The 144,179-nt window shown below is 35.6% G+C and overlaps 8 protein-coding genes and 2 long non-coding RNA genes across 20 annotated transcripts; 5 read left to right on the top strand and 5 right to left on the bottom strand.

Moving 5' to 3' along the window:
- Positions 1-802: 802 nt before the first annotated feature.
- LOC123866211 lies at positions 803-10,567 on the top strand. Of its 2 annotated transcripts, none has more exons than XM_045907631.1 (4): positions 803-3,959; positions 4,041-4,102; positions 4,273-5,243; positions 10,445-10,567. In XM_045907631.1, exons 1-3 carry the CDS (start codon positions 938-940, stop codon positions 4,300-4,302), a joined length of 3,114 nt encoding a protein of 1,037 aa, XP_045763587.1. In that variant the 5' UTR covers positions 803-937; the 3' UTR covers positions 4,303-5,243; positions 10,445-10,567. The 2 variants fall into 2 exon arrangements, with proteins under 2 accessions (XP_045763587.1, XP_045763588.1); XM_045907632.1 differs by having other exon boundaries at positions 4,273-5,247; positions 10,445-10,492.
- An 8-nt stretch (positions 10,568-10,575) lies between these two features.
- LOC123866216 (monocarboxylate transporter 9-like) lies at positions 10,576-17,917 on the bottom strand. Its single transcript, XM_045907643.1, has 6 exons — positions 17,378-17,917; positions 16,133-16,403; positions 15,570-15,908; positions 14,821-15,417; positions 13,488-13,679; positions 10,576-11,250 (listed from the first exon to the last, which is right to left on the bottom strand). Exons 1-6 carry the CDS (start codon positions 17,453-17,455, stop codon positions 11,108-11,110), a joined length of 1,620 nt encoding a protein of 539 aa, XP_045763599.1. The 5' UTR covers positions 17,456-17,917; the 3' UTR covers positions 10,576-11,107.
- A 5,226-nt stretch (positions 17,918-23,143) lies between these two features.
- LOC123866212 lies at positions 23,144-37,239 on the bottom strand. 7 transcript variants are annotated; one of them, XM_045907636.1, is made up of 7 exons: positions 37,153-37,239; positions 28,934-29,044; positions 27,011-27,137; positions 25,975-26,118; positions 24,360-25,886; positions 24,078-24,269; positions 23,144-23,727 (listed from the first exon to the last, which is right to left on the bottom strand). In XM_045907636.1, exons 2-7 carry the CDS (start codon positions 29,039-29,041, stop codon positions 23,579-23,581), a joined length of 2,247 nt encoding a protein of 748 aa, XP_045763592.1. In that variant the 5' UTR covers positions 29,042-29,044; positions 37,153-37,239; the 3' UTR covers positions 23,144-23,578. The 7 variants fall into 7 exon arrangements, with proteins under 7 accessions (XP_045763592.1, XP_045763591.1, XP_045763590.1 ...); XM_045907635.1 differs by having other exon boundaries at positions 28,934-29,046; positions 37,124-37,234; XM_045907634.1 differs by having other exon boundaries at positions 37,119-37,234.
- LOC123866220 lies at positions 26,462-38,369 on the top strand. The gene is made up of 3 exons (XR_006796158.1): positions 26,462-26,536; positions 32,729-32,731; positions 38,359-38,369. It is a non-coding gene; the product is annotated as an uncharacterized LOC123866220 (long non-coding RNA).
- Positions 38,370-39,347: 978 nt separating this feature from the next.
- On the top strand, positions 39,348-63,180 carry LOC123866214. The gene is made up of 8 exons (XM_045907641.1): positions 39,348-39,599; positions 51,495-51,631; positions 55,422-55,692; positions 60,094-60,377; positions 60,735-61,094; positions 61,443-61,815; positions 62,243-62,434; positions 62,777-63,180. The coding sequence occupies exons 2-8, from the start codon at positions 51,518-51,520 to the stop codon at positions 62,911-62,913; spliced, it is 1,731 nt and encodes a 576-aa protein (XP_045763597.1). The 5' UTR covers positions 39,348-39,599; positions 51,495-51,517; the 3' UTR covers positions 62,914-63,180.
- A 2,163-nt stretch (positions 63,181-65,343) lies between these two features.
- LOC123866219 lies at positions 65,344-65,955 on the bottom strand. Its single transcript, XR_006796157.1, has 2 exons — positions 65,916-65,955; positions 65,344-65,690 (listed from the first exon to the last, which is right to left on the bottom strand). It is a non-coding gene; the product is annotated as an uncharacterized LOC123866219 (long non-coding RNA).
- Positions 65,956-73,210: 7,255 nt separating this feature from the next.
- LOC123866218 (monocarboxylate transporter 13-like) lies at positions 73,211-88,919 on the top strand. Of its 2 annotated transcripts, none has more exons than XM_045907649.1 (9): positions 73,211-73,587; positions 82,044-82,167; positions 84,629-84,772; positions 85,180-85,452; positions 85,946-86,012; positions 86,400-86,547; positions 87,044-87,188; positions 87,775-87,963; positions 88,270-88,919. In XM_045907649.1, the coding sequence occupies exons 1-9, from the start codon at positions 73,471-73,473 to the stop codon at positions 88,386-88,388; spliced, it is 1,326 nt and encodes a 441-aa protein (XP_045763605.1). In that variant the 5' UTR covers positions 73,211-73,470; the 3' UTR covers positions 88,389-88,919. The 2 variants fall into 2 exon arrangements, with proteins under 2 accessions (XP_045763605.1, XP_045763604.1); XM_045907648.1 differs by having other exon boundaries at positions 73,213-73,587; positions 85,856-86,012.
- Positions 88,920-92,866: 3,947 nt separating this feature from the next.
- On the bottom strand, positions 92,867-101,004 carry LOC123866215 (cytochrome P450 4g15-like). The gene is made up of 12 exons (XM_045907642.1): positions 100,868-101,004; positions 99,801-100,012; positions 98,127-98,324; positions 97,484-97,666; positions 97,075-97,144; positions 96,695-96,821; positions 96,032-96,212; positions 95,545-95,657; positions 94,975-95,043; positions 94,464-94,632; positions 93,844-94,029; positions 92,867-93,111 (listed from the first exon to the last, which is right to left on the bottom strand). Exons 2-12 carry the CDS (start codon positions 100,006-100,008, stop codon positions 92,933-92,935), a joined length of 1,683 nt encoding a protein of 560 aa, XP_045763598.1. The 5' UTR covers positions 100,009-100,012; positions 100,868-101,004; the 3' UTR covers positions 92,867-92,932.
- A 1,089-nt stretch (positions 101,005-102,093) lies between these two features.
- Positions 102,094-117,347, top strand: LOC123866217 (facilitated trehalose transporter Tret1-like). Of its 3 annotated transcripts, XM_045907645.1 has the most exons (4): positions 110,059-110,502; positions 110,685-111,002; positions 114,522-114,657; positions 115,049-117,347. In XM_045907645.1, exons 2-4 carry the CDS (start codon positions 110,871-110,873, stop codon positions 116,293-116,295), a joined length of 1,515 nt encoding a protein of 504 aa, XP_045763601.1. In that variant the 5' UTR covers positions 110,059-110,502; positions 110,685-110,870; the 3' UTR covers positions 116,296-117,347. The 3 variants fall into 3 exon arrangements, with proteins under 3 accessions (XP_045763603.1, XP_045763601.1, XP_045763602.1); XM_045907647.1 differs by lacking the exons at positions 110,059-110,502; positions 110,685-111,002 and adding an exon at positions 102,094-102,175; XM_045907646.1 differs by lacking the exon at positions 110,059-110,502 and having other exon boundaries at positions 110,859-111,016.
- A 15,422-nt stretch (positions 117,348-132,769) lies between these two features.
- LOC123865943 (achaete-scute complex protein T4-like) lies at positions 132,770-134,231 on the bottom strand. The gene has a single exon (XM_045907165.1). The coding sequence runs from the start codon at positions 134,097-134,099 to the stop codon at positions 132,891-132,893; it is 1,209 nt and encodes a 402-aa protein (XP_045763121.1). The 5' UTR covers positions 134,100-134,231; the 3' UTR covers positions 132,770-132,890.
- Positions 134,232-144,179: the final 9,948 nt, after the last annotated feature.

Genomic DNA, 144,179 nt, shown 5'->3' on the forward strand with positions numbered 1-144,179 from the left:
AAGCTATATCTTACGAACCGTAATAGGTACAGACTACAGAGTTAAGATTTTCACAGAGTGTGTATTTTATTACCGATTTAGCAACAAATAATAAAAATTACAAAATGGCCGCTATGTAAATTAAAAAGAAACAACAAAAAGTGGATAATCTTGTACGATGGTATGGAACCCTTCGAGTGCGAGTCCGACTCACACTTAACCGGTCTTTTAGTTTCATCATCATGATCGGTGTTAGTTTTATCATCATGACCAGTGTTAATTAAACACTCCGAATAAAAGCTAATAGGATGATTTCGGTGGCTCCTGTTAACTTCACTTACAACTTCGTAACTTTATCAACACTTATTATAAAGTGAGAGAAGTTAGCACTTAGCAGGAACTGACGAGGTCACTGGTAGGTAGCATCAGTAGGCATTAAGTATGTAAGAAATTTTATATAGAAATAAACTAGGTATATCAACATCGTACGTATTTCCGGATATGGTTAACTTGATTAAATCCCTTTGACCTGACCAGGCGTACTAAAAAATAAATAATTAACTGTTAACTTTAAATATCGCTTAGGAGTTAATAATTATCTATGTAGTTAGAAAATGAAGAGAAACAAAGCACATCCATGCTATTGTATCTGCTTCTCACGGGCCAGTATTCTTTAGACTTTTCTCTTTAGACTTTTCACATACACGGCGCCTATTGGAAAGATTAGTACAATTTGTAGGAAATTTTATAGAATTTGTAATTTATACTTCTTATACAAAATATATATTTGTCTTAGAAGATGGAAAATTAAAGGCAACAAGTACGTACTATCTTAAAATTATGTAATAAAATCTCTTATAACAATTTGACAGTTGAGTTAATCCATAGATAAGCAAAGAGTAAGAAATCCATTTATCTTACAGATAACATTTTAATCGGTATTTTTTTGTTGCAGGTAATGCCCGTTCTACTGCTAGCACTAATTGCGAAATGTAGATGTGAAGCAACAAATGGATATAATAGCTATAACACCAATGATGCTTCCCATTTTGGACAGCTATTAAAACCACCGCCGCCACCTCCACTGCCAATATTGCCTGTGCCATTTAACGCCGGACTAGGAAAACTGCAGAATCAGAACGACTTCGGATATCAATACCAATCTCCCCCGCCATTACCTTCCACAACCCCTCCAGTACTACCTCTTAAAGATTTTAAATTCCCTGCTCCATTTTATAGGCAGTATAGTTTCAATTTCGTTCCACCGCCCCAACCATTTACAACCACGCCATCGCCATCAATGTTCCAGAAAATCTCTGGATGGCTCTTTCCATCACAACAAATATCATCTGACCTACAATCACAAGTGAATAACAACCACAACACTGCACCGCTGAAGGGCAACTGTAATCCTTGCAATTTAGTACCGTGGATACCTGTGATTCGATATGATTTAGCGCCTAATAATGGACGTCAGAATGCTCAGCCTACCTATGGTCCACCGAGTCCGACGACTACTACTAATTTTAACTCTGTTCAAAATTTACCGCAACCCTTTGCCCCGTCACAAAATAATAATTACAATCCTCCAATTAAACTTTCGACGGGAATACCTCATGCTAGTTACGGCCCTCCATCTGCCTCTCAGAGTAGTAGTAGTTCTTTTAATCCTCCGAGTTCAACTTATGGGCCGCCAAGTCCCACACATGTTGTAAGCACATCCAATCAGGCACCTCTGAATTCCCCATACTCTATAAGTAGCAGCTCTTTTTATGACATACCTAACACATCTTTAGGACCGTCTTCATCTTACGGATTACCGAGCTCACCATACAGAGTACCTGATTCAACATATAAATCACCGTTATCTTCTTATGGCACTCCATCTATAGCATATGAAAATCATTTTTCATCAACCACACATTCCCCAATTTCCACAGGTTATAAGCCTGAATTACTGAATCACTATTTACCTACTCAGAATGATGTTGAACTATTAAGTGAATTAGAACCATCTTCTGAATTACAATTACCGAGAGTAACGCATCCTACTGGTTTTAGAAATTCCTATGGAGAACCAATTCTTAATACGTATGCTTTAGATATTCCATTTTCTGTATCAGCAGCTGGTGCAGCTTCATCTAAAATTAAGACTGAGATATTACCAGAAAACCGAGTTAAGCCACATGGTCCTAATATGACGATAGAGTTAGCAAATCCAGCTCCATTTAGTTTAAATAGAGGTAGAAATATTCATACATTACAACCAGTTGCATTACCTAATCTAAGTGTTTCACCACTACCTCCAATATTTAATGCTCGACCTTTTCGTGTTATAACATCAACATATCCTTTTAATAACGCACCCAACAATTTTAACATAGCAAAAAGCGTCCCAGTTGCAGAATATACACAGTCTGTAGAGTATCCTGCTACCATAATTCAGTCTCCTGTTATTGACATAGATGAGTTGAAAACATTTAATCATACGAAGGGTTACAGAAACATACAAAACAGTTTTGTGATAGATGGAATTCGGGATATATCGCCTCAAGCTTCGGAAGATCATATTTCAGCAGCTAAATCTAACCAAGATGTTAGTTTTGAAAGCATCGGAAATGATTTTACAAATGATTTATATGACGGCAATATCCCAATGGATTTAAAGCAACCTTCTAATGTGCCATTTAACCATAAAGTAAGTTTTGCCGATTTACGAGGCGTTAAGGATGAAGATGTTGATAAATATCGCACTGAAAGTAATTTGCAGCATATTGATTCGCCTCTTCTTTACCTTAAGCCGAGCGCACCACACAAAAACTATAATAATTTCTTTTTTATGGTAACCACACCAGGCAAACAACAAGAATATGAAATTTATGATGATATTCCAACAACAACAGAATCCACCCAAGCCACTTTAACGAGTGGTTGGGATGAGAGTAGAAATTATTTTACAGAACATTCATCTTCTCCAATAGAAGAAGAAAAGGACACTAACCGGCCAAAAATTGTTCAAATTATTGTTCCTTATACAACAGCACAAAGAAGTGATCGCAACAGAGACAATTTTAATGCTCATCAGGAAGATTCAATTTCTAGCGCTGAACAGAAATATCAAGCGCGTAAAATTCAATCTAATACTGAAAACATTTTTGTTACTATTGCAACTGAAGGATATAGTACTTTGAAAACAACAACTGAAGAACCTTTGCCAGCAAATACGGAAAACTACGATTTAGACCGGCAAAAATCGCCTATGGATTTTTATGATGTAAAGGAACCGCCATTTGACATAGTGAAACTACAGCACACTATAGATGATTGGACAGAACAAGAGTATTCAAAAGATTACAGTACACCACAGAGAACTCGTTCTAGTGGGAAATATGCAAAACAAATTCCTGATGAGTTTTTAACAACCATCAGTCCATTTACGCATAATTATCCTACAGATATGAACTATTATAATTTTGATTTATATGACCACGAAGGGGCTAGCAGTATGCATCATATAGTGACTGACAATAAGACAGACTTTAATTCCATAAAAAGAAAAGAATATAATACCATTGAAAGATTGAAAAGTAACTACAATAGTGGCAAGAATGAAGAAGCAGAGGATATAAAAAAGTTACACATTTATACAGCAGCATCAACATTTAGAAGCACCACAACCACAACTCCTGCTCCTTGGGGCCAAATACAAACGTCAATATCACCTCTAACTAATGAAAAAATATATGTCGTCACTTCAAAGCCATGGCGAGAAAAAAATGCGAGTAGAGAATATGATTATGAAATAAATCAATTAGAGTCTAATGATACTAGTTCAGACAACGATGATTCCGAATTTGATAACTTACCATTTAAATCACCACGATTTACCAACAGACCTTCATATGGGTTTACAGCTGATGCATTAGAGTCCATAAAACTCGATTCCCCTTATGGCTTTTCAAGAGGATGGCATCGACGAAGTAAGTAAAAAGTAACTAGGTATACTTCTTTTTCTATTTACATTTGACTAAAATATTTCATGTTTTTTTTTTCATTTTCAGTAAACAACCTGGAGTATCCAACATCAGCTGACAATGAATCGTTGGAAGAGGATTTTGAAAAGGTATTGCTATAGCAAAACTATTGAGGTCAAAACTATATTATTTGGATTAATAATTATGGAATAATAATAATTATTATTGTGATTACTTGTGTTAGAAAAAGTATTCTCTTGGTTTTCTGTACGTGGAGGACGTGGTGAATTTTATATTTTAACAACTTTTTTTTTTCTAGGACTCAAAATCTCAAAGAAGACGAAAATAATTGAGAAAAACTATTAGAACTTTTTAATAGGAAAATATCTGCGCAGTAGACAATTTTTGGAACCCTGCGCGAAGGCTTGCTTAAAAAAGTCGATAGTCGAGTTTTGGTGGATGTGCTCAGTACAATTTTTGCTAATGGGACATTTGATTCTTCTATAGGATTTGAAGACGTTATTTATTGATAGAGTATCAGTAGATAAATGTTGTCTTTCAAGATTGTTTTGTCAGTGCAACATACCTATTAGCGCTAACAAGGTGAATTCGTCGCTTCTCAAACTGTGCTTAAGAGATATAGGATTTTGATCTTTCTGCTAGTTGGAAAACTAAAGTTCAGTGTGTGTCAGTGAAGTTGAGTGTCATCAAAACAACAAAAAAACATTTAACAGACTGAAACAAAATAGTGTTAAGCCTTATTAGCTAGTGCAATTAAGTAATATAAGACATGAGCAAATTATGAATAATACAAAAATGTGTTCTTCTGAATTTGATCAAATTATTAAGTATTATAAGGTGTAAAAAGTTCTTGACATACATTGAAAGCTTATAATCTATTATTTCATCGTCTTTACGATTAACCATAATACGTACTTAAAATATTTCTAGCTTATTGTGTTCCTTATCAAACACCTGTGTAAGTATATAATATATTGTATTCTTATTTCTTACTCAGTTAAAAGTCAATTATCATTTACCTGCAAGCATAATACATTATACTTACCTAATTAGGTTATGAAACCTAAGATTTATTCTATAATACCTATTCATGCAATACCATGTTGTCTTAGGTATAGCAATGAGGGTAGCTCAATTTTAGGTGGAGTAAACTTCGATGAACGATGTGTCCTTTTGGCGACTCTGCGCCAATATGGTATTGACTCTGGAGTGGCTTGTTCATACAGTAACTGATTCTGTTTATTTTCTTATGAATATGTATTAGAATAGGTATGTGGCGACCGACCACTGTAGGTTGGTTAGACCGCGTTTTGGTCGTCGCGCAACTGTTTGTTGTGTGACGACGGTAAATCGCGGCGGGCAAATTCCAAGAATGCCACCTGCATATTGCAGCTGCGAGCGCACCTGCTAAACACACCTGCGCGCAGCCGGTAAGAACCGGTATTTACTGGCTTTTGCGTAAACAAGTACGGTGGACGGGGAAAGACTATAAAAAGGCTTTCCCCAGATTCCCAGTGTTCAGTGCGTTTCATCAGTCTACGTTGACACTCGTTGCGTCCCCTTCGTGGACGACTCGCGATAATGAATAGAACGCATTCTGTTCCATGTAAATAATTAGTTAACATTGTAAATACCACTTTAGTGTAAATTTTCTTATTGTGTATTATATAATGTGGGTAACAATAAACCAGTGTACATAACTTTGGGTGTATCATTTAACACCAGCGGAGTCATATATATATACCCCACATATTGGTGACTTCCGACGTGATTAGTCACCACATATTGGTGACTTTCCGACAATTTCAAATTAACATTTTTAATATTTGTGTTTAAATAATTACGTAAATTATTTTTAATTTTTATTATTTTTACGTAAAATTTTAAATAATGCCGGACACACAGTGCGCGGGTGAAAATGCGACTGACTCTAAACTTTTCCGGATCGGTGTTAAAACTCCACCGTTTTGGCCTGAGAAACCAAAACTTTGGTTCGCGCAGCTTGAAGGACAATTTTCTTTAGCTAACATCACCGCGGACAATACCAAGTTTTATCACGTGATCTCAGTGCTCGAACACAAATACGCGGCCGAGGTTGAGGATGTTATTGTGAGCCCTCCCTCGGAAAATAAATACGAAGTTTTAAAAACTCAGCTCATCGAACGATTATCCGCGTCGCGCGGTGAACGGCTCAAACAGCTGTTAATGAGTGAGGAGCTGGGTGACCGCAAACCTAGTCAGTTTTTGCGGCACATACGGAGTTTGGTGGGCGCCGGATATCCCGACGAATTCCTACGCACCTTGTGGTCGAGCCGGTTGCCTAACCTGCTGCAAAGTATCATTGCAATGCAGGAAAGCTTACCGTTAGACCAGGTGGCCCTCTTGGCCGACAAGGTCCATGAGGCTTCGCCCGCGCATAATACGCAGGTCGCCGCCGCGTCTTCTTCTTTCGCGTTAACCCAAGTGAATAGGAAATTAGATGATTTAGCGGCGAGATTCGAAGCTCTGGAGGCGGTGAGTGGTCACCGCACCACCGGGCGGCACCCTTCGAGACCGCGCGGACGCGGCCGCGGCGCACACAAGTCGCGCAGCCGCTCCCGCGCCGACGGCCAGGTTCTGTGTTGGTATCACGAGAAGTTCGGCGCAAAGGCAGCTAAGTGCAAATCACCGTGCCATTTTTTAAAGTAGCGCGGCCGTCTACGTCGGCCGCGATCCCCTACCACGAGTCTGATTCTCCCCCGTACCAAGAGTGTAATTTTGTCCCCTACTACGAGTGTAAGGATGACCCCTACTACAAGTGTAATGTTGTCCCCTACCAAGAGTGTAATGTTGTCCCCTACCAAGAGTGTAATTCGGTCCCCTACCATAAGTGTGATTCGGTGTGCGGTCGATTGTTCGTAACCGACGCAAAGACTAAAGTGCAGTTTTTAGTTGATACGGGATCGGACTTATGCGTTTTCCCGATTAGTTATTTAGGTAAACGGCAACGTCCAAAGACGAACTTTGAACTCTTTGCTGCCAATAACACCGTCATAGCTACTTATGGTTGGCTAAGCATTACCTTAGATTTAGGTCTGCGCCGCTCTTTTAACTGGCGTTTTATAATTGCCGATGTCAGCAAACCTATTATTGGCGTTGACTTTTTATGTTTTTATAATTTACTTGTTGATGTTCGAGGCGCTCGTTTAGTTGATAAGACTACGTCGCTTACATCAGCTGCCCTGGTTGCATCCGCGTGCGCTTACCCTAAGGTCAAAGTCGCGGTTACTGGTGATTCTAAATACCACCAATTGCTGATGGAGTTCCCTGACATTGTGAGGCCGACTGGATCTCCTCTAGAGCGGGAATGTAAACATCAAACGCAACATTTTATAAAAACTACATCTGGCCCGCCTGCCTGCTCTCGGCCGAGGCGGTTGGCGCCTGATCGGTTAAAAATAGCGAAGCAGGAGTTTGAAGATATGGTTCGCACGGGTGTCGCGCGCCGATCTGAGAGTCCTTGGTCATCGCCTTTACATTTGGTGCCTAAAAAGGACACGGGTTGGAGACCTTGCGGTGACTACCGGGCGCTTAACGCTCGTACCGTACCGGATAGATACCCGGTACGGCATATCGCCGATTTCTCTCATAATCTTCACGGTTGTAAAATTTTTAGTAAACTAGACCTAGTGCGTGCTTATAATCAGATTCCTGTAGCGCCTGATGATGTACAAAAAACGGCAATCACGACACCTTTCGGACTTTTCGAATTTCCATACATGAGCTTCGGTTTGCGCAACGCGGCCCAAACGTTTCAGAGTTTTATGGACGAAGTCCTAAGGGATCTTGATTTCTGTTTTCCATTTATCGACGACGTGCTCATCGCTTCGGTCGATGAGGCACAGCATGTCGAGCACCTACGCATAATCTTTCAGCGTTTCAACGAACATGGAATTTTGCTTAATGCTAGCAAATGCGTGTTCGGTGTTCAGGAAATAGAGTTCCTAGGCTACCTGGTTTCTCCTGACGGAACTAAACCTATCGGAGATAGAGTCCAGGCCATACGAAATTTTTCGCGGCCAAAGACTATTCGGGACCTTAGGCGTTTCCTAGGTGCGTTAAATTTTTATAGACGTTTTATTACTGGTGCTGCTAAGTTACAGGTTCCTCTTCACGGTCTGCTTAGTGGTCCAGCAGTTAAAAGTAGTACCGAAATTAACTGGACTCCCGCCTTAGAAGAAGCTTTTAACAAGTGCAAAGAGAGTATTGCTGATGCTGCCCTTCTGGCTCATCCAGATTCATCTGCCCCTCTTGCTATCGTTACGGATGCGTCTGATTCCGCTATCGGGTCGGTTCTCCAGCAACAAGTTCAAGGGCATTGGCAGCCGCTCGGTTTTTTCTCGCGGAAGTTAACGCCAGCTCAGAGTAAGTACAGCGCGTACGATCGTGAGCTGTTGGCGATTTACGAGTCGGTTAAATACTTTCGTTATATGGTCGAATCAAAACCTTTTTACATACTTACCGATCATAAACCGATAGTCTCTGCATTTAAAAAACCCTTGGATTCGTGTTCTCCGCGGCAATTTCGATATCTTGATTTCATATCGCAGTTTTCTACGGATGTTCGGTATATCGCCGGAGAAGACAACGTAGTCGCGGACGCGCTATCAAGGACGGAGGCTATTGCACCGGTAGATGAACTATTAAACGCGTTAGCTAATTCACAAGCTACAGATTCCGAATTAAGGGAATTATTACGAAACGGTTCGTCTCTTAAATTAGAAAAAGTACATTACGGATCTGTAAAATTATTTTGTGACGTTTCTGGTACTAAGCAACGCCCTTATATAACACCAGAGTTTAGAAAGATAGTTTTTGATAACCTTCATAGGTTAAGCCACCCTAGCGCCAGGACCACTATTAAATTGGTGACTGAGCGATACGTGTGGCCAGGTATTAGGAAAGATTGCCGCAACTGGGCAAGCTCCTGTATCGCCTGTCAAAAATCTAAAGTTTCGCGTCACGTACATGCCCCAGTTAGCGATTTCAAACTTCCGTCTAGCCGTTTTTCTCACGTCCACATAGACTTAGTAGGTCCTCTCCCTGTTTCTGACGGGTACAGGTACTGTTTCACCGCGGTCGATAGATTCACGCGATGGCCTGAAGCAGTACCACTTCATGATATAACAGCGGAGAGTGTTGCTAAAGCTTTTATTTCCTCATGGATATCCCGTTACGGTTGTCCACTAAAGGTGACAACGGATAGGGGAAAGCAGTTTGAGTCGCACCTCTTCAGCAAATTGTCAGCAATGATCGGTTCTCAACATCTTAAAACGACTGCGTACCATCCGGCTGCCAATGGTCTTGTGGAACGTTTCCATCGACAATTTAAAGCAGCATTAATGTGTCACGCGAATGATAGTTGGACCGAACAACTTCCACTCGTTCTATTAGGAATTCGCAGTGCATGGAAGGACGATCTTTCAGCGTCCAGTGCCGAGCTTGTTTATGGAGAGCCACTCAGGCTACCCGGCGATCTATTCGAGCCATCTGCTGACAAACAGACTGACTACACCGATTTTCTTGACAGGTTCCGTCTTCATATGAAGAAGTTACAACCTACTCCCATTGCTCGCCATGGTTCGAGCAAAGTATTCGTTTTTAAAGACTTGTCAACGGTTTCGCATGTCTTTTTACGACAGGATTTTGTCAGAAGATCGTTGCAACCTCCATACGCCGGCCCATTTAGGGTGGTGGAACGGAATGATAAGTTTTTTAAGATCGACGTAGCAGGCAAAATAGTTACCGTTTCGATAGACAGGTTGAAGCCAGCCTATATCCTAACGGATAAACCAGGTAGCGTTACTCCAACAGCTGCTGTTCTACCTGCGAGGGATTCTATCGCGGTCCCTCCTTCAGAGCGACCACCTGCAGGTCAAACTACCTCTCGCTCTGGTCGCCGAGTTAGGTTTCCGGATTTTTATCGACCCTAAAGGTCTCCGGGGGGGCTGATGTGGCGACCGACCACTGTAGGTTGGTTAGACCGCGTTTTGGTCGTCGCGCAACTGTTTGTTGTGTGACGACGGTAAATCGCGGCGGGCAAATTCCAAGAATGCCACCTGCATATTGCAGCTGCGAGCGCACCTGCTAAACACACCTGCGCGCAGCCGGTAAGAACCGGTATTTACTGGCTTTTGCGTAAACAAGTACGGTGGACGGGGAAAGACTATAAAAAGGCTTTCCCCAGATTCCCAGTGTTCAGTGCGTTTCATCAGTCTACGTTGACACTCGTTGCGTCCCCTTCGTGGACGACTCGCGATAATGAATAGAACGCATTCTGTTCCATGTAAATAATTAGTTAACATTGTAAATACCACTTTAGTGTAAATTTTCTTATTGTGTATTATATAATGTGGGTAACAATAAACCAGTGTACATAACTTTGGGTGTATCATTTAACACCAGCGGAGTCATATATATATACCCCACAGGTATATCCAATATTATGCGTACCAAAGTTGTAATTTCTGTTCTATTTCGCCAAACTGGATCTTTAGTATTTAATTTTAAATAGGGTTATTGCTATTTGGTATCCAAAATGTGATTTAACCAACAAACAATTATTTGTTATTTACATTTATTACAATTACATATTACTAACTCAATGTAAATATAAAACTATTGTAAATATTAATTATTAATTAATATTAGGTTATTAATTAGTATTAGTTAAAATTAGAGTTGTATACTACGTATTTACAGTATGAACACATTTGTATATACATATAAGTTTACTAGAATATAATTATTGTGATGAATAATTAATTTGTACTGGTAGCTAGATGAATGCAACATTTTATCTATCTATCACATGACCACGTAGTATTATAATTACTTATTCTAAACTCGTTAATTATAATTATTCTATGACTATGACTCTGTTTATAATTTAATTTGTGCAAAAATTAGAAACCTATTGCCATATTATTATTTTGATTGTATCTTAATTTTCATAAAGAAAGGAAAAAAAGATTATTTTTAAGAATAACACTATCAGTTTTTATTTCCTCTATCTTTCTGAATGTAAGTTCCAGTAATATACTAAAACCCTGTACATATAGAAGCTCAGTTATACCTACACAATAATAAATCGTTTATTCCGATATCTGTTTCTTATTTTTATTCTTTATTTTAAAGTACAGGAACTCCGCACTCCAGAAAATAACAGTTAGCATTGTGACAACGTTGAGAACTGTTATAGGAATTCTGTAGGACCCAGAATAGTCTCGTATTCGACCTGAAAAGTAAAAAAAAAAAACTTATTTCAACTATCCTCATATACCTACACTATATTATCTTCTACATTGCAGGGAGAGGAACACTAGACAAATAAATCACACGCCAAATCATTAGGTAGGTACATTAATTAATCTATTTATCTGTTTGCTATTAACTATTATCAGTTATTTCGCTCTACTATAAAGATTAATTAAATAATTTAAATGCATAATATGTTTCATATTTTGATAAAGGACGATGCAGTTCAGATGGAAGCCAGTTAGCTGGGAAGCGGGTGGAAAACTTCTTCCAAAAGTACAATCCAATAAAGACCCTATTGGATTGTACTTTTGGAGAAAACCATATTAATTGTTAAGCCTTCAGGTCGAAATACATAACAGTTCGTTCTGTATCATGAATATAATCCTGTAATTATTTTTATTTGCCTCTTAAAATAATCCAGAATCAATTTTCGTACTGGCCCATTTTTTGTGCTAAAAATTAGCCTGTCTGCAAATCAACGCAGGAATTCTCCCAGTATTATACCACAAGGGCATAGATTAAGCTAGCCCGTGAAATTTGGGAATTCATAATTTCTAAATTGTCTCTGGTCTGGTCTGAGAGACTACGGCCGTCGCTAGTTACCACTACTACCGCTACCATCTTAGACTGCATGCATCACTTACCACCAGGTGAAATCGCAGTTAAGGGCTACTTGTAATGGAATAAAAAGTAGATTTTAGTTCAAAAATTCTTTTAGATTCTAGATTTTACATTAAAAATCCGTCTAATTTATTCCAAAGGAAAGTTAGGAAAATGATTACGGTACTATGCAGTGTTGGTATTATGAATTTCAACCAAGTAGATATTTATAATATAGAGTATAATATGCTGACAATCGAAAATGAATAAAATGATAAACTCTAATGACTACAAAAGATTATTATTAGACTGATCGCGATGATTAAATTGATAGCGATGATAAAATTTATGGTGAAGTTAAAATATGGTAGGAACTCATGAAAACCGAGACCTAATAATGATTCTGAGAAAACAGATAAAATTAAATTACATACCTAAATATGAGAAAAAATTAAAAATCCTAGGTACTAACTTAGTTAAAATTGTAGCTGCAACTGTTATGAGTTATGACACATTTTTTTTTCTTTTTTTAAAGAATAGTAGCCAGGCTAATCATGGCTAATAATCCCATTTCCCCTCCAATTAAGCGTAAAGCTTGTGCCAAGAGTGGGTACGATAATAGTGCAACGGGTGGGGTTGAACCGCCAACCTTTTGGAATTCAGTCCACTCCCCAACCGTTGAGCTATCGAGGCTTATTATTATTATTTATTAAGTAGTTGTATACTGATATGATCAGAGGCAGCGAAAAATACATACAGGGATAGAAAAAATCTAAGTTAGAACATTATCAAATACATAATATACGAAATGATAGAGTATTAATTGTTATCTTAAACTTGTTAATTTGAAGCTTTTTTGAAGGTCATCGAATCGATCTACTTAATAAATTAAAAATTAATCTGTCGAATGAAAATACGTATTGAAAAAAATTAGCTAACAGGCCTCTATCAGATAACAAAATTAACAGCAGTGAAATTGTATACCTACTAATAATAATAATCATTTTTGTTGCTGAAAATGTTACAATAAAACTTATGACTAATGCTTACCTAAACAGCATGATGATTATGACAAAATAATATTTCACTGTGGTTAATTGCACGTTGGATCTTTTTTCTAGACCAAGAATTGACCTGGCTAATTAAGAGGGCTCTCTCCGTCACTCGTTTCATACAATCGTAGTTCCAATTTCATTTGAATATTAAGCAACCAAAGTCCATGAAATTTTGCAGACATATTTTAGAAACTAATATCTGTGTCTGTGGTTTTTAGATTTTTCTAAAAATATGTATGATTGTATGAAACGAGTGATGGAGAGAGCCTTCTTAAGCAACCACAGTCCATGAAATTTTGCAGACATATTCTAGAAACTAATATCTATGTCTGTGGTTTTCCAGATTTCTGTTAAAATATTCGGTTTCAATGTTACGCGGTATTAAATATTTTCATACAAATCTTTGAGCCCCTGTAATTTAGCCCTGTTAATGCAGTCAATAATATTGGCAGCATGCCACCCGGTGGATTTTAAGGTAATTAGTTAAGATAAGCTATAATAAAGTCGTGAACACAGATAAAGGACGATACTAATTACTAATACTAATGTATTAATTTACCTAAAAGAGATCCAATAGTGATGATTATGATTCCATTGAAGAACATCTGGATACCAGAGGCGAAGGGCAACCGTTCCAAAGGCACGTAACTAGGAATAATGATATTCATGTACACCGTCCTCACGCCTTTAGTAATGCCTATAGCCAGTGCCACAAACAGCATACCAGTGAATGTGGTTGTAAACAGCATCACTGAAAACCAAGGAAGAACAGATTTAAGACGTAAGTACATTGAAAGTTGATGAAAGGAGATTTTACCTTATGTTGTACACACGGAGTATTAAGTTTTCATGTTGATTCATCCTAACATCCTAATCCTAATCCTAATAATAATATAAATGTGAAAGTGTGGATGTTTGGATGTTTGTGACTCAATCACGCAAAAACTACTCGACGGATTTGGCCGAAATTTGAAATGAAGATAGATTATACCCTGTACATAGACTACTTTTTATCCCGGAAAATTAAATAGTTCCCGCGGGATTTTGATAAACGTGAATCCACGCGGATGTCACGTCGCGGGCATCAGCTAGTAAGTTCATGAAATTGACAGAAATACAACTTTGCAAAATTACGAACGCAGCAGTATGAAAGTAACATAAGTTTTTGATTTTGAACTTTGCGAGAGTTTATAAGAAGGGAAGTTTCCAGCTGATTGTGTGGGCAAATAGTTTGCGCCACTTTTATCTGAGAAATAGCGCTATTCGTAAAGTGGTCCACAGTTGAATAAATACAAAGGTTACCACACCCGAATGTAATTAGCCTCAAACAGACCTCAAACTATTTGAAATAGTGTAAATAGGTTGTTCAAATAGCATTTGATACGTACATTGTTGTATCTATATTCTATATCTTTTGTTTTTATTTTAAAGAAATTTAGAATTTTCTAAAATTATTAGGTGCTAATTGTAGGTACAAAAGTAGTGCATTGGGTGAGCTTCGATTTGAACCTAATTAAGTCCGAATGGTACGTACGTTCATTCGGATTTAGACTCCTAACGTCCGCTCTTTAGCTAAGTAAGACGTAAGAAAGACGTTTTTAGAAATTACGTTTGCCATGCATATTCAATGTATATATAATGAAGGTCTTGTTGTTAAATCTTATCAGTTTTAGGTAAGAAAGTAAAATCCTAAAGGAATCTTTCACAATATATTGGTGTGGTTATAGCTGAAGTTAAAGTCTGGCATTCTATGAGATAGACCGGGATAAACTTATGTATTCCACAGAATGCACGTTGTGTGCAGAATAATGAATGCACGAGGTCAGTTTAAGCCACGTCCAAAGTTTTTATAAGCAATAAATTCATTAATCACAACTGAAAAAAAAACTTACTCGTTCTGGTAAAGATGATGATGATCAAACTGACCAGGTACATGACTCGAGGTGGTTTTTGAAACCATTCCCCAATGAACGGCGATAAAAATCTAAAAAGAGTATCAGAAAATCCAATCACAGCCATGATCTTCGCAATATCTGAAGTCTCGAATTGTAACATGTCCTTCAGTATGATTGGCAGTAAAAGAGAGAAGTTTATCTCAACACAGGATGCCATTGATAATCCGAACAAAATATTTACAAATATTGGGTCGCTCAGCAACGTTAGATCAAAAAAATCAACAAATCTTTCGAATATACTTTTCGATTTGCTTTCTGAATCAAGTTTATCTTCGTCCGTCTCTTTTCTAATAGTTAGCTCTTTCTCGTGAAATATGTTGATGGAACTACCCAAATTTATTTCTTGAGATTCCCACCACTTGTATTTAGATTCAGCCAGAGGAGGTTCAGGTGTGTTCTTTCGAATATCAGGATGCGATATCGCATTTCTGGTCTGAAGTCCGTTTGCGATTATAAGAGATCGCATGGAAACACTTTTTGGTGCTGATAGTCCATTTTCTGTCAATTCTTCTAGTTTTGGATGCGACTGAACATCTAATATTTAAAAATAATTTTTATTAAGTACCTCAACAGCAAAATTATTCATAAAAAAATTATCATGCACTCTCTTTTCTCTGTACTAAATTTTCTCTAGCAAAAGATAGAGCAAAACAATTACAAAAGTAACCAAACATTTAAACTCTTACCCGTATGCTTCGAAGATGTTGTAACACTACCATTTACGAGTTCGATACCAGGTTCTTTTAATGGAACTTCTTCATCAGTCTCTACTGGATCTTTTAAGTACCATTTAGCCGGTCTAAGTAAACAAGCTGCCAAGAGGGAATGAAGGCAGATACCAGCCAATATTAAGACGGCGTATCTCCAACCGAATGCATAAATAAGTGCACTCATTAATAGAGGTGTGTAAATGGCTCCTAGACCAGTGAGTGACATACCAATACCTATCGCTCGTCCTCTTTTCTGTCTAAAGAATGAATTTATTGCTAAAGAAAATGCTGCCATAACTGCTGCTACTCCCATTGCTGAAAAAAGGATTTGGAAACATGATTTTTTTCTTTAGGTGAAAACAATACAAGACGTGCTTAATCATACTGAACGCAAAATATTGTAACTAACAATTTTTTTATCTTTATATTTATTGATCGAGTATATTATTTTTATCAGTGTAATATCAGACTCCTCATGATATCAGATTTAAATAAAGTTAAGCTATATACTAAGTAAAGTTTGACATATGAGTACTTACAATTAATAATACTGTAGGAAATTATAAATAACCAGAACGTAGATGAGAAGGCTGTTAAAATGAGGCCGGATGTGATTAATAAAGCGCCGGCAACTGCCACTTTTCGGTAGCTATACCGGCGTAGCACAGGACCGCCGAAGAGCGATAGAAGCATACCGAGCCCATGGTTCAAAATAATTACTAGAGTCCCCTGCGTTGCGGTAAGGCCTGTTTCGTCAAAGGCTTCTTGGAAAACCAATCCAAAACCAGCAATAAGAGGAAGTACTACGACCTAAAATCAAACATTTCATCAATATTAATAACTCACTGAATACTTATTATGGAAATTGTTTTAATGATAAGTATAAAGAAAACAAGAAAACCAAGTCTTAATTTAATCGATCAGATTGCGGATATCCGCAACTCTATTTGATTTATATAAATCAAATAGAGTTTTCAAATAATATATTTAAAACTAGCTGTTGCTCGCAACTTCGTCCGCGTAGATTTAGAATTTTCAAAAATCCCGTGGGAACTCTCAGTTTGTGGGATAAGAGTATCATCTCCAGGATGCAAACAGATAGAGCTACTTTTCAATTTACAATAGGTACTAAATATAATTTAGGATTGCTTCTGAAAATTTCTTGTAAATATTACAAAACATTGTGTGTCTGAGTTTGCTATCAATTACTCAGACTTTTTATTATTATAAATGCGAAAGTGTTAGTCCGTCTATATATTATTACCCTTTTACGGCCCTTCCACGTAACCGATTTTGATATAGCTTGCATCCCGGAGATGGCTACTTTTATCTTTGAAAATCATATAGTTCCCACGGGATTCTTAATAACCTAAATTTACGCAGCCGGTTCACGGGTATCATCTACTCAACCCTCAATAATTTTATCATTACGTTCCTAATTTATTTTAGTAGGTACATAGTGTATGGTATTTATATTTGTTTAACTATAGTAACTAACTTATACTCTACTAGCTGATACCCGCGACTTCGTTCGCGTGGATGTAGGTTTTTTAAAATTCCCGTGGGAACTCTTTGATTTTCCGGAATAAAAAGTAGCCTATGTGCTAATCCAGGGTATAATCTATTGCCATTCTAAATTTCAGCCCAATCCGTCCAGTAGTTTTTGCGTGAGGGAGTAGGTAACAAACATACACACACACACACACACACACATACACACACACATACAAACTTTCTCCTTTATAATATTAGTGTGATAGTTGTATATCTACTACTCTACTTACATTATTCAAAGCATAGGCGAAAGTGATGACCCATCCATACCCTCCATCAGGTGGCACTTTATTCATTGCACCAGACATCCTAGTAATAGCAAATGTATCCGGATGTGAAACTGTCGCATGTCTTGTAAAGCACTAAATGTCCAGGACTTATTCACTTTCATTAATTCATTCAGCTTAAAATACAGTTTCTTTATTATCACTTGTTTCTATACCTGTTCACATTAAGTTCGTAGATACTTATTGGGTTATTGACATAGAAAGGAGCTTCAACATTTAATAATGGTATTCCAACATACATCCAGCCCGCATGTTAGTGATATTAGCTAACGAATGGCACAAAAGCATGCAGTGATACTTCTTATCGTAATACATTAATGTCGGTTTTATCAAATGTACCTAACTAGTTGGCCCAAAGATATTTATTTAGTGTCTAACTATCTAATAATAATACGGTAGTCTTCAATGACAATTACTTATAAGCAATCAGGCATCATTTCTTACATAATGTTATATTTTGATTATTTGGATATCCGATCAAATGTGGATGTCGACTGTCGATATTACCTACTTGGTCTTTATCATAACTCCTATGACCTTTTGAACTTATTATCTATTTAATACCTACTATATTCTTCACTTGTTTAGAATCTGGACTTATCTATTTAGACCTATTAATGTACCTACTATTACAGGGTGTTATTAGAACGCTAGCGAAAACTTTGCTCTTTTTAACTCCCGACCCAAAAAGAGGGGTGTTATAAATTTGACGTGTGTATCTGTGTATCTGTCTGTGGCATCGTAGCTCCTAAACTAATGAACTGATTTTAATTTAGTTTTTTTTTTGTTTGAAAAGTGGCTTGATCGAGAGTGTTCTTAGCTATAATTCAAGAAAATCGGTTTAGCCGATTGAAAGTTATCAGCTCTTTTCTTGCCACTGCGTTGGTGCGTCCCCCGACCCTGGGACCCAGCGGGCGACATCCGCAGACCGACCCGATCCCGCGCACGTCGCCCGTGTCCCGTCCTACGCTTCGTCCACTGTGCCCTCTGCTAGTTAGAGGGACACGCGGAGAAACCTCCCTCCTGCCAGGTCATTAGCCATAGCCAACAATATCTCCGAAGAGAAATTATTAGCCATGTTACCGGGGCGCACCGGCCCAAACACTGCTCTTCTCCTCGGACGCATCCAAAAGGGACCAGCAGCATCCAGGCACACTGGTGGGTTACCTGGCTGGCGCCCCAATAACCATATGCCTTACTACTTAGGTAGGTACTTGCAGTTTTAGTGATTTAATACTGCACTTCTCTGTAAAATGCTTTCTTAGAAAGACACTTTAAACTTGCAAGTCAAGAATCCAATACTAATAATAAATAACTAATTTGTCTTATCAAAATAGATACCTAATAAGTGATACTAAGATATAATATTGGTCACGTAACGTAATGAATAATAAAAATAACTAAAAATAAAATAATCTTATAAAAATTGATGTAGTTTTTAAATTTTTCGGTACAGAAACAAATAAGAACATTAAAAGGTTTATTTTTAGGGTTCCGTACCTCAAAAGGAATAACGGAACCCTCATAGGATCGCTTTGTTGTCTGTCTGTCGGTCTGTCTGTCTATCCGTCTGTCGTGTCTGTCAAGAAAACCTATAGGTTACTTCCCGTTGACCTAAAATCATGAAATATGGCAGGTAGGTAGGTACAAGTAAACGAAAAAATCCGAAAACCGTGAGTTTGTGATTACATCACAAAAAAAATGTGTTCCAATTTTCAAAGTAAAATAACTATACCAAGAGGGGTACCTATCACACGAAAGGCTTTTACTTGTACATTTTAAAACAGATCTTTATTTATTTTTATGCATAATAGGTTTTAATTTATCGTGCAAAATGTCGAAAAAAATACCCGAGAACGGAACCCTCGGTGCGCGAGTCTGACTCGCACTTGGCCGATTTTTCACTAAAATTTCACAGTGGAAATAATAACTGACCTACCTACAGTAATTTTTCTGTGAATTGCCTGTTATGATAATAATATTATATTATAATGTATAATATTCCGTATTATTTTATCTATACAATCTCTCTATTGATATAAATTAATATTGTTAGGATGCGGTTTCGACGACAATGTTAGTTCATTCTGAATGTTGCCGTAATTTTGCTGTTGCTTGTATTATAGGTATTAGGCATAATATATTAAGTTGGCCATAAGCACCAAAGTGTACATCACTGACTATTGTACGATCGCAATTATTGTTTATATACTATGTAGTTAATGTAGAAATGCTTAACTATGATATAAACTAAACCAGAACGAAAATCTGAACATCCCGGATTTGAAACAGCCTTGTCTGTCGGTACTAGATGGTACTAGGCCTCGAGTGTTTTTGTAAAGCGCTAAGACATGAGCTCGCGATGGAGGTCCTGAATGAAGATTTTTCAAACTTATTTTAATTAGGTATTATTCAGACTTTTACGCGTTTCTGAGGTAAAATCTGAGATTCACAGAGTAAATGCGGGTTAGTGTCCGAAATAAAATATTATATTCCCAGATTAGTTCGAACTTTAACCTTTAAGTAAATAGGTACTTAGTTTGTACTTTTACACTATCATCTACATATTTTGTACTTGAACACGACGCCAAATTTTCATGATAGGTACCTTTTTTTTTTTGTTGACGCTGGGGAATACATTTACGCATCCCCCCCCGGAAGCTAGCCAGCCAGCCGTGAGGCAGCCAGCCAGCTGAGGGAGGGTATGTGGGACTCGCCGGCCGAGAGGCGACCGGAATCGGGAATACCCACTAAACCCCAGCGGCGCTACTGCGCGTCGCCTGGCGTACCTATGACTTTTGAATACCTATCGATACCTAGGTATGAATATACATACCTACACCTACCTACATTACAGCAAACATACTTTTACGATAATAATGCCAACTAAATAAAGTAAATGAACACATAGAATTAGTATAAAATTTTATCAAAGATACCTAACCTACCTAACAATCACGCAGCCGTTTCATTTATCATCAAAATTGATAACACAAATACCTACTTACACCTTCACACGATCACCTCATGTAATTTTAAAGATACTAAAATATAATTGAAAATTCACAATTGATTGGAATTTGGTCACTTTATTTATGTTAGATAGTAACTTAAAAGGTTAGTATAATTGAGTATACCTAAGTCTTTAGGTATCATATTATTATTTATTCGCATTGAGATGTGATTTTATATTATATTATATTATGTAGTGTAGTGAGTAATACCTAAACGATGCATTTCGAGTTTCGAGTAGCCAAAAGGAGAAAAAGAAATTTAAAGAACTCCATCGTAGTGTCTTTAACTTAAATTTTTCCGAAATCGTAATAGCTAGGTACCTACTAGGTATTCATCTGCAGCTAAAGACAATATATTAGTACGTCTATACTATAGATATATTGTGACATTAAGCCGTTTTTTACATAAAACATTATTCATACTATGCTTCTTAATTAAAAATCTAGTAGGTATGTAGTTTTTAACCTCCAGACATTACCAGCACGTTATCTGATAGTGATTTCAAAGTGTGCTATTAATTTCAATTATACATATACTATATTATACTCGTTATATATCTATCGTCTATGTTATACTTGTACCTTCATAGATAACAGATAAAGGTCTAATAAGTCTAGCTTGCTATTACCTAGTTTATATTCCAGTGACTAGTTTAGCCTTCAATTTCCTTTAACATAATTATTATGATTATGAGTATGGGTGCAAACCGTGCAAACAGTTTTTAAGCCCCGACCCAAAAAGAGGTGTGTTATAAGTTTCACGCGTGTATCTGTGTATCTGTCAGTGGCATCGTAGCTCCTAAACTAATGGACCGATTTTAATTTTGTTTTTTTTTTGTTTAGAAGGTGGCTTGATAAAGAGTGTTCTTAGCTATAATCCAAGAAAATCGGTTCAGCCGTTTGAAAGTTATCAGCTCTTTTCTAGTTACTGTAAGCTTCACTTGTCCAGGGTGTTATAAATTTTTAATTTACACTTGTATCTACTCTGTCTATGTAGTATAGAAGAAGCAGGCGTTAATTTGCGGAAGTCTATGACATACAAGGAACCAAAAGCTTAATTTGCTTATAATCCGCCAAACCAATGAAATCTGTGTGGTGCAACATGCAGCATGCGACATGCACCGCCCGCCTTCCCACTGACTGTAAGGTCTACTCCTGAGGATGCTCCGGTGTCGGGGCGAAACGTGCGTCGAGTGGTTTTGGGATATGTGTGGTGCATATGGCTTGCTTGGTGGCTGGTTTTTCCTGCATGTTTATCAGTGGGAGGGCGGGCGGTGCATGTCGCATGGTGCATGTTGCATCATACAGATTTCTTTGGTTTGGCGGATTATAGAAAATTAAGCTTTTGGTTCTTTGTACTCTGTCTATTAAGTACAATCATACAAGCTCTAGCGTATAATCTATCTACTGTTTACTTCATCAGAGTGAACATTTATCAAAATAGTAAAGAACGTTTTCGTGTAGGTATCTATCTACATCATCATCATAATCATCATCAGCCTGTGGACGTCCACTGTTGGACATAGGCTTTCCCTAAAGTGCGCCACCACACCCGGTTCTAAGCCTTCCTCATCCAGCCACTTCCCGCCAGCCGCTTTATATCGTCGGTCCATCGTGCTGGAGGGCGATCTCCACTCAAGGACTTTCCGGCTCCAACGGCCATCACCTCTACGACAGGCATGGCCTGCCCACTGCCACTTCAGCTTGCTAATAGATTGGGCTATGTCAGTGACCTTGGTTCTCCTGCGGATCTCCTCATTTCGGATCTTATACCTCAGGGAAACTCGGAACATAGCCCTCTCCATAGCTCGCTGAGTAACTTTGAATTTGTGGACAAGGCCATTTGTCAGTGTCGACGTCTCAGCACCATAGGTGAGGACGGGAAGGACACACTGGTTGAAGACTTTTGTTTCTATAATCTACCTTATAAGTACCTATTTAATATTTCTACTCGTCACATCCGAGGGTTTCTGGAAGGTAGTATCTACCTTATTTCTTCTTTATTAGATAAACCAGTTCCTGTGCACTGTGCACGTCCTTTCCATGTTAGTACTAAAGTAAACAGGCCTCATCTACTTTACTCGCTTTCTCAGTCCCTTTGTCACATTCAGCATCAATAAGATGATTTGTGACATTTCCTTATTATGTTCGTCCGTTACAATGAACAAGTACTTAATGGTCGAATGTTAAAAGCTCGTTAACATTTGTGACAAAATTCCATATTGGTTTCAACTTTTCGAGTTGATGCAAATACGCATAGCTTCGTTTTTGCATGATTCATTAGACCAATATGAGTTTCGCAGAATGCTTGACTACTTGAGCTTAGCCAAAGTAAACACAGGGTCTCATGATTTTACTTGACCTGAATCAAGAAAGAGAAAATAATATTTCATTAGGTTTAATAGTTTTGTAGTCATAATATTTCGAATTACCGATCAACCGCAAAGAACTATAGTTTCATACGCCTTTTTGTAAAACAACAACATTCCTTATCTTCAACATGCTCTTAAAAATTTTAGGTGTTTAATGGGTTATCACATTTATATGTACCTACTTACTTTTATTAAAATTATAATGAAACAAAATAGTATTCTTTTAAGACTTGCCTACGTTATCACTGTCTTTAATTCGGTCACTTGAAACTTGGCCTCAGATGATATCTGAAGGATTTGCTATAATAAAACTGTATCACACAACCACTTAAACAATTTATTAATCATTTATATAACATTATTTACATACTTAGAGATAAGTTAATACAGTAAAATTTACATTATGCTACCACGACACGACAAACGCATGGCCGCTACTGACTGTATTGACCTCAGTAACTCGGTTGACTTCTGATGCCACCTAATTGATTAATAGGGTCCGTTTATTCGGGTATTATCCATTTAAAACTTCGAAAGTGAATATTTAGCTGCGAGGAATATTTAAAAGTCAATATATTTTCCACTTGACGACGACAAATTAGAATAATGGAAATCTGGATCTAATATTGAGTTTGTTAAGTTTTCAAAATAAATAGCCATCAAGCAGCCACCTGATTAAAGTTTTCCAAACTTCATTCTTCTTTTTTCTTCTCATTCAATACTTTAGGCCGGATGATTAAGTAAGTATACAATATTTTTCACGCTTTGATGGGGTCATTTTCAATTTTGTCTTTCTGTCTTCTTGAGGTGAAGTATTTTTCGAGACCCCACGATATCGCTGTAAGCCACGTGAAGATGTTTAGACAGTGCAACGTTACTGCGGTTGATGCATTATCTTTGATCCAGCCTTAAATACAAAAAAAGTCTTTAATAAAAAAAAAAATAATCGATACACTTTATAAAAAAGGTAAAATCATTGAGCGAACACTTTAATTTTTAGGTAGATTTACTTGTAAGATTTAAAAGGAAAACGTGGATGTACAAAATCTTTTACGTTATCTTGGTACTGTATCCTGGAGACGAATATAGGGTAGGTACTTACTTAATTTAACGCGGAAACTCAGAGTTCCCATGGGATAATTTTTTTACAACTAAATCCACGCAGACAAAGTCGCGGGCATCAGTAAGATTGGTAATAAAAATAGACTTTATCTTGAAAATGGATTTTAAGGCTAGTTACATTAGAATATTTCTTACCTACTACAGGCCCTAAGGCCAAGTAAGCAATTCCAGCAGTTAATAACTGCATACCAGACGCTCCCGGTAGTTTATGTAGAGGCACGTGTGTGGGTATTACAAGTGCCATGAACACGGTTCGTAGACCTTTTCCAAATCCTATAATTACTGCAACTACGAGAACTACACTATAATCTTGCCAGTGGGCTAAAACTGAAAAAAATAACAAAACATGTTGTGATCAAAATGTCGGAGTAACTCGAGATTTTAAAATGCTTCGTAGGCAATGCAAATTTTATTTACCAACTCTTCCTGTAGCCATAGATAAGACACCAAATAGAAAGAAGGAATTATTATCCCACCCAATCTTGCCAGCGACGAATGGTATGCAAAATCTAACGCAAATATCTACTCCAGCTAAGAGGGACATAAAAAATGCTACTTGTGGCTTCGTCAATCCATAATCACCAAGGATAAAAGGCGTCAAGATTGAAAAATTTAATTCATTAAAATTTGCTAAAGTGATACCCAACATTAGGTTTATAAATGTAAAATCTTTTAAAAGATCTAAATCGAAAAACATAGCAACTTTTTCACAGAAAGTTAATTCTTTCTCTTGGTCTTCTTCTTCCTCACATTTTTCTTCCTTAGCATCTTCAAATACATTATCATCTAATGGACCATTTACTATTAGTTTAAATTTGTCAGCTTTATCTTCACTCTCTTTTAAATATTCTTCTAATTTTAAGGAAGCTTGCTTAAGAACTTCACTTTCATAGTTAAAATTATTGGATTTTCGCCTTTGCCTTGTTGTTCGGTATGACTGATTACTTTGATTATCTTTTAGGTATTTTCGTTCTTCTATGTCATCTTTGAACGAAATATTGCTATGATTATCTCTATTGTATTTTTCAGTATATTGCCCATCCATTTTAAAAGATTTAATACTTTTTGTGCCGGCTAAATGTTTTTCAGCTCTATCTGCAATATATTTAGCCTTTTGAGGGTCAATGGTTTCTACAGCAGCTTTTTCATCAGCTTTTAAATCTTGAGGAGCTTTTAGCGTTGGGCAATCTTCTATTTCAGATTCAGGGATCTGAGCATTGACTGTTACTGATGTTTTACGTTTTGGTTTATTTACTGGTTTTAAATCACGTTCTTGATTAAGAGCACCTAAGTTAGCTGAGGAGTTTTTTTTGGATTCATTAAGGTATAAAGTTGAAGATTTTCGTGATCGATTTTCTAATAAATTTGACATTGAAGGCTTTTTGGAATTAAGACGAGAAGTTTTTGCTGAACCATCTCTGGAAGATAATCGACTTCTCGATTGTCTGGATTGACTAAAGTAGCCATCATTGGCTCTAACCATCATAGGTATTCCCGGGTCTGTTATTTCGTAGCCTGGAGTTATTAAATCATCTTCGTTATATAGATATTGGCTTGAAAATACACTAAGATTCTTGAATTTCGATACTTGACTAAAGTAACCACTGTCTTCGTTCTTCTTATCATTTACCGGACTAGATGCTGTATTGTCTCGTGTTAACAATTTCTCTTCATCTTGTGGTTTTGAGCCTGAGGGCTTTGAATGCCATTCCACAGGTTGTAACAAAAGCGCACACGCAATTGCATGTATCGCAAAACCACTTATAATGAGACAAGTTCCTGTTTCACCGAAAGCAGCAAAAAGTGCAGTTATTATTTGCGGCCATATAATAGGTCCAAGACCCGTTGTTGTCCATGATAGGCCTGTTGCTAGTCTTCTCCTATTTTTCCAATAAGTATTTAGTGCTAGAGCATTTGCTGAACTACTTATACCAAATCCAGCACCTGAAAGTTTTGAAAAGTATTGAAATAAGTTTATTAAAATGCTAGTTTATATCACAACTTTTATTCTTACAATGCTGAACAGACTAACCGTATAAAATCGAGAAGGATATCAGGTATGTCGAAAAGTTATTGGAAAACGTTGTACATAACAAAGCAACAAATACAACTATTGCTCCTGTGAGTGAAACTTGACGATAGCTGAATGTCTTGAATACTGGTCCATTCGCCAAACCTGAAAAAGAATAAGGAAACACTAGCAGGCTTAAAATGTATTGAAACAAAATATGATCAATCGGGGACGATAAAGTACATCTTATGTAACAATAATAAATACTCCTATAGTTTAGAATTAATAATAAAATCATCAAGGGTTAATATTACCTAGACCTAGGTATCACTGTAGATATAAATTTACGTCATGTTCGATACAAAAAAAAGTGACTAATGCATCGTAAAAAGTTCCCGATTCTCGATAAGTTTTAATGCCAAAATAAAAGGCTTGGGGGAAACAGTTTATGATCAAATTATTTGAATGATGATAATATTTTCTACGAATTAGGTACTATTCATATTATAAATGCGAATGTTTGTTGGTTTATTCTTCAATCAGGCCGCAATACAGCAACGGATTGGCGTGAGTTTTTGCATGGGTTAAGACCTGGAGAGTACATAGGCTACTTTAATCCTTTAGTGTCTTATACGCTAACTTCATCATAACGCTATCAGAAAATTTAGGTCTGCTATAAGGCCTGGTATATAAGGCGTGGTATAACCATAAACGTCATCAAAATCCTAATATCCTCTCTCGTCTGGCTTTACAAAGATTAGCCAATGTCAAGTTTGTAGTTATTTGTAACAAGTTATTTAAACTATACAAGTATGGACCCCGTCTGTGCCGGCGCTCGTCGATATACGCACGGCACCCCCTTAGAGCGCTTTCCAGTCAGTTTTAACAAAAAAATCACTCCAAAAAGGCAGAGCACGCCCGCCAGCTAACACTAACACAAACGAAGTCCTCTAATTAATATCCTGCTAGTTGCTAAGTAGTTTTGGATTGTCAAAAGAAATAAAATAGATTGGCCGGTATGGTATCAAAGAGTTACCATGCGAGGCGCGTCACGCACCGACGCAAGAGGTCAGAGCGGAGTTCATGTTGATGATGGTCGTGGTCTCCGAGCTGCTGATGCCGAGCCTTGAGAACTTGTCCCGGAACAGCAAGCCGAACTGTTGCAGCATCGGGAGCATTGATAACTGGAAAGGATAAAGGTTTGATGTGATTATTAAACCTGCAGGAGATAATTCTGAAATTACTGTACGTAATAGATAAGTAGGTAGGTAGCATTGATTTTGAAAGGCGCCATGCTTTGGTGTTCTGTGGTAGGTAGGTAACTAAACATCAGTTATTACAAAAATAAGGTGTAATAGAAAAAAAGAAAAGGGTGAATAAATTTGGATTTTCAGTAAAATATAAACAACTAGAACATCGTCCGCGTGGATTTAGGCTTTTTAAAAATCTCGTGGGAACTCTTTGATTTTCAGGAAAATTTCCCTATGTAAATTTCCGGGATGCAAGCTACCTGTGTACTAATTTTCATATAAATCGGTTTAACGGATGTGCCTTTAGGAATCCCGTGGGAACTCTTTGATGTCCCAGGATAAAAGCCTATGCCCTTCCCCGGGATGCCAGCTAACTCTGTACCTTTCATTAAAATCGGTTCAACTGTTGGGCCATAAAAAGCTAGCAGACAGACAGACACACTTTCGCATTTTTTTTTAGATATTAGTATGGACTTGGAATGGATTAGGTATGTAACCACAACCCAGATGGAAAAGTAACAAAAACAAGTAAGGAGAGGTGAAGTAAGGAGGAGCAAGTATAAATGTAGGTCTATAATATTTTTCTAGAAATAGAAATGTTAAAGTGTAAAATTTACAACTAACACGAATTTTTTTTTCCCATAGAAAATGTATGGCGAATATTGAATGTCTCATTCTCCTAGAAAGAGACGGAAAACGATACATTGATGTATGGAAGATATGTTCGGATTAACACGATTTTGGTTTAATTTGGTTGGTTGGTTTTTAAAGTTGATTTCATAGGTAGGTACATTTTAAGTACTGATAAAACAAAACCAAAGATTAAGTATAATAAAATTAATTATTTTCGAGACTGTTTTCAGCCATGTTTCAGCCTTGATCTCTCTAATCGCTTATCGGCATTACTCATTAGGCACAATGACAAAAACAATGTCTGGAATATTTTATTTATTACATATTTTTACGAAAAGTAATGAATGTTCATATTATTTGGTTGTTGTAAAAACCTTTTATGATTAATGAGAAAAAACGTGTAAGTGTAACCGTGAAATCATTAGAGGAAAATCTTGAACAGGAGAGATTACTCATATCTTCTCATTCGTCATCACTCATCAGTCAGTCATCATCCATCATTATTATATATTTATCTGTTTCAGATAGTTATATATGTATATGAACCTACAAGATATAAAAAGACTTGCTCTGACGGACAGACTGACTGACTGTCAGTCCGTCAAAGGTACAAAGGTGTTCATGAACAAAATAATGGTATTTTCAATTTTCAATGTAAGACAACTATGTCATGTGGCGGTATCATATGAAAGGGCTTTACTTAAACATTCTAAAACAGATTTTTAAATATTTTTATGCATAACAGTTTTTGATTTATTGTGCAAAATGTCGAATAAAATACCCGAGTACGGAACCCTCGGTGCGCGAGTCCGACTCGCACTTGGCCGGTTTTTTATTTCTTGTAACGATCGTATCACATTTTATGAATTAACTATGTGACCCAATTTAAGTGTGATAATAATACATAGATAAATAGGTACATTATACGTCTACAAGATTGCAATGAAGACTAATAATATCCAATGCAATAAAATTATTGGAATAAAAACAATTCGTGCAATTGGAATGAAATCAACGGCAGAACTATTTATTTATGTCATCCCATATAACAGTTGAGTGAGTATATGTAAGTAAATAGTTATTATTTAGAGGCTTACGTTAGAAAATCCAGCAGCAACGACTATCATCCAACCCCATCCTCCATCTGGGGGGATGAAATCTTCGTCTTTCTTCACCTTGGTCTTTACAGCTTTTGAATTTCCCATCGCCTGCAAGTTAAAATGAAAAAACCTTTAATAATATGTAAAGAATTTAAAAAAAATATCAAAAGAAAAATAAAACCGGGCGAACTTCACACTTGGATTTCTAGTTTATTTTATTATGCTCGCTCGACTTCATACATACATTACACGTGTAGAAACAAAAATTATTTTTTACTTTTTAGTGTTTGTGGTTTTTGAAGTCGCTTTTATTTATTTTTTGAAATTTTTTTACTTCACAATTTTTAGTGGCCCCTCTATAATATGCTATGCCCACTTAAAACCCTACTGACATATTATTACACTAATCGCGAGCAATTTACTCTTATCCATTGAGGAGTCCTGTTCTCCATCTCCGTAGAAATTCATTAAATCTTCACCAAATTCATATGGGACCACCTGCAAAGTATACGCTTTCAAATAAATAAAAAAATCCAAATCGGTCCAGGTGTCTTAGAGTAATCGGAGAACATACCTAAAAAAAAAGATTCCGACGAATTGAGAACCTCCACCTTTTTTCAAAGTCGGTTAAAAAACCGTCACTATATCTGGGTACAGCTCTCCTAGCGTAGTGACCAGTAAAACGCGGGAGTTCGGGTGGTTCGGGAGGAGTCAGAAAGCAAGGAAAAGACTAAATAAAAGAATCCTTAATGTTCTTTGATATGAAGTCGAGAGAACCCTTGGACACACTTATCACACTCACAGTCATTGATGTGGGAGGAATCTGTCCTCACTTGTAGATAATCACGCCAGGTAATCTAATTTAAAAGGAGAAAATGTGGTAGGACCACACTTTTTCACGACGGTTAAAAGGTATCACAATCAGGCAATGAAAAATTTAAACAGAATATTTTATACGTGTACGAAAATTATCACTAGTATTTTAATATTATTAACCCACTCAAAGTGAACAGCCTCGATGTACGTTACGATTTGTAATGATAAGTTCCTTCGGTGCACGCATATGATATATTAATAGGACAAATAATATTATTATGTTAGGTAAAACAATAATATTATATTCGGAGAATATCATATTATGTGGATCTTTAAGCTTAGCATTTATCTCTGTAAACTACTTATCTACCACACTTAATCTAATACGATATAAAACCAAAGACTACAGTGCATATACAGAAACCAGCGAATTTAAAATTTTTTAACTAAGTACTTATCTAGTAATGAGATAAGAGCACATTTATGGAGAAGCAATCTAGTGTTTCGCTGTGGAGCTAATTATTGTCGGCCGGATAAGGCCGCCAAATTGTACCTACCTACCTGCCTATATTTCGTTTTGCGATTGTATTTGTATTATTGTGTTTTTTAACCGACTTCCAAAAAAGGAGGAGGTTCTCAATTCGTCGGAATCTTTTTTTTTTTATGTATGTTTCCCTATTACTCAAAGACCCCTGAACCGATTTGGATTTTTTTTTGTTTGAAAGGGTATACTGTGCAGGTAGACCCGTATAAATTTGGTGAAGATCTGATAAATATCTTCGGAGATGGAGAACAGAACTCCTCAATGGATAAGAGCAAATTGCTCTCGATCAGTGTAATACCTTAGTAAACAATAGGGTTTTAACTGGGCATAGCATATTATAGTACAATGGGGCCACTAAAAATTGTGAAATAAAAAATTTTCAAAAGAAAAATAAAACCGACTTCAAAAACCACAAACACTAAAAAGTAAAAAATAACTTTTGTTTAACTACACGTGTAATGTGCCTAGGTATGAAGTCGGGCGAGCTTCACTCTTGGATTTCTAATTTTTTTGTTTTAATATGCTCGCTCGACTTCATATCTAGTTAATGTACACATGTAGCTAAACAAAAATTATTTTTTACTTTTTTGTGTTTGTGGTTTTTGAAGTCGGTTTTGTGTACTTATTAATTTTGTGTTGTAAAATAAAAGTATATTCATTCATTCATTCATTGTCAAAATTTGACAATAGATGCGTTTAATATAGGGTTTAAGAAAAAAATACGATAGTCGATATCCATTTCAGGTTAAGCTTTCTTCCATCTAGGAACTTGCCACAAGTCGAGATCGCACTTACGGGCTAAGTATAGAGCCACGAAATCTCGGATGGATAGGTATTCTAACTCCATTCATAAAAAGAAAGAAGATGAAAAGTGTTTTGTAAGGTAGCTATGGAAGAAATAATGTATCTACTAAGCACTTACGACTTTTATAGGAATATAAATAATTATATCTAGGTATGTTTCCAGAGTTATGGAAATTCACTGGTACTAGGTAAGTAATATGCAGGTTTCATACCATCAAGCATGTCCTAAATGCATGACTTGAAGCCTTAATAAAACTTGATCGTGGTAAACTCAAGGTGGTGTAGAATTTAGTGCCACGAATATTACCTAAGAACTTAATAATATTGAGATTAATTACTAACTACCACGAACTACTAAATGACAGTCGCATAGATCCAATCAACGAGTCTGCCCGCGAAATTTAAATTTTACTTGGTTTTTCGCAATTTGTAAACTAATACGACAAAGTTGGCTTATGGCATTCTAGTTGCGACAATGGCAGTATCATTTCCACGTGTTTATATAAAAATCTTTACTTCATAAGGTCCAGTTTAAGAAATTAGCTCTAGTATTGACTAATTTGTGAGTTACTGTCGATACTAGAGCTAATTTCTTAAACTGGACCCCTTCAAGTAAAGATTTTTATATAAATAGGTGGGGATGATACTGTTATTGTGGGAAATAGAATGCCATTTAAGCCTAGTTTGTCATATTAGTTTACAAATTGCGAAAAATCAAATTAAATTTGAATTTCGCAGGCAGACCCGTCGCATCCACCTTAATTAGAAAACATTCAAGAATCTTACAGATCAGTAGGTATACATTTCTATCATGTTGATCTCAGGATTGCGTCGCGGGTGGAAGTGCACCATGTAATTATTCGAATTAAAACACCCAATTACTTATGTATTTTATATAGGACAATTAGTATCTCATGTGTTACGTCTATGACTCTACCACCGCACCAATTCGGAATGAAAATTCTACTGAGAAGAGCCGGCAAGAAACTCACTAGTGCATCCTTTCATATTAATTATGCATGAACTGCTATGAATTCATTGATCAAGCCACGTAATTAGACGAACTGCCTATTGGGTTAAGTAAGCCTCAGCCCTCAAGCATAGATATATGATATAATCGTTTGCAGACGATACGATTGATGGTGTGTGGGGGACATAATAAATTGCATATTCAGAACAATACATAAGTACCTACGTACGTTATGATTGTAGCGCTATAAGAGTAGGTACCTATCTAATTTTATGCTAGTGCTGATTATGATTATCTATCTGGAGTTAAGTTGCCTTGACGTCTTAGGGCCGGCGCACATATGGTGAGCGCAGCGCAGAGCATTTTTCACAGTCAAAATATTATCGACATTGTCCTCATTGAAATAATATCTTAAATCAATTGTGCATCCGTGCGGATACTCGCGCATCCGCGCGCAGTCCCGCGCGTGCTCGCGCATTCTCTGGTAGAAATTCGCGCAATGTGTCACGCGTTAGGAAACTTCGCGGGCATGCTCTTCGCTGCGTTCCGCCATATTATGTGCGCCGGCCCTTATAAGTTATGTTTTATGACTCAGTAATTTCACAGAATTTTTATACGGCAGTTGAAAATATTTTTTTAAATATTAATTTATTAGAAGTTAGTTACACTTTGAAATTATAGGAAAACTGCTGTAAGCGTCTGTAATGTTTACAGCCTGAAAAACTAAGTACTAAAAGTTATCAAGTAGCTATCTACCTACCCTAGCTTTCAGGAAGATTGCAAAACTTCGTGGAAAACCTAAGTACCTATATCTACCTATCAGAATCACGTATACCTAGTACTTTTCTCTCACCTGGGTTTTACTGATAATAATTATTTTATGCTAACTCAACAGCGCACTCATTTTTCAATTCGTTAATTAACTAAACACTTTTTAAATAAAAGAGAGCATGATTTATGAACTATGTTTCATGGGAAACTCACAGCTAGGTATTAGATATTTAAGAATGCACAGAAAAATTAAAATTTAAACTGAATAAAGTTTTGTTTGCCACTAACACCGAATCAATATTGATAAAAAATTAAATAGGTGCCGTACTTATAGGTATTTTATCAGTCGGAGTTATTTATAAAGCTGACGTAGGCAAAAGAGGGCGTACAGTGCAATGGTCTGTCTACCTATCATTTTCAATGAGAAAACTGTTAATTGCATACAAAAGTGCTGGTACTTCTCAGCTTATCGTGTAGCCCAGTGCAGACAACCGATTCGTGTCTAAGACTCATTTCTATCCGTTAACGATTCCTCTGTCTACGGTTAACAGCCTGATATTTTTTTTTCTTATCTGTTAGGACTTACCTAGTTAACATTATGTTGTCTAATGTATTGTATATTAGTAGGTATGATATGTATAGGTAGATTCACATACTAGGAGTTATTCAGTACTTGGATCACGATCTGCTTGTATTTGTATTTTTAACCCCCGACCCAAAAAGAAGGGTGTTATAAGTTTGACGTGTGTAACTGTGTATCTGGCTGTGGCATCGTAGCTCCTAAACTAATTTAATTTAATAATTTTCACATAGCCGGGTGGGATATACCCAAGAGAGATGCGAATTCGAATTCGGCCAGTTTTATAATTCTTGTTATGTATTTAAAATTATTAAGAAATAAAATATTATTCTTAAAGCGGACAATAATAAACCCCGAGCATGATTTTGATCTAGCTCCTTAGAAGGGTAAAGGTAAGAAACGAAGGCCGATTTTCCGCCGACTATTGATACGCTGACCACGTATATAATTTGTATACGTACATGATGCACTGACGTCTGAACTTGTAGTGTATTTTCACTATTGTGAGTTCTATCTTCTCAGTCGGAAATCAGATCGAATCGGCGAGATTTAGCCATACTTTACAGTTAGTTCTACGTGGGAACGCTTTTTTGTAGGACGTCTGCGTAGTAAGACCGAAGACGAAGTGCTTGCTTCTATTTTTGCTGACGTTAATTAAACCACTCGGACCGATTATTTTATCGGGTGTCTACGGTATCCCTTAGAATGGCTAAATAATGAGCAAATCAGCTGTAGACGACGTGATATCTCAACTATCGTAGTAAGTACCTATTTGTTATACCTATTGTACCTACCTACTTAATAAGTAACTTCATTCATTTCATTTCATTTCAACTTCATATGAAAATTTGTGAATCAAAATGAGCTACATTGTCGCCACGTGCCATGATAATTTTATGGTGATCATAAATATCGTAAGTTAGTACCTACTTAACTACTATATTATGTAAAACTTAATGAAAGTAATTAATATAATAATTTACTATATCTCTTTAGATAAAAACCGGCCAAGTGCGAGTCAGACTCGCGCATCGAGGGTTCCATACTCGGGTATTTTTGCGACATTTTACACGATATATCAAGAACTATTACACATAAAAATATATAAAAATCTGTTTTAGAATGTACAGGTACAGCCCTTTCATACGATACCCCACTTGGTATAGTTATCTTACTTTGAAAAATTAAACACATTTTAATTTTTTTAAATGATGTAACCACAAATTCACGGTTTTCAGATTTATTCCTTTACTTATGCTATAATACCTACCTACCTGCCAAATTTCATGATTCTAGGTCAACGGTAAGTATCATATAGGTTTTCTTGACAGACACGACGGACGGACGGACGGACAGACAGACAACAAAGTGATCCTATAAGGGTTCTGTTTTTCCTTTTGCGGTACGGAACCCTAAAAACGCAGACAATACAATCGTCAATATAGTCGTGTCTAGCAATATATTGTAAGGCTGATTAGTGATTAGTAATTATTGTCGTAAGTAGGAATTTGTCATAGTTAGGTAGGTACCAAGGCAAAGAAAATAAACAGTCTTATTTTCTTTATCTATATCAAACGTTTGCGTATTTTATCAATATTTATCAAGGATTGTTATATCCTAGTATTTAAGAGGATTATGATATCTTAGTGGGTAAGACGTAATTCTGAGGTAGGGGGTTCGATCCCGGCTACACCTCTTAATTTTCTGAGTAATGTGTGTTACAAACAATTACATATTACTTGAGTGGTGAAGGAAAACATCACCGTAAGGAAACCTGCATGTCAGAGTTATCCATAATGTTCTCAAAGGTGTGTGAATGTCTAAACTCTAAACCCTTTTCATTCTGAGAGGAGACCCATGGGCTGGCGATGAGTTGATCATAATAATGATAATCAAACATGGGCTTATAAAGGTAAGTTTCATAAGCCCGCGACTTCGTCCGCGTGGATTTTGGTTTTTTAAAAATGCCGTGAGAACTCTTTGCTTTTCCACGAAAAAAAGTTAAAATAAAAAAATTTAAAACCTTTGTCAATTTACGGGATGCAAGCTACGTCTGTAGGTACCTTTCATACCTATCGGTTAATTAAACGGCTTTTAAGAATCCCGTGGGAACTCTTTGATTTTCCGGGATAAAAAGTAGCCTCTATCCGTCCCCGGAATGTAGGCTAACTCTGTACCAAATTTCATCAAAATCGGTTAAATTGTTGGGCTGTGAAAAGCTAGTAGACAGACAGGTAGACAGGCAGGCAGACAGACAGACTGACAGACCGGCACACTTTCGCATTTATAATATAAGTATGGATTAGATTTAATGCTACGACAATAATCATGATTAGTTTCTATAGAAACTAGAAACTTTAATTACATACCTACTTACCTACGTGTTTATATTTAATTTTTCTTACAGAGTTTTCCGCGTAATATACTTACTTACCAGTCCTACTATTATTACCTACTGGAAGCGTTTGAGTGGACTTTGTTTATTTGCACCGAGATGCAATTATTATTTGAAATGCAAATGTCAACTCATGTAAATAATACTCGTATTACCCTCTGTAAAATGAGACACAATGAAAATTTAGGATATAGTAAGTAGTTTTACAAGACAGTTTTTCCTAAAAGTGGTCCTTCTCTCAATTATGGCTGAAGTAATCTTGCTCAAAAAAGTACTGTTATCGTAAAAAATCGACTCGAAATGATTGGTAAACTAAACACATTTGAAAAATCTACCTATTTATTCCAGAACGCCAATCTATACTTAGTTTTAAACTTACGAGATACCTATAACTTTAATCTTTATCGGGGCAACAAAATCAAACTTAGATAAATATTTAGAAACCTAGATAAATATTTACTTTTAAGAGTTTAGACTTCCCTGGCTCCGCGCCGCGCCGTGGTGGTGATCGCTGTGGTCAATGGCCATAAATAAGTGGGAGGAGCTAGGTTCGATCCCAATAAGGGCAAGGGGAAATGAATGAAATTGTTAAATGCCACTTAAATCCTTCTCTCATTAGTGGTACGTACCTAACTAATTATCACACTAATATTATAAAGGCGAAAGTTTGTATGTGTGTGTGTGTGTGTGTATGTTTGTTACTCCTTCACGCAAAAACTACTGGACGGATTTGGCTGTTTAGAATGGAGATAGATTATACCCTGGATTAGCACATAGGCTACTTTTTATCCCGGAAAATCAAAGAGTTCCTACGGGATTTTAAAAAACCGAAATCCACGCGGGCGAAGCCGCGGGCATCTTCTAGTAGGTATTATATTGTAAAAAGTAGTAGATCCGTTACTTACATACCTCTACGTACCTATGCAAATTTTAAGGTGAATACTGAAGACTTAAAACTGGAACACCTGGGTTACATTTTTATAGCGCTATTTCTTCTACTCTCGTACGTTTTGAATCTTCTGTTTTACTCGTCATCGAGCACGAATTTTATATGCGTTCCTATTGGTATAATTAAACTGTCCGCATTCATCTAAGACTGCATCGTGACTTACCACCAGATGAGATCGCGGTCCAAGACTCATGAAATAAATAAAAAGCTGAAAGTTACAGGTAAACCTAGATACTCTAAAAAATAATTCGCAACCACCAGGTAAAATTATTTTTAGTCATAATAATTATAATCTTAGTTAATTTATTTAAGAATATATTTTTATAATTTTTAGTGATAATAATAGTACATACCTTAATAATTTATATGTGGCTGGTAATAATCAGCATAATACTTAAGCCGTTTTTAAGAAAACACGAAGTTTGCACGCTGCTAACGCGTGATCTCACACTCACTCACAGAAAACAAATAGGCGTTCATTGTAGTCATAAAGCGTATAACATGAGTATCGTCAATTGCTTTATAATTATTATGAATCATATAAAGTTTCTATAAGTACTAGCGGAAAACTCCAAGTTCGCTTGCATGAAAGACCACATCGAAATCAATAAGATTCCGAAACAAAGATCTTCTAGTTATCCTAGATCGGCTTGGACCGTGAATGAGCCTTAGAATTGGACAAAATCTTCACGCCTTCGGATAACTAAGAGATAACTTAACACAGAATATTTTTAATTGGCTAATCCGTGCCATCCAAAGTCCAAACCCACTGGTGTTACGCACCTTCTTCCTTTCTTCTCTCTGGGCTGGTTTCCGCACTTAAACGTTTCCGTCTGTTGTGCGTGCGTTGCCCCTCCCCGCCAAAGTCTTCATCAATCCATCCAAGCTCGCTCCAGAAGTCAAGTAGACCACCCAGGTTGCCGAGGGCTCCATGAAGTGCCCAAGCCAAGAGAAGTACCAAATTCCAGCACCCTAGGTCATCGCTTACTTCGCCTATATTACGTAGGTAAGCCGGCTAGTAGTTAGTAGAATAGATGAGTACCAATCGGACAGTAATTAATTATTATTAAACAGATAAATAATGCGGTGCCACGTTTTGTCTCTTATGCCGATTTAAATCATTGAATGACTCAATAAAAGTATCATAAAATTATATTTTTATTTTTATCTTTGTACTCGTTACTTATAAGCATGTGGTAAGTAGATAAGTACCTACTTTATATTGCTATATGATATCGCTTGCTCAGAGCGGGAGCTAGTGGTTAAAACCTCCACCTCTTATTAGGGAAATCGGGGGTACGATCTCGTTATGATAATGTGCTACCTAAAGAATTACTAAGTAAGATTTTGTCAATAGGTACTTACTTATACTTATTTACTAAAACGTAGGTAGTGGTTAGGTAGACATATTTGCTAATAGTTCTGAGTTCTGTGGCTCCTAAATCCTAACGGCCACGCTCCGCCTGTGCATTTTTTTGTTGTGACAATTATCAAAATAAGTACATATGTATTTGCTATGATTGTATGGTGCGGCGCTGACTCAAAGAGCACTCAAAAAGTAAAGGACGTTTTGTCTAAAAAGGATAAAAGAAGTAGTTAGGAACAATGGAAAGTTGAAGATTTTGCAACACGGTTGGAAAGTTCAAAAAAAGTTAGAACTTTAAAAGTTCTAGGGTTCTAGCTTTTTTGATGTAGCTATGCTCTATGGTTCTAGGCTAGAACCTTAGAGCATAGATAATAGGTCGATGTCTATAATAAATGTATCAACGTATCAATGAACATTTTTTTTTCTTTTCTCTCGTCTGGCTTTACATAGATTAGCCAATGTCAAGTTTGTAGTTATTTACAAGTTAGGGAAACTATATTATAAGTATGGACTTCGTCTGTGCCGGCGCTCGCCGGTGCAGACGAAGTCGCCCGCGGTGCCCCTTTAGAGCACTTTCCAGTCAGCTCCACCACCAAAAAACACCAGTAAAACGCAAAAACCGGCACCTTTTAACAAAAAAAAAAAACGCTCCAAAAAGGCACGCCAGTAAACGCCAACACAGACGAAGTCCCAGTCAGGTCCCAGTCCACATTATATTGTACAGATCATAAATCATTGTTACCAACACAACGTGAACACAACAACTGTCAAACACTGAAATAGTGACGTAATGTCTTTTATCTCATATAGGTATATCGATTTTCAAAACTAAATTTCATGAAAATAAAACAAGAGAAGAATGTCTTGAAAATAGTTAGGCATAGAATGAAATTCTTCAATTCGTACATATTGCTTGTACCTACTTGTAATAGCTGGGTCACCTTTCAGCTTTCACGATACTCTGCAGGTCGGTCTGCGGTGTTATTTTTAGATGCGTTTGGTAAACGGTAAAAAAAAGCATGTGTTATGATGAAAATAAAACCTTAGACAAAAATGACCTTTATTACAAAATATTTCAATCAAAACATCGATGTATCGTTTTCAACCTTACAATTCGTTTTGTTTTGGTCATGGGTAATCGTGGGTCATCAACACCATAAAATGTCTATGATCACCACAGAGTACTTTTTACTTATACGGGTATCACTGTCTCATCCGTCATCCGTCATCAATCGTCACGTAAAAAATTCAGTGCTATTTCTTTTGTTGTTTGAGTGAACGTTGTTCTAAATAAACTTTTTTAAATTGAAATCAATCAGCGTGCAAGTTTTAAACAGTATTATAAACTTTTAAATCATTATTGTTAAATGGCAATTTCGTATTCTATGTAATTTGATGGCTATGAAATCATAACAATCATAACATTTTATTTCTCAACAAAGCTTTTATGGGAATCATTCTTAAAGCGGTAAGTTTCATTTATTAATTTATTTTGTAGAAATATTGCAAACCAGATACATACACACACCAAGTTATTTGCCTTGGCATACATTTTATGCAGCATAAGACAAACACGTTGAGGATTTGCTATTAAAAGTTTTTACGATTGCCTATGTTTAAAATCATACTAGATAGTATAACTGGAATCAAGTTAAAAATCCAAAAGAACTGGATTCTTTTGGATTTCTAACTAGATCATACTGAACATGTTCTGAAAATGCGAAATTCAAAAGCGCTTTTATTAGTTAATCTATAATATTATTAAACTCAGGTACTTAATATCATAAAATATGTGAAAGTTTGCTGGCTTTTCACGGTCTATCCGTTCAACTGATTTTGACGAAATTTGGTAATTACAGAGATAGCTTGCATCCTAGGGAAGGAACTACTTTTTTCCCGAATAAGTGTCCCCACAAGATGTTTAAAAACCTAAATCTACACAGATAACAATGCGGGCATCATTTATTTAGTATAGAGAGTTTGTAGCCTGGAGTATTTTTTTTTTCAGGGAAAATTAAAGAAAGAATTTCCATGGGATTTGAAAAAAACCATAACTTAAGCTAACATAGTCGTAGGCATCATCTAGTAATTTATAATTGAAAGTAATTTGCTTTAGTTAATTTTTTTTTCTCTACGTGTTAAAAACTTCCTGCTTCCTTTGTTTGAGCTTTATCAATTTGACTGACTACCTAGATTTGATTTCCACATTCTAGAATTATAATGTAAACCTATTCTATAAAAACCGGTCAAGTACAAGTGGGACTCATACACAAAGGGTTCCATACCACCATACAAGACATACCTAACAATTTTATGCAGAACACTGCAAGTTAATGAAGGACTGTACTATCTATATGTGATAGTATATTCATTTTTTCATGAACACATTTTAATTTTTTTGTGATGTAACCACAAATTCACAGTTTTTGAATTTTTCCCTTTATCTGTGCTAAAAGATCGAACTACCTGCTAAATTTCATAATTCTAGGGAAGCTATAGGTTTTCTTTACACTTACGACAGACAGAAGGACAGATGGACAGACAGACAGACAGCCAACCAAGTGATCCTTTAAGGTTCCTTTTTCCTTTTGAGGTACAGAACCATAAAAATAGCTCACTACACTTGCATTGTGTTTATGATATTTTTCTTCTTTGTTGTAATATAAAAGAAAAGAAATTACACAAAATATACAAATACAGTGTGTCAGGACATGAACTAGCGATATTTTAAACACTTATATAACAGCTATTTTTAAGTACAAATGCACTCTAAACTTGGGCCCAATCCATTTCCTACCTGTGTGGCAGCTATTTTGGTATTTTTGTTGAAACATATATGAATAAAATCATATCTCTCAAAGTTTCAGTCTTACTGAGATAAAAATGGGCTTATTCAAAAAGCAACAATACTGTCCTATTGTCTACATTACAAAACAAAGTGTTCACATTTCCATAACTTTTGAAACAAAATAAGAAACTCGAAAAATATCGGAAAATTATGCAAATTCACAAATCATTGTAAATTACTGCAAAAACACTCCCAACAACCCTTTTACTTTTGAGAGATTTTGAGCTAAGCTACAATACAACATTTTATTTACAGCTGTATGTCTAATATTTTAAGAGCTATTGTTGTTTGAACATAGCGCATACGCAAGCAAAAAGGCAGTGAATGCCATATAAATGTTAACAAAGGCCTTTTTTTGCGTAAAGCACTCTGGAATTAGAAATTATATCTAATTCCAGAGTGCTTTTAGTAGTTGAGTAAGTATATATACTAGATATACTCCTTGAATATGCTGCCTTTAACATGGCCATTGGACCGTCCTTTAAACCAATTAAGTAAGTTGACTTTTAAATAAACAGTCCAAATATTTTGTATGCTAATGCTTCTATTCATATGCAACATTTGTGTCCATTTGTACAATTAGTGAAAAAGGAAATGTTTGTTAAGCCAATTTAAGCCTGTTGTGTGAATAAATTAATATTCACAGAACAGTTATAATAATTACTTAATATATACAGTAAGTATATACAGTAAATATATACATATAAAAAAACTTGTCCTGACTGAATGACTTACTGACTGACTAATCCATCAGCTCAAAGCTTAAACCACTGGGATTAGAAACTTGTTTTAATAGAAAGTTTCTTTTATGATGTAGGTACTCATTAAGACAGGATTTTTGGAAATTCCACCTTTAAGGGGTCAAATGAGGGGTGAAAGTTTCCATGAAAGTCTGTCAATTTTCAAATTATATTCTTGTATATGAGTTTGGGTTATCGGTTAAAAATAAAGAAATGTGTTTTGGGTTTTACGAAATTCAATCCCCTCACCAATTTGGAAAAAATCAACAGCTTATATAAACTAGGTAGGTAGTTAGTTCTTTATGAAAAAAAACTGTGCTAGATCCTTGATTAATTTTATTATTCTTTACTTATTAATTAACATTTAACACATTCTTTCCTCATGTAGTAGATACAATAATAGCAATCAATGTTCAATATACTTTAATTGTTGGAATCATTGACCCATGACTAACACGATAGTAACTCATACAAATGGACCTTACTGAGTAAGTAAAATAAGTTTTTGCAATCCAATGTATTTCTGCGAACCTCAGTGTGCTAGGAATAAATATGGACTTTGAACACACTGACATTAAATGTTGATTTAATAAAACACAAACTTTTATTTAAGGTAGGTAAGTAAGGTAGGTACCTAATATATTGCTTAGAATCTGAATTACTGATCTGGAAACCTAATTCGGAAACCGAACGTTTGCGGCCAAGCTTATAAGTAGAGAACATTTACTTGGTAGGTACTTAATATAGTTGTCAGTTGTTCTAAAAAACCAGTGGTATTTTTGATATTGATTGGATCGCGTTACTCCATCGACTTTCTATTGTCTTATGTTTTTAAACCAACTTACTATAAAATTATAGTAGGTACTTATTAAAGCTTCTATTTTTGCAATAAGTGAGTATCTAATCTACAGAGTTCGCAACTTACTCTTTCTCCTCTGATTTTAATCTGGTCAACCAACCGCCTATACCTATTTATATTCCATTTAAGGTCGAAACACCAAAGAAAAACACCTAAAAAAGTAGACAATAATAGCACATTTATATTAGTACCTATAGACTACAATATACATCCTCATTTGCCTATATGAACATAATATATAGCTAATGCAAACTATAAATAACACTCCGCGATTTCCATAATCGATTAACTTGTTTGATGGTTAAATATATTTTAGTGCCCTCATAAAAAGCGCCATTATTTGAGATTATTATTGTACTTATTTTTTACTACGATTGATGACGATAAATAGATACTACTAAATCTATATCTATACATATAATAAGATTGTAGAAAAGTGGTGTCTGTACAATGGAAATATATAAAAAAAGTAGCAGGGGTTGTTATTATATCGATGCCGAACCCGAAATTGTAATTAATTTTTTTTGTCTGTTTGTCTGTTTGACTGTTTGTCTGTTTGTCTGTGTGTTTGTGCACGCTAATATCAGAAACAGCTTATTCGATTTAGATACGGTTTTCACTAATATAGTAAGCTTCACTTAACATTTAGTGTTTATTTCATGTCAATCGGTTCATAAATAAAAAAGTTATGTCAATTTAAAGAATCACGCTGCCCGAAAAGTCACTATTCCACGCGAACGAAGTCGCGGGCACAGCTAGTATTTAAATATACCTATATAAGGAAAAGGTGACAGACTGATCTATCAACGCACAGCTCAAAACTTCTAGACGGATCGGGCTGAAAGGCATGCAGATAGCTATTATGACATAGACATCCGCTAAGAAAGGATTTTTGAAAATTCAATCCCTAAGGGGTTAAAATAGGGATTTGAAATTTTGTAGTCCACGTGGACAAAGTTGTCGTCGTGGACAAAGTTGTCGTCGGCAAGCTATAATAAATAAATCATAAAAATTATTGCCTTTAAGTTGATGATATTAATAAAAATAAATTGAAAAAGCATACAGAAATTTTAAAATAACGCCAATATAAAGCAGTTGGATAATTATTATTTTTATCTGGTGATAGTTTGTCGATTTCTATTCACATCATCTTGGTAACCGCTCGGTAACAAGATCTAATCTAACTGTAAGTAAATGTCAACACAAAGTGGGTTATAAAGCAAAAAAATCCATACGGACTACTAGCCCATGTGAGGAACGACGTGTTATTTTAATGGAGAAAGTTTTTCTAGAAACTAGGAGTCCTAGATTACCTGCGGATGCGTAGATAACTCGGTACAGTGAGTTCGTTTTAGGTTTTATAAAATATTATTTGTTCTAAAATCAGCTAGCAGAGATTGTGAGAAATGAAGTCGATTGACAATCTACCGTTTAATTATAATATAACTTGTGAGATTGTAATATCACGGCTTTGACAATATACTTGCGACATCTATAACAATAGGCGTCTTGACCAGAGGCGGCTCGTGAAAATTTTTCATGGGTGTTCACAAAAAAAAAATTGAAAATGTCTTACCTTCTAAATACTCACTTTGCTAGGTCACTTCTTTACTTTAATTGATTGATGCGCTAAAATAATAGTTTAAATACTAAATCAGTTGATGACTTAGAGTTCCTGTTTCAAGCGCCAGGGGTGGAAGATCCAAACACAAGTTACACAAGACACGGGGCACGGGAAACTAAATAATTTTACACACCACCATGGTGTATTAAATTTTAATTGTTCAGATTTAAAAACACGCGTGTAGCTCATAGTTGTCACGTTACATTTTTGTAGGCCGTGGTGGCCACCAGCTCATGTGCCTTTAGTTCGAAACGTCTCTCTAAAGTCTATTCACTTTTTTTCATAAAAAAAACACATAATATTGTTCCATTTTAACAATAAATAACTCAACAAATAACGCACATTTTTTTTAAATTATTAAATGCCTTAAATGCTACCTAATTATAATCCGCCTTCGCGCGCAAAGTGACTATGAGGTCAGAGGTGATACGACGCCGGCGATGATTCAGTTTCACGAATGTTTGTTTACATAAAGTCGGCAACGTCGCATTTTTGACCACTCTGCTTGACGTGATCCCTGAGGATTGTTTTTAATTTCTAAGCTACGAACTCTACGAGCTGGCAACGTAGCGCGGAGCGGCGCACCATATTTAGCTAATTTCTCATACAAAATCTTTTGTTTCACGCGTCGGAGCTTGCCGAGATTTCCCTTTCGCACTCCTTGAGTTCGGTACTGTTGGTTGTATGGAGATTTGTTTCATAGGAGCGATATTGCTAGCGCTCCTATTCAGCTGTAGTCAGTGCAAACACAAGTTTGCCTAGTTAAATGCGAACTAATTATTTATAGGTAGGACACGTGAAATAATGTGTCACGATAACCAACTAAGTACAAATTAATATTTGTATATTGATTAGAATATTGATAATAATATTGATTAAAAACACATTTTTCTATAACTTTTGTGGGGGTGCGCTGCACCAGCGCTCCTTAGGAGGAGCCGCCTGTGGTCTTGACCATAGTTACGAATTGGTTTTCTATTTAAGCAATCTATCACACACGTCTTTCTTAGTACTTCGATAGTCAAGCAAACTTCACGTGATATTATGCAAGATTATCAAGCTATTTTTTGATAAAAAGTTTTCTTATTTATTACTTACTCGACGACAATCGCCGGCCGAAATCTATTTGATTGCTAATAATTGTATTGTTGAGAGATTAGAGCTTCACAATGAAACAAATATTTTATACAGATATGACAAATATCTTTGTTTTACATATCGAATTTTATCAACATATGAAATTCGAGTAAGTAAAACAAAATACGTAGCACGTGTAAAATGGTGTGAATTAGACAATGAGCCGAGATAAAGCTAGAAAGAAGAAAAATAACGACTCTGCCTCTGTGACTACTGAATATTATGCACAGGTAACACAGGACGCAGAAGACGAATAAGAAATTGCTAAGAAGGTCATATTATATTCTAGATTTAGTCAAAACTTTACACTAGGACTATAGATAGCGTCTGCTAAGGTTTTTGCCTCAGATATATTTCTTCTGGTCGCGGCTTGACGTAACAAAATAAATATTATTCCATAAATGGCAAAAAATCTGAACTCTTGTTTGCTATGACACTCAATACGTAAGTCGTAACGCCCCAAGAGCACACTCGCCAAGTTGGCTTTGGTCGAACGAATCTTCAACGTGTGGAGATTTTCCAAAAAAAAAAAAACCTGCCGCAACTACTGGTGAAATTGAAGTGTACGAAATTGACTTGCACGGGTAGGTTAATGTATTCTTCATGTACCTACTACCTACCGCACTATGCATCTGTTCAAAGTTCTGACATCATCTCGGTCATTGCCCTGTTATGTTTTTTTACCACTGTAATTATTATATTTTGTATTGAAAAAAATACATGTTACAAGATGTCTGTTAAGCGGGTCGAATTCCAGTGATATTCCACTAGTGTTTTTTATTAACTATTTGAAGTGTCCGTAGCAACTGAATTTTAGAATGCATTGTGTAGGCCAAACAGAATGTAGAATATTACCACTTAAGTAGGTAGGTAGGAAGAAAGATCAGTGAGTATGAAGTTTGGATTATGGTGGAGTGAAGTTTGGATAACAGGTAATAAAGGTGTAAAAAAATCTTACGTCAAAGTATAAAGTCTTTTTTTATATTTTCTTCGGAATAGTATAAGACAATACGCAGAGAAACTATCAGCTTTTATGAAATAGGTTTAGTTCAAAAGTCAAACTTCATTCTTCTTAAAATCAATGCCATGTGGCTTGGTTCATTTTGGCATAACAATGGATCAATGCTGATTATGCTGCAGACAATTCCTTGTTTTCAGATATCAAAATAATAGAAATTAGCAGAGAGAGGAGAAAAAATTCGTACATGCTTGTTGTTCGAATCGTGTTTGCGACTACGAGCCGTTATATCACGTATTTACTGTCCGTCTTTGTTAGTGTGTAAAATGTAGGTGAAGGCAAGTTATCCTATTATGGTAATATCATGGTCTTTTCTCGTTGAAATGTTTCTTTTTAGGGTTCCGTACCTCAAAAGGAAAAACGGAACCCTTATAGGATCACTTTGTTGCCTGTCTGTATGTCTGTCTGTCCGTCCGTCGTGTCTGTCAAGAAACCTATAGGGTACTTCCCGTTGACCTAGAATCATGAAATTTGGCAAGTAGGTAGGTCTTTTAGTACAAATACAGGAATAAATCTGAAAAGCGCGAATTTGTGGTTACATGATGTAAAAAAAAAATTAAAATGTGTTTCAATTTTCAAAGATAACTATACCAAGTAGGGTATCATATGAAAGGACTTTACCTGTACATTCTAAAACTGATTTTTATTTATTTTTATGTATAATAGTTTTTGAGGTATCGTGCAAAACGTTGAAAAAATTACCTGAGTACGGAACCCTCAGTGCGCGAGTCTAACTCGCACTTGGCCGGTTTTTATTGCATAATGAGTAGGTACCTACACTACAGATAATATTACCGTGCCTACACCTACATGCTTTCTTTTCTAAGTTACATATAAATATTGAAATAATAGACTCCCTAACTGACAAAGTTCACATTGGGCTACATTCTAATCATAGATTTATTTATCAGTTGCCCAATAAAATAAGTATGTTCTTATTTATTTTATGAATTGCCTTCTGTTTAACAAATTGTCTTTGTCCAATTTATTCAATTTGTTAATATAGGTTTAAATTATTGTTGTCTAGATATTTGCAGAACTTAAAATACCACTTAGGTACTTTAAGTTCTGCAAAAAACCGTATCTGTTTCTGTACCTATTAGAGAACGTAGAACAACGAACAGACGAACAGTTGCTGTTTGCTGTTATAACGTGAATGCCTTTGTGTATTACCAAGTATTGCAACTGTACAAGTTTCGTTATACGTCCGGTAAAAATTTGTTTCGTTGCATACGTATTTTGCGTGGAAATATGTCGATCCCGAGAGCTATTATGCTTATTTATTATGATAATTTAAACGCTCGAATCTCTAAAAATAGTATAATTTTTAAGGATTCGTACCTAAAGGGTGCCAACGGGACCATATTACTAAGAATACGCTGTCCGTCTGTCCGTCCATCCGTCCATCTGTCTATCAGCGCGCTGTATCTTGTGAGAAGATAGTGCTGCAAAATTAAAAAAAAAAAACAGTGTTATTTCTTATAATGATGGTGTGGGGACCCTTCGAGTCCGGGTTAGCGCGCGGACTGTGCGGTTCGGAGCGTCCCCACCCCGATTGCCATCTCGACCTGTCGCGTATTATACTTATTACTAAAGGTGCCCACGCACTTGAACTGAACTGTAACTGAACTGCGTACCGCGTAGCGCGTCACTGCCGTGCGTCGCGGCTGGAGAGAATATTGTGCGGGGCGCTGCCGCGACGCGCAGTTCAGCTGCAGTTCAGTTCAAGTGCGTGGGCACCTTTATCAATGTTTTAGTTAGGGTTGGTCATATTCTGTAAATGAATTGAACAAGGATAATATAGAAGTACCTATTCTAAGAAGCATAATATTGTAAAGAACTTCATAAGTACTTTATTTATTTTATAAAAGGCACCTTTGATAATTTTTTTTGCGCGAAATAACGAAGTAGGTAGTTACTTATATTTAGAGGCATACAAAAGTAGGTTGATAGTGATACCTATTGTGTTACGCTAAATCTGCAAAAAACGCCTACTATTGTTGACTACGTATAGGAATGTGTTTTGTAAGCGGAGTTTTCCACATTTTATTTTGCACAGCAAAACAGCGTCGAGACGAAGGTACCTATATAAGGACGTAGATAGGTATTAGGTATTATGTAATATTATGTTCCTGCCTAGAGCCTAGAGCATACGAAATTGGTTTCATTGTTAACTCATTATACCTACCTACGTTTCATTATGTTACTTATACGACGCGACTTCGTTCCCATGGAGTCTGTCTGTTTGTCTTCCTTACTATTGGGTACTTCCCGTTCACCTAGAACATGAACTTCGACTTCGTCCACGTGGATTTAGGTTATTTAAGAATCCCGTGGGATCTCTTTGATTTGTTAGGACAAAAAGTAGCCTGTCTTTATATGGGATGCAAGCTATCTCTGTATCAACTTGCGTCAAAAACGGTTAAACTTGGGCCGTGAAAAGTTAGTAGACGGACAGACACACTTTTGCATTTTAATATAAGTATGGATAGAATCAAAAGTTGCAATCCCATTTGCATAGTGTGTCTTAGTGGGTAAAATTATGGGTCTGTTTCACAACCGCCAGATAAACTTAGATATTTTGACAGATTCCAAATAACAAAATTTATCAAAACGTCAAATTTGTTCATTTGATAAAGTTTATCTGGCAGTTGTGAAACCAGCTCTATTGTACCTACTGAGTGGACCACAGAAATCCATTTATATCTATGGAGTGGACAAAAGAGTATTGTTGATCGGTGCCGATATCTTGTCTGTCGCCAGTAATAACTCATGATTACATTAACACTCGTCACTGAGGCGACTGCGAGTCGTTGATCTCAGAGGGAATATGCAAAAACAAGTTAGCGGTGGTTATGATAGGTAGGTGGTTATACATGTAGATAGGTACTCAGTGATAAGTTTTTGTGGGTTGACCTCGCGATTGATGCGTCGCAAGTCGCACGTGCTCGCAGAATTTTGCATGCACGTGTTTCTAGCGTGATCTCCAGTGTGATTTACGTATTTATTGACACGATTCCCATGACAATTCGAAGTCCAACAAGGTTTCGATCTAATTTACAGTCAATTTACTCTTCAAAACAATTTTGGTAACTAGGTAAGTACAATCAGAAACGGTTACCCAACAGCCCAAATCGATATTTGGGTAGGTACCTCTACCTACTCAAAGATTACCGAGTATCAGAACAGCATCGTCGATCTGATAGAATCGTTCTCCATGTGTGAGGGTGAATCTACAGCATTATGATAGCATTCAATTTCAACAGAAGGGTACATCAGTGCTCGATACCTACTGTTTCAGTCGCCTCTATCACAAATTATGATAAAGCAATAATTTATATAGTCCCGTAACCCGTTGCCTTAGAAACGTCTAGCCCTCTATGGCCTTGCTCTTTCTCCTCTCGTCGTTTTATCCAAAGAATAGGTAGGTTAGGTATAGTTCTTGTACTGGTTTTTACACTCCATGGTCTTTTGTCCAGCTGCAGCACCTCCACATCGCATGATATCGTCTGTCCACCTTATCTATCAATGTATCGTCTTGCGGTGCCGTGCGGGGGGTTCATTCCAGCACCTGCCCGGCTAGCATAGGCAGTAGATAAAAATTATATCCCCGATTATATCCACTGATTTGTATGACATCAGTGGATATAATCGGGGGATATAATTTTTATCTACTGCCCATGCTAGCCGGGCTGGGGAGTTTTGGGACTCTACTATACCTAGACCTATCTATTAATTAATCTATGCTCCAACGTCCATCTGTTTTTCTTGCCATTTTATATCATGGTTATAGAACAGTACATACTCCGTGTTGTATCTACTCTTTCAGAACTGAAAATAAAATTTCAGTCATTCTAATCTGTGCCTGTCTAAAATAAGTTTTAAAACAATGTTACTGGGTCGTTTTTTTTTGCAAAAAATGCAGCGTAGCACAATTTTTCGCTCGTTGAATAACTACCTACTCCCAGCGGTATGTTCAAACTTCATACATCAAACAATGGTAGGTACAATCAACAATGTTTTATTTTGTATCGGAATTCGGCACGCTGCTGATAACTCTGCAGTGTCTGATTGGTTTAAACTCTAAACGGTATTAGTTCATTACAATTTGTCAAATAAGAACAACATAAGAAAGACATAACATTATATTCGTTATGCAATTCACGGTAAAGTCATTACGACATAAAGGAATAATCATCAGTACAATGTACAATAGTTTTATATTTTTATAAGTACCTACCTATTTTATCAAAACGTATTTTTATGTCGTTATAGCTGCTTAGGGACGTAATTTATTTGTTACTAAGGGCCAACGCATACAGACAAAGTGGAGCGAGGGCGATTTTTTTTATAACTACTTAAAAATTCATCTTTATTACTTACACAGTTTCAGTTATCAAAAAAATTTGGGGTCCTCTCCACTCCTTCAGTGTGCGTTGCAGCTAAATGAATATTGAAGAATATGAATATGAATATTGAAGAATTGAAAATTTCAAGACACTTTCGGAGAACAGGGTCAGTAGGTTAATTTTCTATAACGGAAATTCTCATTGTTAACGCTGACGCGGTGGCGAAATGTTCGATGACGTTGATACTGACCTATTTAATAAGTATTTCTATGGTAAATACAATGATAAAAGTTTCAGAGAATAACACGAGAGTAAATTGATAATAATTTTAATTGAAGTGACCGAAGTACAATAAATGTCTCATTGTAGCGATCAGTTTTAACCTTGTGTAACTACGGATACGTTTGTCACAAAGGCCCGTAGAATGAAATGGGCAACAGTTTTTGAGTTTATGCAACCACTCCTAAATGTAAATGTTACTCATATGAATCATTCTACAGAATATTCGGTATCCGAGTAAATGGTTCTCGGCACAAAGAATTTTACTTGAAAGCAAACGTCATCATATATTTTGTAAACGAAGTAGGCATTTAGCAAGTAACTAGTATTTAGGTCCCTCTAAGTAGATACCCTTACCTAGGATAGAATAAGATAGAAGGAAACAATAAATATTACTATTAAATTAAGTGTTTAGTGCTAAATAAAATAACACAGTTACAGTTTCACCCAAACATTTAAAGAATGATTATGATAATGTTCTTCACTAATAATAGCTCTTTTTGTTACAGATCACTAGGTGACAAAGGGCAAAATGACGGTGGAGAAGAGCAAAGGGACGGAGAAGATGCTGCCGCCGGCGACGCGGAAGGTCGCACCTGACGGCGGTTGGGCGTGGATGGTGTGTTTAGGAGTGAGCTTAGTCAATGTAAGTATTGCGGCTTGTTTATAAACAAAACTCTTTGTCTATTCGTACTCAGTAGGTGACAAAGGGCAAAATGATGGTAGAGAAGATCAAAAAGATGGAGAAGATTCTGTCGCTGGTGACGCGGAAGATCGTACCTGACGGTGCCGGTGGTTGGGTGTGGATATAAGACAAGAAATCGTTGTCTACTCGTACTCTCAGCAGGTGTCAAAGGGCAAAATGACGGTGGAGAAGAAGCAAAAGGATGGAGAAGATGCCGCTGGCGACACTGAAGGTCATACCTGACGATGGTTTGGCGTAGATATAAGCAAAAAATCTTTATCTACTCGTACTCTCAGTAGCAAAAACAAAGGGCAAAATGACGGTGGAGGAGAAGCAAAGGAACAGAGAAGTACTGCCGGCGACGGGCAAGCTCGCAACTGATGGTGGTTGGGCGTGGATGGTATGTCTAGGACTGAAGTTAGTTTTCAGACTTTTACGAGTTTGAATGATGTGTGATTGAGAATAGATTTCAAAATTCAAATCAGTAAAAGTAAAACGCCACTTCGACCGTTGTGGTGTTATTCGTAGGATACGACGAGATATTCCTTATCTTCTTATATCATTCGTACATGAGTATTTATTCATCCAAGTCGTACATGTAGAAAAAAAACTTATCGAGATCAGACATGTTCTGAAAACGTTTCTATTGTATTGTAGTCTAAGTTTCTGTCATATTGGGGCAGTAACAATAGCTCAACTAATAATCTAATAATTGCTAATTTGTATCTGAATTTTAAAAAAACTAGTTACGCTGCCTCACCCAGAGGCGCCACATTTTCCATTTTTGACAATCGAGATATTAACTTTTAGCAGCCTCAATTTACCCCAAATCGAGGCTGCTTAAATGCATACGAAACTGTAGATGAGTGATGTTTTAGAAGTTATTTTATAATGTGATGGGGGACTACTATTAGTAGAAGATAAAATAAGTATTAAAATGTGTGATAGGCGTACAATATGTATGTTTATTATTCATAACACTTGAATAACTTATATAAATTGCTTGTACGTTATTATCTATATTCTTCTATAAGGATTTACGTTAGGTCAAGGTCAAAGGTAGGCATAGTGGTAATATTACAGCTTATAATAATAAATCGGCTTTATCGAGCATCCTGTTTTCGGTTACTCCGTTTTTTTTGGCCTAAGCGGTGCTTGATTATGAAGGGTACCTATTGGGTATAGTATTTTTAACCCCCGACCCAAAAAGAGGGGTGCTATAAGTTTGATGTGTGTATCTGTGTATCTGTCTGTGGCATCGTAGCGCCTAAACGAATGAACCGATTTTAATTTAGTTTTTTTTTGGTTGAAAGGTGGCTTGATCGAGAGTGTTCTTGGATGATAGCTAACTATCATCCAAGAAAATCGGTTCAGCCGTTTGAAAGTTATCAGCTTTTTTCTAGTTACTGTGACCTTCACTTGTCGGGGGTGTTATAAAATTTTAATTTACACTTGTTACCAGTAATATGTCCGCGATTTTTACTTAGTTTCTAAAATATATTCTATAAACTAGCTGTGCCCGCGACTTCGTTCACGTGGAATAGTGACTTTTCGCGCTTTATATAGCCACGGACGCTCAGGCGCGAGGCGCCGTGATTCTTTAAATTGACATAACTTTTTTATTTATGAACCGATTGACATGAAATAAACACTAAATCCTAAGTGAAGCTTACTACAATATATTAGTGAAAACCGTATCTAAATCGAATAAGCCGTTTCTGAGATTAGCGTGCACAAACACACAGACAAACAGACAAACAGACAAACAGACAAAAAAAAAATTAATTACAATTTCGGGTTCGGCATCGATATAATAACAACCCCTGCTACTTTTTTTTTATATATTTCCATTGTACAGACACCACTTTTCTACAAATTTATTATATGTATAGATATATAGTTGTATACGATTTTGTAATGTCTGCGGCTGTTCTTTGATATTTATGGCGCGTATTCTTACAGCTCCCGTATAAGGAAGGATGGAATCTTCCACGATTTTGTGTACGCTTTGGCATGTTTCCATACATACTTGTACTGGTTATCTCATTATACAAAGTACATGATGTACAGTATCACCATGACTTATACGTTTCAGTTGTTATTCTAAGAACACTTGTGAATATTCCCTAGTACCTATGTTTCCTTTAATTGTATTGCCACTTAAGTATGCGTTATGTTAATAGTAATCATGTAGAATATACCCGATACTTCATTCTTCGTTGTATGTTCTTTGGTTTTCAAGAAAGAAATAAAAAATATCTAAGAGTTTATGTTGTTTGATGCAAAATTTAGCCAGCCAGTTTCAAATTCCTACTTTTATGCGCAGCGTTTTACGAGTAATCACGTGTCGTACTTTCTTTGTACTATGATTTTACGAACCAATTCTCTCTATGAAATTACCTATATGAACATAGCTGATTTTCATAACATTTTTAAGTGGCTTTACCTTGGTTGCATTCATTTTACTACAATATTTTCCAAAAGTTTAACCTTTTCTGTATATTCTTAGAAATAAGTACAGAAAGTTTCAGTTTCAAAACTGCCTTACCCCTTCCAGGTTAGCCCGCTTCCATCTTAGACTGCATCATCACTTACCACCAGGTGAGGTGGCAGTCAAGGGCTAACTTGTATGTGGATAACAAAAAAAGATTACGAGAGCGTGACTATTGTGAGTTATCTCAACTGGTCCTTGACTATCAGAGTAAGAACGAACAGTTACTTATATGAAATATCTAGCGGTCACATGCTCTTGTCTTGAGTGACACAATTATTGCCGGCTATGGCTTCAATATCGTTTTGATTACATTTATATAGCTTCAACTTTCATGATTGCCTTCTGAATTTTGTGCACTGATGAGCGAGAAAGTGTTATAGTTTCCCCCTCAAATCGTCAATTTTTGATAAAAAAAAAATAAGGGCCCCTCGCTTTGCTAAGGCTGTAAACAATCGGATGGATCGGAAATTTTGTGTAAACGGCAAAAATATGCAAAATAAAAAGGTACACCTTTTCGTTGTGAATAAGTGGATTCAAGTCATAAACTAACAAAATAATTTGTACCTACATACTGGAGAGGTGCATTTAAGCATTAAAAGGTTGTTTGTATTTTAAATTGAATAATATTCAATTCAAGTAAAAAATATTGATATTCTTTTAGCAAGGGCGTCCTCCCACGCAGACTTACGTAGGTATACCAAATACTGTGTCCATAATAAAGACTATGCTGAAGACACGTAATTTCGATGTCTATTTGAAGGCAGTGGGGGTTAGTTGTTACGTAGTTTTATTATTATTCAAGTAATTGATAAAATGTTGTAAATTTCATTTCTTTAACTACAATACAACAATTTATTAATAGTTGAAGATGAGTTTGATAACAAAGCAAAAAAATGTCCATTCCAATTTAGATTACTTTTATTTAACTAAAATTGTTATCAAGATAGAGTATCCCGTAAGAAAAAATAATTAATGAAAGATATAGAATAGATATAGATATTATATAGATGATACTATGATAGATAATGCAAGAAGGAAATATTAATTTAGGGAAATATAGAAATATATATTTTTCAAAGCGGCATCATTTCTATTTTCCCGCGTTCTATCTCCCTGCGACCGTACCTCTTCCTTTTTATTCACCTTTTATATTTATTCACCTTAAAGGTTAACAGCTGAGGTGTCTAAAGAGGCATTAATTTTCTCGTTTACATCACTGTTGACTGTATCTTCAAACTACTTTTTTTCTGTTTCCAGTTCTCAACACGTTCCCTCGAGCCCTCCTTCGGTCTTCTCTTCAAAGATCTATTAGATGACCTAGGAGTCCACACCACCGGCGCAGCAGTCATCGCCAGTACACTGGACTGTGTAGTGAATTTCTCCGGCTTCTTCGTGGGCCCCGTCATAAAGACCTTCTCGTATAGAAAGGTCTGCTTCGTTGGCTCCGTGATATGTGCCCTTGGTCTCCTCTTCACCGCACCTGCGAACAGCATGGCCCATATTTTGGCCACGTACAGTATATTAGGAGGTAAGTTTGATCAAATAGGTAAGGTTTTGGTTCCGACCTATCATTCGACTTTTGGGGTGCATTCCAATTAGCCGCGCGACAGCAGAAGGGTTGTGAGGTTGCTCGCTGCAGATTATCAGAAATATTTTGTCAGAAAACTAATGCATGTATGACAACCGTCGACGATCTAGTGCAGAATGTATGGAGAGAATTTTCCGTCACTTTGATCTACGCTTTTGGACTTCCGGTGGGCGTGCAACCGGCGAGCATCAGAGGTGGACGTTCGACCCGAAAAATTTATGCGGGATAGTACCAAATGTATAAGCAGAGTATTTATTAAATCTGGGTTTTCAGTCAGGGTAAGCTAATTGTAAGGAAATCTAAAACCGTGCCGAAAAAATGTTTTTTTTTTTTTAACTGTAAATCTAAATGATGTGAGTAATATCAGGCGGTAGGATTCTGGTAGAAGAGTAGGTAAGTATAAGTTATAAGGTCACACAGACATTATAGGTAGGTATATACTTGCATATTTCGTGACGTCATTTTTTGCCAAAGTAGCACAATGAGGGAATCTGTTTGTGCAAGAAACTTGCAACGATAAAAATGATAAGGTTGCATGAAGTAGAAAGTTTCGCAATAAAAACTCAAAACAAGTAATAAAATCACAAAGCAGTAAAAACAAAAGTGTTCTCAGCAGACTATAGGTACATACAACGTCCTAAGTGGTTCTAATATAATTAACTCGTTTGTGATACTTGGAGATCGCGTGCCGTAGATGCTTTATTGAAGCTAAACTGTTTATTTAGTAAATGATGCCAGAGACTTTATTCGCGTGGATAAAGGGTTTAGAAAATTTTGTGGCAACGCCGATTTTCCGGGATAAAAAAGTATCCTATGCCCATTTCTACAATGAAAGCTATCTCTGTAGTAAACATAAAAATTGGTTAAACGGATGGGCCTTTAATAATCCCATGGGAACTCCGTCTCCGGGATGCAAGCTTCTCTGTAACAAACCTTATTGGATGGACCGAGAACAGGTAACAGACAGACAGACACACTAAGTATGTGTAAGTAAGGAATATGGATATGCGTTCTTCATTACGATTTTTAGGATTCGTTTAGGGGTTGTTTTGAAATTTGTGATTCGTTTTGTGTAATTCATCATCATCATCATCATCAGCCTGTGGAAGTCCACTGTTGGACATAGGCCTTCCCTATAGAGCGCCACCACACCCGGTCCTCAGCCTTCCTCATCCAGCCCCATATTTGTGTAATTGTTGATGGTGAATTATTACGCTTCATCCTATTTTGTAATCACTGTACTCGATATTGGCTAGTAGATATTTGCAGTGCCAAATCATGGAATCAATCCCTCCGCACTACGTATGTACGGGTGGCATGCGTGCGCTGCGTATGTGTGCGTTAGTACGTGCGAGCGTGCGTGTGTCACTTTCGTAAGATTGGCAGATAAAATAAACATTTTTTTTTGAGAAAGTAGGTAATTTCCTTCTCGTCATACCTATTTCTGGTTTTACCATAATTGATTTTACCATAATTATTTTCTTATTGGAACCGGCTATGACTCACGAGTACCTAATTAACTCATATTTCCACATCAGTTGTTACTGTTACATCACTGCAACATTATGCTGTCCTCAGAAACCGCAAGATTTGCAGACAGCTTGGCTCCGGGCCTTTACTTTGCATATCAATGTATAGAAACTAGTATAAGTAGACATCACTTTAGATCAGTTTAGTACAAATGTTTTAGATAACCTAGTATTAACTTAGGTATTAGTATGTATGTAGTAGGCATTTTAATAAGAACAAGATATCGAGTGGATCAATGATGCGGAAATTGAAAATACGATATTTCTTACATTGATTTTTACGCTATGAAATGAATCGAGTAAGTACATATTTTAGTCTTTCAAATCGAATCCGGCAGGTAACTATCCATTGAGTTACCTAATTAATTCAAAAAGTGTTATTCCAATATTGCAAGGTCTATTTTATGATAAACGTTTATTTTTAACCCCGCCTCAAAAAAAGGGGTGTTATAAGTTTGACGTGTGTACCTGTGTATCCGTGTATCTGTCTGTGGCATCGTAGCTTCTAAACTAACTAACCGATTTTAATTTAGTTTTTTTTTTGTTTGAAAGGTGCCTTGATCGAGAGTGTTCTAAGCTAAATTCCAAGAAAATCGGTTCAGCCGTTTGAAAGTTATAAGCTCTTTTCTAGTTACTGTAACTTTCACTTGTCGGGTGTGTTATAAATTTTTAGTTTACACTTGTTTGCTAAAATGTTCAAAACGACAGCTATCTAACGATAATTAAATACCACATGCTTATCTCTGTCGCGAAACGATATCAGGGCAATATGTCATTTGAAAAAAAATTATAGTGATTTATTAACTACATGCATATCGTTATATTCTCATATGAGTGAAAAGACGTGTCTACTCTTTCTTGGAGATGTTTCCATTGAGATTTTGTGTCATGGGAAGTTGTCTTCTTAATACCTCAGAGACTTGTTTTATTACTTCCTGGCTTAAAATTATTTACTAATATTTTATTGATTTAACAATTATAATATGAATAATATTACATGAGGAAACAGTTGTACATCTTCCATTTTCCTTATGCTCCGGAAATCTATGAATTATGCATCACCTACACCTATAACCATTATAATATTACAGAGACAGCGTTAACTAGAATTGTATTCTTAGCTTGGCCTTAAGGAAAATTGCTGATTGCCTCTCAAGCGGTAGGTTATCTAGGTTCGTTCTGCAAACAAACGTGTTGAAATTCTTATCTCATTGATACTGGAACTTTAACCCGCTACTCTCGCGCTCGGGTTGGGAGGTCAACAAATTCTGAAACATACATGTACATAGGTATATAAAAAGAAATGGACTAAGAGCCAGCTTGTTCCAGACCTTCGTTGTTTTATAAAAGCTGAAAGTTTCTCTGCGTATTGTCCCCAACAAACTGAGGAACGATCAGCGACTATGAACTATCTTTCAAAGCCACCATGATCCAAACTTTATAGACGCTGTGTGTAGTGTTATACGCAGATAAACTTTTGGCTTTAAAATAACGATAGTCCGGCACGCGCTGGCTATCTCTCTCTAAAACTGACTGACAGACATCAATGTAAAACTGACGGCAAAATTGGTGTGGCACTTCAAAAAACCACCAAACAAGAGAAGGAGATTGGACTTTCATAAGCTCATTTTTTTATCTTTTGACGAATAATTGGTATTCATCAAAAAAAAAAAGAAATATCTCGGGTTTTATAGTGGATCAAAGTTGGATTAAGTAATTAGGTACCTACATGTTATGTATGGTATGTTTTTTTGAAATGTAAAATTTTGTCTCAATCAAATAAGCAGATTAACTTAGTATGTATGCAGTAGTATAGTGATAACTAACTTGATATTTACGAGTATATGGTTGATATGACGTGGTACCTTCAAAATAAGATATTAAAGATTAGCCTATTTATTATATTGAATAAATGCCTAAGATCTATAGGTTTTTATTATAGATAAGTATTAAATACAGATATGAAAAGATCATATATTATATGATAATGATAATATCAAGTGGTATGCGGTCTTGACATAGAAACAATAATTGTCCTCATTTTTTTATGCAAGCTATTGAAAGGTAGAGGTACTTAGTAGATTAGAAGATCTTCAGAGATTGCAATCTTGTTGATATCAAGGTTTTTTACTTTGTACTAGATAATTTTTATAGCTAAGCTTCGTTGAAAAATGATAAAGTAATAGGTAAGAAGGTAATTACAGTAAATTGATTTACAAGATTCTAGTAACTAAAAAAGTCAAACTTGCTTATATGGAGTTTAGTTACAATTATTGCTTACCCTGACTAAAATCTATAATTTAGTACACCACACATGTAAAATTCAGTTTAACGAGCCCCATTTCGTGGTCTTCAGTATGGCTAAAAAGTGCTTGTGTACTAGCCCGATCTGAATTCTGAGTCCGAGAAAATATGCCCCGAAACTAACAAACAACCTCATATTCCGAGTCGGGTCAGAGGCTGTCATTAGCGCATGGATTTAGTACAAAGTTTTCCTAATTTGTATCATGCCAATGCACAAGCGCTCTGATTCTGTTAACAAAATATGTAAAATGTATCCTTATCTTGGGTTAAGACTACCTTAATTATGTATTCTTTACTCTGTGAAAATGCAATGAGTTCCATCCAAGTTTTAGCCCTTATTCAAACGAGAGCTTTTTTATCGCGCACTGTTGTATTCAACGCAACGCCGGGTTTAATGCAACGCTTTTTTAACGCTCGTGTGAATTAGGGCTTACTAAAGCCATAGGCTGCTGGATTAAAAAAAATCGTTTTATTCTTTTTTCATCTGTCATACTATTTTCTATTCCAGGGTTTGGAGTGGGTCTCGCATCGTCATCGTCATTCGTTTCACTCAACCACTACTTCTCAAAGAAGCGTGGGCAGGCTGTCGGTCTGTCCATGGCTGGGACGGGCTTCGGCCTCATGGTCATGCCTCAGCTGGTCAAAATTTTGCTCGGAGAGTACGGATTTAGGTGGACGGTGGTGATCTTGGGAGGTATCGCCTTCCATGCTGTTTTGGGATCGTGTTTACTGCAGCCAGTGAAACGGCATCTTATAGATGAACCCGTGGATTGTGAGATGCAACTTGTAAAGGTTAGTTTATTCAAGTTTTTAGTACACAGCTACTGGTGCCTCATTCTTTATGTAGTAGTTAAAAATCATCAAAAACTTTTGGTAAGTAATTTGGATTCAAGTCATTTGGAATATTGCCTTCTTATATCTACACTGATGAAGATTGATGAGTCAAAGCGAGTTCGTAATCTAACTGGCTTGCATTATTGTCTATAATTTAACTATAGGAGTATCTACTACAAATAATTTGTAGTTGGTACGCAATTTAATGAAAAGGACCTGAGAATATTGCAAAAATACATTGCATTGCATTTGAACATTTTCTCGTTTATTTACCGTACATTATCATCAAACGATTTTAGATTTTTTTGTTTGTAGGAAATGGAGTGTATCCACGAAAGCGACGAAGAAGCAGATGACAAGTTCGAGATAAATCCCCTCGTAACGCATCCCATGCCAAAGCTAACCAAACAGCGATCCCACGGGAACAATATGAACCATCCATCCGTGAGGACGGTCGGCCTTCCGAGAGCAAAAACCTGTGACAAACCGTTGCAAGAGTTCGAAATTAATGCCAAATTGGGTACAGGGTTGACAACTGCCGCTTCAGTGGCCGCCATGCAGAGAGTGACCTCTACTAGCAGTATGAGCGAGGAGGCTAGAAAGAGAAAAGTATCTGTGATATCGAATATATCTAATATGGACTTCACTGGAAGTTATTTTCAGCTGTATCTTGATGTAAGTACAAGTACTATATATTAAACTTTGTTTTACAAATAATTGCTTACAATAATACACGTACATTACCAAGCAAGTAAACACGCACGCAAACATGCTCAATACACGTGCACAAACGCATATTACCAAGCATGTAAACATGCATGCAAACATGCTTGCATACGTTCGCAAACACGCACATTACCAAGCATTTAATCACGCACGCAAACATGCTCGCATACACGTTCGCAAACTAGCACGCAAGCGAATACGTAAAAAGTACGCACATCAAAATTTATTCTGCTTCTAGTTAAAGATAATAGAGCTGTTAGTTTTAAAAATCAAAATAATTATAGTTTTCCTTTCTAGACGGCAGAAGATGATGCTTTACAAATGAAGGCTTTTAAAAAAGCAGCGCATATGGAAGAGAAAAAGAAGCTAGGCTGCTTTAAAAAATTTATAAGCCTTATGGACTTAGATCTGTTGAAAGATTGGTCCTTTTTGAACCTTTTACTTGGGCTGTCACTATTTTGGAGCGGGGAGCTTCAGTTTAGGATGTTGACGCCATTCTTTATAAGAAGTTTAGGTTATAATATGAACGACACGGCGTTTTGCCTGTCTATAACTGCCATATCTGATATTGGTGTGCGGTTGGTGTTGCCGCCGATTTTTGATAGAACTAATATAACTAAGAAGATGGTGTTCTTCGTGTCAAGTTTTTTCTTGGCCGCGACGAGATCAGGTGAGCTTAATTTTCATACGCGTAACACAATTGAGCAACTGGCAAACAGATATGAACTAGTCCGCGAAATTAAAGTTTACAGGATAGCGGAAAAACTGAGACTATGATAGTATCGGACTATAATATGGTTTAGTTGGAAAATGCCAGCTTTCAATTATTATTATTAGTCTCCCACATCACTAGGCTGTGTTTTATATTTTCGTAAGGTCTAAAAACAGTCAAAAGAATATAAAATAAAATAAAAATGATTGTGTGCTTTTGATTTCCTGCTTTCCAAAGTTTATTTCTAACACTTATTCACTTATTTCTTTATATCACAAATTTTTTGATTTTTATCAGTGCTTATAATAGCTTCACATATTATGTCCGATTAATATACACTTGCAGATCTATTATAGGTATATTAATATAAATTTATTTATTGCAGTACTAGCTGAACAGACAGACTGGATCCCGCTTATGATATGGCTGTCAATATGCGGGTTCTTCCGAGGCATGTGCCTCAGCAATTTTACCCTCACCATATCGGAGTACTGCCCCTTGGAAAAGCTACCCGCGGCTTTTGGCCTCCATATGGTTAGCAAGGGGGTCTTGGTTGTGCTCATTGGACCACTCATTGGTAAGATATTTTTTAACCACCAACCCAAAAAGAGGGATGTTATAAGTTGGACGTGTGTATCTGTGTATATGTGTGTTTGTGTATCTGTCTGTATTTTTTTAATATTTTTATTTATTTAAAGGTTTACTAGCGATTTAACATATAAACTTAATAACTATAGTAAATACATTGATTTTTCTACCATGCCTAACTATGTTAAATCATTTAATGTAAAGAGAGAAATGACGAGCAAAAATGCTCATCTGGTGTCCTCATAAAGTGATTACCACCGCTCATTAATTTTATAAACGAATGAGAAATATTTGTAACAGTTACTGGAGTAATCAGGATTATTTTTTTCAGGTTACGTTAGAGACTACACCGGTAGCTTTGCTACTTGCATCCACGTTCAAAACGCGATGATCATGTCATGCGTACTAGTTTGGGGAATTGAATACGTTCTGGCGTTCACCAGACGGCGTAAAGTGGTACAAATATAGTACTTGCTGTACTTAGTGCAAGGTTGTACTCTAATGATTGCTCTAATAAGCAATCTACAGTTGATCGCAATCGCAAACTGGAGGCGTACCTTAATAGCCGTATGAACTACACGCGTGGAACAACGTATTCAGTTCTGAAATTGTGAACGATGTCAGTAGCATTAGTCGGTCGCATCGGCCGTGCCAAAGAAATACGTGTGGCGTTAGCAACAGTAGCCGTTTCTATTCGGCGTCAGTCATTCTGAAAATATTAATCGAATTTGCAGTTCTTACGCCTCTTGAAGTCACCTCGATATTTGCGATCAGCTTAAGACAAACATCTCAAAGACATTCGAAATGCTTTGTTATAATAGTTGTTTGTACTAAAATTTAGCACATCGTAGGTACAATACCCGTCTCATAAAACTGAATAAAGGTGCAAACTCATTACTAAGTTGCGGTGTGCGGTGGCACGACAGAATTCAGTCAGTTAGTTATACATGAAGACGTGGCGCTCTGTTACTCTGACTCAAAGAATCGCCCGATTGGTCGATTTCCGCGCTAGATTGCGTTGCGACACGACACAGTAATGTGTCTGCACCTTTAGTGGGCGGTACGTGTTAACTTATCCATAAGATTATACTTTATCCAGTGATGTTTAGTTTGCTATATTATTTTTGTGTAATATTCGAATTTATAGTGCTTTTAATGCAAACCAAATGACAGTAGTATTTTAATTTTATATATGTTATTATTATATTTACTCGATTCTACTTACTATAATTGATATTATGAGTCGCTGTAAATTCTTATCGAAATTCTAACTAAAAACATCATTTAAAATAATGCGTAGGAGAATTTATTGCTTTGCTACTTAACGCTGAACGATACTTATTAAAGTTGTACTTAAGATGAGTAGAATTTACTGTCACATTATTGCTAAAGGTTTTTCTTGCCTTTAGCGAAGTTCTACTTAATGAAAGAAGCATTTACAGTTATAGACTGTCAAATCTTGTTTTTTTTTTAGTTTTATTTAGGTGTAGAGATTTTATGACAGTTTCAACATGACTTAATGAAATGCTTAATTATGTGTACCTATTATCTATTTTCATAATTTATGTAAAACAAAAGTATGAATTTTAGACATTTTATAGTTTAGATATATCTAGTTGGTAGTTGGTTAAATGGTGTTGTTGTTGTTGGGCGAATTATACTGATTTGCTATTATAAAGTTATTGAGTTGATGCTCAGATTCCAAAAAAAATAGTATAGTTCTTATATGACTCTAATTCGGCCCATAAATCTCTAAATTAAGCTAACATGACAGTTTCAAAAGTAAGGCTATCGTTTTCACAATGATTATAGTGCCCGGCAAACAGCTTGAGCATTGACACGATTGATTGGCGCATGGCGGATGCACGCGATTGGTTGATTAGTCGGCGCGAGTGCACGTGATTGGTTGATACGTCTACTTTCGCTTCCCGGATTCGCCAACTTTCACTACGCTGCTTCAGGTCCAAGTTGTTTGGCGGGCACGTTATACCCGATATGCTTTTAGACCTGTACATTTAGTTTATTTTAAAGAGTTGCTTAGTTATTAATAAAATAATTGAACAGGTCTCTATTAGTTCTTCAAAATAATGTAGAATTTTAGCACAACCATGACTGGATTCTATACATTGTTTGAGAAAGTGTTTTAGAAGAATTTAATGCTGACTAGTTTTAAACTTTATTGCCAAGTAATAAAGTTTAAAATTAATCACAAAAGGATAAACGATTCCATGGAAAATCGATATAGAATCAAGAATTTATAGTTACGTATTACCTTCTCTCTAAAGTTTTATAGAAACGTTTTAGACGATTTTTCTAGGCGTTCCTTTTACAATATTTTTAGATGTCTCTATGTAGTTTTGAAATGTTTTATGGGCCTCCCGCACTTGTTAAACGCCGTACCATTTAAACGCCATGCCACTTTAGAGTCAAATGAAATCACATTTTGGGTAAAAGCAGGCGTTACTTTTACAAGGAACAAGGATTATAACGTATTAAGCTTTTGTTCCTTGCAAAATAAAATCGAATAACCTGACGTTACGCCACATTTTCGATTGGCGTTTTGTAAGTGTGTCGACTATAAGTAGATTTATTGATTTATGTAGACCTATTTAGTCTACTTGTTTTTTCTGCGATAAATCTATGTAATTTTATTGACCAATATCTACACGGAAATTGGCAGAATAATCTAACCATTTCTTTTGTATCGTGTATCTACTCTAATATTTGTTGAGATAAGGATAGCAAGCCGTATCGTTTGTTTTCTAATTCTGATAAGTTCGCGCTCGAAGATACACAGGTTGTTATTTTCAATGCGGCGAAAACTTCTCTAAAAGACAGACCATTTCCCCTGTCTGAATTTTTTTAAAGGATTTTGAAAATCTTTTGATTTGTCTTTTCTCTTCTCTAAAGTCGCTTTATGGTCCCGCCTCATTGACTACTTTCAAAATAATATTTTTGATTACGACTAGTTCGAAAATAGATAAAAAAGATTCTGTTCAGTATTTGGATGAAAGTACCAGTAGGTACCTACCAGAACAGGTTCTTTTACAACTATTAGGGCCTAAAAATACAAAATTATTCCTAGTTCGACTTATCATTATTTTTTTCAGTTTTTAAGTCATATTATGACTGTTTTGAAAATTAGAATAGAATATTCGAATTCGGTTCCCCTTTGGGTGGGCTTAAACTCTTCCAGTTAGCTTCCAATGATTACTTCAAGTTACTTTTTATAGTGTAGTATGTACCTAGTTATTAATTATGTTATTGTTATATAACATGTTAAATCTTGTAAATTTTAGACACTCCTTTGACTTCGTCTCAATATTTTCGTAGCTCTTGTTATCATGACTTTTTTCAGTTTTAAGTTATATTATGATTTGTAATTTTTAAATTTCCCTTTGATTGGGATTTTCCTTCCATTTAGCTTATAACGATTGCATCAAGTTACTTTTTTATAGTAGAGTATTTACCTCGTGATTTACATTTTAAAGTGAATGTTAGTTTATTAAAGTGAAAATCTGAGAACAATTTTTCCTGTACAAATAGCCTGCCTTGTTATTTCACAATGTTGCAAAATGATGCAATTGTTATAATATAACAGTATGCTATATAGTGTAGACTGTAGACTCTTCTTTATTTTCCTGTCTTTGAATATTTTCGCAGTTCTTGTTATCATGAATTTTTCAAAGTTATAATATTATGATTTATAACTGTTTCAATTTCCCTTTAAATGGGCTTAAACTATTCCAATTAGCTTCCAATGATTACTTCAAGCTACTTTTTTTATAGTGTAGTATCAATGCACCTAGTGATTTACACTTTAAAGTAAAATATGTTAGATGATTAAAATCAAAATTTTAGAAATATTTTTCTTATAAATATTTTATAATGTTATGTAACAATACTGCAAAATTATGTAATTGTTATATAACAGTATGTTAAATAGTATAAACTGTAGACTCTCCTTTCAATTCATATTTTTGAATATTGAAATATTTTTTGTTACGTTTTTTCGTCTACCAAACATTTGTTTTTCTGCTTAGTACGGCCTCTGATCTTCTGAAGACCAAATAGTATACTAACTTTGATAAAGGCACTATTGTACTAGAATTCAAATAATAACATAGTATTTTAGAAAAATATTATGACCAATTAATTTTATGCATTATGCAAACTACGCAATCAATTAATGAAACTTATGTGCCAACCACTTTGTAAATTATATTTTATTAAATGTTTCCAACATATACTTGTAATAACGTTTATCTTTACATTATGTGTTAAGTAACAAGACTTACTAAACGATTAATCCTTCTTCAAATAAAAATAATTCTCGGTCAGACTTTAAAAATATTAGTTTTTTTATAATTTTCATTTGTGGCGTTAATTTCATCAAGCTATGATAACAGATTGAACTGAAGTTAGATCGACGGTGTGATGACTATTGATCGCCTTATAGTTTGATGGGGAGACTACATACGAAAACTACCGCCACGCCGCCGGTTTAAATTGACGACTCCATACTGTATTCAGTTATATAGGTGCAAATAATTGAAAGCGCCTGCTTTGCCATCGCAACCTTAAAGCTGGAGGGTAATTGGATTTGGTTTGTAGTTTGTAGTCTCTCTTGTGCCAAATGTGCCAAAAGACAAACTGACAAAATTTATTAAATGTGATAGCTGTGAAGTCTATTTTATTTGTACTTATTTATTTTTCAATTATGGTTTCGAAAATAATTTACAATTTTCTTCATAAATGTACCTATTTATATAAAATTGCAAACAGTTGCACGCGAACTGACATTGTTGACTATTAATAAAATGCTAATGTTATCTTTTGTATCTTACGAGTATTTAAAACTACGAAAACTTAACATTCGTGTTCGTTTGCCATACAAAACATCTTGATATTCGGAATTTGACATTTCGGTATAGATATTTTGAGACAGGACTATTCATTATTTTGCTCTATGTGTCCCACTGTCCTGTCAAACTTAGATTTTAGTCCTTAATCTAAGCCTTAGATAAGGTACTAAAATCTAAAGATAATGACCTTAGATTATAAGGGTTAACCGTACTTTTGACAGGACAGTTAACACAGACTAAATAATCCTTTCTCAAAACTTATGCATTAAATTCAATAATGTTATGGCAAACAAAATCTTTTGCTTAGCCATAGAGGCTGAAACTAATTCAACTAATCCGATCCGATCCGCACTGCATCGATCCGAAGTAGCCTGACGTATATTGTATTTGTATCTAAGCATTAATTAGATGAGCGCTTTTCTGCTTCGGAAACGAAATTCGGATCCTCATTCAAAACCCTGTTCGTTTGCTATTTTTGTGCGTACGTGCGCTATACGCGCGTGCGCCAGTTTCATATTTAAAATAATTGTAATTTACTTGTCAGAAAAAAGAACGCACGCGCAAAACTAATTTTATTGATTGCGTAAGTGCAAATCGTGATAAAAAATGCATGAACACGGCTAAAAATAGTCCTACGGCTACTTCGGATCGCGAGTTCTCCGATTCGGATCGGATGCAGTACGTTATAAGCCTAAGATAAAAATGGGCACAATATTTCTGTTGTTTAACCAAGTTTTAGACCACACCAAATATTCCAGGCAATTACAGACGTTCATTATAACAACTTATTCCCTGTCACCATCTTGGCACCATTGTTTTGTTTGCTTTATTCCTTAACTATAGGATGCCCGCGGCTTCGCCCGCGTGGATTTCGGCTTTTTTAAAATCCCGTAGGAACTCTTTGATTTTTCGTGATAAAAAGTAGCCTATGTCCTTCCCCGGGTTCAGCGGTTGGCACGTGAAAACGTAGCAGATAGACAGACAGACAGACACACTTTCGCATTTATAATATTAGTATGGATATTAGTATGGATTTGCAATAGTGCCAACATGACGTCAGGGGACAAGTTATAGTGAACGGTCCGTAAATCATGATTTATAGAACCACAGAATTCTAATTAAGTAATAGAAATGATATCTGCTGTCTTATACTATTGATACATCAATTATAATATGTATAAGTTGTATAATTTAATGAAACAATCGGCGTGTTGCCGATTTTTAGAAAATCAGACAAATTGAAAGCATTTATATTTGTAGCACTAGCATCTGCAAAGCCAAATAATTTATATATTATGAAAATACGTCTTTAGGTTTTCATACATAAAGGGTAGACAGATTAGATACCTAAAACAAAATGTTCCATTTTTGTCTAAGAATGGCGAAGTGAAAATGTGACAAAAATTAAGTAAATAGATTGTCTGCAGAGGCTAAGGCCCACTTGCACCAAACTGTTTAATCTTATCAAAGTTTAACTGTTATGGTTATTTTTTTTCCAGGGTTGATAAAAAAGAATAGGGTTAGAAAACTTAGACACAATTAAAAGATTGGTGCAAGTTGACCTGAGGAAAAATAAGAGCCGTTAGTAATTGAATAAATTGTAATTCCTAATTCTGAGCCTAGTGATATTAACTTAAATACGTATTGTGTGAGAATAGGTATAACATAGGTACTTAATAACGTTTTTTGTGTACCAAATCGCAATATTTTTTGACCATCTGTACCTACTTTGCCTTCGGAATAATTACTTGGTCTTACAATTAGCAATGGAATAAATATGTGATGATTTTTAAGACAGTTGCTTCCTTGTTCTCTGTAATGTTCATTTATAACTTGGTGATATAATACCTAACAATATTGCTTATTCGGTCGTAGGTACGTAATTTCTAAACCAAACTGAATTTAAAATCTAAAATATAGTGCTATTCTTTTCACATTATTACGTGCGGAAAAGGATAGCATTACATTAAGACCTGTCAATTTAGTTTAGAGATGATGTATAAGGGTGCGTTTCCACTGCCGCGAAACTGAGCGGAGTGGAGCGGAGCGGATCGTGAATTGGCCAATCACGCAGTTTCCACTGATGCGTGATTGGCCAATTCACAGTCCGCTCCGCTCCACTCCCAGCTCCACGTCAGTGGGAACGCACCCTTACAGAGTTGGAACACGAAGGCAAATTTCGGTATTTGTAATTGTTTTTAAATAGTACATACTATAATAAGGTACTGTAATACTTCCTGTAAAATTGTAAAATTAGCAAGACTTTTTATAAAAGAAATGAACTTATATTAATATCTATTAAAAGTACTTATTGGTTACCTACCGGAAATATTTTGTTTTATTTGGAACTCTTACATCCATACGCTAAATATCACGAATCAGAAAATGTGTGTTTGTATAAACTTAAAAGTTCTTGTATTTAGAAAACCTATGTCCACGTGGAAGAATTCGCTGGCAACTTACCTACCTAGTTTCGTACTATATTAATGGACCATGCTGTTGATATTATTATCCATCATCAAGATCAACCCATTGCTGGCTCACTACAGAGAACGGTTTGCCTCATTATGAGAAGGGTTTGTCCAATAGTCCACGCTGGCTAAGTGCGGATTGGCAGACTTTATACGCCTATGGAGAGCTCTCAGGCATGCAGGTTTCCTCACGATGTTTTTTTTCACCGTTAAAGCAAGTGATTTTAATTTCTTAAAACGCACCTTCGAAAAGTTAAGAGGTGCATGTCCCGGGATCGAACCCTGGGTGAGCGGGCTGTAAACAGCAATTCCTTTATTCAGGATTATCGCAGTAGGTATAAAAAAATTATATTAGTGGTCTGCGGACTTATGCAACTTCTAAAATCAGGACCGGTTGCAGGTCCTAATATCCCCTGGGATATTTTTTTTAAGTACCTACACAGAAATTATCCTTAAAGGTAGGGTTTTTTTTTTAATTATATTATAGACTATAGCGCTTGGCTGCAATCAACTGCAATAGGAGGGCATTCAACATTAATTAGGTACTTACCCAGCAATAGTTTTTAACCTGACTTTGGATTTCACTAAAAAGGGTTTCTTGAGATTTGGACTTGGCCCCTTAGGCTTTTTTTTTTTTTTGTTGACGCTGGGGAATGCATTTACGCATCCCCCCCGGAGGGAGGGTATGTGGGACTCACCGGCCGAGAGGCGATCGGAATACCCACTAAACCCCAGCGGCGCTACTGCGCGTCGCCTGGCGACTGGGTCACGGGAACGGCCGAAGCCAACAACCGCAACCCAGCCAGCGACGTCTGCCGAGGCAGACCCTCCACTGGGGACCTGCTCGGTCCCCACCACCGCACCTCCGGGACGCACCAACGAAGTGCGTTCCCCGACCCTGGGACGCGCACGTCGCCCGTGTCCCGTCCTACGCTTCGTCCACTGTGCCCTCTGCTAGTCATAGGGACACGCGGAGAAACCTGCCTCCCTGCCAGGTCATTAGCCATAGCCAACAATATCTCCAAAGAGAAATTATTAGCCATGTTACCGGGGCGCACCGGCCCGAACACTGGTCTTCCCCTCGGACGCATCCAAAAGGGACCAGGATAATGCTTCATGCTTCTAAATACATATATATCAATACGCTACTGGACACTAGGCCTTAATTCTTGGTAGATACTTTTAACGTAGTTAGTACCTTGGTATATTTAAGAGGATTAACTTATTGTATTTTCATCGGTTTCATTGCCATTACGAATGAGTGACCACTTCAATTGACTTCTTGAAAGCAGAAACTATGAATCATAATTATATTTTGCTTTTCAAAATATTACTATTAGCCAAGTTTATGATGCTGACTAATATTCCGCTTTCCCCTCCAATTAAGCGTAAAGCTTGTGCTAGGAGTGGGTACTACAATAGTGCAATAGTGGGGTTGAACCGCCGACCTTTCGGATTTCAGTCCGCTTCTTTAACCGTTAAGCTGTCGAGGCTCTCATTATTATTCTCAATGCACTATTATCAGTAGGTATTTACTAGCTGATGCCCGCGACTTGATCCGCGTGGTTTTAGGTTTCAAAAATCTCGTTGGAACTCGGGACTATTTTCCGGGATAAAAAGTAGCCTATGCCACTTCCCAAGTCTTCAATTATAGAAAGAGACCTAGGTACTCAAAAAATCACGTCGACCGTTGCTCCGTTGTGGCGTGATTGAATAACATATCCACAAACCAATAAACCAACAACACTTTCGCATTTGTAATAATGGGTAATAAAGCCTAGACTTTAAAAAAAAAAGAATATTAGCCATGTTAAAATATGACTAATATTCCCCTTTCCTCTCCAAATAAGCGTCAGGCTTGTGCTAGGACTCGTACGACAATAGTGCAACGGGCGGGGTTTGAACCATCGACCTTTCGGTTTTCAGTCCACTCCTTTACCGGTTGAGCTATTGAGGCTCTAAATGACTGAAGTCATCAGACTGTTACGCAATCTGATGTAACTGTCTGCTAGGTAGGTATCTAATATCTACTACCGGTTTTTTGTTAATGAAAACTATGCCTACGAATTACGAATACTTAAGTTGGCTTAGAAGCCATAAACGATTTTTGAATTAAATATCAATCAGCAAAGTTTGTTAATTAAACAAGTACCTACTGGTATCTATCTTTACTTTAAAATCATCGGGAGAAAACCAGCATGCCTTACACATTCATCAATTGACAATAAAAAAGTGTAAGGTGGTAGGTACCTTACTTTGAATAAAATGGCTTATACTTTGGTGCCTACCTTTACTACCATAACTACAGTCCTAGTCATGTTGAGTCTATCAAAATCCTACCTAATTAATACCTATATATCTATTTCAGTAACTAGGTACCTACTATTTGTTTTGTTACCTTTTTATGGCTCAACCGACATGAAATTAGAGGTCCAGGTCTCAAGAGGTACACAGCAAATTCCGTCTAATGCTCACAATCTATTAGCATGAACTTAAGATCAATTACATCCCGATCCTATCCGAGCAACTGTTTATCTTGGATCCTAATTCCGCTCTAAGATGGTTATTAAGAGCATCCGAGACAGTTTATTAGAATTTCAACAGTCTCTTTGTACTGTTCAATCGTTAATATGCTAAAATACCGTGGTATTCTGCGCTAAATCAACACTGAGTTCTTCATCAATCCATATTTAATTTTGACACACAAACCAAGTTGTCAACTTTGGTTTCTACTTATTTCAATCTGTGGCTGTAATAGCATTAAAAGCCGATTCACACCAAGCACTTACACACGTGACACGCGCGTAGTGACGCGCGTGAATCCGTAGGCATAATTACTGCACGCATTACGTCTACGCGAACGTCCACGCCACGCAAGCGGTATACCATATCTGTATAATAGCACTCATACAGTTCCATACATTACAACGCAATGGTACGCGCTTCGTCTACGCTTGAATGAGATCCTGGCGGTCCTCGCCAAAACCAGAAGCTATTGAGGCTTCCATATGGTAATCTTGCAGGTATCGAGAATAAACTCCAAGAGTCAAGGTTGTATGACGTTTTTTTATTCAGTTACAAGTAAGCCCTTGACTGCGATCTCACCTGGTGATAAACTGGTAAGTGATGATGCAGTCTAAGGTTGAAGCGGGCTGACTTGGGAGGGGAATGGCAGTTTTCATTAAACCCATACCCCTTATAAGTTACCATGCAGCAACGTAGTGGAACGCGAAATTGCTTGGCGGCATAGCTTTGTAACTAGACATGGCCGTAGCCTCCCACTAGATCAGACCAGCGATAATTTTGAAATTATACTTACTTAAATTCCCATAGCGCCCCTGCATATCGGGAATCGAAGCCACGTATAAGACCACAGCGCTCATCACCGCGTCACGGAGGTCGTCAAATTATAAGTAATATTAAGCTCAATGAATCGCAGCCTTATTTCGCTTCACCAATATCGTAAAGGCAGAAGCGGGCTGGCTGTTATTGGCGCGTGTTGTCCTCAACAAAAGAAATACATCGGCATGTAACTTTTTACGTACAGTTGCAATAAAAAATCCTATTAACTGTATAATCAGTCTAAAATGCCTTTATAAAAAATAGCATAGTCAGTTATTTTTTGATTTATTTATTCAAGCAATTAATCAGGCAGTGTTGTGTTTTTTCGGGAATTTGAAATTTTAAAGATGGATGAAGCTTACGCACATCTTGAAGGAAATAATTTGAAGGATAACAAGAAAGCCCTTCAGCCTCCTGATGGGGGTTGGGGCTATGTGGTATGCATTGGCGTTGGATTTACTTTCGTGAGTATTTTAACATGTATTTAATATAACAAATCTCTATTTTACCTTTTTGGGGTTAAATTTTCTAAATTTTTTTACCGATGTCTACGTCATAACATAACAGATATCCACATACATGCCTTTCAACCCGATCCGTCCAGTAGTTTGAGCTGTGCGTTGATAAGTTTACCATTATAAATTATAAAGAATCTGACATTTGCAAAAAATATCCACTAACATATATAGGAGATCCGTAGGGGAACCAGATTAACTGATATAGCTCAACGGGTCGCGTGCAAGCTGAAGTGGCAATAGGGAGGGCAGTAGATATAATAATATTCTAATTCGAAAAACTGATAAACGTTGGGGTCCCAAGGTGCTATAATGGCGACCTCGCACGGGAAAGCGCAGCGTTAGAAGACCTCCCTCTAGGTAGACAAGATGGCATCAAACGAGTCGCAAGGAGCCGCTGGATTCAGGCGGCGCAAGACCGTGGCGAGTGGAAGTCCCTACAGGAGACTTAATATGTCTAGAGTAGACGTCTATCCGTTGATAATGATGATGAAAATTTTAATCTATTAACCAACCAACCAAGGATAGGGCTATTTGCAGTTAGCACTCAAAAACAATACTATATTTCTCCCTACCCTTATATAGAAAGTCGTTGTTTACGTACAGTCTAGAGCTTTCTACGTTATCAGTTTTATCTTAGGTTACTAACCGAGGATACCTACCTATTTCTGTTATCAAAACCTAAAACAAGATACTTTACCTGGATATTGTTTGAGCATAATAATTATGGTTAAAAGAAATGGGTCAAACTTTTTATCTGCACAAAACAATGTTTTTGCGGATCTTTTATAAACATTACAATAATTAGCGCACTGGCATTAAATAAATTACCTATATTAAATTATTTATCACCAACATATAAATTAATAATTAATAATAATAAATAAAATTGGAGTGTCTGTCTGTAATTTCGAAATAACTACCTCATATTAAGCTCATAGGGTTATTTGAAGGATACCTTAACTGAATCACACGTTTTTAAAATTTTTGTCTGTCTGTCTGTCTGTCTGTCTGTCTGTCTGTTTGAAAAGGCTAATCTTTGAAACGGCTGAACCGATTTTAACGGGATTTTCACAGACAAGTAGAGGATTGACCAGGGTGTAACATAGGCTACTTTTTTAACCGACTTTCAAAAAGGGAGTTGTGTTTTTCTACCTATGTACACCGAAATCTCTGAGATTTCTGAACCGATTTGGGTATTTTTTTTTTAATCGATAGAGGAACTTTGCGACATTGTTTCATAAAAAATTTGGATTCCAACTCCTCAATCCTGATGCTGCAGGGGATCTGACCAATCCACGCGGGCGAAGCTGCGGGCATCAGCTAGTAAATTAATAAGTAATTGGAATAAAATGGAATGAAATTCATTTTTAGCTGAGGTCCTTAATAAACAGAAAGCTACCTACACTCAGATAATATTAAGAAAAGTCATAAAGTTAAACGAAAGTTCTCATTTTCATCTCAGTCTCTCCTGTTCTTCGACATTATAGAAATTATAAACCGCTTAACTATCCTGCATATTTTTAACATGGGGTGCGTCATTGGGCGCCGGCGAGTGGGGAATCTGTTACCAACGCAACTTGTGGTTATCGTGCTTGACATTACCAACTAAGATGCGCTTTTTGCAATGGTCTACTGCGGATGATCGTTACTGTAGGTATATCAGAAACAGAGTACGCTCACTCTATAGATTTTTTAAATTCTGTTCTGTATTGAAGGGCTGATAGGCAAGGTATTTTAGGATTTATTAATATGACATCAAGAATCGAGAGGAATATATTAGTTCCGTAATTTCTGAGCAGATGTCGCCGATGAAAACACGTTATGCATATTTCATTGATACAAATATTCTGAATAGGATGCAAAGTAGGTTTTTAATTACTCATTCCAGCTATATGTAAGAATATCGGCTTTCCTTGTCAATCGGATATGTATTGCCAAGGTTATGGCCGGCTACTACGTAGATTTGACCACGTAGCGCCACTTGATGTGATTACTACGAGTATTTAAACAATATAAAGTTGAAAACTAAAACCCGACTGCGATCGTCTTAATAAACGCTGAAATATTATAGAAAAATTGTTTTTCTCCCGCTTGGTATATTTTAATGTTGTAGGACATTTATATTTAAGAACTCAGAATTTTCTTCTCTTTCATTTGACACCCCACTCAATACAATAGCAAAAAAAAAGTTTTTGGAGACCCTCACTTTTTTTTTTATGTAACATCCGTTAGGTAATTTCGTATAAAATGTAGCCTATGTCACCCGGACCTTTACGACGAATCGATTGTCACCTCATTCATTAAAATCAGCCCAGTAGTTTAGGCGCTACGGTGGAACACACAGTATCTGGATACAAACATACACACACACATGCATAATGTATGTTTGTATGTCACTTAATTGGCTTTCATGCCCTTCCTTTTGGCTTTGCCGCAGTCGGGTAAAAATAATGAAAAATATTGTTTATTTTATAATTAGTGGGGGTTTACCGCTAATTTTTATGAGTTTAAAAGGCTACGCGATCTAAGATTAGGTAGGTCTAGTTTTATCTGCACTGCTTCCGGGAGGGATGTGTAAAAGCATTTCCCAGCGTTAAAAGAAAAGGTAGGCCTAGTTAAAATCTAATAGAATTGGAGTTTTTGTAGCTGACGTCTACGTAAAGAATGTTTGGACACTAAGTAATAATTTTGTTATAGAAGTCAAACAGCAAGGATTAGGAATGTTCGTCTTTTTAATAGATGCTTTTATTATTGACTAAATTACGCCCGCAACTTCATCCGCGTAGACTACACAATTTTCTAAACCCTATTATACCCCCTTAGGGGTTGAATTTTCGAAAAATATATACGTCATAAAGACGTCATAATAGCTATCTGCATGCCAAATTACAGCCACATCCGTCCAGTTGTCAGTCCTTTTCTTGTTGTTTCCTTTTTTTCCATTATTTATTTAGTAGGTACACATTTAAAATAATTAATAATAGACTACTAAATAACCGGTCAGATAAATAAAAATAAGTGCGGTTACGCACGCATCCTATCCGAGTTCGTGAATATAGATACGTTCCGTAGTAGTCATAGAACTATTTGTATGGTAGCTACGCACTAGATCCGACTTCTGTCATCCGAGTTCTCTCTGTCATCCGTGAAAATATATCGGATGTGCCTCGGATTCAAATCGGATATATTATGACGTATAGATAGGTACTAGCTGATGCCCGCGATTTCGTTATCGTGGATATATAGGTTTTTAAAAATCCCGTGGGAACAAATTGATTTTCCGGAATAAAAAGTAGTCTTTGTGTTAATCCAGGGTATAACCTATCTCTATTCCAAATTTCAGCCAAATCCGTCCAGTAGTTTTTGCGTGAGCGAGTAACAAACATACATCCATCTATACATACAAACGTTTATAAAGAAGTCCGCTGAATCCACTGCTGAATCGCTTGGATTTGGATCAGAGATCGGATTATTGCGGAAGCAATATCCGGACTCGGTCCGAGTTTTTTATATCCGTATTTAACGTATTCGGATCGTTTGAGTGCGTAATCGCTCTAAATGTTGGTAATAATAATATGTCACCCAATGATTTGAATATATTCAAAGTGAACACTGATTTTGCATAAGTAGGCACCTACCTACTACACATTTTACTGCTGATGTATGTATTAGGAACTTTGTATAAACAATTAATTTTATAGGTATATTTTTACAATTATAATATACTAGAGGATGCCCGCGACTTCGTCCGCCTGGATTTAGATTTTTATAGATCCCGTGGGAACTGTTTGATTTTCCGGGATAAAAAGTTGCCTATTTCGATTACAGGGACGCAAGATACTTCGGTAACTTTCATACAAATCTGTTAAGTGGATAAGTCTTTAGGAATCCCGCGGGAACTCTTTAATTTTCCGGGATTAAAAGTAGCCTATGTCCGTCCCCGGGATGTAAGCGAACTCTGTACCGAAATTCATTAAAATCGATTCAGCAGTTGAGCCGTGAAAACGTAGCAGACAGACAGACAGACAGACACACTTTCGCATTTATAATATTAGTATGGATTAATTATAGATGATAGCCGATGTCCGCCACTTCGTCCGTGTGGATTTAGTTTTTAAAAATCACTTGGGAACTTTTTGATTTACCGGGATAAAAGTTGCCTATGTCTCCAAGTTTCTAATTATAACCACAGCAGTCGATCCGTTGCTCCGTTGCAACGTGTTTGAAGGGCAAACCAACAAACAAACACACTTTCACATTATTTTTAATCCCCTACCCTAAAAGAGGGGTGTTATAAGTTTGACGTGTGTATCTGTGTATCTGTCTGTGGCATCGTAGCTCGTAAACTAATTTACCGATTTTAATTTAGTTTTTGTTGTTTGATCGAGAGTGTTTTTAACTATACTTAATCCAAGAAAATCGGTTCAGCCGTTTGAAAGTTATCAGCTCTTTTCTAATTACTGTAACCTTCACTTGTCGGGGGTGTTATAAATTTTTAATTTACACTTGTATAGTATTATTATATAGTAATGGTATCTATCTACTGGGTTATGATATACGAATTCTATGTTCTTTCGACATGTGACGTGACATAGTGTGATCTAAATAAATGGGCGACGAATGCAAAAATTTGAACCTCAACATTAATAAATCTATCAGCACAAATGAAATGCTCGCAGTGATTTATTACCTACATCATTACTTTTTGATTACTATGAAAATGTAGGCGACTAGCTTATGCCAGTGACTTCGTCCGCGCAAACTAATGTTTTACCCCCTTAGGGGTTGAATTTCCAAAAATACTTTCTTAGGGGATGTCTACGTCTTAATAGCATGTCAAGTAGCAATCATGACGTTGACATCCGCTGCATGCCAAACAACCCAACCCGTTCAGTATTGAGATTATATACACTAGCTTATGCTCGCGACTTCGCCCGCGTGGACTACCCTTTCAAACCCATATTTTACCTCCTAAGGAGTTGAATTTTCAAAAATCTAGCTTTTTAGCGGATGACATCCGCTGTCAGCTTTCCCTTATAAATATAAAGAAAGATATTTTAAGAAATTAGTTATAGTATCTGTATAACTTACTAATTTGTAAGTAACTCATGTCAAACTCATTATTTTGACTAATTTCTTAAACTGAACACTATCAAGTAATGATTTTTATGTACCTTAATCCTTTGATGATGATACTGCCATTGGCGGAATTAGAATGCCATAAACCTACTTTGTCGTATTAATTTACAAATTGCGAAATTCCAAATTAAATTTGAATTTCGCGGGCAGACCCGTAGTCATGCACCTTAACTTTCGACTGATAGCTAAAATAGGATTTGTGAACCTCGACCTCTTACGAGTAAGAGGATTAGTCAACTGCTTTCGCAGTTGGGGTTGGGGGTTGGCTTAACCTAATTCTTTATTAAGTAATACAAACTAATTAGGAAGTCAGTATTTTAAATTCTTCTCATGGCGAAATTGATTTCAATTTAAAGATAAACTGCATTTCACGTGGAAGATTAAAGTAGGTAGATTAAATTTCTATAAACTAGGTACCATCTAGATAATGCTAACAGATCTGCTGCAATTGTTTGTATAGAGATACAACGAACAGGTCTATTATAGAAGGATTTAGATGATTATAATAGACAAATATAGTTTATTACGTCTCTGAAATCTGAATAATTATCTGATATTAGCCGATACCCGCGACTTCGCCCGCGTGGATTTAGGTTTTGCGAAATCCCGTGAGAACTCTTTGATTTCCCGGAATAAAAAGTAGCCTATGTGCTAATCCAGGATATTATCTGTCTCCATTCCAAATTTCAGCCAAATCTGTCTAGTAGTTTTTGCGTGAAGGAGTAACAAACATACACACACACATGCACACAAACTGTCGCCTTTATAATATTAGTGTGAAGTGTGACTAGATGACCCGCCCCGGTTTCGCTCGGGTGGAATTTAGAAAATCGGCATGGGGTTGCATTTCCAAAAATCCTGAAACATTTCTTCAATAGTGACGGAAAATCTAAATACCAATTTTACTTGAAAATATCGGACTTTCATACAAACTTTTATCCCCTTTTTAACTCCTTTATAGTAGTAGTAGATAATCTAAAATCGTGAAATGTGTTTTTTTTAATTCTTAACCGAAAACCGGTCGCAGGTATATTGTCGAAGCCGTGATATTACAATCTCACTAGTGATATTATAATTAAACGGTAGATTGTCAATTGACAATATACTTGTGTCATATAATATAAGTCAATCAGTCAGTCGGTCCGGTTTTTAATATACAGATTAAGTATGTAGGTATGAGATAAAACAATCATCAAACAACATCACACTTCACACTATCACACTTCACACTATCACATCACACTATCACACTAATATTATAAAGGCGAAAGTTTGTGTTCATGGGTATGTGTATGTATGTGTGTGTGTGTATGTTTGTTACTCCTTCACGCAAAAACTACTCGACGGATTTGCCTGAAATTTGGGATGGAGATAGATAATATCATGGATTGGCACATAGGCTACTTTTCATCTAGGAATAATTCTTTGAAAATCAAAGAGTTCCCACGGGATTTCGAAAAACCTAAATCCACGTGGGCGAAGTCGCGGGCATCGGCTAGTTGTCACTAAAATAAGCTTGATCGTTTAACCTTTACTTATCTGTAACTATTGCAATTTTTTGTAAGATTAACATTTAACATTATTTACTTAGTCCTTCTTGTAGTTGATAAAAAATAAATAATTATAGTCGTTTTCTTCTGTTTTAATTATTTTAATTACTATTTTCAATCTCAAGATAAATGTTTGAATTGTAAATTATTAGGTAGGTACTTATACAATTATAATGCATAAGGTAAAATTTAATGTAATTGTTTAAATATTCAATCAATTATTATAATAATAACAGTTTGTTACAGAAAGTAGTTTTGTTATTGTTTTTAAGTATAAATGGTCAATTACAAGATTTTATTTAAATTACTCATGAAATTCTATTTTTAACCGACTTGTACTTAAAAACCACTTAAGTATAAGGTTATCTGAATAAAAAATGTATGTAAGTATATCTAAGTATATTATGTAGTATATAGTCTATTTCTCAATTTGGAATAGTTTGTTGTTATGATCGATGGCTCCTAAGTATAGTAAGTCAACTAACTATAAGAATTTTGACTTTTTGATAGACTTCATATTAAATAAAAGATCTTATTAACCAACTTAAAAAAAGGAAAAAAAGGTGGTTTTCAATTCTTCGGAATGTTTTTTTTAATCAGCCTAGATCATTAAACTTTAAAAATACAAGTAGATTCGGAGATAATAATAAAAAATAAAAATAAAAGAGATAAAAATAAAAGAATTACGATTTAATTACATAATAATTTAAAATTAGAATTTTGCAGGTGATTTACTACTTAATATACGTAGGAGAATGAGGTATTTTTAGCATCTGTTTCCGCACTGAACAGACAGTAGGTATTTAAATTGACCGCAGAGATGACCGTCTGTCGTACCTAATCGTAAATGAATCCATTATTTTTTATCTCACTCACATCCCTCACATCACATTTAAAAAAATGTTTATATAAATAAATTACCAGAAAGTCCAAAACTAAAATAACACAAACAACAATAAAATAAAATAACAGAAACAACAAATAATTAAATAACAGAAACAACAAACAATAAAGTAACAGAAACAACCAAAATAAAATAAAGTAACAGAAACGGCAAAAAAATATAATTATTATTTTGTTGAAGTATTTATGTACAGATAAGGGGAATGAGGGTGTATATGATTATTTTATTTATCTTTCTTTCTAATTAGATTTCTTAATTATTGTCTTTATAAGATTACTTGTCCTATCCAGGACAAGTAATCAAGAATATCAGGAATTTTACCACAGACAGAAATAATACCAATATTTTTTTTCTTTTTTCAATTAAACTTTTATAAGTAACTAGCCAATGGCCGCGACTTCGCCCGCGTGGATTTAGGTTTTTTGAAATCCCGTGGGAACTCTTTGATTTTCCGGGATAAAAAGTAGCCTATGTGCTAATCCAGGATATTATCTATCTCCATTCCAAATTTCAGCCAAATCTGTCCAGTAGTTTTTGCGTGAAGGAGTAACAAACATACACACACACACACACACATATACACACACACACATACAAACTTTCGCCTTTATAATATTAGTGTGATTTTGAATCGTCAAATGCATCTATCACAGACATCCACAAATTGAAGTTTTGAATTTATGAGCGAATACATTGCGAGTTTATTTTAGTCCTGCTTAGAGAAGAGGAGAAGATAGGGTTTCAACTTTCAATATACCTAATACTTTTTGCGTAAGCTATGGTAAATAGGACAAAATGCTTCTTTTCAGATGTTGGGATTTGGATCATCTAACGCCTTCGGGATCTTATTTAACAGTTTCTTCATAGAACAAGATGGTGCTAGCGGTCTTCCCCTTGTTATAGGCGTTTATAACGGAGCATTATCTGTATCAGGTAAATAATCTTCTCTATTATGGATGTTCTGTCGCAGAACCGATGGCTGCTGAGGCAGACTTGTTCTGGAATGGAGATCGCGGTACATGCAAGTAAATGCAGTGTGGGACGACCTCCCGACTGACGACATTAAGAAGGTAATGGAAACTGGATGGATGAGGAAGGCGGAGTATCGTATATGATGGCGCGCTTTCGGGAAGGTCTATGTCCAGTAGTGGACGCAAACAGGCTGATTGATTAATTTTGGATGTTGGATAAGTTATATAAAGAGGGTCACGCGTAGATAGATTTACCTACCATTCTTTTTCAAGACATCATTTTTTTTTATTTGTTCTTAAATACTGAGTGCGATCTCACTTGATGTAAAATGGCGCTTTAACCTGGAAGGAATAAAGCCTTTCTAATCGATTGAGCGGTGGTATCATCCAGATTTGAAATCTCTCAACAAATCAATATTCAGTTACTAATTTGGACACTGTATATTCATAAATTGATCAACCTAGAAATCGAATCTGAAACGCGGAACGTTCACACCAATTTATTCCGTAGGTACTTAGTAATGCTAGGCAACAGCCGTTGTCTATTCCGGTCCAATGCTGAAATTAATTAGGAGTATGAATCCATAAAACTGCCGTACCTACTCGATAATAGACCTAAAAAGTCGCTGAAATTATGTATCCGAGTTCCGAAAGTATGTCTATTTCGTATTTGACGCCTTAACTATTCAATAGATTTTAAAGTTAAGCACAATAGCCTAAACACTACGTGTCTGGAGAAAGACGTAGATAAATTATTTTTACCCTGACAAAATAATGGATTTCTAACTCGGACCAAATGGCTGTCAAATGATTAGCTTATTGATTTGATTGCGAATAAAATCTAAGAAGAACCATTGACTGCATTCTTTCAATTATAATTCTGTCATCGTTTGTCAACTTCAAACAACAATTGTCTCGATTCATTTAGAATAGAATTTAATAGTATTGGTTTGTTCACTAATTACATCGAAATCAGGTCGAACATCAAGGCTCACGTTTATGACCACAATTGATTTTGTACAGTCCTTTATCTTAAAGTAATCTAAAGATGATTGAGTAGAAGAAGCCGATTTATGATTGCCAATGGCAAATCCATTCATCTATATCGTTTATTAGTTTGACCGATATTTAGATAGTAACAATGCCAAGTCCAATAAAGGATAAGGTTACATATGACATTTGATAGCAACAACCTCTATAATATACTATACGATACAATGCAGTCAGAGAGTCCACGGTTGGAATAAGTCAATACTACTCAGCCTTGAGATACTAATTAGTTAATGTGTACCTCAGAGGGCTGATTTTTAATCGTAAAATAACCCAATCGAGGAAAAGTGGAACAAAAACTATCACGTTTATTTCTCAGTTAAAGATTATTATTATGGATGTTGAAAAATCGAGTTGATACCTTGCACTAATAAATCCATATCCATTCTAAAATTATAAATGCTAAAGTGTGCCTGACGCCTGTTAGCTTTTCACGACCCACCCTTTTAATCTGTTTTGATGTTTGATGCAGATATACCTACATAATACACAAAATAATGGATTTCCGCAGGATTTTAAAAACTTAATTGCACTCGGAAATACATCTTGGGCATAAGACTGCGTTAGAGACGGACATAGGCTTGTTATCCTGGAAAATCAAAGAGTTCCCATGGGATTTTTAAAATATAAATACAATCGGACGAAATGGTGGGCATCATAAATTATTTTATATTTTGAAGGAAATAATAATAAATATAGACCACCGGTTCTTACACTATCAGTTAATCAATATCATGAAGGAAGCTAAATTATCGTATTAAGAAACTAGATGACGCCCGCGACTTCGGCTTCGTTGAAATAAGTTTTCAAAAATACCGCGGGAATTCTTTGATTTTCCTGATAAAAAGCATCGTTAGTAGAATCTATGTGTTAATTCAGGGTAGGTATTAGCTATCTGCGTTGTATAGAGTGCACAACTCGGGTCAATGCCCTCCTACCATGGGGTATTGACTTCTAGTGATCTATTTACGGAATTTTCGTTGATCTGTAGCGTCAGTCAGATATTTTATTTGCAATATATTGTGAACTTTTAAAAATACAGGATTTTGTAAGATTTTTTTCGTATTTTTTTTATGGTATCTTATCAGTACTACGACATGTCTTAGTTTTTCCTAGTCTCCTGGTTACACCCTGTATAAGAAGTAAAAACTCGCTAAGTGGGCAAGGACAGCAATTATTGATATTATTGGTTGAATTTGTGGTAGTACATTTTATCTAATAGCAGAAATGTGTCAGCTGAGCGGAAGTAATAACGATGGTCATACTGCAGCTATCAAACTTTGGTGATGAGATGACTAATGACTGATGATATTATAGCCTCTGTCTTCCTAATTTAAAATGTTGGATCATTATATCAAATGCTTTTGTTTCAGGATTTTTGAGCGGGATTGCCCTCAAGAAATATTCATTTCGACAAGTTGGTTTGGTTGGAGCTGGACTTTTCGTATTAGGAGATATCTTGACTATATTCGTCGAAAGGACATATCAACTTGTGTTTACATTTGGAGTTATAAGAGGTAAGGAGTGACATACTTTGTAAAAAGTCAGATTTCTAATAGGTAACCCTCATTTTAACTTTTGTGAGGTCTGTCTTTGGTCAAACTTGTATGTGTATACACATTTTTAGCATTATTAAATTACTGTAAAAAAAATTGTGTTTGTGTATGTCAAATTGGATATAGTAATACTAAATAAATGATTAGGTATGTCTTTGCTTTACTTTTCAAAACTACGTTTGAATTCAGTTGCAATAATAAGTAGGTATATTTTGAATTGTGTAGATCTGCGAACCCCAGTGAACATTGAGTTTTCTGACCCTATAACATTATTCCCACTATATAATATTAAGTGAATATCATTACTCTTATTTCTTTTACTTAACATACATGTACCTACTTTAATTGATATGTTCTCTGGTTTGCAGGTGCAGGATTCGGTGTAATGATACCAGTCAGTTTTACAGCGTTCAACTGTTATTTTACAAAAAAACGCACAGCCATGATGAGTGCCAATCAAACTATGAGCAGTATGGCCTCAATGACCTTTCCTATATTGGTGACTTTCCTACTGTCCGAGTACGGATTCAGATGGACCCTCGCATTGATAATGGCTCTGGATCTCCATTTGGTGTTTGCGGTGCTAGTTATGCATCCAGTTGAATGGCATATGATAAAAATACCAGGATGTCCTGAAATTGGTAAGTTAATCCAAAAAATGTATGAAACTAATAAATAAAATAACAGAAACAACAGAAAAAGTAAAGTAACAGAAACAGCTAAAATTTTAACAGAAACAAAAAAAAAACATTAAGAAAAATTGAATTTAAAATTTTATCGTAGCACCTTTTTCATCGAGTGCGAATTTTGATCAGATTTTTGTGAAACGATGCTAATAATATAAGCTTACCTACTTCTAACTTACTTAGTCATGTAAAATAATGAAGTTTGCAAAAAATTCTACCGGAATTTCGCAACTAAATGGGCTGTGTTCGTCTAATGTTTATCACAACGTGCTTTTTTCATTACATTTCATTATTTATCATTGCTTAAAGTGTCGTTTGTATGTGCCTCCATATCTTCATCATCACAAACATTTTTCAGAGCTTTCACCAAATTGTGAATCGAAAAGTCCCAAAAAAGTCAAATTAAAAGGTGATACCTATGATGAATCCATAATAAAAATGTTACCAGGTGATGAGAATATCGTCGAAGTAAAGACTAATGCGGGCCATCACAAGTCTATTCAAAAAAGCATAATGTGAGTCAATCATTTTAATGTAGATCCCAAAACAAGAGTCGATTTGCAAGACCAGTTGAAGGCCAAATTATCACCAGTGCTGGAAGAAGCACAAGAAGCATACATAATGCGTTTTTCAAAACTGAAAATAAGTCTGCCAGATTCGGCCAATTCGATCATATCGATCGAATTCGACAAATATTTGATTTGACTTCTGCTAACGTCCTCAGTCACATTTATTCTCATTAAGTAGGTATTGCAAAATTGCAAAATTCAGCCGCAGCGCCTGCTTCGAGTCTTGCTGATCGTCACTTGTTCGTGTGTGTATTACTTTTTATAACACACAATAATGGAGTGTACAAATTACCTACATGCCTAAAAATAATCTTATGACCCTTATTATTTCAGGAAAGTAATATACGACAATGTCGAGCTAGATTTGCTCAAAGATCCTCGTTTCGTGAGCACTTTGATTGGACTTGGTTTCGCTTTTGTATCTGATGTGACGTATTTGGCAATGGAACCTATGTTGTTATTTTCGTATGGATATACAGAGGTAACAATAACAGTTATATGGTTGAAAGTTTTTTCTAGATGTTCTTATTTATTTCTATGTGTATAGTAAGTCTGGAAAGTTAAAATAAAAGTTATAATGGCAATTATTGTAATTGGCTGAATTTGTGATATTCTTCATATAACTATACATTTTAGCTAGTTGTGATTGATTTTATTATCAGACAATAAGAAAATAATTATTGCAACCATAACGATTGTAATCATCAAGCTTTGATGCTAGGCAAATTATAAGTATTTAATTATCTACTTAATATCTTTATAGAATTTTGCAAAGTTATTTAGTTATTCCTTATAATTTGCGGCTTTTAAGTATCATGTCATGTCAAAAATATTAACGTAGTTAATCTTCTAAGGAGTGTTTTTACAGTTTATTGTTTTTGTTTTATTGTTGACCAATAAGTGAGAGTAATTTTAGTGCACAGTAAAACAGTAACAGATTTTCAAGAAACTACGTACTTAATTAATTTTTTTCTCAGATGCAAGTGGCTACATGCGTTATGATAGGCGCCGTGGCAGATCTTCTAGCAAGATTCGGTCTTGCAGTATTTACTTATTTTTACACTGTAGATAGTAAAACCCTTTTCTTCTACGGTACATGTATCACCATGGTCCTACGAATAGGTAGGTACCTCGTTCTTATTACTCTGTTTTTTTCTGCAACATTTGCAATAATGTTATGTTATACTTTATATGTTGACATTTTGATTACATTTATTCATTTTTTTTTGTTAATTTATTAATTTGTATTGATGACATATTGTCATCAATATATAATTGAATAAATATGATAATAACAAATATGAATTTTTCAATTTTTGACATACTGAAAATTATTTAAATAGGGAGCCGCCCCGGCTTGAAAATAAAATATAGCCTATATCACTCAGGAAGAATGTAGCTTTGTATCGGTGAAAGAATTTTCAAAATCGGTTCTGTAAAAAAAAAAAATTTACAATTTCTAATATTTTCTTATTAAAAAATCCCAAAAACTTCTTTTTACAAAAGTTTTTGTATATTTAACACAAAAATAATAATTAATTAATGATTGACCTTATTCTTGTACCCGTATTATGCTAATTTAACTATAAAATTCAACTAAATTGTTCACTTATATTTATGTGTATTTAATATGTTGTAATTAGTACAGCATATTGAAACATTTGAACCGCGTCTGTATGTTTAAAATAATTTTCTATTTCTTTTTCAGCGTTGATATGTTCAGATAACCTGATTTTTGTCACATCAATAACAGCAGTGTCAGGTTTGGTCCGGTGCTCAGTGCAAGTGCTGTTTCCCTTAGTTCTGGTGGCAGCAGCACCTGACAGGTTTCCAGCTGCATTGGCCTTACATATATTATTTTCTGGATTTCTGATGCTTATAACTGATCCGTTAATAGGTGAGCTTATATAAACTGCCTTGCTGTATATATCTCCAATGATTATATCATATTTTTGATACACAAATATTATGATTACAACTACAAATTAATACATGACATCTGCAACTTCATGAATGTAGGTTTTTAAGAACCCCGTAGGAAATCTTTGATTTTCCGCCACCAAAAGTAGTCTTTGCTTCCCTAGGATGTAAGATATCTCTGTATATAATCAAAATTTAACAGGGAAAACAAGACTTTCATATTAATAAATTAAAGCATTAAAGCATTAATTAAAGCTTAATAATTAATTGTTTTCTTTTACAGGTGTAATATATGAAACAACTGGCAGCTATGCGAACTGTTTCATAGCAATGAGCTGTTGCTGCTTAGTTTGTGTTATGATTTGGACTGTGGACTATTTTGTCAGTCGGAAACAAGTTTGAAACAAGCTTTATAAGTGAATAAGATTTGATAATGGCTGGTCTTTATCACTGACTGCGCCGTCTGCGTGCAGTTGGCGTGCACCTTGTTCACTGAGCCGAGCTAACATAGGGCGCTCTCTTGCACAATTGTATGGAAGTGAAAAGGACGCACTATGATTGTGATTGGTCAGTGGGTGTAATTCCCTAAAAAATGTAAGGTTACATTTATATTGCTCACTACAAAACACCTTAAAGGTTGCTAGCTTTTGCCCGTGCCTTCGCCCGTAATTGTAAGTTACAGTAAAAAAAACATCGAAAGGTAGGGAATAGTCCAGTGCGCAATCCATGTCAATAATATAACGAGAATCGGTCCGAGAAATGAACAGAATACAGTCCAGTGACCAAACAAGGGTCAACTTAAAATCAAAAACTTAGACCTAGAGTATAATCACGACACCCACGCCACACCAGAGACATTTAAGACTGACATTTTCGACGCAACGTGAACGTGCGTTACGCCCGTTATCTGCAACCAATGAATGAATGGTTTCTTTACTATTAGCTCGTTTCCTTGAACAAAGTATAGAAACGGAGACACAGTGTGAGCTGCACGCACCGACTGCACGCGGGTTGCTAGTCAGGCGGCCGCATCGATGTATATGGATGGGCCATTCGAAGATAAAAAACGAGCTCAAAAAGTCAAGAGAATTTGCAAAAGTCTCTTGACTTTGTCAATGACGATGACGTAAGATTCAAGCGTATTTTTGCGGACGGAATTGTATGGGAAAGGCTAATCCATATACATCGATGGGCGGCCGTAATGCATCCATACTGCATTCGGGTTACAGACCAAATGAAGATCGTCTGTATTATACAGGAAGTAACCAGAACGTTAGCAAAAACTTAGCGTTATTAAACCTACCTTAACACAATCCAATGCCAATAACCAAACTCGCATTGTATAGCGTGCAAAACTCGGGTTAATGCCCCACCTACGACGCGGCATTGACTTCGAGTGACCTATTTACGGAACGTTCGTTGACCTCTAGCATCAGTCAGATGTTTTATTTACTTTTAAAAAACAGATTTTTTTTTTGTCGTAGTTTTTTTATTGTATCTTATCAGTAATCATCAGTTCTATCACTTATCTTCATTTTTGCTAGCGTTCTAGTCACACCCTGTATAAACTTATTATACGTCGTAACGATGTCTTAACAGGGCTCTCTCCGTCATTCGTTTCATACAATCGTAGTTCCAATTTCATTTGAATATTAAGCAACCAAAGTCCCTGAAATTTTGCAGACATATTCTAGAAACTAATATCTGTGTCTGTGGTGTTTTAGATTTTTCTAAAAATATGTAGTTTTAAAATTACATGGGCTCAAAGATTTGTATGAAAATTTTAAAGACCGCGTAACTTTGAAACCGAATATTTTAACAGAAATCTGGAAAACCACAGACATAGATATTAGTTTCTAGAATATGTCTGCAAAATTTCATGGACTTTGGTTGCTTAATATTCAAATGAAATTGGAACTACGATTGTATGAAACAAGTGGAAACGAGTGACGGAGTGAGCCCTCTTAATATCGATGTTTACCACTCGTAAAACCCGTAATAGCATTGCACCTATTTTATTAATATGACATTGTTGGAGTCGATAGTCGACGTGAATATTATGAATCAATTTGAATTGCAATTAATCAATTCTAATGGAATTATTGATCAATAAGTAATATTGTTGATACCTATCAGTAATGCGAGTTCACGAAAGATACCAAATTATTAGTTTGAGAGCTTTAATATTAATAATTATTATAAATAATAATTGTTAACCTACATTAATGCCTATTCATGTATGGCTAACAATTATTATTATAACAAGTATAGTAGGTATATGACTGTAGAATCATAAGTATCTTTTTAATTGTTTTTATTACAATTGGTTATTAGACAGAAGTTCAACCCAAGCTGTTATTATTTTGCTGGGTTATTTCCTGTTTCCACCATGGTGGTGAAGTAAGTAATTAATTATTTTATTACATTTAAGACCAAAAAGACATAATTAAACCGTTTATTATTAACGTTATTTTTGTAAAATACTAGTTTTTTTTCCGTGACTTCAGCCACGTAATATTTAAGTAACTAAGTGAAAAAAAATCTGAATCAGATCATTAGTTTCGGAGATTGCCTCCTACACTCAAACTAACAAATTGTTATATATATTTTATAATAATAATAATTACATTAGTATATTATTATGTAGTATTAGTATAGTTTCTTCTACATTAATGTTTATTTTGATGTAAGTTCAAGGTCTTGATATCGAATGTTGAACAAGGATTTTAGATGTAAAATTTCCATGGAATCGACAAATTAAATCAAAATATCAATTTTAGTAAAATTTCAGACTCTTTTCCTCACACTAAGTACTTACTATTTCTAGATTTTTAGATATACCATGGATATACCTAATTTACAGCCAATAGCACTCAAGGATAATGTTCAATCAGTGAAACAATTTTCGAAATTGGATCATTAGTTCCGACTTCCGAATATTACCTACCCCTACTTACACTTACTTACTTATTTACAGCTTATAGCACTCAGGGATAATGTAGTAGATATCAATCAGTGAAAAATTTTTTTAAATTGGATCATTAGTTCTGAAGATCCACCTTATATCCAATATTACAAACTTTACCTCTTTATTACACGACTGCCCAAATACAAAAAAAGGAGCGTAATGTTTTTAGGGTTCATGTATGCACGTATGTAGGTAATGCATTTGTTCAATTCTTGAATCCAATAAAACTTCTAAACGCCTGAACAGATAACAGATCTAGTATCATGATAATCAATAGTAAATAAATAAACCTAAACTTTCTTGATATAAAATGAAAAGTTCAGTACCGTTGATATCAGCTTGGACCCTCACTCTATGGTATAGACATATGGACGAACTTGAGCTATAAGTACAACAAATATAATTAACCGACTTTGAAAAAACGAGGAGGTACTCAATTCGTCGGAATCTTTTTTTTTAGGTAATGACATGTAAATGGTCACGTGGCGCTATCCGTGGTTCAGTACGTGTCACATCACTCACAGTGGTTCACTCAGCTCGTTGACCGCGAAATTTTTTTTATAGTGTGGCCAAAGAATACAATAATAGTATGTGGCACTACCTTGCCTTGGTGTGGCACGTGTTTAATTCGAATTTATAATTAATCAACTAATTAAAATTGTAAATCGACCCGAAAATAGTCTATAATTATTTATTTATTTGATTCGCGCGTGCCAGCTTTATTTCCGCGACTATGCGGATATGAGATGCGTCAATTTTTTTTTGAATAGGTACTTGATGAAAAAATAAAGTCTGAATTCAATTTTTATGTAGTCTAATTTTGAATGGTATGAAAATTCTATGGCGCAGAATTATTTATTTCTCATGTCAATAATGTGTGTTTTGAATGTTATCTAAAACAAATTCTAGACTCGTGGCTGAATATTTAGTAATTAATAGTATAAAAAAATATTCTGTATAAATTGATTGTATATTCATAAAATAACAGATACCTATCTATAGAACGCGACAGGTTGAAAGTCGATTCACACCAATTGCGTATGCAGCACGTGACATGTGCGTAGTGACGCCCGTAAACCCATAGAAGTAACTGCACGCATTACATATCTACGTGAACGTTCACGCCACGCAAGCGGTATGCGATGTTTCATATAGTTCCATACATTACAACTACGTTACGCGCGGTACGCGCTACGTTTACGCTTACGCAATGCTTACGCAGCTTGTGTGAACGAGCTCTTAGGGTGACCAATTAATAATAAATAAGCATAGGTACAACTACTTCACGATTATATAAATTAAATATTATAATCCACAAATAAATATCTTTAACACAATTTATGACGTTAAGTATTTAAAATATGTATGTTAAATACCAATTTACAACATAAGAATTGTTACTATATGATCGCTTTATACATAAGTATATTATAATATTACAATTTATACAATATTTCACTATCCATGTATAAACGCTATACAATTATATTTATTTGGTATTTCTCATATTATATAAATTAAAAAAAAAAAACATATACTTGTCTAGGTATTCATATAAAATTATACGTATCAGATACATAATATTGATTTTAAATATTATAATGTATCATTATGGTGTAAAGTCTAGCTACTTATACATAATATAAAAATTGTTACTAGGCGACAATATATTCCCCAGTTCCGAGTTTTCTTGAGCATGCCCACAATAATATAATAATTTATTATAAATATTAAATTAAGTATCAAACATTCGTACGACAACGCAGTATTATATACAATTATTATTAACACAATGACATGTATTCTATATTAGGAAAATATACAATTATATATCATTATATCTATTAACCCAAACATTTCGGCTTGCTATTTTTATATAATAAGCTTGGTATGCTTGCCAGAATCTTGTTTAATTCAAAGTCTTCTCCGTCACATATTTTAGTTGTGAGCTTTGGACCACATTTTAAAGGTAGGTAATTTAGGCCGAGGACGGGACTCTCTGTCTGGGTTCGATTTGAACCCTGAATCCATCGGTTCTCTTCAGAATGATGTCTGCTTGGAGGACGAATTGATCTTCAGTGATGTTTGACACCATTTTGTAGTTTCGCAAGACTGTCGAGAGCAGAATCTTCAGTTTCAAGATGGCGTATTTGCGACCTACAAAAACAAAAATTTAATAAAAATATAATTATAGTATACAAGCTAAGGTAGGTATAATCTAATACATGTGGTCACTACTATCAACTAAATGCGGTAATAGTCCAGTGGTTCAGACGTCGTGTAGGCCTCCTTTTCCGGAGATCGGCGGTTCGATCCCGGGCAGGCAGCTCTAACTTTTCGGAGTAAGGCGTGTTTAAGCAGTTAAATATCCCCTGCTTTAAGGGTGAAGGAAATTATTGTGAGGAAACCTGCATGCCTGAGAGCTCCATAATGTTCTCTAAGATGGTGCTAAGATGAGTGAAGTCGGCCAATCCGTTCTTGGTCAGCGTGGTAGACTATGAGCAAACCCCTTCTCAATCAGAGAGAAGACAAATGCTCAACAGTGTGCGATAATGATGAAGATGATGATCGAGTAATTCCAATTAATCATTTAAATCAGAATAAAATTGATCATAATAATTGTCATTATCACCTCTCGGCACGAATTGACGTGCTTTGGTTTTAAATTAACTGTTCAATTATAAGTGTTAACATTTATCATTTTTTTGTAGTTCAACACGAATCTTAATTGCTGCATATTTCTAATTTACGTAATTTATGCAAAAAAACCAATTACGTTGCAAAAAAATAAGTAGTTTAAAAAGCAGCGATAACGAAGTTATTTTCAAAGAGAAAAGATGTTCAAGTCTAAAATAAGTTTTAAAAATTAAGGTCCTTTTATTTATTTACCTACACAACTCCTGGGCCCAGCGCTGAATGGAATGTAGCTGTAGTAATGTCTATTCGAAGTGTTCTCTGGCAGGAAGTTATCAGGATCGAACACGGAAGGATTCTTGTAGAATTTAGGATTCCTATGTATTTTGTAGGTGCCGATGACGACAGTCGCGCCCGCTGGGAGGACGTAGTTGTTGGTTGCTGAAAATCAAAAGGATTTTTTGAATAGGTATTTGCGATGCTCATACTCGTTTTATCTTTGATAACTTTATCAGAGCAATGTAGAGCAGCTAGAGTAAAAGCTTTTTGTGTGAAATGAGGAAACACGTATCTGACTACTACTAACAGTATTACGCTGAGGTAATAATATACTTAACATTTTGATTTTTGCGTCAAATATGTGTGCCCGGTTCTTTAGTTTACATTTTTTTCGGTTTGTAGCTAACTGTGCGTCTTACATATGAAAAGCAACGCCATTTTTTTCTTGTTCTTCTCAGTTGAAAGGCATAGTAAACTCAAAAGTGTTGTGTGATCTCTGTTTATTGCTTATAATTTTCTTATCTTGTACTGTACCTCCATTTAAAGATTATATTTAACTATGAGAAATAAGATAAAACATTTTCATAAGTACTTACGGATCTTAACATCGTGGTTTAACTTTCTAGCAATCACCGGTACTGGTGGGTACATCCTCAATGATTCAAAGATGACTCTCTCCAGATACTTCATCTGGAGAGTATCCTCGAAGGTGGCGGGGCGGTCTGAGTCTCCGAAAATAGAGTAGATCTCATCGTACACTCTGGCCTGGATAAGAGTTCTAAATTATTTAGGCCGTATAATATCCTTATGAATAAATGATCATTTTTTCAAATGTATAACAAGAATTGCGAAACCGACAGGGATTGAACCTGCATTCCTCTGCCGAGGCTTTGGGAGTGCCTTTAGTCCGTGAAGTCCACGGTTTTTTCACTGCCAATGCCGATCAATTTATATTTTTTAAGTCTATAAGCGATTGGTGATAATGTCTAGGAGCGCCACATTACAGGTGCCGATCTACTTTTTTGAAGGTTTAAATGTAGGAATTTCCTTTAAGTGTAAACTCCTTAATAAAATTAAAATCTAATAAATAGTTCCCATCGTAGGTACCTGGATTTCCTGGTGAATGCCAAGCAGACACAGGACAAAGCTGGATCCAGCTGCAGTTGTATCGTGACCCTGAAGGTGTAAAATTAGAAAAATGAATTTGAACAATGAATTAAATGTACCAACAAATCAATTTTACTACTTAATTGATTGTATCAAAAAATATTAGTACATGAATCAGTATTTTTAGGGTTCCGTACTTCAAAAGGAAACAAGGAACCACTTACGATTTGATCACTTCGTTTTCTGTGTACGTGTCGTGTCTGTCAAGACCCGTCAAAGAATCATATGGTAGGTAGCAATATCTTATAGCACAAGTAAATGGAAAACCCAAAAACTGTGAATTTGTACGTAGCATTTTTTTAAGTATTACTTTTTGTATGATGGTACGGAACCTTTTCGAATACGACTCGCACTTGACGGATTGTTTTAAAGATCTGTGTTTCCATCTCAATAGACAGCATGTCTATTAGTCTTACTATTCAAAGAGATACTGCTTCCAGATTTGGACATTTCTAAGAAAGTTCATTAAAGTTAAGTAGGTACTTGGAAGATAATATATTTTTGGCTCACCTCAAACATAATAGTATCTACTTCCTCTTTGATTTCATGATCGGTGATCTGGTTTGTTCCGTTCTGAGCTGACTCTAGCATGAGATCCAAGAAAGCTAGACGTTTCTTCGAACCTTAAAAAAAGTTAGATTTAAATTAGTGTGCATGATTTTTACCAAGAGATCGCAATAAGCAGGAAGAGAAAAACGTAATAATAAAAATATTATTGAAGTTAAGTCCCATAAATGTGATAGGTATACTAGGTATCCTATCCTAGGCCTATCACAAATAGGATTTCAGTATGGGACCAGTCTTGTTTTTATGGAATTCCGTTCATTATCTCCTAAGATCTACGTTACTTCTTTAGGTACTTGTATTTTACGGGACTAACTTAGGAATCTGATTCTGAATACTTTTTATTAAAACAAAAGAATCATCAAAATTGTTTAAATGTTGAAAAGAAAACGTTTATTTGTTGTCGGATCTGAAAAATCAGTTAAATACTCACCGACATCATTTTCATCATTGAAGTCCAAGTCATCTCGGTAACCTTTGAAGACTGTGTCTGCTAGAGTCTTCACATCATTAGCTAGAACGGTTTCATCATCCTTTGACAACTCTTCAAGTGTAGGTGGGATAATTCCTTTTGCTTTGTTTTGTAGGTATTTCTCCTTCTTATTTTTGATTACCTACAAAAATAAATAGGGTTGAAAATTTTGAGATTTAATACATACATTATTGGATTCTATAAATGTGGTGTTTTTTATTTTATTCAAAGTCAAAAATTAGCTTTGACTGTGTTGATCTTAGTTAGTATCTAAGTCACGATGCAGTATAAGATGGTAGCGGGCTAACCAGGAACCTCTTCCTGGTTAGCCCGCTCCATGAAAGCTGTACTAAACCCATTAAGAACCTACCCCTCATCTGTTTCTACGCAGCATTGTACCAGAATGCTAAATCGGTTTGCATTCAGGTTACAATAATTTTTCATAGCATATTTTTCATAACAAATCGCAATTAACTATCACCACTATAATATCATATTACAAATCTAACAATTCTGACCATGAAAAGAAGTACAATAGTACCTATTTCGAATAAATTATTTTGAGTTTGAGTAACTTTATATATCCATCTAACTATCATACTTGCCAAAAAAAAAGTATCTCACCTTGTTCGTTAAACCGTGAATGATGCCCAAAAGTTTCTTCTGCTTCTCAAAGAAGGCAGTGAATTTGAAAATGGCGTCAAAACGCAACCAGATTTTGTAGTGCCTTTGGTGAATAATGTCGCACATTCTGAAAAACCGAATAGACTTTATAGAATTCTGCAAAAAAAAACCAACGCAATATTGTCTTCTGAAAATCCCCACCAATAAGTTTTTAATGGAAGTGGTGGAACAATAAGGACCTATGAGGCAGGGAGAGAGGAAAAGATTTATGACAAGAACTTGGTGTTTAATTCATCCAAGGGCAAGAATTCAAAAGAATGACAGTTATGTATCAAAATTAAACTGTGATTGGTGGAGAAGGCGTAGGTACTTGCACTTACTTCATTACAGCCATAGCGTAATCAAATCCTGATTCATCCTGAGTTTCTTTTGTAATACCCATTGCAGTTTCTACAAAAAAAAAAAACATGAAATTAAAATTTTGTAATTTTTTAGAAAAATGCTACGTTGAGAAAGCAAAAATAAAAGCAAATTACATAATTAATCTAAAATCTACTACTTTTTATTTATTTATTCAGATATAGCCCGTGACGATGCAGTCTAAGATGGAAGCGAGCTGACGGGAAGGGGTATGGCCGTTTTCATTAAACCCATATTCCTTTGGTTTTTATACCTACGGCATCGTACTGGAACGCTAAATCGCTTGGCGGCACGGTGGTACCGGTACGAAGCCTCCCACCAGAGTTTTTCATTTCACGATTATCAAAATTTGTCAAAATAAATATTTACCCAGGAGAATATCAACGGTGACTCCACTCATGTAGTCGTGGACATCGAATACTTTGCCGACTTCTCCCTTCATCTTATCAACGACATTCCTGCTGTTCTGGTTGAACACGTTCACGAAAGACTTGAGGATGTTGATGTGGAATGTTGGAGCAATCATTTTGCGGTGGGAACGCCATTTCTCGCCTAGTCAAAAACACAAGTCAGTAGGTAGAAAGAAATAGCCATTTTTGTGCCTACTTTTATAAGAAAATTGTTATAGAAATGAAATTCTTTATTTGCATAATGTGTGTTACAAAAGATGTTGGTTTACAAAGTTCAACACATTAGCTGTAGCGGCGTACAAATATTGTGGTAGTTGATCTGGATTTTAACCAAAAAATAAACAATTAGAGAAAAAGTGGACATATCAAAATGCATTTTCTTAATATCTTAGAAAATCATAATTACATGGTAAGCATTCTAAAAAAAAACTAGAAACATCCTTTTGAAACTATACCTACCTAGAAGACAATATAAATCAAATCTTTTTATGACGCCTGAGTGGAAGATACAGCAAAAATGTGAAACAATGTTTTTGAGGTAACTTAACGATAAGTAAGTATAGCAAAGAATTAATAGTAAAAAATTAAACCAATAATGTTACCTGAACTAATAAGTAGACCGTCGCCAAGCCAGGGCTTAAAGAATCTGTATTCAGTGGACTTATCAATATGAACTTGACTGTTAAGGATGACTTCCACATCATTGGGGTCCGTTAGGAAAATGAGTAGTTTGGATCCTATCCACGCTCGGACCACATTTCCATAATAGTTTGAGTATTCTAGGGCGACCCGAATCAGTTCTGTTGAAGGAGAAAAATACACTTGTAGTACTAACGATATTTCTAGAATATTCATATTCATAATCATAATCGTAATATCATGGACGTAGATAGTAAAGTCCGGATGGAAGCGTCGTACAGATCTTCCGAGACGGTCAAGGGGCTTGATGGCAAACACGTAGATTTTTGCTTGAGCCAAGCATATTGACCGTTTACAAGATTTGCTTGATACTTGAGTCAAGCATTTATGTGCTATACTTTTGATGCTTGACGATCAAGTACGAAATGAGAATTGTGTCTCTTGCTGGCTCAAGCTGCATGGCGAGCGTAATAAGCTGCTTGAGCAAGCAAAACAAAATTACGTGCTTGGCCAACTATTATGAATTCTGAGGCTTGGCCACTGGCATCAAGCGGCTTGACCATCTCGGCAGCCCTTCTTAACCTTGAAGGGTATATTATCATGTCAGTATACCTACCTACTTGTGTATCAAATGAGAAGACTATCGCCATAATAAGTAGGCAGTGAAAAGGTAACAGACAGACGACACATTTTCGCATTTATAATATTAGCATTCGTATGGAGTTTGGTATATTTTCTTTAAAATTACAGACAGTAAAATACAAACCAAGGGAATAAAACTGTTATATAACAAATAAACTGTCCGGCCCGGCGTAGGCACCTCTTGACCCAAATTAAAATCGAACCCGGAAACTCCTATTTTATGGATCAATTCGTCGATCGCATATTACAGGTAAGCTACTCACCGTCGTTGTTTTGTCGATAAAATGAAGACGTTTTGTACTTATGGATCTCTATTAATTTTATTCAAATAGGAATAGCGAGATTTTTTATTCAAGAACCACCCTCATTCAGGTACTAACTTACTAGTAACTAACTTTTTAAACAAGTGCTGTTTAATCGCCAAGTGAATTTACCACTAGATCGAAACTTCGGAATGCCCTTCCTACTGAAAGAACCGCTAAGAAACTCGTCGCTTGCTCTTATCAAAGATTCGATTCTAGCAAGCTGCTAGTAAAACCTATGTCACAGTTCACTCTGTATACGTTCTTTTATTATTTACACTACGAATACCAATATAACAACATTTACTTACTACTTGATCGTCGATTGTGTACCTAATAATATGCTTTTTTTAGATACTAATAATAGATTTTCTAAACTTATGTATTATATAATAATAAAGAAAATCTCTTGGTATATTGATTGTGGAATTTTATTATACAAGATTACACTCATTTCCTTACTTAAATGATTTATTTAAAATCAGAACTAGTAAGAACATTGTTATAATAAATGTGCAAGTAAGGATAACGTAGAACAAGTGGAATCTAATATGAATTGAAATTAAAATTTATTGTTGTTTAAAATAAGTCATTTCACAATTATTGTGTCAGGAACCCTGAAATAAGTATGAAAAATCTATATCTCACGTAAAACCCATAACGACCTGTGATGAAAAAAAAAAAAAAACTTACGATCAGGTCTTTTTCCCCACACCAAGAGTGCATTGCCAAGAATCGGTAGAGCGAGAGGGCCAGGAATTTTGTTCCCCAATCTAAATATCTTAGACTGTTGCTGCCATCTGTAGAACAGCCACAGGCCAGTGGCGAGCAGGACCAGTGGGTAAAAGATCAGCCTCGTAACATTCAGTTGATACGGCTGGATGTCTTCGACGACCGTCATTTTGCTGAACGAATATCAAAATAATTTGTTTAGGTTATCAGTTGAACAAATAACTAACAATAAAAATAAGTACCAAACATCCAAAATTATTATTTATAGCGGCAGGTTCAATTTTAGCAAAAAAAAAACTGGCAAAGTGCGGGTCAGGCTCGGGTATTTTTTAGACATTTTGCCGATAAATAAAAAACTAGCATAAAAATAAATTAAAATCTGTTTTAGAATGTACAGGTAAAGTCCTTTCATATTATGATACCTCACTTAAAATGGTTACCTTACTTTGAAAATTGATAATACTAATTAATTATTATTATTTGTTCATGAACACATTTTAATTTTTTTTGTGATGTAACCACAAATTCACGGTTTTTGGAATTTTTCCTTTACTTGTGCTATAAGACCTAACTACCTGCCCATGAGTCTAAGTCAACAGCAAAGTAGCCTATAGGTTTTCTTGACGACACGACAGATGGACAGACAGACAGACAGACAACGAAGTGATCCTATAAGGCTTCCTTTTTCCTTTTGAGGTATGGAACCCTAAAAACTAATAGTTTATGTTACGTAGGCTAAATTTTTAATTTTATTTATTTATATAAATAAAATTTTAATTCAATCATAATGTTTTATTACTTCCTTTGGTCTATTTAGATGCAGTTAACTATGCACCTACATCGCGTAAAAACTTCGATAGCGTCATACTTAAAAATACAATTCTAACTGTAACTTACTAATAAATGTGTTCTAACTTTGATGAGTAGGTAATTATAAGTTTTTAATAGAAATACTGAAAAGTATTTTATACTTAAATACGTTTATTAAATTGCGTGTTTTGTTAACTGCTTGAAAATTCCAGCCTTACCTGACTTTTTTTTGTAATTATCCTATTGGGGCTGTCCTCTTCACTCCACAAACAATTATAAAACTACTTGAAAATGACACTTACTTTGTTTAAGTACAGTTTTTATAATTTCACCAACGTCTTCGTTTCAATTGAAAATAAATTACCAGTCATTGTTAAGGCGAAGTTGTGCGCACGTATTAATTTTTTTTAAAGTGATGTACAAAGTTTGTAGAGTTGATGCAAGATACTAGATATGTTACCGCAAGTGTAATTAATTGAATGTTATTAATAAATATCAATCATTATTATTAATAATTACAAAGTTTGAGGGAAATGTAATTAATTATTATTTGCTTTTACCAGTTAATATTAATAATGATTACGCCTTACTACTTATTGTTAATGTATTATTTATTCAATAAAATTGTAAATATTTTGCTTCGAGTAGCTTTGTCAGCACCCAAGCAGTTTTGTTTGTCCTACCCCCAGAGTATTTTTGTAAAGCGTGAAGCTAGAAGCTCACAACGGAGGTCCTGAATGAAGGAAGCCTACTTGGCCAAGTGGAGCGAAGGAGGAAGGTGGCCAGCGAAAGAAGGTGAACTGAATGAACGGGTGATGAAGCAATTCTTTTGGCGTAGTCCATTTTAAAAAGAAGCCAGTTAGTCGGTATGGGATACGCCAGAAGACGCGCTTCGCAGCCTCTTTACTCGGTTCACCTTCTCGACCTTTGTTTCACTACGGAGGTCCCCGTCTCGCTTCCCCCGCCATATTTACTCTACTCGGCTCCCTAGTAGGCTCGTTTCGTTCAGGACCTCCTTCGCGAACTCCTGGCTTCTAAACAAAAACACAGTCATAGATAAATAGTACACTATTGGTTAAACAAACTTTTCTCCATTCTAGGTATCACCGACAGCTCTCTATACAGAGCAAGCATCTCCATGCACTCTCCAGTGACGAGACACTGAAACTTACACCGGCACAAGGCTGTGGAAATCCTTACAAAAACCCTCTGCGCGGATTTTCCAAAATATCCATCGTTTTGAAAGACGAATTATTTAAAAAAATATATTTTGTCCTCTACAAACCGCACCTTAATTGAAAAACTTTAATTTGTTTTTATACCTTGACTTTTGACCTGAGCAATTTTCATTGTTTGCTAATCGAAGACAGTAGTGACGAATAAGTTGCTAATATGATGACGTGCGGAAATTTAATGTCGAATGTTAAGATATCGATCCCACTGCAGACGGTCTAACGATCTGAGTTCTGAATTCTTGTGTTTTGCGTTCAGTCTGCTTTGACCTCAAAAACACTCATAAGTCATAAGTAAGTAGATCATGAAGAGCTAGCTAAGCTATCTAAATACATATACAAGATGTAGGTTACCAGAGCGCTACCAACCACTTAGGGTTATTATTATTCTACCTAAACACAATTCAATGCCAATATAACTTTTAACCGATTTAGTATTTTTCAAACCCGCAATGTAAAACATGCTCGAGTCAATGCCGCATCGTAGATGGGCATCGAGTGACCTATTTACGCAACGTTTGTTGACCTCTAGTGTCAGTCAGATGATTTTTTTGCAATATATTGTGAACTTTTAAATTTTTGCGTTTTTTGACCTTGTGTTTAGGTATGGTACATCTTCGTTTCTGCTAGCATTCTGGTTACACCTTGTGTAACAGACGTAACAGTAAAAGCTGACTGACTGACAGACATCCTATGAACGCACAGCTCAAATCACTTGAGTCTAGTGAATATCCCGATCCGTCTAGTGACTTGTCTTGTGACTTGTCTTCTCGGTAGGAACAGCATTCCGAACCAGTGGTAGATTATTTTGACGATTCAAAAGCACTTGTAAAAGTTTAATTGAATAAAAATAATTTGAATTTGAATTTGAACTTGACGGATCGGGCTGCAACCCCTGAGGGGGTAAAATAGGGGTTTTTGTGTAGTTCACGTGGACAAAGTCGCGGGCATAAACTAGTTTACTCATGAAAATGAACGAACTCTGAACTCGGAACTGAATCGTCAGCTGTGGGCTGGCCGGCTTAGCCATCAAGGAAAACGTGACTTTTTTATAAGTATTTTTACGTAGTAATGTTTGACTCGTAGGCCGTGGAAAGACAGCATAAAACATGTTAGGTATAAATATATTGTTTTCCATTGTGCCATAATGGAAGACGCAAAACTTGTCACACAACACGGGACCAAAAAAAAATATTATTTCTTGTATAATGGTACGGAACCCTTCGTGTGCGAGTTGACCGATTTGTTCATTTTGAGGCATGGAACCCCAAAAACACCAGATTATGCTAAAATAAATGACATTACCTTACCACCTACTTACTCGCTCGTATACCTATACCGCTTGGTAGATACCACAACAAAAACCTTTGAAAATATTTCTTATACTTCCAAAATTTTATATTGTACCTAATCTACCTACCTAAGGTTTGTTGCACATCACATAAAAAAGGTAATAAATATAAATGTAGTGCATTCTTGTTTTTATAAAGTTGAATTCTTAAGTAGGTACCTATAAATAGGTATTTAAAGAATTGAATAATTCACGTTGGTTTAGATGAGAAGTACCTACTAGGTGTACTATTACATATCTTATTTTACCCTTATTAATGAAAATAATAAGTTGGAATTTTCTTTTCTAAGTGATCGTTTCAAACTGTGCCTTAATATTTTTTTTTAATAAGATTTATTTCCATGTAAATAATCTTATTTTACTAACCCATTTGTATCGGGTTAGCTGTTAGTGTAGCTATAAGATTTATTTTGGTATCTACCAATTAGGGTCAAAGAACGCAGATCTCCTTAAATTTCAATCAAACCGAGCAACATTTTTGTTTTAATCCTTTTTAGGGGTCCGTAGTAAAACAAAGAAATCGTATCCAGCCCGTCTGCCCGCCTTTCTGTCTGTCTGTGTGTCATAGCCTTTTTAAAAATAAACTATGAGAGCTGTAAAGTTGGAATTTAGTCAGCAGACCTACTAACCATATACAAGTGGCCTATTAAAAATTTAAAAAAAATTCAGGGGAACCCTTGTGTAATATGAGTCGATTTTTTTTAGTTTGCCTCCCCACTATATAATAAACTCGTTAAATAGATATTTTGAAATCATTATTAGATTTTTTCTTAGAAAGTTTTCGAAAAAATCTTTAAGAAATGATAACCGCTAAAGGTTTTAGCAACTAGCATGGCTACGGAACCCATGCCATTATGCCCATTATGCCATACATGTTCTGACTTCTGCCACGCACTTTACCAGTTATCTTATTTGAGTTTATTGACCTTCTGTTGCAAACATTGTCAAGATAAGATCGTGGCTGCCTATAACCAGATAGAATCCTTAAAAATAATTACTTATTTGATAATTATTACTTACTTATTTCATAATTTCTTATTTCGTGTAAGTGGCACTGCCGTTCAATTAGATGTAAAATAAAATAAATAAATAAATAAATTTTTAAGGTTCAGTACCCGAGGGGTGCCAACGGAACACTATTAATAAAACTCCGCTGTTCGACCGTCCGTCTGTCAGTCTGTTTTTCAGCGGGCTGTATCTCGTGATCCGTAATAGGTAGAGAGTTGAAATTTTCAATATGTATTTCTATTGCCGTAAAAATTATATAAATAAATAATAAAAAATTCGAAATGGCCGCCATGAAAATTTTAAATATTAAAAGTGATTTCTTGTGCGATGGGTACGGAACCCTTTGTGTGCGAGTCCGACTCACATTTGACTGACTTTTGGCTTGGCTGAAAGTTTCCATGCCTATTGACCCCAACACAGGGAGGAACGATCAGCGACTATGCATATCATCCAACATAGCATGTCGGTGATGCAACCTAGAAGTTTTTACCAACCCAGAATGCACTAGCAAACCTATAGGGCCGAAGAAAATTATTATAAACTAACTAACTACCGACTAAATTCCATAAGTGATCTAGAATCAGCTAGACAGGCCTATAGGTACCTATATTATGTAATACGTAGCTGTTAATATGAATATTAATTTCAGGGTCAAGTTTTTGCTGATTTATGTTTTAGATGTGTAGAATTTTAATAATGATTCCGCAATCAATTACGTAGGTTTTAAAATAGGCGTTGATGCCATACATGGCTGGATAAGCTTTTTGATGGCTACTTAGATGGAGTTCTTAGGATGAAAATAATAAAGTCGTAAATTATTTGCTCGTAATCAATGTATTATCTACATACATACTACAGTGAGTCTTAGCTTCTTTAATAGCTTAACAGGTATGGTAATATTGGAAGTACCTAGACCTACCTCTTCAAAAATAAAGTAAATTACTTAAACATGCAAATATAGTTAGACTATAATACTGGCTTGAATAACATTAAATGCTTCAAGTGTAGAACTTCAATATTATTATAAAATAGAACGTATACCGACCACCTTAATTATTATCGAAATCTTAGATCGAAATATTGATTTAAACTAGACAAATATTCAGTTGTTGCCAAAATCGTGCCAAATTCCAAAGCATGGAATTAGGAATCAGCTTAGCTTTTGTTAATTTAAATATTTGTTTGTAAATCTTTGAGCACGTGCAATTTTGAAACTTCAATCAAACCACAGATACAAGTTTTTCCAGCGTGTCTGTTTGATTAGTTAATATTTATATAGAAAGGATAAGAATCAAAGTTTGATTCTTATTCTTTTGTTTATAAGTATGAGGCACGCTCAGCTCGGCCAAAGAGACTTCTCGGCTGAAACATTGAAATAGAAGTACCTAACAAGCGACGCGGACGACATCGTATAGAAATACAATGAAATATTAAAGCATTCCTCATTACAGCTGCGCGCTCCTTACGTTCGCATAATATCGCGGGACTTATTTCACTGTAGGTTCCTCTACATTATAAATCCAACACGCGTACGCGCGCGTTGTGTGTTATTTACTGCTGTCTGCGTTGTGTTTGCTTCGGCCTTTATCAAAATGCCTTTACAGATTTGGAAAGCGACGTTGCAAGTTTGCTCGTGCGAAATTTTGGAGAAAGTGTTTTTATCTTGTCCACATTCAAGACACTAATGGGTGCCATATTTAATATTGCTATGAATGAAATTAGTAATAATTCAAAAAAAAAGAAATTGATATTATTTTTTAGGTAGATTTGTTTTACGTTACATACTTCTAAGTTTAGTTTCAGCTTGTTACACGAGTTTTCTTTGAAATAGCCCTCCTCAGATACTAAATTCATTATCTTTCATTATAATAATTATAATTATATGGCAATATTTGATGATTTATTGGCTAGACCTAAAACAAGAAATTTTTGGCAATTTGCGTGAATTAATTGAGTAGTCAGTTACAATATTACTTCCTACCTACTTGCTTTACATAATGTCTACCTGCCTAAAGTTTCTTGTTTTTAGGGTTCCATCTTAAGAAAAAAAGGAACCCTTATCTTTAGGATCACTTTGATGTCTGTCTGTCTGTCGTGTCTTGTCAAGAAAACGTATAGGGTGCTACCCATTGACCTAGAATCATGTTTGGTAGGTAGTATTGGCGTCACTCAGAAAAGCAGGTATTATTTAAATATTTTTATCGAATTATTGGAATGTCCTCTCCAAAACCAACACAAAAAAAACACAAGTTTAATGTGTAAGGTTATCCGAGAGTTTTAATCTAAACAAACTAATGCCAAAATAAATAATTTAATTAGAGCGTGATTGCTATCACAACATCTAATTATTCAGTTCACAATCCAAATACCGAAAATATGCGATATCGCTCCGAATCTCAGAAGGAGACTGAACTAAAACCTTCGAAACACCCGTATTTATGCAAGTTCAATCTTGTTGGCCTCCTAGCAACAGATTGTATGACATCGAATGAGCCAAATATCGATTTTATCAAACTACCTGCATTAGGTAAATTAATAATTTTATATTATTTTTGACAACTCAAATCAATTTTTAAAAATAACCTTACAGTTCGGCCGTCCTGAATTTAACACGTCCTCGTGTTTCTAATCAATCTTGTCATGTCAGTCGCGGGCTTCCTTGCCCTAAGTCAAATCGAAATCATGGGCTATCCTGCCCTCCGTCAAATCATTAAAACCTACCCTTGAACTGCCGAACTCTCAGTTTTAATATCAAGTCAACAATAAATCCAAACGACTAACTTCTCATTCGATGTATACAAAATCTGAACCACTCATTGCAAATTACTTTCCAATTCACAAAAGACTAAATTATTAAAAAGAAAAACTAAAAATTTTAATCACCAAATCAAACTCAATAAAAATTTTAATCAAATGTGGGTTGTTTACAAAAAGATACCAAAGCGAAATTAAGACAACGTGAGACACATCCCACTTCTGAATTATTGGCGTCACTCAGAAAAGCAGGTATTATTTAAATATTTTTATCGAATTATTGGAATGTCCTCTCCAAAACCAACACAAAAAAAACACAAGTTTAATGTGTAAGGTTATCCGAGAGTTTTAATCTAAACAAACTAATGCCAAAATAAATAATTTAATTAGAGCGTGATTGCTATCACAACATCTAATTATTCAGTTCACAATCCAAATACCGTAAATATGCGATATCGCTCCGAATCTCAGAAGGAGACTGAACTAAAACCTTCGAAACACCCGTATTTATGCAAGTTCAATCTTGTTGGCCTCCTAGCAACAGATTGTATGACATCGAATGAGCCAAATATCGATTTTATCAAACTACCTGCATTAGGTAAATTAATAATTTTATATTATTTTTGACAACTCAAATCAATTTTTAAAAATAACCTTACAGTTGGTAGGCCTTATAGCACAAGTAAAGATAAAAAAAAACGCTGAAAACTGTGAATTTGTGGTTACATCACAAAAAACTGGCCAAGTGCGAGTCAGACTCGCGCACTGATGGTTCAGTACTCGGGTATTTTTTCCAACATTTTGTACGATAAATCAAAAACTATTTTGCATAAAAATAAATAAAAATCTGTTTTAGAATGTACAGGTAAAGCTCTTTCATATAATACCCCACTTGGTATAGTTATCTTACTTTGAAAATTGAAACACATATTAATTTTTTTTTACATGATGTAACCACAAATTCGCACTTTTCAGATTTATTCCTGTATTTGTACTATAAGACCTACATACCTGCCAAATTTCATGATTCTAGGTCAACGGGAAGTACCCTATAGGTTTCTTGACACACACGACGGACAGACAGACAGACAGACAGACAGTTAACTGAAATGTGTTCACGAAAAAAATAATTTACTAAATCACTACATAAATGTATTAGGTATACCTTGGACGAATCAGAAAGACTATAAGTAACTTTACAGAATCCTTCGTGTGGGAATCCGTCTCTCACTTGACCGGATTTTTTTAAACAAAATATAAGTAACGATTAAACAAGTCTATGGGTCACCTATTAAATAATTACCGCCACTTGTATCTTCAAAGAACTGCCGATACGATGCCAACTTATTGATCCACCCCTTGAATTATAGGTAATTAAATTTCAACTCTCTACCTTTTACAGTATACGAGATACAACCCGCTGACAGGCAAACGCACAGCGGAGGCTAGTAATAGGGTTTATTTGTCCTTCTTTGGGTACGGAACCCTAAAAAAGGTCTCCAAAGCCGCGCGTAAAATCTGCCGCCCTGGGTGCAAGCCTATTTTGCTGGTAAATTGGCCATTCACAGTATTCCGCAGAGCGTTACTATATAATGTTAATATTTATTCTGTGACTCTATCAAGAAATGAGAGATGATTTTATATATTTGCGTAAGCTTTGCCATTACGAATAAAACAAACAGTTTTGAATTACTTAGTAATGAAAGTATTTAAGCCTTAGTCATTTATGGTTCTTATGAGAGCCTTTGTTCTCTAGACTTGACTAACCGTATGGTTATTACTTGAAATATATAATTATCATATTATGCAAAGACGTATTTAATTGTATACCAATTACTTACCATTACAATTTAGGTTCTTTACACACGGCATCCGACCCGAAGTGACCATATTATAACTATTTGTGTAACGAGTTGCGCACTAGATACGATTTTCATACCTATTCCGGAGCTGTAAAAGAAAATTCTGGTACTACGGGTAGTTCTGATCGAGTGCAGTGCGTAAAGAGTCTTAGCATATGACGGAATATGAATTGTAGCACGAAAACCTGGAATAGGTAGGTATTTTTAATAGTATCTACCGCAACGCTAAATCGTTTTATAATCCTGTTTTGCCAAATAGACGGTGGGTCCACTGCGGAAGGCTCTCACCAGATCAGACATCATTATAAATAAATAAAATTATGTTTTAGTCAATTAAACTTTTATTAGGACTTCGTCTGTGTTGGTGTTAGCTGGCGGGCGTGCTCTGCCTTTTTGGAGTGTTTTTTTTTTTGTTAAAACTGACTAGAAAGCGGTCTAAGGGGGTGCCGTGCGTATGTCGGCGAGCGCCGGCACAGACGGGGTGGTCCATACTTGTATAGTTTAACTAGCTTGTTACAAATATGTAACTACAAACTTGACATTGGCTAATCTTTGTAAAGCCAGACGAGAGAGAAAAAAAAAACTTTTATTAATACTTTTTAGTTGTCAAATTCATCTACCAGTAATTTGGAATGCCTTCGTATTTTATTTAGAAATTACAAATTCATAAGTTGAATCAGAATTAGGATTTCTAATTTCTTACGAATTGAGTTCAGGAATCCCACTTCTCACACACACACAGTTGGATAAGAACTATCACTACGCAAAGCTTACTCTAGATAGGTATTTGAACAAAAGTCTCAGTATTACAAAAAAGTCGTAGGAGAATTAGAGTGCGTACCCTACATAGCTCACCGGCAACTCAACGGGTTTCGGAGCTATTGGCAGGGCATAGGTAGGTATACTTCGAAAAACCGATAGACCTTGAGGTCCCTAGATGGCAACATCGAATCGCAGGTCCATGGAAATCGCAGCGTTGGAAGACTCCCACTACAGGTTGACAGACGAGACATAAAACGAGTCGCAGGCAGCCGCTGGATGCAGGCGCGGCGGCGCAAGACTGAGGTGTGTGAAAAATCCTGCCAGAGATCTATCTAGTGGAGCTATCGGATGACGATGATTATAAATAACGGTTTTCTATTAGTTATTTCAAATGTGCAAAATATTTATTCCTTTGTGATAACAGGTTTGATGCGAACCTAATGTCCACGTTTAAGATAACCTTCCAAGGGCATAAAGAGACCTTGTGAAAGTATATATGGAGGGGAATCTGAGTTCATTCACAGTATTTCGAAACAAACACCGACCACAATATATCTAACCGTTTGGAAAAAAACAAGTCTTGGGCGAGTTTCGGCACTACATTTTAAAAGTTTATCAATATAAAAACAAGTCTTGTTTTTAAATGAATATCAATCAGCTGATCATAGGCCACCTTTAAATATTTGTTATAATATAAATATGGTGAAACGTTGTAGGTGCCTACAGTTTTATGATAAAACTTGAAGTGGTATTAAGAGATCAGTGAAATCTTGTAACATGATCAATGATTATCGAGTTTCCACAATAAGTGATAACGTGATGAAATAATAGATTAGTGAATGTGTCAACATTACGAGAATCATCCTATACACTTGAGTTTTTGGGTAATGAAGACGTCGCAATGACCGACCAATTAGCATATTATATTTTTCTTTATTTATTTACCTTTGCGTTTATTAATACCTATCGCTGTCACTTGTCAGTGAACTTGCAACAAAATAAAAGCTTGTTTTTCAAAACAATATTCAAGACAAAGATCATTACTTAATAGACCTAATGTTTTTAGATTAATTAGCATTCCTTGCACTTGGCATTAACAGCTGTGCAGTGAAGACGACACACGAGTGAATGCGCGTATTTACGACTCGAGTGATAAGATAATGTGCCATCAAACATAGTGATTCGAGTATCATAAAGCCCTTGTTTCGGACTGGCGACACATCACACAGTGCCACCAAAGATTCGGTTCGCGATGGACCGTGCCGCCGTGCCTGAGCTAGAGAAAATAAGCGTGAATGACTACGAGAATGGAAGCGCGAAGGAAATCCCGAAGCACAAAGCCTACAGTGATGTGCAAACGACACATGTACCATTTCGGAGACAGGTGTGTTACATAAAGTATGTATTATTTCACGTCTAGGTTGTCTGATATAAAGATAGTGAGATTCATGGTCTATGTTTGCTTTCGTAATCATTTATGACAACAATTATATTTATTGTTACATGTACATTGCTTGATTGCTGATGAATTTATCTATCTGAATAAGTAAAAGCAAGTTAAAACAAACAGGTGTCAGACAAAATAAGAATGTATGAGATAATTATACGAGTAGACTGATATTATTATGTAAATATGAGTATAGTAAGACATGAAACAAATATAGGTATGAGTAGTTAGATGCTTGTTGCTTAGGTACTCATTAGAAATGGTTTTAAAAAAAAATTCTGAGAATATTTTTTTGCAGCAGATTCTTCTGTATTTACAATATGTAAACTTTTATAAACTAGCTTTTGAATGGTCAAATTAATTATATTATCACTGGTTAGGTATCAAGAAGAAAGCAAGAATCTCGGCGGTTGCTTTATTCCAGAATTCTTTACAAGCTAGCAAGTAGATTTAAGTTTGATAATTATAGAGTGTATTTAAAACGCGCTCGACACTTACGGAGTTTATTCTGATTTGAATACTAAGCAAACTTAATGAAATATGTAACAAAACAAAGTGTCTCTGTGATTTGTCAGATTTCCTATGTAGTTTCAAACTTTTTCAACAAGTCAAAAGATTAAAGGTTAGCAAACCTTTAAAAGTGAAAGTTGAAACTGCTTACATATTTTTACAGAAATCTGATGATTATTAGATCCAAATGATTATTATTAATACTTTGGGCGTGCCTGCACAATGACTTTAGTTGTTTATGGTCAAATAAGAGTACTCGGGAGCGCTTCTTTTTATAATTTTAGATGTTTTCATCCACACATACCTAAATGCAAAAGTGTGTCTGTCTGTCTGTCTGCTAGCTTTTCACAGCTCATCCGTTTAACCGATTTTGATGAAAATGACGAAAATTAAGTAAAAATTCTACAAACAAAGTCACGGCGAATAGCTAGTATTATAATAATCTAACAACTATGTAATAGATTCATAGAATATGCTTAGCTTAGATCTGCTGCGGAAATTCAATACGCGTGTCTGTAATTCAATAAGCCTGTTGATAATAATCTTGTTTTGATGTAGGTACCTACCTATTATAATTTTTGAAATGATTTCTGCTTTTAAATATAATTTACTACATAATATGTATTTTTTACTGTCTTGAACTTTGGCAGTAAAAAGTAGGCAAGTAAAAGTAAAGACCGGATTGAATTAAAATGCAATATCTATACTTATTCATAATGTGTAATATAACAGTAGGTACAGAACAAAGCGACCTACCATCATTATAATTTGTAAATATGAAAGTGTATCTCTCCATCTGTTCCTATTTACAACTTACGGGTAAAATTAATATGATCAATCCTATCTGTAATCTGTTGATAGGTTACATCGCACTGTTGTTATTTTTTGTTAAAAATTGTATGGTAGGTATATTTGATTGATGGATTATTATATGGATAGGAAAGATTTATTAATTTCAGTACTAAACATGAATCCTGACGAAAAACTTAGTGATGAATTTTCTAGGGTTGTGTCTTTTGTATATGATGCTCAAATATTATTTTTGGTTGATTAATATTTATATTACTTAACATACTAATTACATATTATAATATTTTAGTATTTAATGAACGCTTAATGAGTCACACTTAATGATAATATTTTTAATTTTATGTATTTATCATTACTCGCGAGGATGATAGCGGAATTCATTGATTGAATCATGCATCCGCTGATCTTTTATTTGCGGTTTTTCATAATCATATGCTATTTTGATTGATTAATATTTATATATATTGGTTGATTAATATTTATATTACTTAACTGTGGGTGACGTATATCCATAGGGCCTACAACGACCTACGTGTACAGTAACAACAATGGTTTCAGGGTACTGATGGGGCTGCCGCGCTTTGAATTTTCTTTTGCAATTTATTTATTTTTGATTTAGCCTTGTTGTGCAAACTGCTACGAATGTCAACAATTTTACATTTCAGCATAAATTATATACACTACATAATATACAAAATACTATATACTTATATATTTAAATATGAAATCGAACATACAAAAGCACAATTATTATAATTTTTATTAACAGGGCTCTCTCCGTCACTCGTTTCCACTCGTTTCATACAATCGTAGTTCCAATTTCATTTGAATATTAAACAACCAAAGTCCATGAAATTTTGCAGACATATTCTAGAAACTAATATCTGTTTCTGTGGTGTTTTAGATTTTTCTAAAAATATGTTGTTTTAAAATTACAGGGGCTCAAAGATTTGTATGTAAATTTTTAAGACCGCGTAACTTTGAAACCGAATATTTTAACAGAAATCTGGAAAATCACAGACATAGATATTAGTTTCTAGAATATGTCTGCAAAATTTCATGGACTTTGGTTGCTTAATATTCAAATGAAATTGGAACTACGATTGTATGAAACGAGTGACGGAGAGAGCCCTCTTAATCTTTTAGAAAAGACATGTCACTTTGCTTGGACTGAATAGATACTTAGTCAAATTACATTAGGTACTAGTAATAATATATGCCTATTATTACTGGTACCTACCTATATACCTACATAGGTATGCAAATACACGTTGACCTTTAATAGGATAATGAAATTGCAGTCTGCTATTGCGCATAGGTACTTACATTTATTTTATTTAAATTCATTTATTATCATAGTCAACGAACGATAGTACAATTAATAAAATAGACCAACAGTAATTAACGACCTCAAACATTCTGGGTAGGTACATATCTAATAAAGGCAAGCATATTGTATTTATGTAGGTACAACTTGTGCCACTTATGCTATGTCAGAACTCTACCACACTGAATCTACGAATAAAGGTGCCCCCGCACTTGAACTGAACTGCAACTGAACTGCGCGTCGCGGCAGCGCCCCGCACGATATTCTCTCCAGCCGCGGCGCGCATACCGCGTAGCGCGTCACTGCCGCGCGTCGCGGCTGGAGAGTGTATCGTGCGGGGCGCTGCCGCGACGCGCAGTTCAGTTGCAGTTCAGTTCAAGTGCGGGGGCACCTTAAAAAGTTTGGAGTTGTAGACATCGTGTTAAACGGCAGTTGTTAGAACCTGCATTTTTTATTTGAACGAAATCTTCAAAGATTCAAATAAAAAACCGGCCAAGTGTGAGTCAGATTCGCGCACCGAGGGTTCTGTACTACTACTACTAAGCCCTGAGTTCGATTCTCAACTTAGTCATTTTGGAAATTTAGAAAGTATAAGGCTTGCCTTGAGTCTTGTATGGTAGACCGTAGCTATAGTTACCACTCTCCTGGCAAAGCCTTACTGCCAAGAGATGCGTTCCGGTACATAGGCCTAGTACAAAACTGCCATACGACATAACGCCCCTTGTAAAGTAGCCAGTTTTCATCTTAGACTACATGGTCATTTACCTAGGTGAGATGACTATCAAGAGCTTACTAATGTTCTCTTTCAGGCTTTCATAGCATTGGGTACCTTCATGCTGTCCTTTAGTGCAGGAGCGACGGCAGGGTTCTCGGCAGTACTTATACCGCAGCTGCAAAATGAAAAAGGACATCATAAATACTCTACTGAAACGGTGTCTTGGGTGGGTATGTATAGTTTTTATTTATGAAAATCTTCGCCAAATATCTATTTGCCCATGACTTCATCAGTGTAGATTCAGATTTTTAAAAAAAACCCGAGTAAACTCTGATTTTAGGGAATAAATAGTAGCCTACGTCCGTCACTATTACAATATTATAACTTTTGTCAAAGTCGGTTTATTGGTTAAACTAAAAGACAGACAGCTATGCGCTTGCGCATTCATTATATTAGTAGAGATTAACATATTTTACTTTTATTTTTGAGGAAAATCATAAAGTTATTTTAAGCAAAAAAAATATCTTTAGAAGCCTAAGTCATTGGTAAAATTTTTATGGTTACACTGTTGTTCAATGTAGGTACTTTATGGCTCTCACTATTAATGGCATATATTTTCAGCTGCCACTGCATCGTTGGCGTTATTTTTTGGTAACATGATATCAGGATACCTGATGGAAAAACTGGGAAGAAGAGCATCTCAAATCCTAGTATCAGTGTTTTACATAGGAGGATGGACGATCATCGGTTTCGCTGGCAACATAGAATTAATATTACTGGGCAGATTTATTACAGGATTCTGCCAAGGATGGCTGGGTCCTTTGGGACCAGTTTTTGTTGGAGAAATAAGCTCGCCAGCTTACAGAGGTCTGTTTTTGGCTGGTCTCTCCTTAAGTATAGCGTCTGGTGTATTTATGTCACATCTGTTTGGAACGTACCTTCACTGGAGTCATTCTTCTCTACTTTGCGGAGTATTTCCTTTACTCGGATGTATCATATTATATTTTGCACCAGAATCGCCGGCTTGGTTGGCATCTAAAAATGAAATCGAGAGGTGTGTACAATCTTTTCAATGGTACCGAGGCAATAGTCCAGCGATGAATCTTGAACTCGAGAAGATGATAGCAGACCAGACCAAAAAGAAGGAAGAGAAGAGCAAAATTCAAACACTGACAGATAACATAAAGAAACCTGAATTTTGGAAGCCCTTGTGTATAATGCTCGTGTTCTTTTTAGTAACACAGTTATCGGGTATTAATGTTATATGTGCGTACACTACTGAAATTATGGAAGTGCTTATAGGTCATAAGAAAAATACATATGCTGCTATGCTAGCTATTGATATTTTGCGCGTAATTGCGTTAGTTACTGCGTGTATTTTATTAAGGAAATTAGGACGTCGACCCTTAGCAATCTTTAGTGGAGTTACCACTACTTTATCTCTAATTTCACTGGCAATGTATCTATGTCTTGTTAAATATCGTATTATAAGACACATATCTCCGTTTATATCTTTAACTTTAATGGCAGTTTATGTATTTGTGTCTAACTTAGGAATATCTCTATTGCCTTGGAACATGGTCGGTGAATTGTTTGCCACTGAAACTAAAGGCTTGGGGTCTGGCATAAGCGTCATGATGACGTCACTTGCCTACTTTGTAACGATAAAAACAGCACCAGCTATGTTCCAAGGGTTAGGACATCACGGTACCTATTTATTTTATGGTCTATCTACTTTATTAGGAACAATATTTCTATATTATTATCTTCCTGAAACTAGAAATAAAACTTTATTGCAAATAGCCGAAGAGTTTAGGTATGGCGATAAAAGCAAACCCAGAGAGTTAACCAATTTAACAGCTCCTTGATTATAAGATCAAGTAGGTCACATTTTGATAAAGAATTCTTATTTCATTGTTATGGTAACTCTGAATAAGTAATATAGATGATGCCAGAAATACTATGAAGAACGAATTATTACTCATAAGAAGTGTGTAAGAATTAAGAATAATATTTATAAGTAGCAAATTATATAAATCCTGCTTTAGCATGGTAAGGTTGATTACATTTTTACGAACATTTTTATCATAGGTGCAATCGAATTACATAGCATAAATAAATCATATTTACTTAATATTATAGTAATCAAAAACCATAATATTGTAGCTGTCAGATTACTATCACAAGTGACTACTTAACCTAGAGAGATAATAACATTATTTAAAATGTATTGAGGACATTGTTAAAAACCTTTTGAGTTATGTTGAGTATTATGAAATAATAGTTAATCTGATGAATAATAATTTAAAGTGATAATGCTTGATTAGAAGGAGGATATTTCCAAGGTGTTTTTATAATGTTTATGTATTATCGTAGGTCAAATGTTTTTATCTATTGATGGTTATATCGATACGAATGGTGCATTGAAATCATGTATTTACAGCACAATAATTTTATATAGTAACAACTGAATGGTAATTATACAAAGAACCACAATTTTAAGTGGCTGTAATACGCCAAAACATCGATGTATACAAAGAAGACAAATCTGCACCATCCGATATGAACTGTCCACCCTCCCACTACTAATAAAGAATGAAAAGCACGCATTACACACCACTCATTACTACACAAATGGATTAGCTTCGTTTCCTGAAGATGCTTCGGTGTTGGAGTGAAGCACGATGAGTGTGCTCTAGAAAATTTGTGTGGTATTGAGTATTGCTCCCTTATGCTCTCTTTTCCTGCTTCTTTAGTAGTGGGAGCGGAGCATATCAAATGCTGCAGGTCGCATCATAGATTTTTCTATTTTGGCGAATTACAGCGAGTAGGGACTTGGACTGTTTTATGATAATTATTCACAAGTGTAAATTAAAAATTTGTACCACCCCGGCAAGTGAAGGTTACAGTAACTAGAAAAGAGCTGATAACTTTCAAACGGCTGAACCGATTTTCTTGATTTAGGTTTTATTAATCCCATGGGAAAACTATGATTTTTCGGGATAAAAAGTAGCCTATGTCACTCTCCAGGTCTTAAACTGTATTATGCAATTACGTCGATCCGTTGCTCCTTTGCAACGGGATTGAAGGACAAACCAAAAAACAAACACACTTTCGCATTTTAAATTTTATAGTTAGTGATATAATATTGGTAGAGAACCCATAGGAAAATATTTAAACGATTCAAAAGCACTTGTAAAAGTTTATTTGAATAAAAATATTCTGATCTATTCTATTCTATTCTATTGGTAGTGAAATGGATGCCAATAAGTATGTAAAAGGGGTACAAAGGAAATTGGTGATGCATCGATGCGCTCTAGCTAACAAAAACCTGAGGTCTATTTCACAGTACGTTAGAGACGGACAAGTGGCACGCGTCGTCGCTAAATTACAAACATCTTCCTGTTTTGACACGTGGATATGACCCTTAAGTGTACACTCTTCGATGATTCGCTAACATCTGCGAAGCACTTTTTCCGAAACCAGAAATTCCCACGTTGGATGAAACGCGACGTGTTTTTGTCAACAACAAAAAATCAGGAAAACATCTGGAGAGTGGATATGGAACTTACGTACTATTTTTAGATTGCCTCAATTTATGAAGAAAGTGTACAGAAAAAACCGGTTAAGTGCGAGGCGGACTCGCACACGAAGGGTTCTGAACCATCGTATCACACTCATATTATAAAGGCGAAAGTTTGTGTGTATGTGTGTGTGTATGTTTGTTACTCCTTCACGCAAAAACTACTAGACGGATTTGGCTGAAATTTGGAACGGAGATAGATAATATCCTGGATTAGCACATAGGCTACTTTTATCCCGGAAAAACAAAGAGTTCCCACGGGATTTAGAAGAACCTAAATCCACGCGGGTGAAGTCGCGGGCATCGGCTAGTAATGGAATACTTTTATTTTTTAATTTATATGGTAGGCATTTTACAATTCGCGATCTTGATTTTTTTATTACAATTTGAGTTATAATAGTGGTAAAAGAAATACTCTGTGAAAATTTCAACTCTAATAACTATTAAAATTACGGTAATCATTATATGAATATCTCGCTGACAGACGGACGGATAGGAGCACTTAGTAACAGCGTTCCATTAGCCACTCTTCGGGCATAATTCGCGTACGGAACCCTAAAAAGATGAGTATGCAAATAAGGCTTACGGTATTTTCAAAGCTTGACTGAACTGATAGCATGTTTATGACGAAAGAAAACAAATGCGTTCTTTAGTTATCAAGTTTAAACGTTTATGTAATTTTCATATCACTAGCGTCATTGCATGATTATATTGTGTCTCGCAGTTTAAGTTATATTGAACCTGATGATCTCTTTTATAATCTTGTCACATTAAGAAGTTTTATTTACTTCAAGTAATATGTAATTTACTGCTGCTTCGCTTTCAAACAGCGTTAGATATAAGTGCTAACCACAAAGACGTATAGGTAAAGCTCGTTTTTCCTTAGTTTGCTTAAAACATACACAATTCATAGAAACCTTCACGGAGAAACGCGTAACAGCCACGATTTGCCCAGCGCTTTAGATCTTTTGGAGTTAGGCTTTTCACTCGTATGTCATCATTTTATTGTCACCTAGCGGAAATAATATCGTACCTACCTAAGTATGAGCCGTGTATAGTGTGCCTCTGAAGTAAACTAAGGAAAATTAAAGGATATCTATGCGCATGCCTTATGTCCGTTGGCAAAAGCGCATACATCGAATCAAATACGTAGAAGGATGTGTTATTTCATGCATTGCTTTGGTAGCTTACATGACGCATACTTCTACGCAAGTTGATAGCGCACCAGTGTAGTTGGATCAAAATTGGAATTTACAATCAGTAATGAAATAAATGACAATAATGTATGCGCTAGCACAGAAACCGAAGGAGGCTAATAACAATGTGAACCGAAATCGTAAAGAAATCTATAAAAGGTCGGGGTTGAGACTGAGAGAACGCGTTAAAATTGCCTTTTATTTCCACGTCATGTAGTTCCTGTGCTTTTATTTGTTTATTCCATTGTGTATATAATGCATATCATATCATGGTCTATGGCTCGTTGCGATGGTTTGCTTGGAGCGAAACGAATAAATAATAATAAGACACGTGGCAGAACGGAAACTATACACGTGCTATCAATTAGAGTGGAATTGTGTAAAAAAACTGACGAGAATAATCCAAAAGCTCACCCTTAAGTGGGCGGAGTTCTTAACAAAATCATAGATATAGAAATATTTCATAGAACAAAAAGCGGGGTTATTGTTGACCTATTGGCGTCGTGACGTACGTTCTGTGATTGATAGTGCAGTATAATGGTTCATTATTAGGTCTTAAATGAAATGTAATTACGCTTTATGTTTCATCATATACCTTGTATGAAGATGTATTGTGTGTGATAAATAATGTAACGTGTCACATGCAGATATAGTTTACGATAAAACTGAAGGGATTCAATCGTGTGACATATAAAATTTAATAAAATTGTATGTAACTTAACATTTATAGTAATAAAATTGGTTATTATCTTCAGGATATGATCAAAAAAGGTAATAAACACGTACTTATGCATTTTTTATAATTTTGTATTCGATCAATTTGAATGTAAATATGTTAAAATGCAAGTCTAGTAAGTAAAGGTAGGTAACTACGTATTTTAGTTGTAAGTGAGTATATAAAATTTTAGTTATTTTTAGCAATCGTTTTCGCGTAATTAAATTAAACGATATCATTTTATTACTTGAGATTGATTTTATTTTTATAGTACTTAGATACCTACTTGCTTACTGGAAAATTACTCGTATGCGTAGGTAATTTAATGTAAACAAATTAATACACGATAAAAATTTAGACCAATAGTTATCTTTTTGTGTGTGTAAATAAAGTCTTTTGTGAATGAGCAATTATTGTGTAATATTCGAGTGAAAAAAAAATTAAACTTTGTCTAATTTTATCTATTTATTTATAGATATGAAATTGAATTTGTAATTGTAAATATTAAAGTTGTAATATTGTGTTTTCTTTTGTTTAAATTTTATTTATTGCGCAGTGTCCTCGCAATCACTTTAAACTTTGAACTTTGACGATCGACTTCCTGGCAAAATCAAAGTTATTATGTTTGCAAGTTTTTTGTTCTATTCACACTTCTTTGAACTTAACATTACCAAGGTAGGTTATTACCTACCAGGGACAAATCGAGCGGAAAATCTTGTCAAGTGGTCTTTTCGGCGTTTTTCCGCTCAGAATTATATAAAAAATAAAAAGAAAATATTTTTTTTTAATTCAATTAAACTGTTTCTGATTTAGATCATCATCATCATCATCATCACTAACCCATTACCGGTTCACTACTGAGAACGGGTTTCTTCTCAAAATAAGACGGATTTTACCATAGTCCACCACGCTAAGTACCTACCTAGCCCGTACGGAATCGCGTTAGATTTATCCTTGGACAGAAGACTACTACCCACACAGTCGGTTTTTGACTTAGATCATCATCATCATCATCGTCATCACTAACCTATCGCCGCACAACTGAACTAGATTCTAGGTACCTACCTAATAGAAAAGCTATTTCAAACAAAAATTATCACACTAATATCACACTATATCACACTATCACACTATAATATTATAAAGGCGAAAGTTTGTATGTGTGTGTGTGTGTGTTTGTGTGTGTGTGTGTGTATGTTTGTTACTCCTTCACGCAAAAACTACTGGACGGATTTGGCTGAAATTCGGAATGGAGATAGATAATATCCTGGATTAGCACATAGGCTACTTTTTATCCCGGAAAACCAAAGAGTTCCTACGGGATTTCGAAAAACCTAAATCCACGCGGATGAAGTCGCGGGCGTCTGCTAGTGTTCTATAAAGCTATCAGGCCATCAAGTAAGTAAAAACAAGTTGCAGCCCGCAAATATTTTTGTTTGGAATGACCGTCCTGTGATATACCTACTACATAGAGGTCGTTGATCAGACGTGGTTGTCGTCAAGCGCAAGTAAGCTTTGTCATCATTATCATTATCAACCCATCGCCGGCTCATTACTGAGCACGGATCTTTTCTCGGAATGAGAAGGAGTTGACTATAGTCCACCATGCTAGCCACGTGCAGACTTCACACACCTTTGATAGCATTATGGAGAATAACTCCGAAAAATTAGAGGTGCGTGCCCGGGACCAAACTACCGACCCCCTAAATAGAAGGCCGATGTCTTAACCACTAGGCTATAAAGGTCTTCTTAGTTCAATGTATGATTAATTAATATACTTAATCAATTCTGGCACGTACCCACTCTCTTAGCCAGGTCATATTATCATTTTAAATATTTAACTACCGCGAGTGGTTAGTATATTTGCACAGCACATACCTACCTAAGTGAATATACCTATTGGTTTTTTGGGGCGCAGCTTTGCTTTTCGCTAGCTTTTTATGCAGTCGAAAGTAGGTACTCACGCGAGGTTGAGTTTGCCTAAAAGTTTTAGGCAATCTCAAAGCGGCAGAGTTTCAGAGTTCTGATTTATTATCTTAATCCATTTTATACTTTATAACGTTTATGCCCAGGCCACACCGTGAGCGAAGCGAAACGGAACTATGTTCGTTAATGTCGCTAGCTACATCTTTTTAACCGACTTCCAAAAAAGGAGGAGGTTCTCAATTCGTCGGAATCTTTTTTTTTTTATTTTTTTTTTTTATTTTTTATGTATGTTCCCCGATTACTCAAAGAGCCCTGGACCGATTTGGAAAATTTTTTTTTTGTTTGAAAGGGTATACTGTGCAGGTGGTCCCATATAAATTTGGTAAAGATCTGATGAATATCTTCGGAGATGGATAACAGAACTCCTCAATAGGTAGGAGCAAATTGCTCGCGATCAGTGTAATAGCTTAGTAAACAGTAGGGTTTTAACTGGGCATAGCATATTATAGTACAGTGGGCCACTAAAAATTGTGAAATAAAAAATTTTCAAAAGAAAAATAAAACCGACTTCAAAAACCACAAACACTAAAAAGTAAAAAATAACTTTTATTTAGCTACACGTGTAATGTACCTAGGTATGAAGTCGGGCGAGCTTCACTCTTGGATTTCTAATTTTGTTTTAATATGCTCGCTCGACTTCATACTTAGGAACATTACACGTGTAGCTAAATAAAAGTTATTTTTTACTTTTTAGTGTTTGTGGTTTTTGAAGTCGGTTTTATTTTTCTTTTGTCATACTTCGGTTCTCATCGCGAACTACAAAGGAGCTAAGCAGCTAAGGGCGAGGCCACAACACTGCCGTGCGACATCGCATCGCAAAATCGATGCCGCATCGCAATGGGATGCGTTGACGCAACGCAAAATTCCATCGCTTACGGCAACGTGCGAGAAAACTCTGACCATCAATTTCTAGTGACCCATGGACCGCACTACACGTATCCTACTTCTACTTGCGTTAAGACGCATCAAGAAAAAACTTAAAAGTAAGTACTTGGCGCCAAATCTGAAAAGACACCGACTGAACGGGAATACGTCGTCGCATCGCAAGTGTGGACGGTGCGGCACCGAAGCACAGTGCATTGTGCGACTTTGTAGATTTTTACGACCCTACGTCGCATCGCAGTGTTGTGGTCTCAGCCAATGCCAGCGATTTGTAAGCGAGCGAAACGAATTTAGTTTCGTTTTGCTTCGCTCCCGGTGTGGCCTGTGCTTAATAAAGCTTATTTGATTATTGCGTTGGTTTACGAGATTATAATATTCTGTCATTTATTATGGACGGACAAACACAATAATTTTTTATTTCTATTACCTATACTTATAAACGTATTTTAAATTTAGTCTGTTTGTTTTGTATACTTTGCGAGGTGGGGATCTCTAGTTTCTACACGCAAAAGTAGGTAGGTAGTGACCATTGACCGTGAATTAATATAATTAATAAGCTAATTTATTATAATATAGGCGATAAGTTACCGATTGACAGAACGGACTTTTTAAATAAACTTTCTAGCTATTATAATATAAGTAATACATGTTTTTAAGGTCAGATTTAATATAGGTACTTATTTAAATCTGGTCTTAAGGAAATACTTATCCATTAAGAAGTGTAAATTAAAAATTTATAACACCCCCGACAAGTGAAGGTTACAGTAGCAAGAAAAGAGCTGATAACTTTCAAACGTCTGAACCGATTTTCTTGGATTATAGCTAAGAACACTCGATCAAGCCACCTTTCAAACTAAAAACTAAATTAAAATCGGTTCATTAGTTTAGGAGCTACGATGCCACAAACAGATACACAGATACACAAATGAATCTAATAACACCCCTCTTTTTGGGTCGGGGGTTAAAAACTGAGTATATTTAAGTAGGTTCTAGGGTAGGTCGTCAATACCAGCCATTTGCAGAAACACAATGATAAACTCGCTGTTTGATACACACAAAAGCATTTTAATATTTTACATGTTTTTGAATAATTAAGGTTTGACATGTGCACGTGGGAAGGAAGCACGGTTGAATTGTGCATCTAGGTGTGTGCAATATGGTACTCATGTGATATGGCCCCGTGATTCTGAACCGGAGATACAAATGGGGTGCAGGGGTGTTTTACTTGGTTACAACAATTGAGGGAATGCTCGTAGCTTTATAGAGATTTATATGATATTATTTAAAGCAGTGATAGCCTAGTGGCAAAGCCGTCAGCCTCCTAATCGCAGGTCCGAGGGTTCGATCCTGACATGTAACTTTTTGGAGTTTTGTGCGTTTTAATCAATTAAGTATCACTTGCTTTAACGGTGAAGGAAAACATGCATTGTTTGAGAGTTCTCCATAATGTCTTCTTAGCTTGCGTGGGTAAATTATGGCCAAACCCACTTCGCATTCCGAGAAGATATCCGTGCGATGAGCCGGCGATGGGTTAATAATGATAATGATAAGTTTAGGCTTGCGCTTGACGACAATCACGTCTGATCAACGACCTTTATTTAGTAGGTAGGTACCAAGTAGGTGCACGAGGGCAGGGAAGTGCATCACTCAGGAGGAGCCCAATAGCCGTCGCACGAGAGAGGCACTGGCGCACGTTCGTCAGAGTTCCCGGAGCTTCTCAATATGTGCTGAGGAGGGCCACCGAGGGGGTTTTAGTGGGTAGAAATCCCACATAACCCGAGTGGGTATCTTCAGAAGATTTCCCCCTCGAAAAAAAAAGGTACCTAGTAGGTAGTCACTACCTACTATCACAAGACGGTCATTCCAAAGAAAAATGTTTGCGGGCTGCAACGTGTTTTTGCTTAAAACTTGATATACCCACCTACTGATAGCTTCGTAGAACACAATTTTTGTTCGAAATAGCCTTTCTATATTGGGTACGTTCTATTTAAGTCAGTAGGTTGTGATGAAAAGCAATGGTAATATCTAGATTGGAAGTTGGATCACGCTTGCCTGAAACTTTAAAGATACCTACCTACCTATACATGCTACTGCCAAAAATCAGGAATGAAAACTTTTCAGGTAACCACTCTTTTGGGCATCAAATGACTAGGTACAGCTACCATTATGTGAAACAACTTGTACCATGCGGTGTCAACTGTCACTCATGCACTTCGCTTAAACATGTGTATTGCATAAGACACAATAAATGGGGTTCCAAAATAGAACAGAGTCATGTGTGATTTAACCAGGAAGTGGGATAAAATAGGTACATTTTTACCATGACAACATGAATGGAGAGTTGTGCATGAATTAATTTTGATGTTGAATTTACCTAAATTCAACCTGTAAATAATAAGACATCTACGCTCAGTTAGAGGGCAAAGGCCCTAGGCTGAGATTTATGGATCGTACTTATCTCAGATTTTACGACAGACTTATTATTAGGTGTCTGACATAAATCTGTCTCGTTTTAACTCTAAGTAAAGCCTGAGTCTGATATGATTTCTTTCATTCATTCGCATTATAATAATTTTAGTTTTCCAAACTTAAAAAGTCTTCTTCTTCATAATATTAGTAACTAAGATTAGTAAATATTTATACCTAGACTAGCCAATGCCCGCGACTTCGCCCGCGTGGATTTAGGTCTTTCGAAATCCCGTGGGAACTCTTTGATTTTCCGGGGTAAAAAGTAGCCTATGTGCTAATCCAGGATATTATCTATCTCCATTTCAAATTTCAGCCAAATCCGTCCAGTAGTTTTTGCGTGAGGGAGTAACAAACATACACACACACACACACACATACAAACTTTCGCCTTTATAATATTAGTGTGAAGTGTGATGATAACATGCCCTTCCGGCTTCCTGACTCGTAGGTATAACGTAAATATGTGCCTTCAAGGCAAGAGTGTCTTCTAGGACAGGCGTTTCAACCTAGTCCTCATCATTCATCACCTCATTAAGCCTACCTATCTTGCAATTGAAAAAAAATTTATGACTAAGGTAGGTACGAACAATTCCTACAGGTAAAGGCAATCATTAGCTAGTAGCTACCTATCAATATGGATTAAGAGGGGTCTCTCCGTCACTCGCTCCATACAAACGTAGTTCGTCTCTCATTGGAATACTAACCAATCATACTCAATGGAATTTTGTAGAAACGATCCGGGAACTAATATCTATGCCTGTGGTTTTCCAGATTTCCTTTAAAATATTCGGTTTCAAAGTTACGCGGTCATAAAAAATTCACATACAAATCTTTGAGCCCTTGTAATTTTAAAACTACATATTTTTAGAAAAATCTAAAATACTACAGGCACAGATATTAGTTTCTAGAATATGTCTGCAAAATTTCATGGACTTTGGTTGCTTAATATCCAAATGAAATTGGGACTACGTCTACGATTGTATGGAGTAAGTGACAGAGAGAGCCCTGTTAATGAACGCTCATGGGTGGTAGTCTGGTAGAGCTTATTTTAATCGAATTATACTAATTGTAGTCAAACAAACGCATATGCCACCGTGACTTCAAAGTTTTCTGTAGTTAATTTAGTGCAAGTTTTTGTACGAATGTCGAGTAGATCGCCAGATGGCGTTGCTTCGCATGCCGTATGGCGGCACCATGCATGGGATTCTGGCAATTTCTCTGTCTACTATCTGAGATAATCTGGTGTACGTCTGTTGCAATAAAAAGTAGAGGGCTGGGAGTATCTACGTAAACATAAACTCAATACGTCAACTGAAACAAGTGTAAGTAAATTAAAAATGTATAACACCCCCGACAAGTGAAGGTTACAGTAACTAGAAAAGAACTTTCAAACGGCTGAACCGATTTTCTTGAATTATAGCTAAGAACACTCTCGATCAAGCCTCCTTTCAAACAAAAAAAAAACTAAATTAAAATCAGTTCATTAGTTTAGGAGCTACGGTGCCACAGACATACACATATTATACAAACGTCAAACTTATAACACCCCTCTTTTTGGCTCGGGGGTTAATATAACGGACGATATTGGGCCTCACTCGTCATTTTGTACATCTATGAGAATAATACACATACCTGGTTAAATAAAACCCTAAGTTCATCAATCATCAGCCTATGCTGTATAGCAATCTCTACTGGACTAAAGGCATCTTTTCATAGGCGTGTCAAATCTGCCAAACCGAACTCGGCCTAAAGTTCTAAACTCCTCTAACTCTGAGAGAAGGACCCGTGCTTAGTAGCAGGCCGTCAATGAGTTAAAATGATGATGATGACGATGACGAATCTTAAATTCACATTTTCTGTGACATTTTGAGTTACCTAGTGATATATTGTAGAATAATTTGGTAGTCAACCCGACAGAAGGAGACGTTTAAGTGCGGAAACCAGCCCAGAGAGAGAAGAAGAAGGAGAGTCAGCCCGTCTCGTCATCATACGTCTTTAGGTAAACTTGAATAACGTCATTTTATTACCAAGACTTGGTGAGTCAGCTAGTTATTAGTTATTACATAAAATTAAATGACTCATCCGGTAGATATTACAAATCATGGTGTCTTTAGGTAGATACATAACATACTACAGCTACTCGTAATAGAAATGAGACAATAATCACAATAACTCATATCTCAGGTTCCAAGGGTCGCATAAGATTCTCAGATTATAAACGTCATCCTAATCTCCGAACACGTGGATCCTAGTGCAGTATGAAAAAGTGCTTATTCAGTTTTGTACGTTGTGAGTTACTAGTTCCCTAAAGCAAAGTCCGTTTTTTGCCCGTTCCCATGAACCCTGCGACAATGGAGGCGACCTCGATGAAAGAAGCACCGAAGATCCACGCAAGAATAAATATTACAACAATGGGGTGGCTTCTTTGACTTTACTTCGCGTATGTTGATGGCTGAACTCGTTTTGATACTTTAGACTTTGTCGTCTTAAATATTTTACAGCTACATAAAGTTCAGGGACTACAGACATTTAGGTATTAATGCCGTATCGTGATAAAGTTATCATAGGATCTCTAGAACATCTTCAACATTAGAAATATTAATATAATACTATCGTTATTTGCTCGATACGGGCTCACGATAATGTCACGTTGTATGATAACATTTTTGACAGCGTAACATAAACATTACGTACCTATAAGGCGTAATAAGTTTTTACGCTATTAAGCGTACTATGGCATACGATGTTTATACCTAGGTACTTTTAATCGTTCTGGATTTTTAATGCCCACAGTTAGATACTTTATTAGCTATATTTGCAAATTTTTACAAAGTAACTAGGTACTTTGTTAACAAGTTTATTTTTCTAGATGAAAAAAATCCTTCAAAATATTCTAAATTTGGAAAGAACTGACAATGATGTTGTAGGTAGAATAATTGTAAAATTAAGATTTAACACCTATTTAATAAAAAATATATAAGTTGTTCGTGTGCACCAGACGTTAAAAACGTATTGTGCTTATGGCCTTATAAAAACTGAAAAAGTCTGTGGCGAATGACAAATGTCACGTCTGACGTTTGTCACTTTGGTTTTAATATAAGTATTTTTATTATACTGTGTTTGCGATTGCGTATCAAGATTGTTTATTTCAACTACACCACCCAAAATAACAAAAGGCGTAGCGGCTCCTAACGGACTTTTTGATGCATCGATCAGGATTTCTTCCTTGTGTAAAGGTACATAGGTGTACCTTAAAAGATTTTGGATTTTCTTATGTTGATTTATTTCTCACACATATTATATTACAAAACACAATGTTATTAGATAAATACTTAGTATTCAAAATATATAATGTAGGTACTTAACTTTGTTATACCAAATTAATAATATTTAAAGAGGGCCCTAAAAGCCTCCTTCTAGTTCCATCAACATTTCAGCTCGATGGTACCATATTATTGTATGTATATAGTCTTGCATTTTCCAAAGTTTAAAATCAAAACTACAATAAATAATAAAAATTGGTAATAAACAAGTTGTTTGATTCTATTATATCGTTTGCTACGCGCGTAGTTCATCTAAATATACATATATAAAAAGAAAAGCTGACTGATTGACTGACTGACTGACTGACTGATCTATCAACGCACAGGTCAAACTACTGAGCGGGTCGGGCTGAAATTCGGCTTGCAGGTAGGTATTAGGCATCCATTTAGAAATAATTTTTGAAAATTCAACCCCTAAGGGACTAGAATAAGAGTTTGAAATTTGTGTAGTCCACTCGAACGAAGTCGTGGACATAAGCTAGTAATATCATAAAGTGCGCAAAAAAGACTACCTACTTGTTTCAAGAGATCTATTAGTAGTAATTATTTATTATCTAACACTTTAAACATAAAGCTGGTAGATACTTATCTTAAAATACACTTGTTTTTAACCACTTTACTTAGTCGGCCTTACTTAGTTTGCAGTGTACGCGTATTCCATTTAAAAAGATAAAACCAAAAGCTTTCAGGTTTACACGAAATCATAACCCAAACTGGAATGTTTGGAGAGAATAAAACTAATGATTGATTTCTCTAATAGCCATCCAATTCCATTTCTTAAAAAATAATAAAATCTTTCCAACTCCACATCTTGTGGGGGAAAATAATGATGCCTTTATAGTAAGACCTTTACGTGCCAAATTATTATCCTTAGAAGTATGAACACGGCAACAATCTATAGCTGATATACTAGTAGTCCCTAATACCTAATTTAAAAAAAAGGCTGACTTATAAAATCAAAGTAGTAACTGCAGCCTAAACTGCTGAGTCTAGAAACTTGAAAACCTACATACTCGTATGTTTGTACATGTGATGTCTTATAGTAAAATGTCATATATCTGGATACTTGCCTTGACAGATTCGAAGGAATAAAAAACCTTAGGTAGAGTTTTTAGGAAAAATTTAGCCACTTTATTTTTTGTAGCGCCACCTCAAGTCATGATACAAAATGGTTGGAAAAAATTCTATATTATTCTCTCACGTGTAACTAAAAACACTAATCACAAGGAACAGTGCCTGACGAATGGAGTGGAAAATATTTAAATGGAAGCCAAAATACCGTGCAACGCTCCACCGTAAAATATGATATTTGATGAATAAAAAGTTCTGAAGGAATTAAAATTCTCAACGCTCCCGGAAACCGGACGCATGGGGAGCGATGGAACGAGGCGGGGTATTTACTAACTTTGGCATAGCTTGCATTTTTGGGCCTATTCAACCTTCTGCCATTTTAAAAGAAATAAAGGAATTATTAAAATGAATAATAATAGGTGACTTCACTTATGTTATGGATATGTAAACTTCCTTATGAAAAAGTAAATAATGGTTTTCTAAATATTTAGATTTCCGCGTTGAAATCCACCAAGAATTCTCGAAGAATAGTTGTCTGATTGCTAAATAATTACTTACTGCATCTATGTTATATTATATACAACCTGCTATGACCTGGATACAATGGATTCCAAATGATGCAAAGAATATTATATTCGTAGCAAAAAATTCGATAAAAATGAGCCATCATAAGAAAATGTTATGTACCTACGTAAAATGTTGTAAATAGCTATAGTAAAATGTAACTAGTAACTACTAAGCCAGCTTCTTTTCAATATACCTTTATCTATTCTGTTTTCCGCATCAGCAATGCAGTGGTAGATAATCTTGAAGTTTCAAATGAGCCTAATAGAGTAAGTGCACCTTCTTGAAATAAACGTCTTAAACGTCCTTACGTCAGTTATCTATTTGCATTCTACTTACTTAGTTTTATTTCATGTATTAAAAACAGTCTGAACTTGTTAGTATTTAAAATGTAATAAATGTAATAAATGGGATCGAAAAAGCAAATCTAAGTGATAGTTTCTTTGGAATACTTACAGTATAACTATCAAGACGTAAAAACAGTTATGTGGAAGATAATTATGTCTAAACGTATGGCCTAAAAGAATGTTACTTTTATTGAGTGCATCTGTTTCTAAATAGAGTAACGTTGAAGTTGCGTTGAAGTATTCCAAGAATGTAGAACTATTAAAACATGAACAACTTAAGTTCTAATAGCATTATCTAAGTGTTAAATCAAACTGTACTTCAGTCTATTTATTTGTTGTTATGCGCATCACTCGAATTGTACTTATTGAACTTTGGAAGCAACTTTAGAGCCTTCTATATTAATAGCTAGGCTTTAGTTTCATAAATTACTATAGTTTCATAAATTACTTTATTAGGGTTCTGTACCAAGGCTGCAACAGACGAACAGCGCAGGCTTAGTAATAGGACCCCTATTACTGCACTGTCCATCCGTCTGTTTGTCAGCGGGCTATATCTCGTGAACCGTTATCTGCGATCTTTTAAAATGCTGTGGAAATTATTTGATTTTCCGGCATAAAAGTAACCTGTATATCATTCTTCAGGTCTAACAATATAACCATGCAAAAAATCACAACACACACACAATACAAACAGACACAATTTTACATTGATAATAAAGATATTGAATCTAACTCCTGTGCTAGATCAGTATTAATAAACCAAACTTTGCGTATTTAGACTCGAATTAACCAAGGTCAATAACTAGACTAGCAGTGAAAAGAAATAATTATATTAGAATTAAAGATATAGGCTAAAAACGGTTATTAGCATAAAATTTAATTTCCATTACTGGATCCCAGATATAGCCGATTGTTCTCTCCCTCGGATCCTGATATTTTTTTCGGGTAACGGCGGCGCATTACAATCATAATAGCGATACCGCCTTACCGTTAACGGACCGATCTGAGAGCCCAGTTACACAACATTCTGATTTCTGGTTTACGGCATGAAATCAGTTCACGTTATGGCTTTTAATCTTTAGTTGCTATAGGCTTTCTTGCATCATAAATTATATCTAACTGATTTTCACAATTTCGCCCGCATGGATTTAAGTTTTTTAAATAATCGAAATCTTTGATTTCCCGGTATAAAAGTCTATGTCTTTTACCATATTATTCATGCCAAAATTGACGTCGATTCGTTTCTACGTTATGACGTGATTGAAGACAACCATAACAAACACACTTTCTATAATGTAATAAGAGTATAGTGATTCTCTAAGTTCAGTAATGTTACAAAATCAATCTTTTAACGAAGAATTGATTGTTAATCGTCAAATTAACCGTAACTGTCGAAAAATTTAACATTTTAAGTTTTAACAGATATTTAATATAAAAACTATCAATGAAATGATTTATGATTCTATTATGAAATTTTGATTAAATTAAATAAAAAAAGGAATGCACGTCAAAAATTCAACCTTTTAATCTACCTACCTACAGATTAATCTTTGATTAACTGAATACAACAGGAAACGGTGGATTGGGGCTGGCGGCTTTTTAACACAAAGCTTTTAAAGTAGGTCATTTAATGTTAAACAATTTCACTGCATTAGCATAGGGGTTTGTCTCAAGGGGTTGGATTCGAGATGTGTCGTTAATAGCGTGATTAAGGTTATCGGATGACGAAATTAGTTTGAGATAATGCATGGGGGCTTTCTCAAGACTTTTTGATAAAAACTACAAGGTGTCGATAAAAGCATTTAATTTACTACACTTAAATTATTATCTAACATCACATTATTTTTATAAAGGCACGGTTTAATATTAAGTAGTTAACATAATTTGTATTATTATTAGGTGCCCTATGACAGATTTATGTACATTACAAAAACTTACAATATTTTTAATAGAAACACGACAAGAGATGACACTGAATAAAATCGTAATCGTAAATACATACTGAAATAAATTATCATAATTTAACTACTCTTTATTATCTACTCTATTAACTTATATTTTATTTAAATTCAGTGTACAAAATGTTGTTAAAACATTATAAAAATATGTTATGTATTGTTGAAATGTTTTTAGTACACAATTATTCTACAGTTACATACATTTTGTTACGTAAATATAGAATTACATCGAGTGGCCGTTACAGAACACCTTGCGCCCGCGCCGAGTACACTCTTTGGCAACGACAGCTGTATGTTTTATTTGAATAATTACAATTTAAAACATGGCAATAAATATTTAGAAGTAATTTACCTAATAATACACAGTAATTAATGGCTATTTTTAGGCAGCGAACGAGCTTGTCTAGTTTTTTCTTGCCACCATTTTAAGGTTTCCTCGAACTGCTCCCGGTCCTCAGGAGTCACTTGGATGTCAGGAAGTTCTTTCTTCAGCTCTACATCACTGTATTGCTGGTTGTCAAGATAAGTGTCCGAGCCTTCTTTGAATTTGTATTGATTATGTGACAAAATTAAATCAGGGTTTATTGCGTCTAGCGGCAACTCCGAATCTTCTTCAAAGTTAGATTGAATCTGTTGATGTATAGTTTCCGCATACTTCACTTCGAAATCACCCTCACTTAAAGGCACATCCGTTTCACTGCAATAGCTTTGTTCGGGTATAACAGTGAACTGTTCCGCTGAACTGGGAAAGGGAAAGTGGCCGTCGAGAATATGTGGATTTACTTCTTCATGTCCTAATAGATCTGAGGCGGGCGTAAGTGGTTGTCCAGCAATTTCGTCTTCCTCGTATAAGTGTGGAGTAGAAACTAAAAATGTTTCAGATGATTGTAGATCGATGTATTGCTGCGTCGGCAGTTGATGTAGCGTTCCATCCAATTCGTCTTCATCCATATCCTCGTCGTCGATTCCGGGTGAATTAAGTGAATAGTAACGTTCTTGACTATTTTCTCTTGGCGATGACGATGCAGGCGAGGGAAACGATTCCATCGACGGGCGAGATAAGTTTTCTTTCTCAGTATGCCCAATATTGAGAAGACATTCAAGATTTCGAATATATTCCACAGCCATGCGCAGAGTTTCGACTTTACTGAGTTTCTTATTTGGCCCTCTATTGGAGTTTGCATTTTCGAAAGCTGCGGCTACTTCTTCTGGTATATGTCGACGTAGAGCGGCAAACCCGTCGTTGACTTGGCGCACTCTGTTCCTTTCCCGCGCATTTCGGCGCGCCACTGCTAAAGGTGTGGGGCTTTTTGTGGCTTCATCTGGAACATTATCCCGGGGTCTCGGCCGCTTCGACGATGTGTTTGGATTTGCAGGATCTACTACACGCACTAAAGAGGACACTGAAACCGAATTCGGCGGCGACTGTACCTTTTGTTTTTTCCGCACTATAATAATTTCACGTCTAACATTGTTCACATCATTGTTGGTGATGTTCACGGAATTATTCACGGATTCCTGGAGCACCTGCGCTTTGAGTGGCGAGTTGCGGAATACAACGACGCCTATGGAGCTCATTTTGATGATGATTTGGATTTTTCACATGTTATAACTGTTTGTTCTAAATTAGGTGCGGTTCGGGAGATGAGATCACGTAACTTGTTAGTGAGAACTGTTAGAAGGATGTTATGAGGTTTAGGTGGCGTCAGAGCGCCGGCCTTCGCGAGAATGGCGCGTGCCACGGGCCGCACCTGGGGTGGCTCGCGGCTCACGGGGGGATCAACAGGGGTAGGTACTTACGTTTACTAGTTGCACACATGCCCTTTATAGGGCTGGATAGCTGTTATCATTTCCACATATCGATATTCGGAACTTGCAACATGTCATAATATAGTATCAGTGTTTGTTAGTGTGGAATTATGCAACTAATGAATATTTAGAACCCTTCATAGTATTGTTATTACCATTGAAATAAATAGGTAGTAAGAATATAACGTAGTCGTAAAATGGCTATTCTGAAAAAAATCGTGTTCATAAAGTCGTCAATCCTTCGTTGTTTTACTGTCATAGAATAATTTACCATTCAATTTGATTAAAATTTCTTATTTGGTACGATCTAGTAACTAGTGCGTAGTACATAGAGATCATTGGTTTTCTTTGCAATCGAGTTTTTGGGGTGTCCAAAACTTAACATCTTAATAATTGTTACAAATATGTACCTACTTACAGATAGGTAATTAATTACACTTATTTATTATAAATAAAACCTTAATTGATAACATTTCTAAATAATATATTCTTGTTAATATATTTGACAAACTATCGATCTTTAAAATTTTACCGACATCGATGTTACATACAGCCTTAACCATCCCTATCGACGGACAATAATTTCAAGGGGTGTCGCACCCAACTACGATATGACTCATGTGTGAGTATTTCACTCACACATCGGTGGTATCAGATGAAATGTGTATAGATAGGCATGTGAAATAACGGGCTTCAAACCGTTCGCATACCTATTCAATCGAATTTTCGTATGTGCAGGGGATGCTAAGTGCAATTGGACTAAATTATAATGGAGTTTTTGGGATATTTTTGAACTTCCTGTAACTAAGTAAGAATTTTATATTTCATAAAGTTAGGAATTCTTTCGACCTACCTATGAATCATTCTGTTACCACTTTCAAGGTTTTTTTGCCACCATTGCGCCAGGGAGATCGCATGGGAAGCTGGTTTTCTCGAGATGAGGCAATAGATAGTTTTTTTTCGTTAGAGCATACAAAATGATCATAGGTTTCGTGGCCCGTGTCTTTATTCTGGACCACTTCTGGACGGAATATTAGATATGTGTACGCCTATATGCATGCATGAATTGACGTTAATATTCGAGCTATTATGGTTTAGGACCATCTTTAATTAAAAGTGAACCTCGTTGATAAGAGTGATATTTTAAGACGTGAATTAATGTTTGTTTTTAGCGGAAATGTCCTGTTAACAGTTTACTTGAGCGAATCAAGGAATGACCTTATTAATTTTGTTAGCACCATTTTTAAATGAATTTTTATTTTCCGTTCATCTCAAACATTATTTTATTTTTTAACCCCCTAACCAAAAAGAGGGGTGTTATAAGTTTGACGTGTGTATCTGTGTATCTGTCTGTGGCATCGTAGCTCCTAAACTAATGAACCGATTTTAATTTAGTTTGTTTTTGTTTGAAAGGTGGCTTGATCGAGAGTGTTCTTAGCTATAATCCAAGGAAATCGGTTCAGCCCTTTGAAAGTTATCAGCTATTTTCTAGTTACTGTAACCTTCACTTGTCGGGGGTGTTATAAATTTTTAATTTACACTTGTTTATTATTGCAAAATTTGATTTAATTAACCTACTGTGCCTGCATCATATTGTGTTTTTTTGATATGGGTTGTGATTTTATTGCCTGAAATAAAATTCATTTACTTATTTAATAGCTATTTATCTGTGTTACTAACACTTGCTCTATTATATTGTGTGTCTGTGTACATGTGTGAGTTCGCCCACGCCAGCTGCTAACCTTTTATGCTTTTGTATGATGGCACGCGCCGTTCTATGACCTATTCTTTACTATCTATAAAAGTACATATAATTATTGCTATTGATCAAAATTAAACTTTATTTACTAGGCATTAAAGATTTATTTAGATTTCATTTTCATCAGGTATTGAGAAGGTTTTCAGTAACACGTGTGTGTTTTGTACCTAGGTAGGTTTCAGGATGATATGATAGTAGGTAAGTATTCATTTTATAGCATCAGTAGGCAGACAGGTCACGTTGATGATAAGGAATACTCAGTGTCCCTACCATAAAAAATTGTATGAAGGTATTTCCTAGAAGAGCGAGCAACGAAATGCATTTCCTGACAAATAAATAAGTAAAAAAAATCTAAGATAGCGATATTATATTATACCTACTTATCCGATGGTGCTGTTATGGTAGGTAGGTGCATTCTCATTACATTCAGTAGTATATATTGCTTCTTTTTCGGTAAGCATATCTAGTTGTTTATGCCAAACATAGAACTAGGAATCAACTTAAGTCTAATGTAAGATCCGCGAAAAATTTGGATCGTGAAAGAAAATGTTATATTTAATGTCGAATAGTAAATATGAATGAATGAATGAATGATTTATTCAATGAAATGTAGGTACAATATGTTGAAATAATGTCTGATGAGCCTTATACATTTTAGTATAAGGTTCGGTGAATAAGAACATAACGACGCCTTTATTTCTTTCACGGCAATGTAAGTGAATGGAAAAAAGCTTTCCTAAGCATTCAAGGCGAACAAAACCTACTCAGTCTTGATTTATAATAATTTATCATATTTATGAATGTTTTAGTAGATATTTAAACATACTCATTACTCATATTATATTATTAACGCGTTAGATGACAATTAATTATCATTGTTATGTTATAATTACCGTTAAAAATAAAACTATATCCATTATTATAAGTGTGTAGGCACCTAGTTTTAAAATTGCTAATAACCCTCCTTTGGGCTTCGTCGCAGTCGGGTAAAAAGAAATTATCACAAAAACAAAATGAGCATGTTACAAACGCATTATGTTGTAAAATTTTAACTTATCTAACTATTAGCTGATAGATAATTTTTTTTTGGTTAATGTTGACTAAATTGGTGAATAATTCAGCTATAAATTTAATTCAAAGTTTAAAATGGAGTATTTTTTTTTGTTTTTTTCTCCTTTATTTATTTAAGGGCTTTAATAACTATGTACATGTCAGCCCTATTATAATCTAATTAAATAAAAGAAACACAAAATTCTCAACCTATAAACAGAAAGAAAAAAAATATTAGTAAAAGGCAACGCAAGTGATACATTTCTCAAGAATAAAGACTTATCGATTCGAACACTTATCGAGTTTTGATGAGACTTGCATAATATTTTGTGGCTATAACCTGTGACATTTAATTACAATTATTACAGTAAACATGACAAAAGTATCACTTACGTTTTATGAACTTTGCTCTATTTAAAGAACAGAATCCTTCTAATACTCCAAAAGTGCATCCTGTAATTCAAGATGTAGATTTTTTCGGCCAAGTAAGGTGAGTCGCGCCATCTTGCGAACATGTGGGTTCCGTACACGGTGCACGGATTAAGGCATTAAGGCTATATTTAGCTTAACCATATGTTAATGGGTCTGGAGAGGAAGGTGTAGCAAATCTGCGTTGAGGGGGAATTGCATGTGATTACGACTGTCTAAACATTTAAAACTCTTTTAAGTTTTTGGTTACAGTAGTCACAAGGGTGGATTTGGCTATCTTCCGACACCATAATCTATATCTATACTAATACTATACTAATAAATAAAATTGGAGTGTCTGTCTGTAATTTCGAAATAACTACCGCATATTAAGGTCATATAGTTATTTGAACGATACCATAACTGAATCACACGTTTTTAAAATTTTTGTCTGTCTGTCTGTCTGTCTGTTTGAAAAGGCTAATCTTCGGAACGGCTGAACCGATTTTGACGGGATTTTCACAGACCAGAGAGGATTGACCAGGGAGTAACATAGGCTACTTTTTTAACCGACTTTCAAAAAGGGAGTTGTGTTTTTCTACCTGTGTACACCGAAATCTCAGAGATTTCTGAACCGATTTGCGTCATTTCTTTTTTAATCGATAGAGGAACTTTGCGACATTGTTTCATAAAAAAATTGGATTCCAACTCCTCAATCCTGATGTTGCAGGGGATCTGACCAATCCACGCGGGCGAAGCTGCGGGTATCAGCTAGTAATTATATAAGACTGGTTATTATAATTTCCACTTCTTACACGACTTTTCAGATTAACTTTTTCCTTGAATCTCTTCGTCCCCTCACAGTATTTTTCTAAAAATAAAGAAAACATTATTACATACTTATAAAATATATAGTGGTTTATTTACTTGACAAAAAATTAGCCTTAAAACTACCAGCAGACGTGGATTTTACGAATTTCGGAAGACCCTTTTTTTTAATAATTCCAAAAAATAATTTATTTTGACATAGGAATGAATATAGTAGCCTTGCAATATCCGCCTAGAAACAGAATCTAACAGGAACCTAAAGTCAAATAAGATCATGGATAAGATTGTACAAAGCGCAAAAAAACTAACAAATAACTCTAACCTGCCCATTGAATAAACAGCTGTGTTTTGTAAAGCCATACTCCCGACTGAGTTAGCTTCTAATGCAATAACCTATCTCAATACAGGTCGCCTTGAAATAGCTAGCCTATTCAGAGCTCCAGACGCATTATTTCGTTTAGGCTCCTGTTTTGCGATAATAATATAGCGTAATGGTTAGATGCTATGTAAAGTCCCTACAAAATGTGTAGCAAGTCTGACGCGATAAAATTATAACTTGGTGGTTTGATGCTGTGTAAAGTATCTATAAAATGCGTAACTAGAACCTCTTCTAGGTTAGAGGGGTTTCTCCTTACTTTGGAAATCATGTACTTTTAAAATAAATAACTATCAATAACAATCATTTCAGCTGTTAGTAGCCTTTTCACGATGATATTATTGATTTTGATCGCGTTGCAAAATAACCCAATCATAGCAAAATTTTGTTTAAATTACCGAATCCGTGGTCAATTCAACCGAATCTATGATTGATTAATGATTTCGACATTATTTAATTAATCTGTCGTTATCGAATTATCCTCATTGCAGCCCAACTTAATATTCGCGTCATTTCGATGCTTATTGATTGCAAAATAATAATAATTTGTTTCAGCTATTTCAGTATCCAGAGAAAGATTATTAAGTGGGTGACAAATAGTAGGGAACTTTCAACTTGACAGTTAAAATCTAAGCTAATGTTATTAGCGCTAACCAGTGACGAATTTTATCAAAGCTTAATTTCAATGACGCTGATTGCAAAATAAAATACGCAGCTACCTATTTCAATATCTCCAGAGTATGGCGGAACAAGAGCATTAGAATACAAATAAAAGGGAACCTTCAACTTGAGAATTAAATATAAGCTAAGGTCAGTAGCACAAAGCAGGTAAACACACTACACAGTCTAAATCTAGAGGGCTAGATTTAAATAGGTAGACTCATTGGGAATCTGAGCAAGCCAAGGGGGAGTATAAAAGCTTAATATCCGGTCCTCAACGCTCTGTAGGATTTTGGATTATGAATTCATTCAGAAATATTTTTTACTAAAAAATTCTTGTCTTTTTTCATCTGTCGTAAAGGCATCGATACCAAGCACCAATCTATACTTTTAATTAATTTAAATATAATTGGTAAACCAGCGTTAGTTTATACTTAGATAAAGTAATTACTAAATGTTTTTCGTTAGTTACCAGAAACTGGTTAATTTTGTACATAATATGTATACTTAGAAAACAATTAAAACACGTAACCGAGTTATATTTATTTATTATAAAAAGGTATGTTCATGTTTAAAAAACATACCTACCTACTTGCCCGTCTTTAAATAATTATAAATCAATGATACACACCACACTAATAGAATTAAAATCAGGAATCATTCAATTATGTATCTACTTTACTCGAAGAAATTATAAAATAAACAGACGTAAAACATTCATACATATCTACGATTCCAGTACTAATTGAAAGTAAAAATTTCGAACAAGCCACTTCATATAGTGACTGACGGCTTTACATCCCCTTTGAAAATAACATGTAGAGCAAAAACAAGATAAAGTTGAAAACTAAAACCCGACTGCGATCGTCTTAATAAACGCTGAAATATTATAGTAAAATTGTTTTTCTGTCGTTTGGTTTATTTTAATGTTGTAGTACAATTACATTTATGAACTTTACTGAGAGTTTTTTTCTCTTTCATTTGACATCCCACTCGATACAAAAACAAAAAAAATTTTTGGAGACCCCCACTTTTTTTCATGTAACATCCGTTAGGTCAATATTTCGTTTAAAGTGTAGCCTATGTCACCTGGACCTTTACGATAATCAATTAACACCTCATTCATCAAAATCGGCCCAGTAGTTCTACGGTGGAACACACAGAATCTGGATACAAACATACATTCCCACATACATACATAGACTGCTAAAATCATAACCCTTCCTTTTAGCTTTGCCGCAGTCGGATAATAACAATAATAGCATCCAATGCGCTTTCAATTTGTGGTCCAGACACAAAACGCTTTTCAAATTCATTGTTTCTCTCCAGACGAACTCCGTTCAGAAACTAGCCCCCTTCCTCGAGGACCTTACTGAGTTCGTTTTCAATGAAATTCTTAAATCCTATAAACGTCTATTTGCGTTAAAAAACCTCCCATTTATGCGAATTTATACATTGTGTCCCAAAACTTAAGGGCGTATGAAAAGCTTATGCAATAACTTGGTTTACTTTGGTGAAAGAACAAGATCGAGTCTGGTAGTTGTTCCGTTCAATTTAGTACTTTTCAATGGCGAAACCGTTACATGCAAGTGCTTATACATTTCTGTATGCAGCCAACAGGGATTTCAAGGTGAATTTAAGACCAAAGATTTTATGCTATAGTGTCTGTACACCTCTGTAATTTTAATCACGAGGCTTTCTCATAAGAAAAGTAAATCATTTTGATTAAATACAAAATTTGGGGTTCCTTGCTTCAAAAGGAAACAAGTGTACATTAAAAATTTATATCACCCCCGACAAGTGAAGGTTACAGTAAATAGAAAAGAGCTGATAACTTTCAAACGGCTGAACCGATTTTCTTGGATTATAGCTAAGAACACTCTCGATCAAGCCACCTTTCAAACAAATTAAAATCGGTTCATTAACAGGGCTCTCTCCGTCACTCGTTTCCACTCGTTTCATACAATCGTAGTTCCAATTTCCTTTGAACATTAAGCAAGCAAAGTCCATGAAATTTTGCAGACATATTCTAGAAACTAATATCTGTGTCTGTGGTGTTTTAGATTTTTCTAAAAATATGTAGTTTTAAAATTACAGGGGCTCCAAGATTTGTATGAAAATTTTAAGACCGCGTAACTTTGAAACCGAATATTTTAACAGAAATCTGGAAAACCACAGACATAGATATTAGTTTCTAGAATATGTCTGCAAAATTTCATGGACTTAGGTTGCTTAATATTCAAATGAAATTGGAACTACGATTGTATGAAACGAGTGGAAACGAGTGACGGAGAGAGCCCTCTTAATTTAGGAGCTGCGATGCCACAGACAGATACACAGACACATGTCAAACTTATAACACCCCTCTTTTTGTATCGGGGGTTAAAAAGGAAAAATTAGGCCATATTTAAGACGCTCGCTAAAAAGTAAATTAAAACCTAATAGGGTATATATGTATACCCTAGTACACTATTCTTGTTGACTTGAATCGCAAAGGCAAGAAGCAAGGGGCAAGGGAAAGCGCGAGCAAAAAAAAATGTTTATTTGTATTATGTCACATAAAAAATGTTTTTTTTTGCGATTACAAATTTATTATAGTTAAGATAAAGATAAATTAAGTAACTTCAACTCTTGAATTACCTTACTGAAACTATTTCGAGGGAATCTCTGTGCTCAAGTCCAACTCGCACTTGTCAGTTTTTTTTATCAAATCACTGATAGATTTGGTTTATTGTTGGTAGATACTACGTTAATCAACGAAAAATATCAAGCCTGGCAGATGTTTAGGCCCGCGCCATCTTACCTGCACACAAGTAAAAGCATTGTCCCTTTTTAACAACAGGAAGTAAAATTGGTGAGAAAGGGATAGAAAAACGATTAGGGGTTGCGCCGAGGGTTTTGCCACGTGACCTTTCTCAAACGCGCTCACTCACACATAGACAGAGAGAACCCTCGATTACTTTATTGATCCCGGAAAAAAATCTATGAGATTAATGCTATTATTCGACTGGTTTGCTTTCGTATGTGAATGCAATAATAATTTTCGTTTCTGTTAATGAATGAGACTACACTTTAACTTAAGTAATCCTTGATAGTTAAGTACTTAGTCTTTTAGAAAGTTCATCATGAACTAAAATTCAATTATATTATATTTTAATTTGGCCTTATTAACAGGTCTAAATTTAATGCTTGTGCATTTGACAATATTGCTTCAGAAATGAATAGCAATAAGTATTGATACTTTAAAATGCAGTAGCAACTGTAATCTATGCCTAATTAAGAAGGGAGAGGAACAACAGAGTACTTAAACTTATCTTATTTGCCCTGCAAATAAGTACGAATAATTAGATTTAGAAGTAGAACACAATATAGAAGCAGCAGTCAAAATTAAAGAAATGATCTTGAATAAATAATAACCTCATTTACGTACGCCTAGGCTTTCAACAGTAATAATTTTATTTGTGTGTAAGAAAAACAAAGGAACTACTGGACTCGCATATCGGGTTACACTACTTAAACTGTCGTCAGCCACCCACACTGGTTTTTTTTCCTTTTTTACCGCACTTTTTACAAAACTAAATAGATTTCCTGTTAGAAAAACAAACAGAGACATTTATTGACTTCAAAATTTTCGTTTTAGTAAGTCTTGTTGTGGATGAATGATGGATTTTGAATGACTCAACCTTTGACGGATGGCGCTTCCGATTGCTCAAAATTATACCTGGCTCTATAATATCTAATTTAGAAATATAAGCAAGTATTATACTCTTATTATGATAAAGTGTGATTACGCTAAATCATGCGAAGTTAAGATATTGTCGGTGGGCGGTCCACGTTGTCAAATTTTGGACTACTTCAGAAGGGGTCTCGCGGGTTTATCTGTTCATCAAAAATCGTTTATGAGAAATATATCAAGTTTTATGAAATTTTTGAGCAAACATTGAGTTGACGGGGCGTAGGTAGCGATATTAATCGTCCCTTGTCTTAGATAACTTTAAATTTCCTTGTAAAAAGTATATATTTTCTATTATTTAGATGTCTTTTGGTCTGCAAGTACAGATCTGTTTGAAATTTCAATCAATCGTATTTTGCTTTTCAGATCACAGTTCTATTGGTTTAAGCTGGAAAATGGAACCTTTTTCAAATTATTTTGACTTCAAAAATATAGGGATCATAGACCAATTAGGTTCTTTTCCCAGGAGTAGCCTTCTATACCGACATTATATCATGTAGGTATGTATAGTTGATAGCTATTCCTGCTTTTGGTTAGATCTATGATATGTTTTTTTGATAACTCTGAATATAAACGATGAAATCACTTTTATGACAAGTAAATTAGTTTGAGTGATTAAAATTTCTAATAATAAAATGTTTTATTTTTTGCTACATTTGATAGGACATAAAAAAGAGATATCTATCTTTGGGAAATGCTTGAAAGGGAAAAAATGTACAGGGACCGCACTACCGTGGACACCGTTTGATTTACGGGAAATAAAATTTTTGGGACGATTTAGCGGTGCAATTAAAATATTTAAAGAATGACCCTCGGTGGGTGGTGGGCGACAGTTCTCACGAGCCTATTAAATATAATTTTATTTGTTTTTGTCCTTTTTGTGGGCGGCGAAATGTCCTTGGATTTATTGCTGTGGACATTTCGGTACACTTTGACGTGCTTTATGATTATGACATGCGATTCGGTACGGTGCTCGGTGGCGCTACGCAATTTTTTTTGAAACCTGACTTCCTATGTTCAGAATTAAGTAGGTAG

Source organism: Maniola jurtina, chromosome 6, assembly GCF_905333055.1.
Source record: "Maniola jurtina chromosome 6, ilManJurt1.1, whole genome shotgun sequence".
Taxonomy (NCBI): Eukaryota; Metazoa; Arthropoda; class Insecta; order Lepidoptera; family Nymphalidae; genus Maniola; species Maniola jurtina.

Bases quoted from the DNA above. Each gene is read 5' to 3' on its own strand.
- LOC123866211 (XM_045907631.1), top strand. From the start codon at position 938: ATGCCCGTTCTACTGCTAGCACTAATTGCGAAATGTAGATGTGAAGCA. The intron at 3,960-4,040 runs GTAAGTAAAAAG...TTTCATTTTCAG, and splicing joins AAGAGGATGGCATCGACGAA to TAAACAACCTGGAGTATCCA. The intron at 4,103-4,272 runs GTATTGCTATAG...TTTTTTTTCTAG, and splicing joins TGGAAGAGGATTTTGAAAAG to GACTCAAAATCTCAAAGAAG.
- LOC123866216 (XM_045907643.1), bottom strand. From the start codon at position 17,455: ATGTCTGGTGCAATGAATAAAGTGCCACCTGATGGAGGGTATGGATGG. The intron at 15,909-16,132 runs GTAAGTACTCAT...TCCTTTTTTCAG, and splicing joins TTCCTACAGTATTATTAATT to CAATGGGAGTAGCAGCAGTT. The intron at 11,251-13,487 runs GTAAATTAATAC...TTTACTTTTCAG, and splicing joins CACTATTGGATCTCTTTTAG to GTCGAATACGAGACTATTCT.
- LOC123866212 (XM_045907633.1), bottom strand. The intron at 26,119-27,010 runs GTGCGTGACGCG...ATTCTTTTTCAG, and splicing joins CGCTCTGACCTCTTGCGTCG to GTTTGGCGAATGGACCAGTA. The intron at 23,728-24,077 runs GTAAGAAATATT...TTTGTATTTAAG, and splicing joins GGCCTTAGGGCCTGTAGTAG to GCTGGATCAAAGATAATGCA.
- LOC123866214 (XM_045907641.1), top strand. From the start codon at position 51,518: ATGACGGTGGAGAAGAGCAAAGGGACGGAGAAGATGCTGCCGCCGGCG. The intron at 55,693-60,093 runs GTAAGTTTGATC...TTTCTATTCCAG, and splicing joins CACGTACAGTATATTAGGAG to GGTTTGGAGTGGGTCTCGCA. The intron at 61,816-62,242 runs GTGAGCTTAATT...TATTTATTGCAG, and splicing joins CTTGGCCGCGACGAGATCAG to TACTAGCTGAACAGACAGAC.
- LOC123866218 (XM_045907648.1), top strand. From the start codon at position 73,471: ATGGATGAAGCTTACGCACATCTTGAAGGAAATAATTTGAAGGATAAC. The intron at 73,588-82,043 runs GTGAGTATTTTA...GCTTCTTTTCAG, and splicing joins TTGGCGTTGGATTTACTTTC to ATGTTGGGATTTGGATCATC. The intron at 86,548-87,043 runs GTAACAATAACA...TTTTTTTCTCAG, and splicing joins TTTCGTATGGATATACAGAG to ATGCAAGTGGCTACATGCGT.
- LOC123866215 (XM_045907642.1), bottom strand. From the start codon at position 100,008: ATGACGGTCGTCGAAGACATCCAGCCGTATCAACTGAATGTTACGAGG. The intron at 96,213-96,694 runs GTGAGATACTTT...TTATTTTTGTAG, and splicing joins TTCACGGTTTAACGAACAAG to GTAATCAAAAATAAGAAGGA. The intron at 95,658-96,031 runs GTGAGTATTTAA...ACTTTTTTTAAG, and splicing joins CAATGATGAAAATGATGTCG to GTTCGAAGAAACGTCTAGCT.
- LOC123866217 (XM_045907645.1), top strand. From the start codon at position 110,871: ATGGACCGTGCCGCCGTGCCTGAGCTAGAGAAAATAAGCGTGAATGAC. The intron at 111,003-114,521 runs GTGTGTTACATA...GTTCTCTTTCAG, and splicing joins ATGTACCATTTCGGAGACAG to GCTTTCATAGCATTGGGTAC. The intron at 114,658-115,048 runs GTATGTATAGTT...ATATATTTTCAG, and splicing joins TGAAACGGTGTCTTGGGTGG to CTGCCACTGCATCGTTGGCG.
- LOC123865943 (XM_045907165.1), bottom strand. From the start codon at position 134,099: ATGAGCTCCATAGGCGTCGTTGTATTCCGCAACTCGCCACTCAAAGCG.